Source organism: Chiloscyllium plagiosum, unplaced genomic scaffold (assembly GCF_037043375.1).
Source record: "Chiloscyllium plagiosum isolate Xiang-an unplaced genomic scaffold, Cpla_swu_hap1 HiC_scaffold_25, whole genome shotgun sequence".
Taxonomy (NCBI): Eukaryota; Metazoa; Chordata; class Chondrichthyes; order Orectolobiformes; family Hemiscylliidae; genus Chiloscyllium; species Chiloscyllium plagiosum.
The window spans coordinates 30709085-30828252 of record NW_028270163.1 but is presented as its reverse complement, the minus strand read 5'-3'; the positions used below and the strand labels follow the sequence as shown (position 1 = coordinate 30828252).

At 40.4% G+C, this 119168-nt stretch overlaps 5 protein-coding genes across 13 annotated transcripts; 3 read left to right on the top strand and 2 right to left on the bottom strand.

Annotated features, from left to right (window-relative positions):
- Window positions 1-783: 783 nt before the first annotated feature.
- Window positions 784-23570, bottom strand: jmjd6 (jumonji domain containing 6, arginine demethylase and lysine hydroxylase). Its single transcript, XM_043714656.2, has 6 exons — window positions 23354-23570; window positions 18879-19267; window positions 14994-15280; window positions 13575-13710; window positions 11958-12096; window positions 784-1322 (listed from the first exon to the last, which is right to left on the bottom strand). The coding sequence occupies exons 1-6, from the start codon at window positions 23480-23482 to the stop codon at window positions 1191-1193; spliced, it is 1212 nt and encodes a 403-aa protein (XP_043570591.1). The 5' UTR covers window positions 23483-23570; the 3' UTR covers window positions 784-1190.
- A 153-nt stretch (window positions 23571-23723) lies between these two features.
- On the top strand, window positions 23724-33680 carry mettl23 (methyltransferase 23, arginine). Of its 5 annotated transcripts, XM_088000560.1 has the most exons (6): window positions 23788-23873; window positions 27285-27297; window positions 29084-29188; window positions 30166-30403; window positions 31982-32066; window positions 32957-33680. In XM_088000560.1, the coding sequence occupies exons 3-6, from the start codon at window positions 29105-29107 to the stop codon at window positions 33129-33131; spliced, it is 582 nt and encodes a 193-aa protein (XP_087856686.1). In that variant the 5' UTR covers window positions 23788-23873; window positions 27285-27297; window positions 29084-29104; the 3' UTR covers window positions 33132-33680. The 5 variants fall into 5 exon arrangements, with proteins under 5 accessions (XP_043570592.1, XP_087856685.1, XP_087856686.1 ...); XM_043714657.2 differs by lacking the exon at window positions 27285-27297 and having other exon boundaries at window positions 23724-23873; XM_088000559.1 differs by having other exon boundaries at window positions 23749-23873; window positions 27285-29188.
- Window positions 33681-34801: 1121 nt separating this feature from the next.
- LOC148145311 (uncharacterized) lies at window positions 34802-40001 on the top strand. The gene is given in 1 exon segment (XM_088000562.1): window positions 34802-40001. A coding segment is annotated over 1 exon segment (4665 nt). The 5' UTR covers window positions 34802-35273; the 3' UTR covers window positions 39939-40001.
- Window positions 40002-43884: 3883 nt separating this feature from the next.
- On the bottom strand, window positions 43885-50876 carry LOC122562118 (serine/arginine-rich splicing factor 2-like). 3 transcript variants are annotated; one of them, XM_088000561.1, is made up of 5 exons: window positions 50416-50876; window positions 48672-48982; window positions 47916-48053; window positions 44595-44711; window positions 43885-44262 (listed from the first exon to the last, which is right to left on the bottom strand). In XM_088000561.1, exons 1-2 carry the CDS (start codon window positions 50766-50768, stop codon window positions 48694-48696), a joined length of 642 nt encoding a protein of 213 aa, XP_087856687.1. In that variant the 5' UTR covers window positions 50769-50876; the 3' UTR covers window positions 43885-44262; window positions 44595-44711; window positions 47916-48053; window positions 48672-48693. The 3 variants fall into 3 exon arrangements, with proteins under 3 accessions (XP_087856687.1, XP_043570590.2, XP_043570589.2); XM_043714655.2 differs by having other exon boundaries at window positions 47956-48053; XM_043714654.2 differs by lacking the exon at window positions 47916-48053 and having other exon boundaries at window positions 50416-50874.
- Window positions 50693-106475, top strand: mfsd11 (major facilitator superfamily domain containing 11). 3 transcript variants are annotated; one of them, XM_088000558.1, is made up of 13 exons: window positions 50693-50957; window positions 63076-63131; window positions 63427-63534; window positions 65557-65636; window positions 73578-73674; window positions 74894-74952; window positions 76940-77084; window positions 80942-80979; window positions 87475-87540; window positions 88448-88573; window positions 88676-88862; window positions 100436-100571; window positions 100767-106475. In XM_088000558.1, exons 3-13 carry the CDS (start codon window positions 63509-63511, stop codon window positions 100926-100928), a joined length of 1122 nt encoding a protein of 373 aa, XP_087856684.1. In that variant the 5' UTR covers window positions 50693-50957; window positions 63076-63131; window positions 63427-63508; the 3' UTR covers window positions 100929-106475. The 3 variants fall into 3 exon arrangements, with proteins under 3 accessions (XP_087856684.1, XP_043570585.1, XP_087856683.1); XM_043714650.2 differs by lacking the exon at window positions 50693-50957 and adding an exon at window positions 51330-51797; XM_088000557.1 differs by lacking the exon at window positions 50693-50957 and adding an exon at window positions 57265-59905.
- The last annotated feature ends 12693 nt before the right edge of the window (window positions 106476-119168 follow it).

Genomic DNA, 119168 nt, shown 5'->3' with positions numbered 1-119168 from the left:
AAGGTCACACTGAGCAGTAATATCATCCATCAGCAATGGGTGCAATATTCATTTTCAGGAATTTGCGTACACCATCTCAACACCCCTGATGAGGATCAAAAGCAGCTCATCTATATTGTTCCAATAGGTATTTCATGGAATTTAATTAACATTTAATGTTTACCTGAACTTGCTAAGACTTTTCCAGTTATTCATCATTGTTAAGAGATAATCATTTTGTTTAAATTTAAGAATTGGAGATAAATAATAATTCTGGCAAATATTCCCATTTGTACATAACGTGCACATTTCTTATTAAAAGATCTGTTGAAAATGTCAGATGAGAACACCCATAATTGCAACACTGGCTTGAAGAATAATAAATGCAGACCAAGAATTAATTTTTAGACATGAACTGACTCAGTTACAAAAAGTACAAGAGCTGCATTTATGTAGTGCTTTGCATGATCACCAAGCATCCCATAGCACTTTGAAGAGTTTCCCACCATCCATGCACTTGCATAAATGTTTTTCATCAAATGAAAACACAGTCTCACCTAAAAACATGGGGCCCAATCTGTTGGGGATGTCTCTTAGCATTGCATAAGAGACACACTAACAGCCTGGACTTGCGTTCAAGTTCTCGAATGGAGCTTGAACCCACAACCTTGTGATTCAAACAAGTATGCTACCAACTGGGCCCCAATTGATTTGAAGTCAAAGTAGGCTTTTGAAAGGAATTTGAATTAAGTTATGCAAAATGAGCAAGTGATTTATAAATTGGGAACATCAAGATAAAAGAGATTTATTCAGTGTTCATTTTTATTTAGTTCAAGCTAAACTTGAACAGAAATATTGATCAACAGTAATAAAGGGTATCCAATATATCTGTACCAACACTGACTAATAATAGTCTTTAGCGCACTATTGTTAATTTAGGGATAGGTTTATAAAAATATCTTTCCAACACTAGATAATTTGATCTAAAAAAATCAATTATTAAACATTGTATGGTCTTAAATGGTTGTCCATGACATTTTGGTCTGGAATTACAATTACTACCAAGGAGGTAAATAAGATAGCTATACGAAACCGAAAAAAATGTAGTAATTCAGAATTTAAAATCGAGTCTTAGACTGGCAATTATTTTTCATCTACTGCAGCTTTTGAAATTTATCTTACGATGCACTGCTGTTATCTTCGAGTCTTTGTCACCTGGATGAGCTGCGTTCTTTGCTCACACAGTCATCACGAGATTGAGAACTACCATCTTCCATCATATTGCAAGTTCTTCTTTTCTTCCTTTTGTGTGTCATTCCATCTCCTTCAGCACCAGAGTCACACTAGTTTTCAAACAAATAAAACTAGTTTAGGTTAACTGAAAGAAAGTGACCATAAAAAGGGAAATAAACAACCTCTTGCATTTATAAAACATCTTAATAGAAAAATGTATTTGTCAGAAGACATTAAGACACAGGAGCAGAAATTAGGCCACTCAGCCCATCGAATCTGCTCTGCCATTCAATCGTGGCTGACAAGTTTCTCAACTCCATTCTCCCACTTTCTCTACGTACCCCTTGATACTCAGTCTTAAATACACTCAATGACCCAGGCTCCATAGCCTTCTGTGGCAATAAATTCCATAGACTCACCATTCTTTGGCTGAAGAAGTTTCTCGTTATCTCGTTCTAAAAGGTCTTCCCTTTATTCTAAGGCTGCGCCCTCGAGTCCCAGTCTCTCCTACCAATGGAAATATCTTCCCAACATCTAGTCTGTCCAGGCCTTTCAGTATGCTGTATGTTTCAATTAGATCCCTCCCTCATCCTTCTAAACTCAAACCAGTATAGACCCAGAGTCCTCAAACATTCCTCATATGTTAAGATTTTCATTCCTGGGATCATTCTTGTGAATCTCCTCTGAACACACTCCACGGCCGATACATCATTCCTGAGAGATAGGGGCCCAAAACTATACACAATACTCCAAATACGGTCTGACCAGAAAAACAAATGTTTACATGAGTTTCCTTCCACAGTGCAAAGGTGTGCAGGTTAGGTGGATTAGCCATGGTAAAATTTGGGGTTATGGGGATACGGTAAGGGGCTGGATCTGGGTGGGATGCTCTTCAGAGGGTCAGCATGGAGACGACGGGCAAATGGCCTACTTCCACACTGTAGGGATTCTATGATAAAAAGATCAAATAAACTTCAACAAGCCACAAAAACATTTGGACAGATGACCAAAGTTTGGTCAAATAAAATTTAACAAGCATCCTAAACGTATGGCATATTACAACATTATATTCCAATAGTGTCTGAAGGTAATACTCATGAAATTACCTTCATGAGTAATTTCATGAAGGTAAAGAACGTACAACTTGTTTAAGTTCCTTCCAATCCACCACATTGCTGACAAGACAAACAAGAAATTCGCTATACATTCAGAATGGATTAATTCAACTTTAATTAAAAACCAGTCAGGCTCAAATATAACCAGTATTAACAGCCCTCTCCAGTGAAGAATTCTACAGATTCACTAGCCTAAAAAAAAACATTCCTCACACCTCTCTCACTTAAACAATGGTGGCTTAGCTGTTGGCTGGTTTGCAATACTACAGAAGGATATCAACAGCATGAGTTTAATTCGGACACTGGCTGAGGTTACCACAAAGGACTCACTGCCTCAACCCCTCCAATTGTCATAGAAATGGTGACTGTCATGTTAAACCATCACTAGAGAGCTGCTCTATGGTCCAGTAAGACCATGGCAACTTTACCTTTACTGCTTATCCTACAAATAAGCCCTCTGATAGCAAGGTTTGTAGCTCAGGTTGAGATTTAGGGTGTAGGTTTGCTCACTGAGCTGTAGGTTTGATATCCAGACGTTTCATTACGTGGCTAGGTAACATCATCAGTGGCGACCTCCAAGTGAAGCGAAGCTGTTGTCTCCTGCTTTCTATTTATATCTTTCTCCTGGATGGGGTTCCTGGGTTTGTGGTGATGTCATTTCCTGTTTGTTTTCTGAGGGGGTGATAGATGGCATCTAGATCTATGTGCTTGCTTATAGCGTTGTGGTTGGAGTGCCAGGCCTCTAGGAATTATCTGGCATGTCTTTGCTTAGCCTGTGAGGAGAAAGTGAAGTCTGCAGATGCTGGAGATCAGAGCTGAAAACGTGTTGCTGGAAAAGCGCAGCAGGTCAGGCAGCATCCAGGGAACAGGGGAAATCGACATTTCGGTCGTAAGCCCTTCTTTGCTTAGCCTGTCCCAGGATAGATCTGTTGTCCCAGTCAAAAATGGTGGGTTTTTTTCATCCCTGTGTAGGGCTATGAGAGAGAGGGGGTCGTGTCTTTTTGTGACTAGCTGGTGTTCATATATCCTGGTGGCTAACTTTCTTCCTGTTTGTCCTATATAGTGCTTGTGGCAGTCCTTGCATGGAATTTTATAGATGACGTTGGTTTTGTCCATGGGTTGTACTGGATCTTTTAAGTTTGTTAGTTTACTAACAAACTAATTTACTAGTAAACTAACAAACTTAAAAGACCCAGTACAACCCATGGACAAAACCAACGTCATCTATAAAATTCCATGCAAGGACTGCCACAAACACTACGTAGGACAAACAGGAAGAAAGTTAGCCACCAGGATGCACAAACACCAGCTACCCACAAAAAGACACGACCCCCTCTCCCTCATAGCCCTACACACGGATGAAAAAAAAACCACCATTTCGACTGGGACAACACATCTATCCTGGGACAGGCTAAGCAAAGACATGCCAGAGAATTCCTAGAGGCCTAGCACTCCAACCACAATGCCATAAACAAGCACATAGATCTAGATGCCATCTATCAACCCCTTAGAAAACAAACAGGAAATGACATCACCACAAACCCCAGGAACCCCATCCAGGAAAAAAGATATAAATAGAAAGCAGGAGACAACAGCTTCGCTTCACTTGGAGGTCGCCACTGATGTTACCTAGCAAGGTAATGAAACGTCTGAATATCAAACCTACAGCTCAGTGAGCAAACCTACACCCTAAGCCCTCTGATCCTAGACTCTCCCACAAGAGGAAAAAAAAACCTCCTTGTACCTACCTTGTCAAACCCCCAGAGAAAACTCTAAGTTGCAATAAGATCATCACTCATTCTTCTAAACTGCAATGAATATCAGCCTCAGCCTCAGCCTCTCCTTTGACAGTCCCTCTATATGAAACCAATCAAGTGAACATCTCTGGACTTCATCTATCTATACCTTAGATAAAGGGGCCAAAAACTTTAAAATATTATAGGTGTTATCTGGCTAGTGTCTTGCATTGTTTTAGGAAGACCACGACCCCGCTTTGGAACAAAAAATGAGTAAAAAGGCCAACAGTCTACTTGCTTTCCTTATAACCAGCCAAACCTGAATGCTAGCTTTTTGTAAATCATGTACAATGATCTTTGACCTCCTGCAATCTTGCCCAATTTAAACTATATTCAGCTCTTCTGGTCATAGAGTCAGTCATACAGCACAGAAACAGACCCTTTGGTCCAACCAGTCTATGCCAACCATGATCCCAAACTAAACTAATCTCATCTACCTGCTCCTTGCTCATATCCCTCCCAAACCTTTCCTGTTCATCAATCTATCCAAATAGCTTTTAAATGTTGTAATTGTGCCCACATCCATCACTTCCCTCCACCACATGGGAACCACCTTATGTAAAAAAAATGCCTGCCCAGTCATGTGTTATTGGAAAAGCGCAGAGGTCAGGCAGCATCAAAGGAACAGGAGAATCAACGTTTCGGGCATAAGCCCTGAAGAAGGGCTTATGCCCGAAACGTCAATTCTCCTGTTCCTTTGATGTTGCCTGACCTGCTGCGCTGTTCCAGCAACACATTTTTAAGCTCTGATCTCCAGCATCTGCAGTCCTCGCTTTCTCCCAGTCATGTCTTATGTAAATCTCTCTCCTCTCACTTCCAAAAAAAAAGCCGCCTCGTCTTGAAATCCACCACTCTAGGGAAAAAAAAACAAACATTAACTATCTTCTTTTATAAACATATCATGTTGCGCCTCAACCTCCGACACTACAGTGGAAAAAGGTTACAACTTATCCAGTCTGTTCCAACTTAAACTTTCCATGCCTGGCAACATCCTGGTAAATCTCTTCTGAACCTTCACCAGCTTAATCTTTCCTATAACTGGGAGACCATAACTGGACACAATATTCCAGCAGAGGCCTCATCAATGTCCTATACATTTGAACATGACTTTCAAACTCCTATACTCAAAGCAAAACAGAGAGAACGGCAGATGCTGTAAATCAGCAAAAATAACAGTTGCTGGAAAAGCTCAGCAGATCTGGCAGTATTTGTGCAGAGAAATCAAATTTAATGTTTTGTGTCTGGTGACCCTTCTTCAGACCCTTCCTATACTTAAAAGACTGAGCAATTAAGGCAAGCGTGCCAAGTGCCTTTTTAACCATCCTGTCTTGGTGTGATGCAAACTTTGAAGAATTATGGACCTGAACCCCTAGGTCTCTGTTCTACAACACCATGTAACACCCTACCATTAATTGTATAAGCCCTGCCCTCAACAAAAAATGACACTCTAATCAATTTGTGCCTGTCTAAATGTCCATAAATTCTTTTGTTTATAAGGATCTCCACCAATTTACCCATAACTGAAGTCAGACTCACAGGTCTATAGTTCCCCTTACAATCTTTCTATTAGAAAAGCTACATTAGCCACTCTCCAGTCATCAGGCATCTCACCTGTAGTTGATGATCCAAATATTTCTGCATAGGGTCGTGCAATTTCCTCTTACTTCCCACAATTCTTCCTGCCAAAGTACATAACCTCAAATTTTCCCCACATGTGTCTTTCCATCTGCCAAGTTTTTACCCAATCACCCTGTCATTTTCGCAACTTGTGTTCCCACCCACAAACCTGAAAAAAGTATATTCACTTTCGTTATTCAAATCATTTATATATTGGTAATATTTGTGGCCCCAACTCCAATCCCTGTGGTACTCTACAAGTTAGAAAATGCTTTTTTTAAAATCACAACTCTATTTGATTACTTAGCCAATCTTCTACTGAGGCATTAAACTTGTTTTCTAAAATGCTAAGAGGCATTCGATGGCCAAAAATCATTATTTTGTTAGGGTTAAAAAGGTTTCTCCTATGAACAAATTAAATTAATAATTCATCTTGCAAATCACAAGTTAGTAGAAAGGTTGTCAAAGATGGTTAGATGCTTTACTCCCATGTCTGTGCATACAAACCTCAAACAAAAATAATTAAGAATTAAGATAATGCTACATTCTGTTTGAAAAAATCCTAAGAAATGATATCATTAAGTTGCTGAACTGCAGCTATTAGAACGTACAAGTCCTCCCCAAAATAAATTCTTATGCCCTACTAGCTATTATCTTCGGTAAAGCTTTGTTTGGTCAAAAGTGGCCACAGCTGTTTCTTTCAGATGTGAAATTCACAACAAGGCAAACAAGTGTTTCATGCTGATACATCAGTTTATCGTGGACGTAATTTGCATTTCCAGCAGCCTTTTTCAAACCACATAATTCCCACTCGCACATTTTCACTTTGTTTATATTTTCCTGTGATTAATTTAATTCCTTCCAGAAATTATCACGTGTCTTGGTTCTCATACCAAATTTTACAGCAAAGTAAAAGAAACAATGGAATAATGTAAATTAGAATAACACGTGAAACATCCAATAAAAATACTGGATAAACTAAAAATATAAAGGAGACAGGAATAGTTTATATTTCAGTGCACCGACTCCAACCGAACTGGGAAAATAGCCATTTTTTTGCACAAAGAGGTGAGAAACTCTGCTTCTGTCTCTCCACAGATGCTACCTGATCAGAGTATCTCCAAGTTTCTAATTTCTGATTTCAAGCATCTGAAGAAGGTTTGTTTATCTGCACTGGGTCATGCTATTTCATGCATCCTCCTGATTTGCAATGCCTCAACTCCAATTAACTGAATCATTAGCTTGCCTTGTATAATGCTATCATTCACATCCTGTGTCCCATGCCAAATAGCGTACCTTTACTGCTCGTCTTAATATTTTCTTGATCTAGATAACTGAATATATTAAAAGGTGAGATGTACATATTTTTATCACTCAGGTAATCAGCAAGTATAGAGACTAGGTGGGAAAGCATAATTAAAGCAAAAGATCTCCCCAGACTGTATTGTTCAGCAGGGAAGCCTCAATCCACTCTGTCAACTCCAGCTCCTCTGCATCTTAACGCAATTTGAAGAGGACTTGGACACATTTTCCACTTTACCTTTCTTAAAAACTATTGTAATTAGTTTACCTTTATCCCATTCAGTATTTTAAAATTCAGTTAAAATTGTTAAATTTCCTCAGCAGCCTGGAATCATTCTCTATCCTCAAGGAGCTCCAAAATATTTACTTCCCTTTTCCACTCAATAGATTCAAGTTAAAAATGTTTCTCCCATTCTTGTTTTACTCAGACTATTATAGTCTTGGAAGGCTCTTATTTACTTGCCACATTTATCTCCCAATACCAGGTCTCTCAAATGTTTCAGGGATTTCTGAGATTTCAGGTAAAATATAGCTTTATACTGCTTTCAGATTTTGCAATTGTTTCACATGTAAAGATGTTTAACACAATGATGTCAGAGTAATCATGTCAGCTAGAATGATACCAGTTTTTAGTAGCCCAACAGTGCTTTGTATCATGCATTTTCTTTTAGCTGTTAGCAGAATTAGCAATTTGAAGGCTTTCAACTTGAAGTCATCGGCACCCTCCCCAAGCCATCATTTCTTAGTCATCCAGGTTTATGTTACTGTTGTTCTACGAAGTAGGCATTCACTTGCTGCAGTTTTACTGACAGATTATTGTTCTATCGATTCCAAACTCCCTAATTTGATGGTTACCATTATTCTCTTACTACCTCTGTCATCTTAACTTAATAGGTTTTATCCTTGTTAACCATGCATTTGCTTTATTAACAAATATCTTTGTTTTCTCCAGTCAGATACAAGGCTTTTGCAGAAGTTACCATACCTCTAGATTGAGGTAGTTTATTTACACAGTGTGGAATCACTTTTCAATCAAATTTAAGAGTCATAGCATCAGATGTACAGCACTGAAACAGACCCTTTGGTCCAACTCGCCATGCCAACTAGACATCCTAAATTAATCTAGCCCCATTTGCCAGCATTTGGTCCACATCCCTCAATGCTTCCTATTCATATACACATCCAGATGCCTTTTAAATGTTGCAATTGTACCAGCCTCCACCACATCCCATGGCAGCTCATTCCATACATGCACTACCCACTGAGTGAAAAGGTTGCCCTTCAGGTCCTTTTTAAATCTTTCCCCTCTCACCTTAACCCTATGCCCACTCGTTTTGGACTCCCCTACCATGGGGAAAAACTTGACTATTCACCCTTTCCATGCCTCTCATGATTTTGTAAACCCAGATGGTCACCCCTCAGCCTCTGACACTCCAGGGAAAAAACAACCCAGCATATTTCGCCTTTCCATAAGACTTCGGAGTAGAAATTAGACCATTCAGCCCACCATTCAATCATGGCTGATATGTTTCTCAACCCTACTGTACCACTTTCTCCCCATAATTCTTGATAATCAAGGACATATCTCAGTCTTAAATGCACTCAGTGACCCAACCTCCACAGCCTTCTATGGCAATGAATTCCATCGATACACCATTTTCTGGCTGAAGTAGTTTCTCCTCATCTCCCTTCGAAAGTGTCTTCTTTTTACTCCAAGGCTATGCCCTCAGATCCAAGTATCTCCTACCAATGGAAACATCTTCCCAACATCTACTGTCCAGGCCATTCAACCTGACTCAACCTGCAAGTTTACCTTCAGACAACCCTGAACTACAATTCCCACGTCTCGCTGTACTTCAAACTTCTGAATTTTTTTCCCCATTGACAGAATAGTCCATGCCTCTATTCTTCCTACCAAAGTACATGACCTCATACTTTGCAACGTTGAATTGCATCTGTCACTTCTTTTCCCACTCTAACCTGGCCAAATCCTTCTGCTGCCTCCCTGCCTCCTCAATGCTTTCTGCCTCACAACCTATCTTTGTATTGTCTGCAAATTTAGCCAGAATGCCCTTAGCTCCTTCATGTAGTTCATTTAATGTATAAAGAGAAGTTGTGGCCCCAACCTTGAGACTTGCAGAGCACCATGTCACCAGCTGCCATCCTGAGAAGGACCCTTTTATCCCTACTCTTGGGCTTTGTCAGACAGCCAAGCTTCTATGTTAGCATCTTGCCTCCAACACCATGGGCCCTTATCTGACTCAATCGTCTTTGTGCAGCACCCTGTCAAAGTCCATGTAGATAACATTCATTGGTTCTACTTGGTCTAACCTGCTCATGACTTCCTCAAAATAATTCTAGCAGATTTGTCAGGCATGACCGGCGCCCTGATGAAACCATGCTGATTTTGCCCTATTTTACCACATACTTCCAAGTATTGAGAAATTTATCCTCAATAATGGATTCCAGAATCTTACCCACAACCGAGGTTAGGTTAATTGATCCATAATTCTCCTTTTGCCTTTCCTTTTTAAACAGCGATTTTCCAGTCCTCTGACCCTCCCCGATTCTCAAGAATCCTCAAAAGGTGACCACTAACGCCGCCACTATCTCTGTTAGATCTCTGGGGTGTAGTCCATCTGGTTCAGGTGATTTATCCACCTTCAGGTGATTCAGTTTTTCTAGCACCTTGTGGCCATTACCAAGGTCATTACTCACCTCTGCCCTCTCATTCTTGAATTTTTGGGATATTACTAATGCCTTCCACCGTGAAGACGGACATGAAGTAATTGTTCGGTCCCTAAGCCATTTCCTTGTTCAACAATATTATCTCTCCAGTGTCATTTTCCAATGGCCCTATGTCCACTTTTGCCTCTCACAAAGAAACTCTTACAGTCTTCCTTTATATTACTGGCTAGCTTACCCTCATATTTAATCTTCTTTCTCCTTACTTCTTGTTTAGATGCCCTCTGTTGGACACTAATCTTCCCTATCCTCTGGTTTCCCACTGCCCTTTGCCATATGATATGCTTTCTCTTTTGACCTTATGTTATCCCCGACTTCCCTAGTCAGCCACGGTTGCTTCATCCTTCCTGTATTGTGATTCTGCCTCCTCAGGATGATTCTCTGATGTCTGATGAATTTCTCCCAGAAACTCCTGCCATTGCTGTTCCACCTTCTTTCCTGCCAGGCTCCTCTCCCAGTTCATTCTACCCAGTTCCTCCCTCATATCTCTGTAGTTGCCTTTATTCAGCTTCAATATTACCTCTATCTTCTCCCTCTCAAATTGCAGAATAAATTCAATCATATTACGATCACTGCCCAAGGGCTGCTTCACCTAAAGCTCCCTCATCTCACAACATTATATCCAGTATTGCCTGTTCCCTAATGGGCTCCACTGCAAGCTGTTCCAAAAAGCCATCTTGCAGACATTCCACAAATTCCTTTCCTTACAATCCACTACCAATCTGATTTTCCCAGTTCACCTGCATATTGAAATTCCCCAAGACCACTGTAACATCGCATTTCCTATGCATCTTTTCTATCTCCTGGTGTAGAGTCATAGACAGCATGGAAATAGACCCTTCAGTCCAACCTGTCCATGCCGACCAGATATCCCAACCAATCAAGTCCTACCCGGCCCATATCCCTCCATCCCTTCCTATTCATATACTCATCCAAATGCCTCTTAAATGTTGCAATTGTACGAGCCTCCACCACATCCTCTGGCAGCTCATTCCATACACGTACCACCCTCTGCGTGAAAAAGTTGTCTTGTGCCCCAGCTCCTAGTTACTATTTGGAGGCCTGTACATAATCCCAACTATGGCTTATTTCACCTCTGTGGTTCCTCAATTCTACCCACACAGATTCTACAGCATCTGACCCTACTTTGTTTCTTACTATTGAATTCCACCCCCCACCCCCACACCACCATGGGTGAAATCCACCAACCCTGCCAACATCTTTATAAATCTTTTCTGAACCCTTTCGTTTCACAACATCTTTCCTACAGCAGGGAGACCAGAGTTGAACCCAGTCTTCCAAAAGTTGCCTTATCAATGTCCTGTGCAGGTGTAATATGACAAACCAACTCCTTTACCCCATGCACCGACTCCAATAAAAAAGGCAAGCATACTTCTTGAAAAACTTTCTACCAAGGCCAAGCACAGCTAATGTGGTTCAAATTACAGTAGAAAACACTCAATAATTTTCAAAGGCAGAGTGAATCAGTATTGCTCCACAGTAGAATTGTTATTTTGATGACTTTTTTTTAAACTAGTTATTAATGCAGGCAAATACAATTCTCAATCATGGGATTAAAGAAACGTTGTATCATTACCTCTTCAATTGATACATACAGAAGAGAGTACAACATGCATCAGGTTATAGTTCTTCCAAGTTATCAAAACCTAACTTCTTTAACCACTAAAGTGTTCATTTTGGTTTTTCCATGTCTAACTGTATTGATAATTGAAAACAGATTTGTTTTGATGGCACGGTGACTCTGTGGGAATGGTGGTTCAATGGTACCTCTCAGCACAAGGAACCAAGGTTCAATTCCAGCCTTGGATGACTTTGTCCCTATTTCTGTGCGGGTTTCTGCCAAGTTTCTTTCCACAATCCAAAGATGTGCAGATTCAATGGACTGACCGTGCTTAATTACGTCCAAGGATGTGGAAGCTAGGTAGATTAGCTATGGTAAATGCAGGGTTGCAGGAATAGAGTTGAGTTTGGGTGGGATGTTCTTCGGAGTGTATGTGCAGACTTGATGAGTCAAATCATTCTTTGTACACTGAGATTCACTAAATATATTATAGCCTACAACAAATTATTGCAATCTCAACTGATAACTGTCTCCTTTTTTGGAGTGGAGTTAACTTAATTAGTTGCCAAACAGGAAATTAGTTCTCACCTCTGAGTCAGAGTCTGAGGAACTAGAACTTGATGAACTTGAAGAATCACTTGAACTGTCTGATGCAATACCAGTGGACTCCTGCAAGTCAACCAAATCTGCTGCTACAGCTAGTTCTGGACGTTCTTGCTTCAAAATCCTGCAAGAATACACAAGCAGAAAAAGGTTTGATTAGTCCCACTGAAGCAAAGAAATCCAGGTCAGTGACAAAGGGATCACATTCACCATTGATCAAGGAAGAATTTGGCAACATAGGTCAAGCTATCCTCGTACAACAGACTGAGCCTACCCCATGTCAGTTTAATTCTATTGCCAGCTACTGGGAAGGGCCCCACCAGTGGTGATGATTTCATCTTATTGGTTCCTTTTTTCCAATCACAAGAAAATTTTTATGAGCAGCAAACTGGTTTTAACCATTTAAAACATAAACAGAAAAACTGGAGAAACTCAGCAGGTCCAGCAGCATCGGAGGAAAAAAGAAAGTTAACCTCTTGAGATCAACAATTCTTCTTTGGATTTGAAGGGAGTTGCCAAGTATCCTGTTGACAAGGCAGCAGTGATTCAGTGGTTAGCTCTGCTGCCTCTCAGCACCAGGGACACAGGTTTAGATTCCAGCCTCAGGCAACTGTCTGTGTTGAGTTTGCACATTATCCTTGCGTCTCAGTGGGTTTCCTCCCACAGTCCAAAAGCGTGCATGTTAGGCGAATTGGCTGTGGTAAATTGCCCATAGTGTTCAGGGATGCATTAGTTAACGTGTAGTAATAGGATAGGGGAATGGATCGAGTGGGATACCCTTTGGAATATCAGTGTGGACCAGTTGGGCCAAATGGCCTGTTTCCACACTGTAGAAATTCTATGATGATTCAAAGGCAGAGAGGAGGAGTGAGGGAAACAGAACAGATTCAGAGAGTGCCCAGAGCCCTAAGACAAATTCTCACTGTGCCAAAAGTATAAAACATTTTTTAGCTCCCTTCAGTTTCCGAAGGACCACCTTTGGACTTGAAATAAACTCCATTCTTTTCTTCACAGTTGATACCAGACCTGGAGAGTTAAGAGCATCTGCAATATTTTGCTTTTTATATAGTCATATAGATGTACAGCATGGAAACAGACCCTTCGGTCCAACCCGTCCATGCCGACCAGATATCCCAACCCAATCTAGTCCTACCTGCCAGCACCCGGCCCATATCCCTCCAAACCCTTCCTATTCATATACCCCTCCAAATGCCTCCCAAATGTTGCAATTGTACCAGCCTCCACCACTTCCTCTGGCAGCTCGTTCAAAATTGGATGATATGAATGTAAACATAAGGCCAGGTCCAACTTTGAAGCTGAGTTTCGGACTTAAAAATTGCTTTTTGAAAATGTATGAATTTTCATTATGAAATTGATGCATTAGACTAGTTTTTGAGAGTGTTTCTCTGGCAGAAATTGAGTAACACAACATGAATGAAATTTATCTGGTCCCTTAATAGGATTTAAGGCAATTTATATAAGATACAAAACAAGGAAATACTATTTTCTCATCAACATTTCTCTTGCATGTGCTAGCACTGATCCACCATAAGCAATACCAATACCTTGTTGCACTTCAGAAATTAACTCTCGAGCGATTACCTGTACCACTTTCTGGATAGTTTAGGACGCCCCCTAACTGTTTTATGCCAAACAACAGGAAAGTTGGTTGCACTGGCAAAGTTCTGTGTAACAGCAATAGTGTGATCCATATTGAGTACTACATGCCACCATCCACCTGAAAGACAAAAAGAATCATATGTAAGGAATACATTTCTAAATCTCAAATCAATTTTCAATAATCACATCATACTAGAGAGGGGGATCATATAAAATTATGCATAGATTAGATAGAAGCAGGGAGGTTGTTTCCACTGGCCAGTGACACTCAAAGTAGGAGGCATAGCCTCAAAATAAAGGAGGTGCAGATTTAGGACTGAGTTGAGAAGGGTTGTTAAACTGTGGAATTTCCTGCCTAGTGAAGCAGCTGAGGCTACCTCATTGAATATTTTTAAAGTAAAGATGGATAGATTTTAATAGTCAAGGAATTAAGAGTCCACAAAAAGATCAGCCATGATCATATTGAATGGTGATGCAGGCTGGACGGGCCATTAGGACTAGTATTTCTTATCAAGATATATAAAACATGTACATAATTAAGTCCTCATTTTGCTGCAACTTGTTCAAAAATGTTAGCTTTCGCAGCATAATCTGTCCTCCAATGAGGAACCCAAATCTTTCCAACTTCAAGAATCAATATTGTCAAACTGTGCAAGCCAGCATCCTTGAAAGGTTCCTTCTCCAAAGTCTGAGAATTGACATATCACTGTCCTAAGCAACTTACTCATCAAATTTTAGATTTGATCTCAAGACCATTCGTGTGACATCTTATAATCTGGCTGTGCATTCAGTGCAGGAGAGAGCAAAAAAATTTAACTTAATGTTATTCATCAAATATACTGCAGAACAATTGCAGCTCCCATAAGGTCAAAGCTAAGGGTGCTGGGGACAGATGGCACTTATGCACATTCTGACAAAATCCATAAAGATCATCGAGAAAATGAAACATGAATGAGTATTGAGATTTTCTTTGGAAAAGAAAAGATTGCTTACAAGATAACAGTCAACCATGGAGAACACATCACCTAACACTCGAGGGTTCTAACTTTCCCTTTAGACAACAAATTATTGTCTGAAATCCTTTCCAAGGAAACACGACCACTGTGCATAGCCTTACAGATTCCGAGGGCTGGAGAGCAATTAAAAATCATGACCAAAATGGTTCAAGTCAATGTAAAATTCTGAAGTCATTTTCAAAGAATGAGAACGTGCTCACTCCTGTTTTGGACTACAGGAGGAAGTTAGAATTTTCTGTTGCCTAAAAACAATAATATCAGTTTTTAAACAAAAATGATGCCTGTGTGTAATATGTGGAACAGAAAGAGTTCAATGATTTATAACAATGGTCCCTTTGGACAAAGACCTATATGAAGTCAACTTATCCTTTAAAAAATAAATCACCTGGTACAAAGACAGTCTCCCCTGGCTTCTGAAGGATTTCTAAGGGCTTAAACTCTTGGGGCCATGTCGAATGCTGTGTACGAGGGTAGACAATGACAAACCATGTAATCGCCTCATCTTGTTGGTTTCCACCTTCTTCCCTTGTTATCTTGATAAGTTCACGTGGTGTATTTGTAGGGAACAAACACCAACGCTTGTGACCGTGAACTAAAGCATTCCATGCACTTGTTCCTAAAGGATCAATATGGACACCAGTTCCAGACCTTGGAGGACCCATGACAAACCATCTAAAAAGACAAAACATTGGTATTATTTTTACATTTACTCTTCCAAAACATAAAACAAACCTTTTGTCAGTACCAACTGTCATGTTTTTAGTAAATCAACACACAACACATTTTTCCAATGTTCTTCTACAGGAGTGGTGTCTTTGCTTTATTCTTCATACAGATACCTAAGCAGTGATTAAGTATGTAACATTTCAATCCTCTTACAATTGGCACTCAGTAATACATACGCATAAGGCATGTGCAAACTGCTGAAAATGAGAAACTCATGTAAAAATGAGGATGGAATATTAACTTACCTTAATCAGTGTATTTGAAACTTCACTGCTCACATACCATCCCTCACTGACTCACACCTACTCATCACCCCTGTTGACCTCTGCCTAGTCTTTGTCCAAACACATTACATTAAATCTTTTGTCCTCTTCCTAATTTCCTGATTGGCCTTGTACTCCACTTTTTATCTCAACTTCCTGCCCTATTCCATTCACACGCCTTGGTATTCTGCTCTCTGTCAAAGTCTTCAATCTTCACTTTGTTCTCTCTGGAATTCACTCCCGAAATCCATTTATTCCAACTTTTCTCTTCCGTACAAAAAAAAAATGCTTTGAGAAGGCTTAAGTGACTCATTCATGTCTAGAACTATTTACCTGTTTTCATTATTATTGCTCTCTTATGAGAACTATGCTGGCATTCTTCCTTAAGTTTTCTCTTCTAAATGTAAAATTGACTGATTCCATAAAATATAGTTTAGTTTTTCAGGATTGGTCAAGACTGTCCTTAATATTTTGGGCTCAATCAAAACTATTTAATTACTCTAAGGAACTTTTGTAAAGTAAGCTACATCATTCTTGTTGTAATTCCAAGACATGAGATCGAAATACAACAGGACATTTGGTGGGACAAATGAAGTTGTTGCAGAGATGCAGACAATCATGATCTTCCTTGGGTGAGGTCTCAGGTATATGTTTGGGACAAAGTAAAGTGTTGCTCACATTTAACTGCACTACAAAGTAGTCTTAGAGTTCTTGATGCTGACACCACCAAAAATTTAAGAATTCCTCTAACATCTCAGCCTGCTCAACACAACTTAAAAGCAAAAATGTATATACACTTTCTACAGATTAAGACAAATTATGATCACAACAAATAGTCAAACAAGAATGTAATGAGATACTTGATAAGGAGATGGGGTAGGCCATTTAGACTTGAGATGAGGAGACATTTATTCACTTACTGACTGGTGAGGCTGGGGAATTCCCAGCCACAAAGCATGAGGCCAAAATATTGCATGCTTTCAAGGAATTTAATACAGTTCTGAGGGCTAAAGAGATCCAAGGCTACGTGAGAAAGCAGGAACAAAGGACTGAGTCAGATGGTCGGCCATACTCATTAAATCGCCAAGCATGTTCAAAAAGTATGAAAAGCCTACTCTTTCTATTTTTTACATTTTCAAATGGAAAATATTGTGGATTTTTGGCCATTTTCTTAAAATGAGATTCTGCATGTGTCTCTAAATATGCCATTTTTATTGACTACTTTGATGAAGATATTAAAAGGCTATTCATTTGAAAAGTTCTGTTGTGGTGAAAGGTTTTTACATTTCTGACAATCCAATACATGAAGTGTTAAAAAATATTAGGACTATCTATGGTTTAGGTTGTAAATTTGCTTGCTGAGCTGGCAGACTTCAAAGAGGATTGATGAGGGCAGAGCAGTAGATGTGAGCTATGTGGACTTCAGTAAGGCGTTCAACAAGGTTCCCCATGAGAGACTGATTAGCAAGGTTAGATCTCATGGAATACAGGGAGAACCAGCCATTTGGATACAGAAATAGCTCAAAGGCAGAAGACAGAGGGTGGTGGTGGAGGGGTGTTTTTCAGACTGGAGACCTGTGACCAATGGAATGCCACAAGGATCAGTCCTCTACTTTTTGTCGTTTACATAAATGATTTGGATGCGAGCATAAGAGGTACAATTAGTAAGTTTACAGATGACACCAAAATTGGAGATGTAGTGGACAACGAAGAGGTTTACCTCAGATTACAACAGAATCTTGACCAGATGGGCCAATGGGCAGAGAAGTGGCAGATGGAGTTTAATTCAGATAAATGTGAGGTGCTACATTTTGGGAAAGCAAATCTTAGCAAGACTTATACACTTAATGGTAAGGTCCTAGGGAGTGTTGCTAGGTTCGTAGCTCCTTCAAAGTGGAGTCGCAGGTAGATAGGATAGTGAAAGCGACATTTGGCATGCTTTCCTTTATTGGTCAGAGTATTGAGTACAGGGGTTGGGAGGTCATGTTGCGGCTGTACAGGACATTGGTTAGGCCACTGTTTGAATACTGCGTGCAATTCTGGTCTCCTCCCTATCGGAAAGATGTTGTGAAACGTGAAAGGGTTCAGAAAAGATTTACAAGGATGTTGCCAGGATTGGAGGATTTGAGCTATAGGGAGAGGCTGGGGCTGTTTTCCCTGGAGCGTCAGAGACTAAGGGGTGACCTTATAAAGGTTCACAAAACCATGAGGGGCATGGATAGGGTAAATAGGCAAAGTCTTTTTTGGGGTCAAGGAGTTCAGAACTAGAGGGCATAAGTTTAGGGTGAGAGTGGAAAGATATAAAAGAGACCTACGGGGCAACTTTTTCACGCAGAGGGTGGTACATTATGGAATGAGCTGCCAGAGGAAGTGGTGGAGGCTGGTACAATTGCAACATTTAAGAGGCATTTGGATGGGTATATGAATAGGAAGGGTTTGGAGGGATATGGGCCAGGTGCTGGCAAGTGGGACTAGAAAGGGTCGGGATATCAGGTTGGCATGGACGGGTTGGATCGAAGGGTCTGTTTCCATGCTGTACATCTCTATGGCTCTGACATTTTGTCACCATGTTAGGTAATATCATCAGTGAACCTCCTGTGAAGCGTTGGTGTTCTGTCCCGCTTGTTATTTATCGGTCTCTGTTTGCTGTGGTCGGTGACATCATTTCCAGTTATTTGAGAGGTTGATAAACAGGGTACAAATCTATGTTTGTTAATGGAGTTCCGGTTTGAATGCCAGGCCTCTAGGTATTCCCATGCATATCTTTATTTTGCCTGTCCCAGGATTGATGTATTGTCCCAGTCCCATTTACCAACCTCTCAGAAACGGAACCAGAAATGATAACACCTACAACAACAAACCCGAGACAGGTAAATAGCAAGCGGGGCAGAACACCAATGCTTCACCAAAGGCTCACTGACAATGTTACCTAGCATGGTGACAAAACGTCCGAGAATCAATCTACCAGTTCAGTGCGCAAATTTACAACCAGAACTACAAAGTTTCTCCAATATCTCAAAGTCTATGGCTTGTTTCATGTAGAGAACATTTATCACTCAGCGGGATGAATGGCATCACAGAAGTACAGTTCTAATACTTTAGTCAAATGGAATGTTCATTTCTAGGACTCCAAAAGAGCTCTCCAACTAAGACTTATTCTGTGACACTAAACTCGCCACAGAAACAGTGGGATTCACGAAGAGACATTCTATCCAAACTTTGACCAACATTGTGGCTTTCCAGCAATTATGTATGAATGCTGGCAGTTTAAGTGTTTTTACCTGTATGGAGGTCTCCGCTTTTCCCCTGCAAACTGGAACAAATCATCCTTAAAATACTTTGGCACTTCATAATCCTCTAATAGTTTCTTCCTTTTAGGGTGTTCCCCATAACTGCTATCAAAAATGTAAAGAGGGCTATCATCTTTTGTAGTTTCCATGTAGTCAGCATAATACTTCATCTTCATTTTAACAGAGTAGCCATCATTGTCTTCACCACATTTAAATTTTTGATTTCTGTACTTGCGCTTTAATCGCTCTAGAGTCCACTTTTCATGTGCTGCCCACCCAAGTTCAGCATTTACCACCACCACAGGCTTATATGGTTTTTCATATTTCTCAATGAATTCTTCAACAGAAGTCTGGAGGGCGTCTATCCTTTCTACATTATCCTGTAACAAAAAGAAAAATTCAGTCAACATAAATCTTTTCAGCTTGGAAATGTTGGCAATGATAAAATCCTGATTGAGCCATTACAGGGAAATAGCTGTAAATTGGCCAATGCAAGTACATGTCCCACAAACTACAATATAGTTGTTAATTTCTCATTAGCAATTATAGACTTCTTGTACTTCAAAAACTCTCAATGAAAGAAAGACCTTGAAACTAATCAATAATTAAGTAAAAAATAAGTTATATTGTTTCCAAGGTCCATACAATTTTTACTGATATATTTTAATTTACATCTTCCTTCCGTCACCTGCAATTTATTACAGCAAATTAAGAATACTGGATTGTAATTAGAGGTTTATTCATTGTCATTGATATGTTAATGTATGATCTGAATATTATTTATAAATATAAATCAGAGCTGTGGGATAATTTAAGATACAGAATTTTTCCCTGTTGATATCTCCATTAATTGAATCAAGTCTCTTGACTACAACTGCAAAACCTTTTCCAATCTTGTCCGACAAGGATAATGAATGCAGTTTCATGAATTGCTCACAATTATCCTCTTGCCACCTTGAACAGCTAATAGTTCACATGCTGAAGATACACACATTGTCGTCAGCGAGTTGAACAATTTTAACCCAGTGACATTGAAGGACCAGTTACAGTGTGGGGCTTCGAAGGAAACCTGAAGGTGGTGTTCCCATGTACCTGCCCCCCTTTTTCTTGAGGCAACTGGTCACAGAATTTAGGTGGGTTTGTCAAAGGAAGGTTGATGCGTTGCTGTATTGTATCGATAGTACACACTACTATCACTGCACTTGTGGTGACTGTGGGATGCCAAACAACGAGGCTGCTTTGTCCCGTTTGGTATTAAGCTTGTGAATATTATTGGAGCTGTACTTCTCCAGGCAAATTGAGAGTTCTCCAAAATACTCCTAACTTAAATCTTGTACATGGTGGACAGGTATTAGGGAATCAGATGGGGAGTTATTTGTCCATTTCCTTTTGCAACACGTTGTGACAGGGTTACAAAACTGAACTCAGGACTACAAGCAAATGCTACTGCCAGACTATGATCCCATAACTCAGGAAAAAAAAAATTGAGATTTGTAATCCTGCTACAACTTGGCAGGGAGATTTTTCATCAACTCAAAAGGTGCGCAGCTCGAAAGATGCTAGTAATCAAGTCTAAATGAAGCATTCAGCAAGAGATTGCCTGGGCAGGGTGAAGACAGGCTCTGAAACGAAGGTTGAAGCAAGCAATCTTCATCATTAAGATGTGGCTTTGGAGCTCAGGAAAAAGAGATAATGGAATAGGATTATGTAAGCAAGGGCTTTCACCCAAAACAGATTCTCCTGCTCCTCGGATGCTGTCTGACCTGCTGTGCTTTTCCAGCAGCACCTCTCGACTCTGCTCTCTAGCATCAGCAGTCCTCACTTTTGCCTTATCTGGGCAAGAGTCTTTTGGCAATTGGAGATTGTAGAGCACATTAAGGGCACTGGAACACAAACGTAGAAGATATTGGTTCAGGGCACAACTGCAGTCTTCTGGGTAGGATTCTGCTATAGCTATTCTGAAGAGATTGCTATGGATTTAGTGAATGCATTTTTATTATAACAAACAAGTTAAGAAGTGCACACAAATCCAAAAGACTAAAAGAAACAGCTGAGTACAGATTCATGTTGCAGTCCACAACGATCATGGTCAGAACATTTTGCCAAACAGCATGACTGACCCAACTCAGGCAAACAAGTTGTGCACCACATATTTGAAGACTTGAAGCAAAGGTGGGAGGGGCATGTACATGTTGACAGTGACCATGCAGTCCAAAAGCTGAACTATTAGGCTTGAATGTGAAATGGAGGCTCATCTTTCAAGGGAGAGGTGCAGAAATAAAGTAGGGTTGGAAGGGTAATGTGGACAGTTGAGGACAGAAAGGATGCACTCTGGCCTTGTTCATAATCAAGGCTACTTTTCCAATTTCCATATGAAATGATAAGTGTAAGGGGATGGCTGTGAATTTAAGTTGAATAGTTTACAAGGAGGGATCGGCCAAAGCAGGACAATTTGGCACATATCAAAGAAAGCAAGGCAAGTTAAGATGGCCGTTCAATTCAAGTCAAATTGTTTATTGCATTGATTGAAGAAAAGGGAGTGATCCTATCTGGATGCAAAATGCAGAAGACAACTTGGGGAGGCAGCAGCAGCAAATCAGATTTAAAAGACGAATAGCACCATAATGTATAATGATCAAAGGAAAAGAAGGTAATCTGGGAAACAATAGAAGAGCACGAGGAGGAATTTGATTAGTTTACAAAAATTGTTTGAGCATAGAAGGAAGTCAAAGGCACCTGGAAACATTTCAGCAAGGGTTAAGGTTCCAAAGTTCAAAGATAGAAGTGTGAAAGGGTTATATTGGCAAAATTGAAACAAACTGCATTGTAAACAGGACATGAAGATAGCTACATTAGTAAGAGTTAAGGAACGGCCTGGAGTCTTAAGAATGGAATTTGATAAAAACAGATTGTAGAGTTTTATTTACACCAATTGCCAAATTGATTCTCCAGCACAAAGCTTGTTCAGGTGTACATGAAATCTAACAGTTGAGAAAACGTGGCTCAGCGGTAGAGTTAATTCCATCCACAAGTTTTTTTTTTAAAGAGTCGTAACTATTTTTAAGCTTTGCTGACAGGTCATGTTACTGTAAAATGACACTGGCCAACAAGTGAGCTCTTTTACTGATTGGTTTAAAGTAAGCATCAAAATAAGTACTGAATAAACAGATCATTGGTACTGTCACAATCCACACAAGACTGATTATGTTGAGTTGTGAGTTGTGGAACTACATACCCTCAAGGCCAAACAATTCTTCACCAAATATATCTGCAGCTATGTAACAGAAAAGGTAGAATCAGACTCAGAAGAGAAAGACTAATTTTGAGAAGGGTGTTAACCCACATGTTCTGTAGCCATTCATGTAATAAAATCACTCCCAAATGTAACCATGTTGGAATCAAAGTGAAGTTCAGGTGGATGCCATCATATTTTGTTCAAGACAGAAAAGCAACTCCTTTGTTTTGAGTTAAATTATTTAACATTTGAATTGACTTTCACCAAGATTTTTTTTCTCTACAGAGTGGCTCCCAATCCACCGCAGCTCCTCATTCCGTAAGAATAAAGCGTGTTGAAAATATTCTGGCAGCCGACTTGAGATTTTATCTTGTTTCCTCTCTCCAAGGCAACTGCTAGATTCAAGGAGAAAGTGAGGACTGCAGATGTTGGAGATTAGAGCTGAAAATGTGTTGCTGGAAAAGCGCAACAGGTCAGGCAGCATCCAAGGAACAGGAGAATCGACGTTGAGCATAAGCCCTTCTTCAGGAAGGGCTGAAGGGTTTATGCCCGAAAAGTCGATTCTCCTGCTCCCTGGATGCTGCCTGACCTGCTGCACTTTTCCAGCAACACATTTTCTGCAACTGCTAGATTCACCAAGGATTGGCAACACTAGTATATTTTGATTTCAGATTTCCAGTTTTCCAGTATTTTGCTGTTATTTTAGCTTTATCCCCCGCCCCCCACCACAAACACTCCAGCGAAGGTGCCTCAGAACAGATGAATTCCACAGATCAAACCTGCCTGCAGCCATAGCTGCTGCCCGGTGAGTTCAGTGCGGTGGGGAGAGACGGCTGCCCACCTCATCCTCCAGAACTGTCCCATCCTCGTGTGAGCCCCACCACATGGACCATGTTGGTTAAGAGCCAAAACAATCTCTTCACAAGACACCACCGTGCTCCCCCTCTTATGATGATGATGGGGGGGAGAAAGGGAGCAGAGGTGAGGGCGGCGGGCCGGGCCAGGCCAGCCCTATCCACGTTAGCTGCATCCTCATGGAGCAGCCTGCCCCGCTCTCCACCTCCGGGAACGGAGGGAGGCCTGAGCGGTAACTCAATGGCGTCGTGCCCTGAGCGTGTACGTGCGGGACGTGCAGCCCTCGGGTATTGCGGGCGAGTAACAGTGGCCGGCCTCCCCTGGAAAGTGGCGGTAGGGGTGGCTGTGAGGTGGTGGTGGCGGGGGGCTTCCTTACCTTGACAGTGTCCAAGGATAAAGAGAAAGTTTCGTAGTAGTTGTGCTTAGTCCAGTCGTAGGAATCCCTCAGCTCCGGGCGAGCACTGCGCTTAGCTTCTTTTATCCTCTTCTTCGCTTTGTGATTCATTTCTTAAAAACGAGCGACGCCACGCTTTCGCCAACCTTCCCCAGTACTGTCACGGCCGGCTGGAAGGAAGGAAGGGAAACCCTTCCAGAATCTTCACCCACGTCCCCCCGCACCGGGCCTGTCAATCAAACCGTGGGGAGGAAGTCCCGCCCACGACGGATGACTGGTCCCTTTCAACCCCGCCCCTTGAGGGGTGGTGGACACCCGACTGGTCCAGGCGACTGCCACTTTCGTGACGTCATGCGGAGACGCCCTCTCTCAGGCGGTGAGGCCCAGCCGATGTGATGCCATGAGTGGGGCGAGACTTCCAGGGGAGAAGCGGTTCGTTTTCGCTGAAGAAGGGCCTTCCAGGGTTGGCCCTGTTGAGTGGCTCGAAGTTGCTGTGCCTGAGGTGGCCGATGTTCTTCCTCATCTTGTTGCTGGGGAAGGAGGAGAGGAGGGAGACTAGGGCGCTGTGCGATTAGGGAAGAGGTCAAGCTAAAACAGAAAGTTGCCGGAGAAACTTGATAGGATTCAGGAAAGATTTACAAGGATGTTGTCGGGGACGCCTGTGTTCGACTGGGACGTGCAAAGTTAAAAATCACACAACGCCAGGTTATAGTCCAACAGGTTTAATTGGAAGCGCTAGCTTTTGGAGGGTGCAGCGCTTTGAAACCTGGTGTTGTGATTTTTAACGTTGCCAGGGTTGGAGGATTTGAGCTATAGGGAGAGGCTGAATAGACGGGCTGTTTTCCCTGGAGCATCTGAAGCTGAGGGGTGACCTTATAGAGGTTTATAATGTCAGGAAGTGTATGGATAGGATAAATAAACAAGGTCCTTTCCTTGGGTAGGTGAGTCTGGAACTAGAAGGCATAGGTTTAGGGTGAGGGGATAAAAATTAAAAGGGACATAAGGGGGTACTTTTTCACGCAGAGGATGGTGTGTGTATGGAATTAACTGCCAGGGGAAGTAATGGAGACTCATACAGTTACACCATTTAAAAGGCATCTAGAATAGTGTATGAATAGGAAGGGTTTGGAGGGGTGTGGGTGAAGTGCTGGCAAATGGGACTAAATTAGGTTAGAATATCTGGTTGGCATAGATGAGTTGGACCGAATGGTCTGTTTCTCTGCTGTTTATCTCTGACTAAGCTCAGTTGGTCTGGCAGTGTCTGGAGAGAGAGAAAGCAGAGTTAAACAAGGGATATGGAGATGTTTGGGGTACAGAACTTGAATTCTGAAGAAGTCATACCAGAGGAGGAACATTGGTCTCTTGTTATGGAGGGATATGGACCAAGATTAGAGTGGTGCTGGAAAAGCACAGCAGATCAGGTGTTATCTGAGGAGCATGGAAATTGACATTTCAGGCAAAAGCCCTTCATCAGGAATGAGATGTGGACCAATGGCAGGCATTAGTCTGACTTTGTGCCATGTTCTGCACAACATTGTGGGCAGAAGGACCCATTTTTCTATTGTACAGTTGTTTTCTCTCTCTGTAGATGCTGCCAGGTCTGCTGAGTTTCTTCAGCAACTTTCTGTTTTTGTTTCAGATTTCCAGCATTTGACTTTCTTTGTTCATTTTTCAAGAAATAAATTCAGGATGTGGTTGTCTTGGTTAATTCCACCATCTTCTCCTTTGTCCCCCTCCAATTTGGGAAATTAAATCAATAGAAGGTGATAATATTGTGATGCCTTTTTCCAGCCGCCTTTCTGCGTATGCCTCACACAAGCTATTGATTTTCCCGCCCTCACTGACTTTTGAAAACTGAGAAGTATTTCTGTCTGAGCAAGAGGTGGGGATGTAGTGGGTATAGAACCAGTCCTGAGAGATGGGATGAATCTTTTCTGCATAAGACTGGCCCTTTGGGGTTGTACTGTGTCAATGAAAACATTTTCTCAGTATTGTGCTGTTTTTCCTGGCTTTCTCAGCATTAATTACCCATCCCAAGTTGCAGCTTGATTTAACTGCTTTCCTGGGACTATTTCAGAGAACTGTTAAAAGGCAAGCAAATTGCTGTGGATCCGGAGGTACATGTAGGCCAGACCATGAATTGTACTAATAATGTTAAATATGACAATATATTAGTTTGGCATTGGGTTATTACACTTAGCTATAAATCAGGTCTAATTTCAAGCCCTGTTCTATAATAGCACACACTTCTAGGCTGCTTTTTATAATTGATGGAAAGTTGCGTTGTCGTGTGTTTTTTTTTATATACACCTTGGAACCTTGATACTTGAACGCAGCTACCATGTTACCCTCTTGAAAACAGCCATTACACTGAATAGATCTGTGAACTGTTTTGGAACATCTTGAATATGTGAAAAGTATAGAAAAATGCCTGCTGTTTCTTCTTAAATTTGAGCTTTCAAACTATTTTAACATTGATTTTTATGGCCGATGTGAAGGACTACTGTTAAATTGCAATAGTTATTGAAGAATCTGCGAGAACTGTCTGACTTTGCTTCTCAGCTTATCCACATTTCCCGTTTCTGACTTGCATCGCTTCCTTAATAATTCTTGCGTTCTTTGAAGGATGGGGAGCAACTTGTTAAGTAATGTGGTGGAAGTGTTTTCATTGTATCTACGACAGAGAGAGAGGGGTTCTTGATTAGTAAGGGGATCAGGGTTATGGGGAGAAGGCAGGAGAATGGGGTTGCAAAACATTCAGCTATGATGGAATGGCGGAGCTGACTCAGGCTGAATGGCTTACTTCTGCTCTATATCTTATTGCCTCACTAATATCATTAAATGGGAAGCTTCAGGGCTTTGACTTGGTGATGAAAGAGACAGATTCAGTGTTCAAACCAACAAGTTGTGGGACTTTGATGTAAGTGTTCTATTGTATCTCAATAAGACAGCTGTTGCTCCAACTATGCTGAAAGTGGGATTTAGTCCTAATAGTTGTGCACCAGATTCCTATATCAGCATTGACTACATAATGTGGGGAAATTGGGATGAGTGGCTGCATAAGTTTCCTGAGCTCGTAAGGTGGGGGTGGATGATGGCATAGTCGATAAAATGTGCAGCTGGAAAAAGCGAAGCAAGTCGAGCAGGAGAGTTGACGTTTTTAGCCCTAATGGGGAGTGATGGTGTCAAGATTGCTGAATTGCCAATTCTTGCATCAATGCCAATCTCCAGCAGCTTCATGTGGTCTGGGAAGCCAACACCATCTACATGCCCTTAAAGTTGTGATTCTACATTAATGTTAGCAGGAAATGGAAGAGAACAGCAAAGATGCCCATGTTGGTTGGCTATCTTTCACCAGTATTGTTTGCATGAGATCCTGGGTATCAAAGAGTGAAACACCATCAGCAACAACTAAGCGCACTAGAGTTCTGGTCAAAGACATCTGCTAGATACTGTGATGCAGAGATGACTCAGAGTGGGAGAGCAGGTATTTTGCCTCTTGGGTATATTCGCTGCCACAGTCGAAGTGCAATGGTCACTCGAATTGGAAAAGATGAGATTGGTAAAGAAAGACCTGATAAAGTAGATCTGAAAATGACCTTCACTTAGGTTTGAGTAACATACTGCAGTGCATCCGTGGCACAACGGGAGGAACCAAGTCTTATTTTTGTGGGGTTTTTTTGTTTGCTGATTTCGCATGTAATTGTATGCCAATGATTGAAGGAGCCTTTTCCATTTTCAAATAATTGTACAGCATGTTATTCCAGAGTGTGTTTATTCTGTTTTTGATTTGTTTGAAGTGTAACATCAAACTGGCAACTGAGAATTTTTGGCAAGTAGGATAAATCCTGTGTTAACTGCTTATTTCAGGAAATTACTATCTACATTACTGAACAAAATGTTTCCTCAACAGATCAATTCATAAGGTAATTCCCACATTTCCTATCAGCAAAACGGGTCAAGGAAACCAAATGCCTGGTAGTATTATCCCATTTTTATTTCCTTCAGTTCCAGTCAGCCTTGCAATAAAATTTAACTCTGTTACTAAATATGATTCAGCATTCTCTTCATTATTAAAATATATTTTGTTAATTTAGGAGGTTGCATAAAACCAAAAGGTTATACGATACCAATCAAATATCAACATTTTATTTATCTGATTTTAATTTTACAGCTGTTATGTTTTAAAAATATAATTATACAAGATATAGAATAAACTGGAATTAGGGAGTAAATCACTAAACACCACACAGAAGAAGGGATTTGACCCACTGGATCTGGACAAACCATTGTGAGAATTTAGTCTCGCTCCTCTGCTCTTTTCCACAATTTTTTTTCAGGATTTTTACCCACTTCAGTTTGAACGCTATTGTTGAATCCTGGAATTATTAATCCTGCTATTATGGAGGTACTGTAAAAATTACTTGTGAAAGATGGCTCGATGAAGTAAAACAATGAAGGATTCAATAATGTGAATTTGCAAAGCAATGTGTTTTGTATCCTCAGAATAGATGGAATTTGTTTTATCATTGTGTGACATATTGCATCTGTGACATTGCACCACCTCCTTTGTACTATCAGTACCAAGTTGTCACTGGTTTCTAGAGTCAGCTTGAATCGAATGGCTTTGTCAATACTCCCATCTCTGGAAGTCAATGAACCATGGTTGACAAAGTGAGTTCATTTGTTTTGAAGAGTAAGTATCTTTCTTAAGTTAGCACAATTTTCACAATAGATTCCATAAACAACATTTGAAATACATGATCCTGTGTGTTATCTCTAGTTCTTGATCTTTTTCCAGCACTGAAATGGCTCTAATTAGTGACTGATGCACAATTCCCCTTGACTTATCTGCAGCCTTTGACACAATTTACTGCACCATTTCTTTGAATTTCTCTCCAGAATTGGGCAGGAAAGTGATATTCTAATCACCTGGTTCTATTTTACTTATTCAGTTAGAGCCAGATCTCATCTGGTGCATACGGGTGTGGGCAGATATGAGGACTTTTGTGGGTTTGCGTCTGGACCTGGCTGGTGGCAACAGATTTATTTCTTGTCCCTAAAAAATTACCTTTGGAGGTCACTGTGTCCAAACAATGCTCTGCATTTCTCAAAATCTGGGCAAACGTGAGGACTGCGGACGCTGGATACCAGAGTCTAGATTAGAGTTGTGCTGGAAAAGTGCAGGTCAGACAGCATCCGAGGAGCAGGAAAATCGATGTTTCGGACAAAAGCCCTTATCAGGAAAGGAGGCAGGTTGGAGAGATAAATTGGTGGGGTGGGGATGCTGGGGAGAAGGTAGCAAAGAGTACAATAGGTGAATGGGGATAGGGTCAAAATCTGTCCTTTTTTGCATCCCTACTTCATCTGTCTCCTACTGACAGCTGTTCTTTCAGCTGCCTAGTCTCTAAACTCTGGAATTCCCTCCACAAGCAACATGTCTTCACTTTTCCAAGATGCTGCTTAAAGATCACCTATCATCAACTGCTTGATTACAAAGATAAATGTTTTCCCAAAAATGAAAATGATGCACATAGTCAATCAGGCAACATCTGTCAAGAGAAAGTATTTCTAGTTAATAGCCTTTCAGCAGAATGTTTTCCTCTGTAGCTTACCGTTTTCTGCTCGGTTAGGTTCCTGTGAAATGTCTTGGGATATTTTACCATGTTTAAGGTGCAATTTAAATGTAAGTTATTGCTTTTTTTGCTTCAGGTACCGGACCCCCAATATGGTATGTACGTATGGCCATGCGCTGTGGTATTGGCACAATATGTGTGGTTTTCTAGAAATACATTAAGAGGGAAGACCATTTTAGAGGTAAACTAAACTTAACTTGATTTTGAATTATGACACAGGTAGAAAATAGGTGATAAATTCGAATGCATATTAGATCATTCCATGTAATCTGCTTCAGTTCACTGCCTGTCTCTTACCAGAGCCTGAGAAATGTTTGGAACAGGGTCAACTCAAGCTGGGTCTTCCTGCCTTCTGGAATTGTGGCTGTGGCCAGAGAGCCACTGCTCCAGAATCTGTAGTTCCACCATCACTGGTTTTGAGTATTTGGTGGAGGATGGAGCCTTAGACGTGGTGTCCATCAGTTCCCTCTACATTTCGAAAGAGGTGGACACTTTGTGGGATACGGTGCTTTATTTTCCCTCTGCTTTGAGTTAACCTCCCCCCACACAGTTTTATGGTTTGTATTGCCCCGAATGGGCTTGACTTGTAAATCTTCATTTGGCTGTACACATGTTTTACTGATGATGGACAGTAGGTTGAAAACAAAAAAAAAACAGGTAATTTCAATGAGAAGATTGCTTAATTGTGAGATAAACCTTCTGGGTAAGAACGGAAAAAAAAAACAATTCTATGTCATCTTTGCTCCATAAGAGGATTGAATTTGAAAGAAAGTGACCCTTGCTACTCAAGACAAAGTCTTAAGGAAAATTTTTCACCAAAAAGTAGCAAACCTGACAAATACTGTATAGAAATATTCTTTAAAACATTACCAATGCTTATACAGAATTACATTCAAATTCTTAAACTGGAAAGCATGTTTAGTTTTTAAACTTATTGATATTCCATAAAGATTAGTCCTTCATGTACTTTGTTGCAAAAACATCACTGCTCTTGTATGTGTTGTCATCATTTACACATCTTGTTAGTTTAATTGAAGTATCCAAAAACAGTGATTCAATTTAAAAATACACATTCGCAAACCACAAAATAGTTTAAAATTATATTCCAAGTACAATATTTTCAATTTGCAATGATGTGGGAATTAATTTTGTTTTCAGATTGGGGCTGGTGCGGGCTTACCTGGCATAGTGGCAGCAAAATGTGGTGCCAATGTGATTTTATCCGACAGTGCAGAGATTCCGAATTGCTTGGATAACTGCCGCCTCAGTTGCCAGATTAATAACCTTGAAGATGTGCCGGTCATCGGTTTAACCTGGGGGCAAATATCACCTGATCTTGTGCTGCTACCTCAGATAGATATAATTCTGGGTTCTGATGTGTTTTATGACACTGAAGGTAAAAGTTTAATATTTGCAAAGCCTATATTTCTACATTATGATAGAAAGGAATATTGTCTCTTTTATGTATTTTGGATTGACTGAATAATGTTAGTTACTGCTATTTGTTCTCGAGGAAAAATACACACTTTCTCAGGCTAAACCTTTGATTTAATCAGAATCAAACATCATATTCAAAATGTTAACTCTGCTTTCTTCCCACAGATGCTGCCAGATGTAGAGTTTTGTCAGTAATTTTGATTTTTTTTGGTTTCCATCATCCACAGTTTTAAAATTTTATTTTGGTGTTCAGGAACTTGATCGAGCATTTCAATAGCAAGCTTTTTTGTCAATTAACTGTGTTGATTTTAACTAGTTAAAACATTCCCAAATGTTTTAAGGGAATAGAACGAAAGTTGCTAATTTTTGTTCTTGGAGAGTTAACTGAAGCTTGTTAATTTGCCATTTTTGTAGGAAAAGACACTATGGAAATACGCCTAAATTGAAACGAAAATTGTAAAGGAGTTTTTATAATCAGTCTCATCTCTTTGGTCTCTCCCATTTCTGGAGAGCAATGATAATATGGAACAGTTTTCCCTCTTCTGCATTGCTCTAGGAGAAAGTCTTCACTGTAACATGATGGGTGAATCTATGGATATCTGGTTATAAATGGGCACTATTCTTCAGTGGAGTGTAGTTGTCCATCACAACTTGCAGCAAGGCATATTTTTACTTCCACAGTGTTTTACACATGGCCTCTAATGCTGCTGCTCATATTAAGATCTCAAATGATTCAACATATTACTCAAGTATGATATTAATTCTTATACCGAGAATATGAAAATTGGAATTGGTTCACTTAAACATGAACTGGTGATATTTTTGGCATCCAGGGCATGGCTACTCCTACCAACAAGCTGAGTAACTGGAACACACAACTATTCATTTTTTTTACTTGAAATCTGATACAAAACACATTCTGAAACATTTAATAGGTCTAGCACTGTGGACATCAGTTGAAAAGTCAGCAACCTGGAAGTTTCTCTTCCTCCCTGCCATTTCAAATATTTAGTACTTGAATACTTGCATTATTATTGCTTTGTCTTTTATTTGAAATGTGCATCTTAAATTTACCATGACTGCCATTGGTTGCATGTAATTATGACTCCTGGAAATGTTAAACTAACTTTCAGGTGTTTATTGCTGAATGTGAAAACAAAATATCTTTTTTGGATGTAGGTTTGCTTGCTAAGCTGGAAGGTTAATTTCCAGATGTTTCGTCACCCTACTTGGTAACATCTTCTGTGGGCCTCAGGCGAAGCACTGCTGATAAGTTCTGCTTTCTATTTATATGTTTGGGTTGATGATGTCACTTCCTGTTCTTTCTCAGGAGTGGTAGAAACCCAAACATACACATAGAAAGCAGGACTTATCAGCAGTGCTTCGCCTGAGGGCCACTGAAGATGTTACCTCGTAGGGTGACGATACGTCTGGAAATTAACCTTCCAGCTCAGTGAGCAAACCTACATACAGAACCTCAACCTAAGCTACAAATCTTCTCTCCACTCGCCAAAATATCTTTTTCATTTTAAAATAGACTTCGAGAATATATTGACAACTGTTTTTTACCTCATCCGAAAAAATCCACATGCTCTTTTCTGGACCACCTATCAGGAACGCTGGTAAGTTTGTAAATTACTGCTTGTGCCTGAGCATTTTAATACCTTTTTGTTTGTATTTTTGATCAAAGCACTATTTCCAGTTGATTAATCAACTTCAGGCTTTGGGAATTGTGGCATTCTTCCCCTAGTCTAATATTTCTATTGCTAATTGTTAGATTATCTGCTGGCCAAAAAAGGGGGAGATACTGGCATTCTATCTGGTGACAACAAAACAAGCTTCAGTGAACTGGCTACCAAGTTCACCAGTTTGACTGCATTTATATTTTAACAGGACTACTCGTATACACTCTTTCATGACATTACTGTTTTCAGCTGAGGTATTAGGTTGGGGAAATTAAAGTGAATCCCTTACTACTTAGTCAGAACATTTTTTTTTAATAACTAGGATCATGTTTAGAAACTGACTAGCATGCACAAATTAACTTATAGTCAAAGGTGAAACATTGGACGTACTAAAATTTTTGAAGCAGTTTTATTAGCAGAACTGCATCAAAATCTAAAAATTCTAGTCCATTACACTATTTATTCTATTCTACAAATATACTAGCACAACCGTGTAGTTTAACCTACGCTCTTCCATTTATGTGCACACATTGACCCTATAACACAAGCAGAAACTGTAGTTTTCAATTACAAGTCCTGATTTTGTGGGCATAGTTACTTGGTTTCCCACTTTCCTTAACAGTATAGTTTACACTTTCTTTATTGTCTACAAACTTAAGTCTACCTCTACTATTCCTGGGATACCACAATCCAATTGGATATTATTCCTGATCTTTGTTATTCTAGTCTCTTCAACATACTACACAACATTAACCTTACTGCAAATGAGAAAATTTCAGTTTTAGGAGTGTCCCTTTGCTGTAATTTCTGTTTTGTCTTTCTTCCAGTGCTGATTGGTCAATTGAATCATTATTGTATAAATGGAATTTGAAGTGTGTTCACATTCCTCTAGAAACATTCAAAGCAGATGAAGAATTCCTCGCTGGATCGAACCTGCCAGGAAGTCACTCTGTTCACATGATGATTATCACTTTAGAAACTAGTATTCTTTCAGTAACCTGAAGCTAATCTCCTGCAAAAGATTGTTTTAGAAATACTGCAATTGCTCTTTAGAATGATCTGTAAATGGATTGTGGATGTAAAGAAAATATTACCATGTCAAAAATTATATTTATGATAAACTATTTCACTGAAGCACTTTTGCTGTTGAAAGGATTGGTCTAGCATGGAAGGAACAAGAGTGACACTAAACCTTTTTAATAACAATATTAACTCACACTTCAAAGTTTGAAGTATCTCAGTTATTGTCTGAAACCAGTGCAGGGAACTAATCTTTTGTTTAGGGTCTTCAAACATGCCTTTACTAGCAAGTATATAATAGTGATTTGTTTTCCCTGCCGGACTTTTTTTTTAAAAACAAATTTCCTTTGTAAAGTGATTGCTGATTGTACCAGGGTAGAACAAATGTTTTTTAACTTGCATAATTTTGTCTTGAAGTAACAAGACCCTTTCCCATCCATTCTCACTGTTAAACATTTACAAATGTAACTATAGTGTTTCCCCATATATCAGAAATAAATGGGCATTTCTAATGTGCTTCAAGTGTTAAAACTGGACGATGGTTGTTTATTTCAGCATAGTTGTAGTTTGTCAACACTCTCATCACTTGCTCCTTTCCAGAGTAATTCCTGCTGCATTGAAATCCAGTTACTCCATGCTCTAAATTCGTAATGACAAAAAAAATCATGAGTTAACAGATCAGTAACCCTTCATAAGATTGCTGCAGACCTTGCATGCCAAACAACTGTTGCTAGTGCTGTAACATATTAGGTAAGTTATTTCACTATGTTTGGCTTAAAACATAGAATGTTACAGCACAGTGCAGGGCCTTCAGTCCTCCATTACACTGACCTGTGAAATTAATCTGATACCCATCTAACCTGCAGTTTCATTATCCCTACATATGTCCAATGCCCTTAACATCAGCGAGTCTACTTAGTTGTAGGGGCATGGAATGGCCTGCCTCCAACAGTAGTAAAGAAACTACCCCAGCCGTCCTAAATCTATCATCCCTCAATTTAAAGTTATGTCCTGTCATGTTGGCCTTCACCATGAGGAAAAAGGCTCTCACTGTCCATCCTGATTATCTTTTATGTCTCAATTAAGTTGCCCCTCAAACAAAAACAGCCTCGGTTCCCTCAGCCTTCCCTCACAAAACCCTCCATACCAGCAACCCCCTTTGCAAAGCTTCCACATCCTTCATATAATATGGTGACCAGAATTGTACAAAATACTCCCGGTGTGGCTTTCCCAGTGTTTTGTGCAACGGAGGCATAACCTTGTGGCTCTGAAACTCAATCCACCTACCCATAAACACCAAAACACTATGCCTTCCAACAACCCTGTGCACTTGGACACAGATCTCTCTTCACCTGTACCTGCAAGAATTTTACCATTAGCCCCATACTCTGCTTTCCTGTTACTTCTTCCAAAGTGAACTACCTCACACCTTGTCCCCAGCAAACTCCATTTGCCAGTTCTAAGCCCAGCTCTGCATCTTATCTACATCCCTCTAACCCACACCATCCTTTGGCACTATCCACAACTCTGCCTACCTTCTGTCATCCACAAATTTACTAATCCCTCCTTCTATGCTCACATCCAGGTCATTTATACAAGTGACAAACAGCAGTGGCCCAAAAAATGATCCTTGCAGTATCCACTGGTAACTGGGCTCTGTGGTGAAAGGGTTAAAATTATGTCCCAATACATGTGTGAATCTTATTATGAATATGTTACCGGAATGGAAGGTGTTGCTTAGTCTTGCCCTGTTGTTCGCATGAATGTTTAGATCTCGAAAGAGTATATAAGCTGGGAAAGTCCCCAGTTCGGTAGAGTCTGCTCCGGGTTACGTTTAACCGCCGAGCGTGGGTTGTTGGCAACCGCTCTACGAGAACTGACGGCTCCCAGTTCCGGTAACATGTAGAGTGAGTATAAACCAGACCCGTTGTAAGTACGAGACCTGGTTGAGGCGACACTGCGGGGAATAAAATACTTATATTCTAGCAAACTCGTCTCTCAGTTCTTTTCTCCTGGTCTGTGTCAGACTACTCTCCTGCGAACCCGATCCTTGAGAATTTATAAAACATTTTGGCGTAGTCGGCAGGATCAATCGCAATTGGGGAGAGATTTTGATACAGAACAATGTTTGGGAAAAGGACTAAGAAACCAGAAGAACAAACTGTGGAGGTCCCAACCATCCCGGGATGGCAGGGACCGTGGCATGACGTGGCAGTTTGTTTGAGGAATGGTGGGGGGCGACCGGAAAACTGGGAAGCCGAGGGCGTAGGAACCCCAGTGTCGCTGCTGTCTACCCTTGAGAGGATCCCAGTCCTGCCGAAGAACCCCTTGCCTGGGGTACAGCGGAGGATGTGGGCAAATGGTGGGGGGCGACCGGAAAACTGGGAAGCCGAGGGCGTAGGAACCCCAGTGTCGCTGCTGTCCACCCTTGAGAGGATCCCAGTCCTGCCGAAGAACCCCTTGCCTGGGGTACAGCGGAGGATGTGGGCATGTGCGGCGGCTTGTAGACAACAGTCAGACAAGCGCCAAAAAGCTGAAGCAGAATTAGCCCTCCTGAAACATGAGCAGGGACTCAGTTCGGGAGATGCCTCTATGTTGAGGCAGGAAATTATGAAGTTAAAGGCTGAATTGACAGCATTAACTGAACTAGCAGGACGAACTATTATGTATCTGTCTGCTAAGAAACGGAAAGAGAAAAGGAAGGTCCCTCGAACCCCGGACCCAGTACAAGTACGGGCGTTTGTAGCCCAGTTAAATAATGGGGATCGATGGGATATCGACCATTGGGACAGAAATATTTGGGGAGATTCAGATGATCAGTATGAAGATGACCCACCCGTACTCCAGGCTAAACCAGTAGTTAGGAGAAAACAAGTCCAGAGACGCCTCCCGGTGCAGCGGGAAGTAATGTTAGATGGGGAAGGGAATCCCATACGGAATGAACAGGGGGAGGCAATTATGCATGAATTACCGCGGGCTCAGCCTCCTGCGGAATTGGGATTTTGGTCCCGGAAATTGCCCCCGGCAGGGGAACGATACACCCCCTTTGAGAAACAATTGTTATCATGTTACTGGAGCTTGGTGGAAACTGAAGCTCTAACTATTGGACATGAAGTGATCATGAGAACAGCTATTCCTATCCTCCCGTGGGTACTCAGTGACCCCACTACCCACAGGATAGGAACCGCCCAAGAGAGCAGCATTATCAAATGGAAATGGTACGTGTCAGAAAGAGTGCGGACTGGACAAAAGGGAGTGTCAGTCCTGCATGAGCAAGTGGCGGAGGCCCCTGAGGAAGGGGAAAAGCGGTTTGAGGTGATTGAGTATAAAGAATCACCCGTCAAGATGGGCAAACGGTATGATGAACTGACCCTGGATGAACAAACCACGGCTTGGTTTGTAGATGGGTCAGCCCAATGGAAGGCAGGACAACGTAGATGGAAAGCTGCCGCTTTTAATCCGAAACAAGGTATAACCCTAGAAGAACTAGGCGAGGGGAAAAGTAGTCAGTGGGCAGAATTAAAAGCAGTACATATGGTGGTCATGCAAGCGGGGGTCATGGGAGTTTATTTGTTTTCTGACTCCTGGTCAGTGGTTAATGGCATGACCCAATGGATGCCAACTTGGCAGGCCAATCAGTGGATGATTCAGAATAGGGAGGTATGGGGTAAACAATTATGGGAAGATATATGGGAGAAGGCTCGACATCTAGATATATATATTACCCATGTAGACGCTCATACATCCCGAAATGATGCGGAAGCTTTACATAACCGATATGTAGACGGCATTGTCCGAGCCATGAGTGTACAAAGGGGCACCTCAGTGGACTTGGCTAGATGGGCACACCTTAAGGCCGGACACTGGGGAGTGCAAGGAACCTTGCAGTGGGCTCGAGATCGGGGAATAGATCTTATGGTAGATGATGTCAAGACTGCAGTAAATCAATGCGAGCAGTGTCAGCATCAACGGCAGGGAGTGCCCCAACATATGATGGGGCATATACACCGAGGAGAGGGACCGGGACAGAGCTGGCAAATGGACTTTGTGGGTCCATTACCTTCCTCACAAGGATGTAACCATATATGTACAGCTGTGGACACTATGTCTGGGGTTTTGGTAGCCCATCCCTGTCGACATAACAATCAACAGGCTACCTTACGGTGTTTAGATTTGATCGAACAATTTTATGGATTGCCCATACAGGTCCAGAGTGACAATGGCTCCCATTTCACAGGAGGGATGGTGAAGCAGTGGTGTCATGATAACCATGTGGAGTGGATTTATCACGTGCCCTACCATCCGCAAGCTGCGGGACTTATTGAACGAATGAACGGGCTTCTAAAATCCTCCCTGCGAAAGGCAGGAGGATGAAATAATTTAACAGGTTGGAAGAAACAATTGATTCGGGTAGTAAAGCAAATTAATAACCGCCCATTGGGAAACGGGGTGACGCCCTTGAATCGGATGATACGGGTGTGTGATACCCCAAAGGCACAGCCTATTAAAATGTGGAAATTTGCTAAGGAAGCTAATATTCCCGTAAGGGCCACACCGGCTTCGGCTGGACTGGACTTACGAGCGTTAACTACACAGACTTTGGTCCAACAAAAACCTACGGTGATTAAGACCGGATTAGGATTGATTTGTCCCCCTGGAACCTATGGGCATATCCTCCCGCGATCGGGATTGTCACTAAAGGGAATTGATGTAATAGCAGGAGTAATTGACGCGGACTACCAAGGAGAATTGGGAGTAGTCCTGGTCAACATCACATCTGAACCTTATGTGATACAGAAGGGAGACAGAATAGCACAATTAGTTATTAAACCATGTAACTTTACAACGGTGGAAGAGACGGGAGCTCCCGTTAAGGTTACTGAGCGTGGGACGGGGGGATTTGGGTCTACTGACACTAAGGGTGCCAAGGTATGGGTACGCCAGACAACTGGTCCCCCCAAACCGGCAGAGATCATAGCCCAAGGAAAAGACAGTCTGGTCACCATTATGTATCCTGGGGAATCAGTCTGGAGGAGTGTGCCAGCTCAGTCGTTGGTACCCTTATCGAAACAAAATGTAGGTTGGAAAATTAGTAGTGAGGAACGACAGCAAGATGATTTTAAGTGCGCGGCAAATCAATGGTGTACAATTTTAGATCTCACGAGTGATTGTCAAATGTATACTTGTGTACGATGTTATAAGGGGAGAAATGTAACTTTGATAACCCCTAACTGTACATTGATGTTGAATGCAACGGTGAATATGTGTCATTGGAATATAACCGCTCGTGAATGTGAAAGCTCAAACGGGACACGATGGAACATTACGACTGGAGATGAGGACATCTGGATCAGCAATGGAACAGTTATTCAAAACCGGACTCGAATGTTATGGCTGATCTTGGTGCGCCCTAACGTCTCTGACGCGCACCGCACACAGTTGGCTCCCATTATGTCAACTTGTCAGCAGATGGCCCAGGCAGTACTGCACACTGATGTTCACTGGCAGGTGCGGCTGCCGGCTATCCCAGAATGCCAACATAAGAGGAGGCGGCGTGCATGGTATGACACTCTACTGGGAGGTGCAGGAACTGTCATGGGTATCTCAAATGCTATTGACTCTGAGGTAACCCGTACTAAATTATCCAACACAGGACAGGCTACTTCACAAGGGCTGCACACCATTGGAAGATGGATGCCATCCGTAATGATGACTCAAGGAGAAACAGCTAAAATATTGATACAATCCCTGCAATGGGAACTAGATGTCTGGGGTGCCACCCAGGAACTGTTTGAGAACATTACAGCTCAGTTAAATTGGACTGCCTGTCATATTAACATGTTGCATGCACAGATGCAGAAAGAACGATTCTTGCGCACGGTAACATCCCCTAATGTACAAGCTTGGAGGGGAATATGGAATGTATCCGAGAAACTGTGGATGATGACACATCCAGAGAAAACATGGTGTCATACAACTATGTGTAGAGGGCATTTTGTTACCATGAATGTAACTCGAACTGTTACGGTCTGTCGATATTATGTATTACCAGTGATTACATCTTCTGGATATTATTTTCTGAAGACAAGGGGGCAGTGGTTTAGCCCAGATACCAATATTACCTATGATCTGTCCGCTTGTGAACAGGCTGATCAGGGAAAAACTTGCCTACTGATGGACAGATATCGGGACCCTTGCTTGACTAAGGGAACGGCCCTGTGCGAATGGACTGTTGAAACTCCAAGGGACATGATGTGGCAGATTGGGCCACACACGCTCTGTGTGGCTACCAATAACCCACATCCTACGCTTCCCACAGTACCGTTCTCGGGATGCCTCCCAAATGTCTATCAGTGGCAATGGCAGAATCAGACCTATCTGTTAACCAATTATAGCAGTGCTCACCACTTTACCAAGGTGCAGTGGAAAGTGCTGATGAATCCTTGGAACATTTCCCTGGATCGGTTTAAGCAAGCATTGGACCGATCCGAGGAGCTTAAGCAGATATTACGAAAGCATCAAACCAATGTCACCAAGGTTACAGTGTCTACCTTTATACATGGACAGGAGGTAGTACACGCTGCCCATGTAGTGGAAGTAGAGTCAGCTCATCATTGGTGGGATATGTTGAGTGGTATGTCCTCCACTGCGGGGAAGTTCCTATTCCCACCCTTATCGATCCTGGTAGGAGTCCTGGTGATCTTAACATGCTGTAATATCCTGACTTGCTTGTATATTTGGCGTGTACGTAGACGCTTGTTGGAAAAAATATATATGGGCATGATGTAACACATGTATTGGGCCAATCAGTGGAATGTGGTGAAAGGGTTAAAATTATATCCCAATACATGTGTGAATCTTATTATGAATATGTTACCGGAATGGAAGGTGTTGCTTAGTCTTGCCCTGTTGTTCGCATGAATATGTTACCGGAATGGAAGGTGTTGCTTAGTCTTGCCCTGTTGTTCGCATGAATATGTTACCGGAATGGAAGGTGTTGCTTAGTCTTGCCCTGTTGTTCGCATGAATGTTTAGATCTCGAAAGAGTATATAAGCTGGGAAAGTCCCCAGTTCGGTAGAGTCTGCTCCGGGTTACGTTTAACCGCCGAGCGTGGGTTGTTGGCAACCGCTCTACGAGAACTGACGGCTCCCAGTTCCGGTAACATGTAGAGTGAGTATAAACCAGACCCGTTGTAAGTACGAGACCTGGTTGAGGCGACACTGCGGGGAATAAAATACTTATATTCTAGCAAACACGTCTCTCAGTTCTTTTCTCCTGGTCTGTGTCAGACTACTCTCCTGCGAACCCGATCCTTGAGAATTTATAAAACAGGCTCCAGGATGAATGTTTCCCATCAACTATCACCTTCAATCCCAAAACTCTATTTTGTGCAATAGCCCACCATGTGGCACCTTTCCATTAAACGTCTTACTGAAGTCCATCTACACCCCATCAACCACTTGACCTTCAGGCACCTGTTTGTCAGCTTCTCCAACAACTCAAAAGTTGGTAAGGCATGACCTATCCTTCACAAAAGTGTTGACCTATCCTGTTCAAATTATTCCTTTCCAGGTGATTGTAAATCCTACTACTTATAACCTTTTCCAATACCTTAAAGTTAACTGTATTTTAACTCTAATATCAATTAGAAGTTGGAGACCAATGTAAAGGTATCACAGTTCATTACGGACAGGGACCTTGAAGTTTACATTTGTTTTGCTGGATATTTGAGTGGTGCTGTTTTTCCTAAGCCTAACACAGACTTTATATAGAGTTTGGTATGAGCAAGTCAAAGTTCTCATTGTGAAAAAAAAATTGCAGACTTTAAATGTCAGCTGCTTCACCTCCAACTCCAAACACAGCCGTCGTCTATTCCTAGTATTTTGTTCTGACTTCATTTTTCACAATAAAGTTTACGTGAATGTTTGGATATTATCAATGGATTGATTTTAATCAAAATATAAGCTGCATAATACTGATGACTGCAGAAATACACACACAACCTCTTTTTTTCCCACTCCTCTCTCATGTTGTACTGTATTAAAATGACAGCAACTCTACAGGTTTCAAATGGAAATTAGTTTGCTGTGTAGAAAATTTGTACTACAAACCAATACTCCAGTTGCTTCCTCCACACAGGCTTATTCATTAAGTACCAGATTAATAAAAAGCCATTTCTGGAGTCTAGAATTATGGCTTAGCAGTAATTTGGCAAGTTTGGTGTCCTCCTAGAACTGTAGTTTATAATCTCTGGCTGCATAAACTATGGCCCCTTTATCAACCAGCTAAGATGTCTTAGCTATGCAGAAATGTTCATCTATTCAATAAGTTATGAAATTTAGACCACATTACCCAACCTCATGCTGAATTGGAACAATGCAAAGCTAGACTGCTGTGCGGACACTGCACCTTGTCAAATAGCATAAGTAACATCCACAATACATATTATGGCAACATGCCTAAAGCTGGCATTAAAATTAAACTGCTCAAAATATTTATCTTCCTCTTTCAAGATGCACAATTTAAACAGGAGTATGACATTCAGCCCTTTAATCTTGAGTTTAAGCAGAAGTTGATCTTTACCTCAATTGCTCTGTCCTGCATTACCCGCGTGAAGCAGTGTTGACTAACAATTGAAGTTACAATACAGCTGTAGTGATGCACAATTAAAATGTGATTTTTCTAAACTCGGTAACAACTCAGATGAATAAAATTCCTCATGCTTCAATTGCTCTTCATAGTAAGAATGTTGAAGTTCAAGCTGGTCCTTTTAATTGAACGTAGTGGGGAGCAAAACATCCTGTCAACATTCCATACCAATTCCACCATGTTTTAATTTGCTCTTTTGAACTCACCTGAAATCAAACGAGTCCTGATTTTTATTTGCCGACTAATAACAGGCCCACATCTACAATTTTGGGATCCAAAGGTTTTAGTTATTAATGTTTACTCGCCAGCTTAAAATAGCAAGATTACGCTAGAAACAGCACAACAATTGTTTCCAGTGTTCCATGCAAAGCCAAGAGCAACTCTATCCAAACTTCAAAATCCATTGTTGTTAACAAAGACTGACCTGATATTCACACTCAACAAAGCCTATTTTCACCCAAATTTCAGCTCTTACACTTTTGATACTGGCAGCATGTAGATGACGTGCTGTCTTTACCAGGCCCCATTCCTTCCACTGCCAACAGGAAATTGTTATAGCTGCTGCTATTGCCAAATTCCAACCACACTGATTCCCACTCCCCGTTTTAAAAGTGTATCCATTGTTCACTGTTGGTGTGCTCTAATCATAATAGCGAGTTAAGGGAAAATATAAACACCTTTTTCCTCAGTCAAAAAGCGGAGCAATATTTAGGTTTTAGTTCTTACAATGTCAGTAAAAACTGCTGTACAATACAGATGGGTACTCCAAATATAGTTATAACTTGGAAGAGCAAATTTGTGCTATGAAACTATTACAAATGAGCTATTTTTAGGACAATATTTCTCAAACTTGCAGAAGTACTGCCTGGAGTTATATTACAGTAAGCCTGAAAAAACACATTTGATCCAATATTAAAATACACACCCCACAGTAGCAAGCATGAATCACCAGCTTTCACTTACTGCATGAAAACTTCCATCCTATGAATACTGTAAGCTCTTAAAACACCCAGTTTGAATAGTTATATTGTGCAGTGGTACAGTCAACACTATGGAACCAGGTACACTATTGTCAAATTTAAGAATTTTCATTGTCTACCAGAAAGGATAAAAAGCTTTCATTACGATTAAATGTATAAAGAGGTTACAAGATTCATCCAGAGTGTGGAGTATTTCTTATGTCACCATATTTGTAAAAATAAATGGTATGTGCAATGTTGTAAGGTAATTGAACTATGGCTATCTTCTAAAACAGCAAGACCTGAGTTTGTCCAACATCTCTGGCAGACAGGGCTGCCTGGGCTACTCTCTCTTTCATGGCGCTATTTTGTCACTTCCACCTTCAATACAAGCTCCGACAGCTAGAAGTGAGACTTCAGAATTAAATTGCATATGTAATTCATAATTTGTTCCCATTCATGCTATGATCATCCATATGTTATGCTTCATTGCCTGGTCTGCATTTTTCCTTCATCTGAGTAAAATTGCATTTGCACATTATATGCAATAATCTGTTTAGCACGTTTGTGCAAATTTTGAGTTCTAACTGAAATCAAGACAGGTTCCAGTGATATTTGAATCTTGTGTTTTGCAGTTCAAGCTGCAATCTAAATGAAACCAGGCTTAGCTTATGTCAGAACCACACAATGATTTCCCAGTGGAGCAAAAATCATAAACCAATACAAATATCCAAGCATGGAAATCATGTTTTTACAAACTAAGAAATCATTAATTTTAAGGCCTGGGCGAAGTTTCCAGCACAAGCGCACTAGATCCACTTGTACAGTAGCTCAAAAGATAAATTTTAACTTTACAAAAGATGGTCAAATTTAACATTGACCAGTAAGGTTTAATTATTTTCAGAGTAGATCAATGGAGTTTTCTTTTTAAAAAGTGTGATGATGAGTTTAAGCAAAAGACTGCCCCCCACACCCCCCACAATTGTTTTCATGTACATCAAAACTTTAGTTCCCATCTGCAGTAGCCCAATCAAGCAACCACACATCTGTCTGTCAATTTCCCATGATCACTTAAAAACTGCTTTCCGAATACATTCTTAATAGTTATAAACATGGAACAATTAACACCAAGAAAATTTTTTTTAATATTACAAGTTGTACAGGATTCATGTATTGAAGCAAACAAAACTGTTAATTACACTCAATTTCAAAAATTAACAGCATTCTAAACAGTGTATTCCATGTGGAAATGGATAAACCACATTACCAAGTACAAAAACAAGGTAGCTAAAGGTGCTTACTGCCTGCTCCATAATTTACACGCAGCCACGTCTCTGGAGGTGCAGCTGACAGGCATTTTACTGGACAGCCATATTTTCTGCACGTCAAGGCATCATTACAGGAGCAATCAGGAGAATACAGGACACAGCCAAGCACTCTGCACTGCACTGCAACACGCCACCTTACAGCTAACCCGCTTTACAGAACTGCTACACAACTGCGCCTAGTGCACAAAAATACATGAGACAATAAGATTAGTATTGGACTGAAATAAAAATAACAGAAGAAGACATATGCAAAGTTGAAATTTAGAAAGATAATTACTTCAGCGTACAGAAAAAAAAACTTTACAAAACCTGGAAATACGTCCCATGCTTTTTACCTTATGTACATATCCAAGCCAAAATGCATCTGAAGTCGAACATTTCACTAAATTGTAAGAAGTTTAATAGCAACACAGATGGCACACAACACATAATGAGCCTTCTCAGACACTAATTTTAATTCATGACTTAAACTGACGAAACCTATTATAAACAATAATGTTATAATAACCTTTTAAGGAGTTCACTGCTTATTTTAGGAAGGTCTCTCCATCATCTAAACAGTTGGCAAGAGCTGATACTTCTTGCAAGGCATCTACCATGTAAATCTTCCAGCCATCCAGAATATCTAGAACAAAAAGACAAGTCAAAATTTAAAAAATAATCTACTGCATAAAATGTTAAAAACATCCAAAATAACCTTGCTTACTAGAATTGTAGAAGTTAAACTTAGTTCAAACGCCTGATCAACACAAGCTTTTCCTTTCTTCTCATAACAGGATAACTAAATTCTGAAAATATACTTTCCCCAAAGAGTACATTCAATTAAATTCATATTTATGGGATTGTTGGGAAAAACGTTCAGGTCACATGATATTAGATATGAACAATTAAGTAACAAAAAAAAGGTTCCACAACATTTCTACACTCAAAGTCTGAATGTGTGCCTCACTGAAGATAAGGTTGCCTCTGGTACAAAAGTTTAATTTGCCATCATGTCAAAACGTTTGCACAGGAAATAGTAAAGTAGCTAGTATCAAAGCTGAATGGAAAATTAATTAAAAACTTTTTTTAAAGGTTTGAAAACATGCAAATAAAATTCTGCATAAACAGATTAATATTATGATTTCTGGAGCATTGAACATAACCCAATAAAAATTATTTACAAAGTGCAGTTTTCAATTCTAGTCATGTGCAATTTCTCACTAAGTACCAGTAAACAACTCTTGATATCTCCACTGTCACAATCAAAGCCGACAGTACTATCTACAAAACCTAAAATTTGAGATGTCTTAATATTTCATTGTAAATATAGTAGTGATCAAAATATTGTAAATATTTTGTTTCATTTTGTAACCACTTTAAGATTTATTAAATTACAAAACAAATCTTCAAGTTAAATCAAATAATCAACTTTGTCATGCAGAGGAAAGAGAAAACGGATGCTGGCAACATCTGGCAATACACATTATCACCAAGTTGAATAAAATACTCATCGGTCATGCAGATGTAATTATCAATCATATTACTTAGAAGACAAAATTTTACAAATGGTAGATGTCATCATTTAAATACAATCCTTTCAACAGTTGACAAAGTGGAGCTGATTTTATCCACTAATTCTGACTGCACTGTAATAGTAGTATTAAACCAAGAGTTCAACAGCTATATTAACTCCACACTTGAAAGTCAGGAGCTTGATAACATACTCACCAGTTGCCTGGGTGGATGCAGCCACAACAAAACTGAAGTGGCACTATCCAAGACAAAGTAATCCGCTTGCTCAGCACCCTTGCCAGTGAACTCAATATCCATCCCTTCACCAGTGTATTGTTGCGACTGCAGTACATATAATCCTCAGGATGCAGTATATCAACTCACCAAGCTTACTCCAACAGCACCTACCTGCCACAAGACCTCTACCACCCTGAAGAACATGAGAAGCAAAATCATGGATACATCATCATGATTCCAGAGACACAAAAGGAATCTGACTTGGGACTAAAAAATAGCTTGCTTCATCATTGCTGGGTAAAAATCTCAAATGCCCGCCCAACACCACTCGAGCATCAGAACTGTACTATTCTATGATTCCACGACAAATACTACAGCAATTAAAGGTGATCCATCACCGCAATCTCAATGCAACCAGGGTTGAGCAATATTTGCAACCTTGCCAAAAATCACACCAAAAATATATTAAATTCTTGATTGTCAAATTTTAGGTTATAATAAATTCAAATCTTACTTGGGTTAAGAGATTCATAGGACATAATTGTGCAGAATCTGGTGCTATCATGGTAGCAAGATGCAGCATCACCATTCATTGAACATCTGCAGCAATCAGCAATGCACAAGTCCAAAAAACTACTTGCATTGTGAACCAAGTTGTTTTCTATTTAAAAAGTATTTAAAGCCAAAATAACTGAATTGTGAATAAAAATATTTTTAAAATAGAAGATAATGACTTTCAATTTTATAACAGGATATAGAGTATTTAAATCATGGACATTTTACTTCCAAAAATGGGAACTGTGAAATGAAACAAGATAACCTACTGTAATGCAAAACGAGAGATAGCATGAAGAAAGTTAAGTAGTTTGAGATTTACCATTTGGTGGTTAAAAGTAGTATTAAATTATGCAATATATTAATGCATGTATTGAACCAAACACTGAATTTAAAAACTATAAGATATTGATTGTGCACGGAATCCCTCAAAGTCCTCAAACCACAAGTGTCACGAAAATATAGATCACTACTGCTAAGCACTCAAACATCAGAAAGGTGTTATAGAGGTTTCACTGCTTGATTACAGAAATGGTTGGTTAGTTGTTGCAGGCTGAAATTCGGTGTGAAAGAAATGTGGGTGAGAAAGTAGCTGAAAAGGGTGAAGTTCTGCGTGCTAGAAAAGGTACAGGGTAAAAAGAAGTGCATGAGGTACAAGCACTTAAGAGTAGCAGTCACTCAAGAGTGGACGACAGACAGCGAAGTGACCACTTGACCAAAAGATAGCATAACCACTAAAAGAAGACCTGTGAGATGCCTACAATTGTATTAGTTAACAATTACTCTTCTGGTGAAGGTAATCAGTGGTAAAGCAAGGTTGAGGACAAGGCGCATTGTTGACAGTGTTCAAGCTTACTCTGGAAATAGGTGTCAGAAAAGCAATTCAAGATAGTATTGTTATTGCGTCCACAACTAGCTGCATAATTTCAAAAGTGATTGCGGAAACTGGGTCTGTATTCTCTAGAGTTTTGAGGAATTAGGTGATTTCATTGGTCTACTCGTGTAAAACCTTCAGTAAAATTAGAAAAATAAAATTCCCACATGATCCATAATCTACTTCAATCTTTAAAATATCTTCTGCCCATATTTGTACTCCTTCCAAAATAAAAAATGAAGGTGAGAAAATTGGGAGGGAGTGGTCAAATTCTCACTTTGTTCAGCACAACAAGTGGCCTCAATCTGAAACATGAACCTTTTTCCCCCCCAATTTCAGGCATTCACATTCTTCCTACATTATTCCCATTTTTTGTGGGTATACTTGATTTTTTTTTTCAGAATCAAATCATCACCTGCCATTAAGCTTCAGACAAGAAGATTATTCACAAGATTTGAATGCATAGGACTCACAAAGTCTGTCAAGCCACAAGAGGAACCAGCAGCATACATCATTTTATAAAAAAAAATATATGAATGTCCATGTTGCTACCTCTTTAAAATAAATATAATTAAGTACTATATTGTTTTACTTGATTTCTCCTGCTGCTATTCAAATCTGAATGTGGTTGAAAAAACTAGGAAAAATGATTTGAATAAGTTACTGTGCCTTAAGTGTGAAGGAGCCAAATTATCAGAAGCAGCAGCACCTTGGCATCATGACTTCAGCAACTGTCTTATTTCAACTGTTTGCTCATTCAGCTCTCACACTGCTGGGCACAGCAACTCCCCCAGGCCAGCACCCCTCCTAAATAGGAAAAAATGCAAGTTAATCAATTCCTCAAAACATTTTAAAAAAGAAGCAGGAACTCTCTCTGAAAAAAGTGTTTCTTCCCCACCCCCTATACTGATGTGGACTGAAGCCTGTATCAAAGAGGGAACCACCAGCATCGCATTGGCTCAAAGGCCAATATTTTCAACTTGAGGGCCCTGCAGACTTTCAGTCAAAACTGTAACATTTCAAAGGAAATTAAGAGATTTTGCATTCCAGATGCTGATAAAAGTGTGAAGTGATGAATTAGCAAATTATGGGAAGTATGCAGGACTGCTCAGTCTATAATACGACTTACAAACTGCCTGTGCTGAAGTTGCGTTCAGGAATTAATGTTTCAGCGGCATGAACAGAGATACATATAGATAAATTAATGTGCAATGGTTTCAATAACAAAATGGAAGTTGAGAAATTATCCTCCATGACTAACGATGGAAATTCAATGGATTCAGCATCAAGGCATCCCCTTTAAAAAAAATCCAATAACTGAGTGCATCTTTAATAGTTCAGATATTTGTTCACTCTTAAAACCATAAACATGCATTCTTATTTCAGAGGAAAACTCAATTCCACTGCTTTAGTGTATTTACTCACTTTGGTGCAATTTACCACTTTTTTACGGTGATTCAATTCCATCTTTCTGTGGAGATCTTGCGTATATGGGGGTTTTAGACCGGGATTTTGACTTTGATCCTTGAGACATTCGCGATCCACTTCTTGATCTTGATACAGACCGAGACCTTGACTTTGATTTAGACTTTGACTTGGACCTTGATCTTTCAACAGATCTAGATTTGGAACGAGATCTAGATCGAGAATAGGAACGAGACCTGGACCTGCTGTAGCGAGATCTTGATCTAGTTCGACTTCTGGACCTTGTACGGGATCGACGTCGTCTTCTAGGACTAAAAAGGGAAGTTTTAGTGAGATAAATAAGTGCAAAATAAAACCAAAAAAAATGAAATCTCTGACACAACCCAGTTTTTACAGCCCCTACACTCAAAACTTTCTGCATTTGAGCTTCCTAAGTAACATCACCTCTCAATGTCTCCCTTGAACTCTGTTTAATTTGTGCACAGAACTCATGATAGGAAATGTAACCAAGGGACAACAGAACAGATAACAAACTTTCCACCACCTAAAATCCACCTGGGTGGTTCTTTCCAGGAGCAATCTTTCCATCTTGAGCTCATTAAACAACATAATACAAAGCTTTTGACTTCACTGGGTTTATATTACAATCAATTAGCCTAAGCACATTAGAGATTTAATAGTTGTCTTGATTTCCTAAAGTATTTTAGCCATGCAATTCACCAATAGGACAATTTAATTATTGTATGCAAGTTCGTGGCTGTAATTTGCAGCTGCCAAAAAGTAGAATGGTTAGCATCACCTTATAAAATGTGAAGGATGACACACCCACAGGTAATCGTTGTTGTCCTGACAACAAAGCTAAGACAGGCAAAGTCAACCAACTCCCCCCAGAGATTTACATGGTTTGAAGCAGTACAGTATCAGAAACAGTTGTTCCACAGAACAAAGAAATACATGGAGCCCAATAAATTAATGATAAAAACACAATAAACACTTCCGAAAATAAATCTAAATCACAATCGAAAAGGAATTCAGTGTTGTACAGAATTTTAAGGAGCAAGCTTCATTTCTATAAAACATCTATTACATGATTACTATTGATCTGAATTTTCCCTCGAATGTTGAATGACCAAAAATGGTATCGCTGTCATAACCCTTCCTCCCAAATATTTTATTTGTTCAACAAGGAAGAAACGAAATAAACACGCCTTTAACTAAGTTGTCCAGTTGGCTCACGGTATCTCAGGAGTGATAACTGTACGATACAAAAATACTTTATGCCCAGGCTCAGTAAAGCACATCCTTATCTAAAGAAGTGCAACAAAAGAGTCAGTTTTTAATAACCGTCTAGAGTCTGTGAAAACAGCCTCCCTCGGCACGATATCTAGTAGCTGGCAGTATAAAGATAAAAACAAAACTGTTGAAAAAGAAAATGTGTATCTACTTGCGATAAAATAAACTAGTTACTTAAAAACCTAATCGGCCTTTTGATTTGAAGTTAAACCAAAGCCGTTGCCTTTTCTAGGCGGGTTTATACGACCGATGAATTTGAAGAAGAAGGTGAAATCGATATCTGTCCTTACGAATGAAGCAAGTTCCCGAGTACATAGAATAAATCTGGGGTTAGTCAACCTAATGGCGACTCTCAAGTGCACAGAGGAATAGGAGGGGGTTGGACTTGATCAAGTCCCATTCGGTCCGCCACCCAAAAATCGGGTAAACATTAACGCGCGGCGCCACCAACCTGCGGCTTCTCCTGCCGTAGGCGCCGCTGTAGCGGCGGGACGAGCCTCCTCGGCGGTGGGACTCGGCTGGGCGACCATAGCGCGCCATTTGCACCCTCAGTTCCCTGCCGTCCAGCATCGCGCCGTCCATGGCGTCGATAGCATCCTCGGCGTCCCTCTTGTCGTGGAAGCGGACGAAGGCGAAGCCGCGGCTCTCCCGGGTGAAGCGGTCCCGGGGAATGTATACGTCGCCCACTTTGCCATACTTCTCGAACACGCGCTTCAGCGTCTCGGGCGACGTGCGGTAAGTCAGGTTGTCCACCTTGAGTGAAGTCATGCCTTCGATATCGGGGGGCATTCGGCCGTAACTCATCGCTACGATCAACTTAGGCCCCGAGCGGCGAGACGTTAAAAGGAAGACTTTGGTCCGTGTGAAAACCGCCAGAAAACCAGCAGCTGGCCTAACGACAATCACAAGATGGCGCCTGCTTGACCCGGAAACACACCGTGACATCGCGAGGATGGGGTTGCGAAACTACCCGAAATATACATTTCAATTATAGTAAGAATTTATTCATAGCAATGTAACTTTTAAAGTCAACAACTATAATTTCTGTACATTTTGTTTTGTCACTGACTCAGCAATTAACTCCTGGCAACCGCGGTGCCACATGGGAATTGTAGTTCAAGGGCCTTCGACCCAATCTGCTCTTTATTCGGTTCATATTCATCAATGCCAACGGCGTTAAACGTTGCGTTTAGTCAGCCGTGTCATTAGCTACGACTTTGGAACACCAGATTAAATCCACTTGAGCGGAAAATTTTCAAATGCTAACGGTCATTTCCGATTATGGCGCATGCGTATGTTGTTTCCGGTATTGTGCCGGTTGATGTTGTTTCGCAATAAGTCAGTGAGTGTGAGGTGGAAGAAGAAGGGATTGAGGAGGAAAGTGAGTGTTTGATGAGAAAGAGAGTGAACGAGAGAAGAACAAGAGATGGAAATGGAAGGAGGGAGCTGACTGATTAAGGAGCAGCATAAACTGGGCGAGAGGAGGGCCAGGGATTGAGTGAAGGTGACTGAGCAAAGGAAAGAGAGAAAGGGGAGGGGTGGAGAGTGAATGTGAGAGAATAGTGATTGAGAGGGGTAAGAAACCGATGACCGAGAGACAGTCTTTGTGCCAGAGGAAATTCCTATTGCAACGAAAACCTGGAATTTGGAAGAGTATCGTGCTGAAGTTTGCCAGTCAGAACCAAAAAAGTATTACCAAGCAAAACTGCTCAACAGTAAATACCCAGATATTTAACAATGACACCAGAAGGAACAAAACTCATCAATGTCATAATTTTGGGATGTGGCTTTCTGTTAGTTTTCAGCGCCTTTCAAACTGGTGGCAACATAGAAGTGAGTACTTAGTGAACCTGAATTCATGCCATTTCCATAATTTCATTTAATGTTAGAAGGAAATTGTAACTTTAATTTTGTTTTCTTTTGAAGCTTTTTGAAGCCTTCAGTAAAAATGTAATATTTAATTGCTGTGAAAATCTGTAAGGATGAAGGTAGTTTACACTTTATTGATGAGTTTAACCATGAAACTGCCTCTGTAGGTTTTGCATTGATAAAATAGTTTGTGTATTTTAACTTCTCTCAATTTAAAGATTTTCTTAGATTAAACCTTTTGCATTTCAGGTTGAAGGAGCATTTTTTAAAAATTAAGCTTTCCAAATGTATATAGAACAAAGCATGTGCCCTTTCCAGATTCAGGTCCAGATTCTATCTAAACCTGTCGCCTATTTTTTTAAGGATCTGTATTCCTATGTTCCCTGCCCTTTCATGTATCTGTGTAGATACCTCTTAAATTATGCTATTAGGCCTGCCTCGAGCATCTCTGCTGGCAACGTGTTCTAGGCATCCACCACCCTCTGTGTAAAGAACTTACCATACATATCTCCCTTAAACATTTCCCCTCTCACCTTGAACTTGTGACCCCTGGTAATTGAGTCCCCCACTCCTGGAAAAAGCTTCTTGTTATCCACCCTTTCAATATCTCTCCTGATTTTGTAGATCTCTGTCAGGATCCCCCGCAACCTCCGTCTTTCTCATGAAAATAATCTACTGACCTCTTTTCATAGCTCACGCCATCCATATCAGACAACATCCTGATGAACCTCCTCTTCACCCTCTCCAAAGCATCCATATCCTTTTGGTAATATGGCGACCAGAACTGTATGTAGTATTCCAAATGTGGTAGAACCAAAGTCCTATACAGCTGTAACATGACCTCCCAACTCTTGTACTCAGTACCCTGTCCGGTGAAGGAAAGCATGCTGTATGCCGCCTTGACTACTCTATCGACCTGTGTTGCCACCTTCAGGCTACAATGGGCCTGAATATCCAGATCACTCTGTACATCAGTATTCCCCAGGGCTTTTCCATTTACCATACAGTTCTTGAATTTGACCTTCCAAAATGTATTACCTTGCATTTGCATGGATTGAGCTCCATTTGCCACTTCTCTGCCCAACTCTCTAATCTATCCATATCCATATTCTGCTGCATTCTCTGACAGCCGTTTTTGCTACCAATTTTCGTGTTGTCTGCAAACTTGCTAATCAGACCACCTATACCTTCCTCCAGATCATTTATGTATATCACAAAAAACAGTGGTCCCAACATAGATCCATGTGGAACGCCACTGATCACAGTTCTCCATTTTAAGAAACTCCTTCCACGACTACTATTGACTCCTGCTACCCAGCCAGTTTTCTATCTGTCCAGTTGGAACAGCCTGGACCCCATGCAACTTCACTTTCTCCATTAGCGTACAATGAGGAACCTTATCAAATGCCTTACTGAAGTCCATGTATATGACATCTAAAGCCCTTCCCTCATTAATCAACTTCGTCACTTTCTTAAAGAATTCTATTAAGTTGGTAAGACGTGACCTTCCCTGCAAAAAACCATGCTGCCTATCATTGATGAGCCCATTTTCTTCCAAATATAAATAGATCCTAACCCTCGGTATCTTTTCCAGCAGCTTCCCAACCATTGACGCAGGCTCACCTGTCTAGGATGGATGTGTTGTCCCAGTTGAAGTGGTGTCCTTCCTCGTCTGTATGTAAGGATACGAGTAAGAGAGGGTCAAGTCATTTTGTGGCTAGTTGATGTTCATGTATCCTGGTACTAGGATCATGTCCCTTTGACTGGGACGACACATCCATTCTCGGACAAGCCAAACAGAGACACGCTCGAGAATTCCTAGAAGCATGGCATTCTAACCAGAACTCTATCAACAAACACATCAAGTTAGACCCCATCTACCACCCCCTGAGAAAAAGAACAGGAAATGACATCACCAACCCAAAGAAACCCAAACATTTAAATAGAAAACAGGAATTATCAACAGTGCTTCACCCGGAGACCCACTGAAGAAGTTACCTAGTAGGGTGACAAAACATCTGGAAATGAACCTTCCAACTCAGCGAGCAAACCTACATCCAGAGCCTCAACCTGAACTACAAGTCTTCTCAAAACTCGCTATCACCAGTCTCGAATTACCTTGATTATCGCTGCAACCCTTCTAAAACAGGGGGACAACATTAGCAATTCTCCAGTCCTCCGGCACCTCACCCATATTCAAGGATGCTGCAAAAATATCTGTTAAGGCCCGAGCTATTTCTTCTCTCACTTCCCTTACTAACCTGGGATAGATCCCATCCAGACCTTGGGACTTGTCCACCTAATGTCTTTTAGAATACCCAACACTTCCTCCCTCCTTACACTGACTTGACCTAGAATAGGAAATGTGTTGCTGGAAAAGCGCAGCAGGTCAGGCAGCATCTAGGGAACCGGAGAATCGACGTTTCAGGCATTAGCCCTTCTTCAGGAATTCCTGAAGAAGGGCTAATGCCCGAAACGTCGATTCTCCTGTTCCCTAGATGCTGCCTGACCTGCTGCGCTTTTCCAGCAACACATTTCCATCTCTGATCTCCAGCATCTGCAGACCTCACTTTCTCCTCCTTGACCTAGAATAATCAAACCTCTATCCCTAACCTCAGCATCCTGTTATGTACTTCTTCTTGGTGAATATCGACGCAAAGTACTCATAAGAATCTCACCTGTTTTTTCTGACTCCATGCATAGCTTCCCCCCTTTGTCCTTGAGTGGACCAATCCTTTCTCGAGTTACCCTCTTGCTCCTTATATGAATAAATGGCTTTGGGATTTCCCTTAACCCTGTTTGTTAAAAATATTTCAAGACATTTTTAGCCCTCTTAATTCCTTGTTTCAGATTGGTCCTACTTTTCCGATGTTCTTCAAAAGCTTCATCTGTTTTCAGTCACCGAGACCTTTTTCCTCTTAGAAATGCTTCCTTTTTCCTCTTCGCTCATCTCACAATTTCATCTGCCATCCATGGTTCCCGAATCTTGCCATTCTATCCCTCATTTTCACAGGGACATGTCTCGCCTGCACTCCAATCGATCTCTCTTTAAAAGCCTCCCACATGTCAAATGTGGATTTACCTTCAAACAGCTACTCCCAATCCACATTCCCCAGCTCCTGGCAAATTTTGGGATAGTTGGCCTTCCCCCAATTTACCATTCTCAAATTTGTCCATGAATATTCTAAAACTTATGGAATTGTTATCACTATTACCAAAATAATCCCCGACTGAAACTTCAACCATCTGGCTGGGCTCATTGACCAACACCTGGACTAGTATGGCCCCTTTCCTAGTTGGACTATTTACAGACTGCTCTATAAAACCCTCGAGGATGCTCCTTACAAATTCTGCTCCATCTAAAACTCTAACACTAAGTGAATCCCAGTCAATATTCGGAAAATTAAAATCTCCCATCACCACCACCCTGTTGCTCCTCCATCTTTCCGTAATCTGTTACATATTTGTAATTCTATCTCGTGCTCACTGTTGGGAGGCCTGTAGTACAGCCCCAACATTGTTAACACACCCTTCCTATTTCTGAACTCTGCCCATATTTCCTGACTGCTCAAATCCTCCATAGTGCCATCCTTCAGCACTGGTGTGATATCCTCTCTGACCAGTAATGCAACTCCTCCACCCCATTACCTCCTTCTCTGTCCCTCTATATCCCTTGATGTGAGTTAATCCAGTGTGGAATAGGATTTTATCAAAGTTCTAGCTCTTCTCATCTAGTTTAGGACTTTAATGTTGAGTAATGACAAATTGCTCCACTTATCGGTGCTCAGTCCATTTGCTGACATCTAAAATCCAGTAGGTCCTGGCAGGATTGGTTAGATCATGATCAAAAAGGAAAGCAAAGCTGATTTCCTTGATGCTGCAGAAATGCTGAAGTCAATTTTAGACTCTTTGCAAATGTGTGTGTGCCATGCATAGTTCAAATATAGTTTGAAAAACACATTTTAACAAATTAGGAGAGTCATAGAGAGGTCCAGCACAGAAACAGACCCTTTGGTCCAACTCATCCACATCAACCAACTATCCTATATAAATTTAGTCCAATGTGCCTGCAATTGGCCCATATCCCTCTTCCTATTCATATATCAATCCAGATGCCTTTTAAATGTTGTAATTGTATCAACCTCCACCACTTCCTCTGGTTTAATGGTATTATTGTTAGACTATTAACCTGTAAACCCAGATAATGTTCTGGAGGCCTGAATTTGAATCCTGCCATGGTGTTTGAATTCAATTTTGGGACAATCTGGAATTAAAAGTTTTGATGAGCATAAAATCATTGCTGATTGTCAGGAAAAACCCATTTGATTCAATAATGTCCTTTTTAAGGAAGTGAACTACTGTCCTTATCAGGTCTGACCTACCTGTGACTCCAGATCCTCAGCATTGTGGTTGACTGCTCATTGGGCAATTAATAATGGGCAATAAATGCTAGCCTGGCCCTCAACCCATGAATGAATAAAAGTAAAGATTTTAGGATTATTCCATTTAAGATTGTTGAATGGCAATCCCTCACCGCTTGTGGTTTTCTAAAAAGCTCATGTCCTGTATCTGTTCTAAATCACTAACCATGGCAGATGACATGCTCAATCACTTCTCACCTTGATGTATAATGCTTATGCCCCAGTAAAATTTTCACTTCCTCCCATCCCGGTTTTGCTCCTTAGTGGAGTTGCCACGTTTGCTTTGCCTTAATTTGTAAAAAGCCATGTAATATATGTTTATACATCTGGATTGGTTTAATCTCGTATGATGGTTTTTTATTTATGAATAGCTTGCAGACTTTTCACATAGCTAGAAATAAAATGGATGAAGTTGTTCATTTTCAGGATTGTTCAGAGAATGACATTTAATGGCCAGAAGTTTTGTTGTGGTGGAGTTTTTATTTGTGATTGGGGAATGGTTAACAAGGTATCAGTGGTGCCTAGGATGATAGGATAGCCTATGCCATGGGCAAACATGTTAGAAAACTGAAGTACAACATCACGTGTTGGGGTGGAGGTGATGGGTCAGAGGAGAGCGTGGAGCAGAGGAAGGGAGATTGGCAGGTAGGACAGGTCATGAGGACAGTGCTGAGCTGGAAGTTTGGAACTGGGGTAAGGTGGGGGGAGGGGAAATGAGGAAACTGGTGAAGTCCACATTAATGCCCTGGGGTTGAAATGTTCTGAGGCGGAAGATGAGGCATTCTTCCTCCAGGCATTGGGTGGTGAGGGAGCAGCTGTGGAGGAGACCTCATCCCCCACCCCGGAACACTTCAACCCCAGGGCCTCAATGTGGACTTTACCAGTTTCCTCATTTCCCCACCCCCCACCTTACCCCAGCTCCAACCTTCCAGCTCAGCACTGTCCTCATGACCTGTCCTACCTGCCAATCTCCCTTCCTCTGCTCCACCCTTCCCTCTGACCTATCACCTCCATCCCCACCCCCATTCAGCTATTGTACTCTTTGCTACCTTCTCCCAAGCCCCAGCTCTCCGCCCACCCCCACCCCATTTATCTCTCCACCCTGGAGGCTTCCTGCCTCTATTCCTGATGAAGGGCTTTTGCCCAAAACGTCGATTTTCCTGCTCCTCAGATGCTGCCTGACCTGCTGTGCTTTTCCAACACCACTCTGGTCTAAACAGAAAGACTTGATGATTGCAAAGCTAGTGATGTAGTATATGTGGACTTCCAGAAGGTATTTGATACATTGCCACAAGAGCAAAGTTATGTATCATGGGATGAAAGCCAATAGCAACATGGATAGAAAATTGGCTGACTGGAAATGGAGTAATAGAGATGTACAACATGGAAACAGACCCTTCGGTCCAACCCGTCCATGCCGACCAGATATCCCAACCCAATCTAGTCCCACCTGCCAGCACCCAGCCCATATCCCTCCAAACCCTTCCTATTTATATACCATCCAAATGCCTTTTAAATGTTGCAATTGTACCAGCCTCCACCACTTGTTCTGGCAGCTCATTCCATACACGCACCACCCTCTGTGTGAAAAATCTTTTCCCCTCTCACCCTAAACCTATGCCCTCTAGTTCTGGACTCCCTGACCCCAGGGAAAAGACTTTGTCTATTTATTCTATCCATGCCCCTCATGATTTTGTAAACCTCTATAAGGTCACCCCTCAGTCTCCAATGCTTCAGGGAAAACAGCCCGAGCCTGTTTAGCCTCTCCCTGTAGCTCAAATCCTCCAGCCCTGGCAACATCCTTGGAAATCTTTTCTGAACTCTTTCAAGTTTCACAACATCTTTCCGATAGGAAGGAGACCAGAATTGCCTGCAATATTCCAACTGTGGCCTAACCAATGTCCTGTACAGCTGCATGACCTCCCAACTCCTGTACTCAATACTCTGACCAATAAAAGAAAGCATACCAAAAGCCTTCACTATCCTCTCTACTTGCGACTCCACTTTCAAGGAGCTATGAACCTGCACTCCAAGGTCTCTTTGTTCAGTAATATTCCCTACGGCCTTACCATTAAGTGTATAAGGCCTGCTAAGATTTGCTTTCCCAAAATGCAACACCTCGCATTTATCTAAATTAAACTCCATCTGCCACTTCTCTGCCTGTTGGTCCTTCTGGTCAAGATCCTGTTGTAATCTGAGGTAACCCTCTTCGCTGTCCACTACACCTCCAATTTTGGTGTCATCTGCAAACTTACTAACTGTACCTCTTATGTTTGCATCCAAATCATTTATGTAAATGACAAAACGTAGAGGACCCAACACTGATTCTTGTGGCACTCCACTGGTCACAGGCCTCCAGTCTAAAAAACAACCCTCCACCACCACCCTCTGTCTTCTACCTTTTTGAGCCAGTTCTGTATCCAAATGGCTAGTTCTCCCTTTATCCCCTGAGATCTAACCTTGCTAATCCGTGGGGAACCTTATCAAATGCCTTACTGAAGTCCAAATAGATCACATCTACTGCTCTACCCTCATCAATCCTCTTTGTTACTTCAAAAAACTCAATCAAGTTTGTGAGACATGTTTCCCACTCACAAAGCCTTGTTGACTATCCCTAATCAGTCCTTGCCTTTCCAAATACATGTACATCCTGTCCCACAGGATTCCCTCCAACAACTTGCCCATCACCGAAGTCAGGCTCACTAGTCAATAGTTCCCTGGCTTGTCCTGACCACCCTTCTTAAACAGTGGCACAACATTAGCCAACCTCCAGTCTTCCAGCACCTGTGACTATCGATGATACAAATATCTCAGCAAGAGGCCCAGCAATCACTTCTCTAGCTTCCCACAGAGTTGTAGAGTACACCTGATCAGGTCCTGGGGATTTATCCACCTTTATGCGTTTCAAGACATCCAGCACTTCCCCCTCTGTAATTTGAACATTTTGTAAGGTGTCACCATCTATTTCCCTGCAGTCTATAACTTCCATATACTTTTCCACAGTAAATATTGATGCGTGTGGTAGCACATTGGTTAGCACTGCTGCCTCACAGCACCAGGGTCCCAGGTTCAATTCCAGCCTCGGGCAACTGTCTGTGTGGAGTTTGCACATTCTCCCCGTGTCTGCGTGGGTTTCCTCCGGGTGCTCCAATTTCCTCCCATAATCCAAAAATAATCTCAAACAAAAACTAACAAGCTTAAAAGACCCAGTACATCCCATGGACAAAACAAATGTCATTACAAAAATTCCATGCAAGGACTGCCACAAACAGTACACAGGACAAACGGGAAGAAAGTTAGCTACCAGGATACACGAACACCAGCGAGCCACAAAAGGACATGACCCTCGCTCCCTCGTAGCCCTACACACGGATGAAAAAAGCCACCATTTCAACTGGGACAACACATCAATCCTGGGACAGGCTAAGCAAAGGCATGCCAGAGAATTCCTAGAGGCCTGGCACTCCAACCACAACGCCATAAACAAACACATAGATCTAGATGCCATCTATCAACCCCTCAGAAAACGAACATGAAATGACATCACCACAAACCCCAAGAACCCCATCCAGGAGAAAGTTATAAATAGAAAGCAGGAGACAACAGCTTCGCTTCACTTGGAGGTCGCCACTGATGATGTTACCTAGCCAGGTAATGAAATATCTGGATATCAAACCTACAGCTCAGCGAGCAAACCTACACCCTAAATCCAAAGATGCGCAGGTCAGGTGAATTGGCCATGCTAAATTGCCCACAGTGTTAGGTGCATTAGTCAGAGGGAAATGGGTCTCGGTGGGTTATTCTTCAGAGGGCCGGTGTGGACTGGTTGGTCTGTTTCCACACTGTAGGGAATCTAATCGAAAATACTTGTTTAGTATCTCCCCTATTTTCTGCGGTTCCACACAAACGCTGCCTTGCTGATCTTTGAGGGGTCCTATTTTCTCCCTAGTTACCCTTTTGTCCTTCACGTATTTTTAAGAACCCTTTGGCTTCTCCTTAATTCTATTTGCCAAAGCTATCTTATGTCCCCTCTTTGCCCTCCTGATTTTCCTCTTAAGTATACTCTTACTGCCTTTATACTCTTCTTAGGATTCACTCAATCTATCCTGTCTATATCTTACATATGCTTGCTTTTTCTTGACCAAACCCTCAATTTCTTTAGTCATCCAGTATTCCCGATACCTACCAGCCATTCCTTTCACCCTAATAGGAATATACTTTCACTGGATTCTCGTTATCTCATTTCTGAAGGCTTCCCATTTTCCAGCCGTCCCTTTACCTGCGAGCATCTGCCCCCAGTCAGCTTTCGTAAGTTCTTGCCTAATACCATCAAAATTGGCCTTTTAGGACTTCAACTTTTAGATCTGGTCTATCCTTTTCCATCACTATTTTAAATTAATAGAATTATGGTCGCTGGCCCCAAAGTGCTTCCCCACTGACACCTCAGTCACCTGCCCTGCCTTATTTCCCAAGAGTAAGTCAAGTTTTGCACCTTCTCTAGTAGGTACATCCACATACTGAATCAGAAAATTGTCTTGTACACACTTAACAAATTCCTGTCCATCTAAACCCTTAACACTATGGCAGTCCCAGTCAATGTTTGGAAAGTTAAAGTCCCCTACCATAACCACTCTATTATTCATTAAAAAAAAGCTGAGATCTCCTTCCAAGTTTGTTTCTCAATTTCCCTCTGACTATTAGGGGGTCTATAATACAATCCCAATAAGGTTATCATCCCTTTCTTATTTCTCAGTTCCATCCAAATAACCTCCCTGGATGTATTTTCAGGAATGTCCTCCCTCAGCACAGCTGTAGTGCTATCCCTTATCAAAAATGCCACTCCCCCTCCTCTCTTGCCTCCCTTTATATCCTTCCTGTAGCATTTGTATCCTGGAACATTCAGCTGCCAGTCCTGCCCATCCCTGAGTCATGTTTGTGTAATTGCTATAATATCCCAGTCCCATGTTCCTAACCATGTTCTGCGTTCATCTGCCTTCCCTGTTAGGCCCCTTGCATTGAAATAAATGCAGTTTAATTTATTAGTCCTACATTGTCCCTGCCTGCCCTGACTGTTTGACTCGTTTCTGTTCTCAACTGTACCAGTCTCAGATTGACCTCCTTCCTCACTATCTCTCTGGGTCCCACTGCCCACCTTACTAGTTTAAATCCTCCCAAGCAGCTCGAGCAAATGTCCCTACCAGTATATTCGTCCCCTTCCAATTTAGGTGCAATCCGTCCTTCTTGTACAGGTCACTTCTACCCCAAAAGAGATTCCAATGATCCAAAAATGTGAATCCTTCTCCCATTCACCAGCTCCTCAGCAATGCATTCATCTGCTCTATCCTCCTATTCCTGCACTCACTAGCTTGTAGCACCGGGAGTAATCCAGATATTACTACTCTCGAGGACCTCCTTTTTGAATTCCTGCCTCACTCTCTGTGGTCTCTGTTCAGACTTTCAACCTTTTCCCTTCCTATGTCATTGGTTCCAATGTGGACAATGACCTCTTGCTGGCTCCTCTCCCCCGTGAGAACATTCTGCACCCTCTCTGAGACATCTTTGATCCTGGCACCAGGGAAGCAACACACCATTTTCACTACTGGCCATAGAAACGTCTGTCTGTACCTCGGACTGGAGAATCCCTGAACGCAATTGATCTCTTTATCTGGAGGAAGATTTATAGGGGAGTTCTTCAGGAGTTGGTATTGGGATTCTTACTTATCCTGATATACATTAATGATTGATATTATGGTTTGCAGGGATAATTTCAATGTTTTTGATGGTGTGGAACTTGAAAGAATTGTAAACTGTGAGTAGGATAGTGTAGAACTCCTGATGGGCAGATAAGTGGCAAATGAGAATTAATGTTGAGAAGCGCGAAGTGATACATTTTGGTCCGAAGAACACCATAAGACAATGGTGCCGTTCTAAAGTGGGTGTAAGAGCAGAGGAACCCGGGTATGTATGTATGCAGATTACTGAAGTTAGCAGGAAAGCATTTCATAAAGCATAAAGAATCCTCAGTTTTATTAATAGGGGCATAGAGTCCAAAAGCAAGTCAGGTGATGTTGAACTTGAGTAAGACACTTGTTAGACTCCAGTCGGAATAATGTGTACAGTTCTTGGCACCACATTTGCTGGAAGGATGTGAACACATTGGATTTATTGCAGAAGCTATTTACAGAAAATAGTTTCAGAGATGAGAAATTTTATTTACGAAGATAAATTGAAGAAGTTGGAACCCTTCTCCTTGGAGAGAAGAAAGCACAGAAGAAATCTGATAAAGGTTTCAAAATCACAAGGTGCTTGGTAGAATAGATAGAGAGAAGCCTATCAAGAATCAGGAGCCACAGAAGCAAATGCAAGGCAAGAAATAAGCACTTGCACACATAGTGTAGTTGTGATATAGAATGTACTGCCTGGAAGCGTGGTGAAGGCAGGCTCAGTTGAAGCATTCAAGAGCCTCTGAGATGAGTTTGTGGACAGAAATAATGGAAGGATATGGGGAAAAAAGCATGAGATTGGCAGCTGGTAATGATGCTCATCTGAAGAGCTAATACAGACATGATGGACCAAATGGCCTTATTCTATGCTGTAACACTTCTGTGATTGTGTTCACTGCTTGCACGTGTTTACATTACGTATGATGATTATTCTTGTACCAGAAACTTGAGCAGTGTGCTCAAAACATCGACTTGTCATGTTCATCCCTTATAAAGTTGCTTTGAGCTACCACACTAGTTTGTAAAAGGTGAACATATTCTGATTTTGCAGAATACATTTTCCTTTTTATTAAAATAGTTATGATTTTTGTTCAACAGCAAACAGTCATCAAGAGCATTAACAGTACCCGGTTTCATGGAAGTGGATACACCAGGTGTTTGTTTACTTATCTTTCTTTGTGAAGTGATATTGTATGGCAACTTTGTTTTACTGCAATTTCAAACCTTGCGAATGTCATGATAAAACTATATAGCCATAAAATGAAGTATACTTTCACAGTACTGTTTTACCTGCCATTTAAAGAAACATCGGAAAAGTCAGCATCAAAGTTGATAATTTATGTATTAGTATTGATTTAAATATAGTTCTTTTGTTGAAATTGTACTTCAGTTGTTATTGATTTGTGTATGGTTATTTCATTGTGCTAACAGATCATCTTTCTTTAACAGCTTGGCTATAATTTATACTGTATTTTCTGCTTCAAATATTTTGACTCCGTCAATTGTTGCTGTTTTGGGAGCTCGACTTTCAATGGTCATTTCTGGATTAGTGTACAGGTAATAAACAAGTTCACTTTCTTACATTTTTATTTTCTGTGCATTTTCATAAATTGTTTATCTGTATGCCATTTCTATAAACTCATCAAATATTTAAAAAGTTAAAACAAATTGTCATCTTGTAAATAGGAGCCAGGGTAGACCGTACATTCCTTTTACATGAAAACATTGCTGATTTTCTATTTATTTCCACTTTTTTTGCTGGCTTTATATATCTCTTAATTCCAAGAGATCAAAAGTCTGTATGCCATGGCCTTAAAAATATTCTTTTTGCGCTAAAATAGAGAATTCTAAAGATTTGCAACCAATTGAGTAAAGCAATTTATCCTAATTTTAGTCTTAAATGATCAAGTCCTAACCTTAAGAATGTCCCAATGTTCTAAATTCCATAGTCGCAGGAAATAGTCTTGCAGTGTTAATCCTATTGAGACCCTTCAGAATCTTGATTGCTTCATTGAGATCCAGACTGTAGACCTAGAGTGTAGGCCCAATTTACTTGACCTCTTAACTAAGTATAAATATCTCATTCCAGCAAATTTTCTAGTAGCCTTCACTGTACAGTCTCCAATGCAACTACATCCTTCCTCAAATAATGAGTTCAAAATTGTACACAGTACTCCAGGTCAAATCTCACCAAAAGGTTATACAGTTCTCGCAAGACTTCTTTATTTTGGATGTAGGTTTACTCACTGAGCTGGAAGGTTTGTTTTCAGATGTTTCGTCACCATATTCGGTAACATAGTCAGTGAGCCTCTGGATGAAGCACTGGTTGCATAGTCTGCTTTCTATTTATCTGTTTTAAGTTTCTTTGGGGTAGGATGACAAGCCAAACAGAAACACGCACAAGAATTCCTAGAAGCATGGCATTCCAACCGGAACTCTATCAAGAAATATGTTGATTTAGATCCCATTTACCATCCCACTCCTGAGAAAAATAACTGGAAATGACACCACCAAAGGAAATGGCATCACCACATGAAATTATATCACCAACCCAAGGAAATGTACTGTAGCTAAATTTGCAGACAAAAATAGGTGAAAAGGCAAGGTGGAGGGGGATACAAACAGTCTCCAGAAAGTAATTGAACAAAACATTGGCAAATGGAAGAGAGGTGGAAAAATGTGAAGTTGTTCATTTTCAAAGGGAGAAAAACCCCAGAATTATTTAAATGGAGAACAACTGCAGAAAGCTGCAACACACAGGGCCCTGTGGGTACTTGTGCATGAAACACAAAGCTAGCATTCAGGTGCAGCAGGTAGTCAGGAAGGCAAGTGAAATGTTGGTCCTTATTTTAAGGCATTTGGAATACAAGAGCAGGGAAGTGTTATTACAACTGTGCAAGGTGCTAGTGAGACCATATCTGGAGTATTGTAAGCAGTTTTGGCCTCTTACTTAAGAAAATATATTGTTTCATGGAGGCAGTTCAGAAAAGGTTTGCTGGGTTAATGCTGCCTGTTATGGAGGGATTGTTTTATGAGCAAAGTTTCAACAGGTTGAGAAACTACTACTGGATTTCAGAAGAATTAGAACTGATCTAAATGAAGCACATAGCCTATTAAGCCCCTTTCGAATCCTAAGTGTTGAGAGATGTTTCCCCACCTGGAAGCCCCTAGGAGTATCAGGCATATGCTCGCAATCGAAGGGGTGTAAGTTTAAGACTCGGAAAAGGAGGAATCTCTTCTCTGAGGGTTGAGTCTTTGAAACTCCTTGCCACGAGAGGTGTGGGGGCAGAGTCTTTGTCTTCTTAAGGCTGAGATAGAGTCTTCTCCAATATGGTTACAGTAAAAGGGCAAGAAAGTGGATGTGAGGAATGTTAGATCAGTCATAGCCCTATAGATTGGTGGACCAGGCTTGAGAGTGGAGCAACCTACTCCTGTTCCTGCTTCATGTCACCTTTTTATATTTAGGATTGTTCAACATTGTATTTTTCATAACACCTTGACAATAATAGAGGGATTGTAATTTTCTAAGTTACAATTGGTTGCATTTAAATTTAATTAAAATTATTTCTTTGTTTTCAGTGTATATTCTGCAGTTTTCATTGAGCCATTCACTTGGTCATTTTACTTAGCTTCAGTCATCATTGGAATGGCAGCTGCAGGTGAGTTTTCTTTCTAATGCAATAAGTAAGATGATTAAAACCGAGGATAACATTTTTTTTTCTCATGATGACCTTCCCTCCATCATAAGGTCAGAATTGAGGGTGACTGATAATTGAGTTTTGTGGTTGGAGTGACATTCCCTTGGACTGGGTTCTGGGATGGAATGGCACTGAGAAAGTGTATCACTGTAGCTTGGTTACTAAATAAGAATACTTTCGCAAATGCACATTTGTGTTTGGGGTGGGTGTTGGCTGTGCTTCCTGTGTATGTTCAGAGATATTTGTTTTTGGTTTCCCTGTCTTTGCATCCATGGTAGGGAGCAGCACCTTGCTGCTGCACCACTGGTTTTTCAGAATGCTCTTAGCACTAGTAGTCCAAGGGTTCCAACAGTGTTAAGTGCTATTATCTCAGGTGAGAAAGAAGATGGGTATATGACTGGTATATGGGAAGAATAGAAGAGTTGAATTATTTTTTTAATGGAGAGAAACTATAGAAGGCTGTAGCACAGAGGGTGTTTGGGGGGCTTCATAGATGAATCACAAAAAGCTAGCATCCATGTTCAGTTGATAGAGAAGCCAAATTGACTGTTGACCATTAATTTGAAGGGAGTAATGGGTAAAAACCAGGAAGTCTTGCTAAAATTATACAGAGCACTAGTCAGACTGCAGCTCGAATACAGTGAATAGTTTGCCCCCCTTAACTGAGGCGAAATATATTGTTCATCTAGATTTATTACAATATGGGGGATTTTCTTATGAGAAGAGTTTGCATACATTGGGCTTGTACTCTTTGGGGATTAGAACAACGAGAGATCTTATTGAAATTTAAAAGATTCTTAGGGGCATGAAACGGTAAAACCGAAGAAGTGGTTTCTTTTTTGGGAGAGTCAGAATGCATAGTATCTGAGTCAGGGAATCGCCCATTTCAGACAGATAAGGAAGAATTTCCTTTATCTGAGAATAGTGAATCTGTGGAATATTTTAACACAGAAGGCTGTCGAGGCTGTGTTGTTCATTGTATTCAAGACTGAAACTGATTTTCAATCAATAATCAACTCGAGGGTAATGGGATAAGTAGAAAAGTGGTTTAAGGATTACTAGATCCACTACGATCTCATTGAATTATGGAACAGATTATAAAGGGTAAATGGCCTAGGCTTTTTGGAGATTGTTTATACAAAAGAGCACAAGTAATCTCTGAAAATTGAAGCAACTCATTTTCACTTGAGCTTCAGTCAGAGATCCTAAATATACTTTTTAATACTTGATCCTGAATGTTGGTAACCCACATGGTGGTTGGATATATCTGGCAGTTATCTTGTCCAAAACCATTCCTTTTCCAATATTGATATTACACACTGACTCTCAACTGACTGCTTTTAATAGCCCCAGCTCAGACCTGCGCTCTGCTAACCACTGGGCGTTTAGCAGGTGTTTGCATGCATTTAACAAACAAAAATGCTGCAGGTTAACTTCAGTGCATTTAGCTAAAATAATATTCTTTTTATTTTGTGAGGGAAATGTCTGTTTTGGAAATGTCCACTGTAAATTGATTCTACCTTCTATATTGGAGATAACCAAGCAAGAGGCTGGAAGAACACAACAAGCCAGGCAGCATCAGGTGGAGGAGAAGTTGGGATGGGTGTAAGGGGAGCTGCAAATAAAGGGGGTGGTGAAGTGGGGATAGGTGAAGACAGGTAGAGAGAATGACCTGTTTGGTCAATGGGAGGAATGAATCCAGTAGGTGGCTGGGAGGGGTGGAAGGGAGGGGACAGGGCTGGGAAGGGAGTCAAGGGATGGGAAGGGACATTAATTGAAATTGGAGAACTCACTGTTGAGTCTTCCGGGCTGTAGGCTGCCCAGACTGAGATGAAGTGTTCCTCCAATTTGTGGTTTGGTTTGTTGTGGCAATGGAGGAGGCCAAGGATGGTCATGTCAGAAAGGGAAGGCGAATTAAAATGGGCAGTGACTGGGCGGTCGGGTTGGCCCCTGCTGGCCCAACTGAGATGCTCAGTGAACCGTTCCCTAAATTTACATTTGGTCTCCCCAATGTAGAGAAGACCACACCAGGAGCATCTGATGCAGTAGTTTGGAAGAGAGGCAGGTGAACCTCTGTCTCCCAGGAAGGACTGTTTGGGGCCCTGGATGGAGGTGAGGGGGGTGGTGTGCTGGCAGGTTTTGCATCTTTTCTGGTTGCAGGTACCTGGAGGTTCAGAGGGGTTGCTGGGGAGGGTGGCACACACGAAGGAATGGGGAGGGAACGGTCATTGCAGAAGGCAGAGAGGGTGGAGAGGGAAAGATGTTCTTGGTGTTGAGGTCTAGTTGGAGTTGGCAGAAATATTTAAGAATGATGTGTTGGATATGGAATCTTATGGAATGGTAGGTGAGGGCAAGGGGGACCCTGCCTTTATTGCATTTGGAAAGGGGGGGTTTAGGGCACTAGAACGGGGAATGGAGGTAGTGCGGTGGAGGGCTGTCTGGATGACCGAGGGGGGGAAAGCACCTTGTTCAAAATAGATGGACATCTGGGATGCTTGAGAGTGGAATGTCTCCTCATCTGGGCAGATGCGGCAGAGAGAGAGGAATTGGGAGAATGGGATGGAGTTTTCGCTGGATACTGGATAGGAGGAGGTGTCGTCCAGGCAGTTGTCAGAATCTGTGGGTTTACAGTAAATGTCCATCTGGAGATTGCTGCCAGAAATGGAATTGGAGAGGCCAAGAAAGGGGAGGGAAGTGTCTGAGACGGACTAAGTCAATTTGAGGGCGGAGTGGAAGTTGTGGGCAAAAGTCAATGAACTGCTCAAGTTCAGCCTGTGTGCAAGACGCTGTACCAATGCAGTCATCGATGTAACGGCGGAAGAGTTTGGGCACAGTGCCTGTGTAGGTACTGAAGAGGGACTGTTCGACATAGCCGACAAAGAGGCAGGCATAGCTGGGGCCCATCCAGGTGCCCATGGCCACCCCCTGCATTTGGAGGAAATGGGAGGAGTTAAAGGAAAAGCTATTAAGGATGAGGACCGTTTCGGCGAGGCAGAGGTGGTTATTGGTGGAGGGGGACTGGATATATCTGTTGGAGAGGAAGTAGCTAAGGCCATCTCTGTGGGGTGTGGACATGTTTAAGGACTGCTCATCCATAGTGAAGATAAAGTGCTGAGGGCCAGAGAACTGGAAGTTACAGAAGAGATGGAGGGCATAGTTGGTGTCGCAGAAGTAGGTGGGGAGTGCCTGGACCAAGGGGGAGAGGATGGAGTCGAAATAGGATGAGATAAGTTCGGTGGTGCAGAAACATGCTGAAATGGTGGGTTGGCCAGCGTAGTTGGGCTTGTGGGTCTTGGGGAGCATGTAGAACCTGGCAGTGTGGGCCTGGGGTCTGAGTTTGGAGGCAGCGGAGGGGAGATCACCGGAGGCAATGAGGGTATGCGAGTGATTTTGGCCCAATGGGTCGCAGGTAAAAGAGAGGTAGGATGTGGTGTCGGAGAGTTGGCATTCGGCCTCTGCAACACAGAAATCCATTTTCCAGACGACCCCCGGGTTTGATAGTGAACCGGGTGGAGAGAGTGGAGCGCTGAACGTTTTGGAGTGGATTAGTGGTGTGGAGAAATTGAGGAGGCTTATGTCTCGTCAGCAGGCAGCAATGAAGAGGTCGAGGCCAAGTACAAGTCTGGCAGGGGGTGACCAATTGGAAGAGGAAGGTTGGAGAAGGGATCCTCAAAGGGAGGTTGGGAATTTTAATCCAAGAAGAAGGTACAGAGGCGGCGGAAGAAGAGCTCCATGTTGTGCCGGGTGCAGAATTTGTTGAGGTGGGATATTGTGGTCTCTTCTCCAAACTGCCACAGCCATGCCTTCTGTTCTCCAGACAACTAGCAGACTCCATATTGGAGAGGCAACTGAAGTATTTCCAAGCAGTGGTTCATCTTGGCTCCCATAGCTGGCAGACCAGCAAATGACCATTTTGGAATATTTGCTTAACCTGTGTTTGATTTGTTTCAGTCTGTATCCCTGGACCAAATCCTTTCTGAATTATTCATGTGAAACTCTACAGTAAGGCTGGCATTTGTTGGATCACAAATATCTTAATTTGCAGGCTTCTCTTATAACATGATGTCTTCATCTGACAGTCTAACTTGTAATTAAAAGATGATATTGAGTAGTGTGGATTTTATCCTGTTTTTTTCCCACAAAATGTGTTTGGTTAATGCCATGCAAATGTGTATGATGTTTGCTTCTTGTGATTCTCGCCTTATTGTCATTGTGGGTTTACCTACAATACATGGAATGCAGTGGTTCAAGAAGGCAGCTCACCACCACCTTCTCAAGGACAATGAGGGACAGGCAATAAATGTTGACCAGCCAGTGATGTCCACTGCAATCCAGAGGTCCTGCGTAACAAAATTAATGCTATGGGGAAGGTTTAACAATATCACAAGCTGCAATCAAAGCAACAAACAATTACATGCCATGCTAGTGAAGTCAATCAAAGATATTGTTGTAATTTGTAAAGATTTGTGCCATCTTTCACATAGCACCTGGCTGAGAAGATACTGATGGTAACAACACAAACATTGTATGTGTGCATGGACAGGATGTTTACCTCCTGTAGCATCAACAATCTCAGGCTTTTTTAATTTGGGAGGCAGCTGCTGATACTGACGCTGCACCTTTCCATCAAGACGCCCTGCAGACACATCCTTTGTATCTGTATCCGTCTCAATATCACTTCTGCCATGCGTTATTACTTCTTGTTCTTTTATGTTCGTCCTTCGTCCGATCACAGATAATCCATTTTGTTCTTTGTTTCTCCTCCACACGATACTTTCCTGACCTCTGTTCTTAGTTAAAACAAGAGTAGAGCATACTGGAAATACTCTACAGATCAAACTGAAGTTATGAAAAACAGATTTAACAGTCCTTGTCAGTGGCATTACATCAGAACTGGGAAAATTTAAAAATGTGGTTGATCTGAAGCTGGTGCAAGAAGTGAGTGGGGAAAAAACACAAAAGGGATGGTCAGAGATAGGATGGAAATGTCTAAAGAATTGGTAGTTCAGAGCCAAAGGGTACAACAATGAGATAACCAAAGAGACAAAAGAATAGAGCAGGTTGAAACAACAAAATGATTAACAACTGCAGTCCAAAATCAAAAATAAAGAAAAATAATTGCATGACTAAAAATACAAAGAAAACCAAAATGGGCACCAGAGATTGAGCTCTGAAACTACAGAACTTGATGACAAGGCTGGCAGACTGAAAAGTCTTTAAGTGAAAAACAAGGTGTTGCTCATCAAGTAATGTAGGGATGAGAGTAATGTAGGGATTTGATATGACAGGTGCCCTGAAGCTCAGGGCTATGCTTGCAAACTGAAAGGAGGTGTTTTATGAAGCAGTCACCAATTTTAGCTTTGTTTACCCAATGAAAGAGGAGTGACTCCAACTTGCATGTTTCAGTTTGACTCTTGTTTTTCCTGCTATTTCTACAGCTGCTTGTCACTTATTCACACCTCCTCTTGATACATCTTTTGATTCTCTAGCTCTTCCATTCACTTCATTTTGACCCACACAATCAAATCTTTCATCATTTAGATCTCTTCTTTCATCAGGATTATCTCTCTCTTTTTTTAACTTGCTGGCCCCTTTCACCTGTTTACAAACTGACAACATTTCTAACTATTTGCAAATCTGCTGGAAAGTAATCAACCTGAAAGGCATTCATAGCTGCTGTAGAAACACTGTGCACTTTCAAAATATTCTAATTATTGTAACAAATGTCAAGTCACAGAGACATACAGCATGGATACAGACCCTTTGGTTCAACCCATCCATGCCGACCAGGCTCCCTAAATAAATCTAGTCCCGTTTGCCGGCATTTGGCCCATGTCCATCTAAACCTATTCATATTCATCTACCCATCCAGATGCCTTCTAAATATTGTAATTCTACCAGCCTCCACCACTTCCTCTGGCATCTCATTCCATACACACACCACCCTTTGCGTAAAAAAAGTTGTCCCTTACGTCCCTTTTAAATCTTTCTCCTCTCACCTTAAACATATGACTCCAGTTTTGGACTTAGTGACCCTATCAATGCCCCTCATAATTTTATAAACCTCTATAAAGTCACCCCTCCACCTCTGATGCTCCAGCCTGTTCAGCTCTCCCTATAGCTCAAACCTTCCAACCCTGGCTACATCCTTTATAAACTTCATAATATCCTTCCTATAGCAGGGAGACCAGAATTGCATGCAGTATCCAAAAGTGATCTAACCAATGTCCTGTACAGCTGCAACATGACATCCCAACTCCTATACTCAATGTGCAGACCAATAAAGGCAAGCATACCAAACACGTTTACTCAGCCAGTTTTGAAAAAACATTTTAGTGATCCAAGTTCATAAATTACTAGAATATATGCAAGCTCATTGTTCATGATCTGAGGAAAAAAAATGACCATATATTGTTCAAGTAATTCGCAGATTCAGGCTGGCATACATATGGAAAACTTACGTTTGGTTGTCCAAACACAGCAATCTGCTCAGTTTGGCTTGTAATGGAACAGGATTATCTGTGATCGGTTGAAGGAAAGAGACAAAAGAACAAGAAATAATAACACATGGCAGAAGTGAGATAATGAGACCGGTACAGATTCAAAAGATGTGTCTGAAGGGATTCTTGATGGATAAGTGCAGAGTCTGTATCAGCAGTTACAATGCCTGAGCTATTAATGTCTGTATCTTCTCAGGCAGTTGCTACGTATTCTCCCCGTGTCTACGTGGGTTTCCTCCAGGTGCTCTGGTTTCCCCTCTCAATCCAAAGGTGTTGAGATTAGGTGAATTGGCCATGCTAAATTGTCCGTAGTGCTCAGGGATTTATATGTTGGGTGTATTGGTCAGAGGTTAAAGGTAGGGGATTGGGTCTGGGTGGGTTAGTATTCAGAGGATCAATGTGGATTTGTTGGGCCAAAGGGCCTGTTTCCACACTGTAGGGATTCTGTGATGATATTTTATTTTGCTTTTGCATATTTCCACCCAAGCCTCTGTTCGAGTTCTTTTAGAATTGAGTAGTCTCTATTTTGGTCAGTCACAACCCAGGATTGCTCGTAAGTCGACAGGTATGTTTGACATTTTCAGGGATGCTTTGAAGGCATTCTAAAGTGTTTCTGCAGTCATCGTCCTCACCAAATTCTGAGTGGAGCACTTGCTTTGGTATCCTGGTGGCAGTTTTATTCACAATGAGTTGTGCCCAGAAGAGCTGCTTTTAATTGATTACCACCTCAATATCCCAATGCTTTGGGGGAGGATGCTTATGTTGGAGCACTTTGGATAATCTTGCAAAGGCACTGCGTGTGGTACTTCTCCAGTACTTTGGGTGCCTTGATGCAGCTTTTCCGAGTCTCCAATAAATACGAGGACATGCTAACTTGCTGCCCAGTATGTTGTGCCAATGTGCAGGGAAGATTTCTGATCCATATCGCTAATTACAGTAAACTAGAAATGCAAAAAAGAAGAAAGCAGATGTCATGATCTGAAAGTATTGAACTCCACGTTAAGTCTGGAAGGCTGTCAAGTGTCTAGTCAAAGCAATTTGATGGGTTTGGAGCAGTGAGGTCTGAATTGGGAAAGAGTGGAGACTAAATGACAGGTGACTGGAAGCTTGGGACCACACTTTTGAACTGAATGAATGTGCACTACAAAGTGATTGTCCCATTTGTCTTCAATTTCTCCAGTAGTAAGACTCCATCATAAGCAGAGAATTCGGTATACTAAATTGGAAGTACAAGTGAGTAATTGCTTCATCGGGTAGGGATAATTGTGATCTTGGTCATTGAGACAGAAAAAGGTAAAGCAGCAGGTGTAGTATCTCTCTTCATGCTTGCTTGGGAGGGGAATGTTGTGTTGTCATGGAAATGATTGTTACAATGATTGGATGTTTCTGATTCTTATTTCAGTGATATGGACTGCACAAGGCAACTGTTTGACGACAAACTCAGATGAAAACACAATTGGAAGAAATAGTGGAATATTTTGGGCGCTGTTGCAATTTAGGTATTTAGTAAAATTAGATTTACAAACTGTACAACTGTGTTAAGCAAAACCACTTGCATAAACGAAGGTATGTGTTATTCACCCAAGTTGATGAGCCTTGCTTTGTCTCATATAATACAATTCGGGTAAGAAGCAGCTCAGTATTAATTCACAAAGCCTTTAACGTAGAAAAATGGGCTGAAGCATTCCTTAAGGTGCAATCAAATGAAAGTTGGAGCCGAAATGGAGATTTTGGGAAGGATTACCAAAGTTTGGTCATTTGTTTTTAAAAGCAAGTCAGATAGAAGGTGGGGAAGACGTAAGGCAGTGAAAATTAAGAGAGAATTCCAAAGCGTGGGGACCAATTGACTGAAGACATGGTCATGAACAGTTAGCCATAGGGAGAAGGTTTGGGGAGATGCGTGAAAATCCAGAATTGGAGGAAATGAGATGTCAGGGAAATGTAAAGATTCAAAGAGGTTGTATAGATAAGGAAGTACATCCCCAGAAGGATTTAAATACAATGTGAATGTTAAATTTGTTGCTTCTTGACACTGGGAGCTGATTTTGTTCAGCAAAATGATAGACGAGTGGGACTTCTTACAAGATACACAATGCAAAGTTCTGAGGTTGACTGAGTCTTGAGGATAGGAGGCCCACTAGAAGGGCATTGATTCTTCTGGGGGTTGAAAATTACAAAAGTACAAATAAGATGGGTTGAGAGAGGGACAGAAGTGGTTATGCTATTGAGAAGTATGTCATAGGGTATTTTAATTCCAATTGACCTATGTTTCACGTTTTCTCAATTTTTAATTATTTTATGGAGTCCAAAACTTATATTGATTCTCTGGACAATCTATGGCACAGCCAGCTCTATACCTTTCACTGTAATTGAAGTATGTCAGGAAAGATGCTGCCTGCCCTCAGCATGACAGAAAGGCAAAACTATCCTCCAGGTGTCATGTTACCTGGCAACATTTTTTTTGTTGTTTTTGTACTCTTTGCCATTTGAATCAAGTTCTGGAAGGCAATTACTGTATTTACATCTATACCCACAGGTTAGAATTTAAAAATAATATAGGCTCTGACTCAAGAAAATTACATGAATATTATTTGAACTTACCTGTGTTCCAATCACCTTTAGTTTCAATTAACTGTTTTATTTTGGGTATTATAGTAATCATAACATCAATTACATTAAAGAGCAGTTTGAAGTCTAATCATCTTTTTTTCCCTCTAGTCTTTTGTTTGGAAATCTGTACATATACCTTGCCTGGAAGGGAGAAACACACATCTCAGGTCAGTTTCATTTCTCCAAAATGTGTAGTGGAACTCACCTAGAATAAGTAGGAACTCAGTCACAAAGATATTTTATTTCAAAGTATTTGTGCTCACTAACCAACAGATTTAGAGTTTTGCCTATTTTGGTACTTTGAATCCTTTTCATTGCTTATGAATTTTAAAAATTTCTTTCTTGATTACAAGGGAAGAGAGAGACTTCATTGTCAAAAATGCTGCATATATCATCCATAACATTTCTCAATAGATATTACAGGAATATTGTTAGGAACTAATGAAAGAGACATTCTTAAGTTTTGGAAGAGAATTGAATAATTATCAGAAGCAGGAAAAGGTATTGGGGATACAGGGGGAAAGGCTGGGGGACAAGGGACAAACGGAATTAATCTTGCAGAAACCTATCACAGGCATGACATGCTGAATGTCTTCTCCTGTACTGTAACCATTTTTGATTTTATTCTTCTCTTCATCTATCATATTGACCCTGAATTTTTAGTCACATTGAACACATCTCGTCACACTGTTGAGCCTCAATATTTTGAGTACTCAACATTCTTCCTGGTTTTTCAAATGACATATTTTTACCAGTAGGTACCATTAGCTGCTTCAGTGTTGACCTTGACTAATACCTCAGGATTATCATCCCCGCTCTTATATGCAAAACAGGTCTTTGTACATTTGTGCAGGTGAATAGAATACAACAAGAATGTTTAAACTGTTTGGAGATGTTTTAAGAAAAGCAGACCTATAAATTGACACTATGTAGTGGTACTACGTACACCAGAAATTACATGAACTGGGTGATCTGAATGGCCTGTCCTGTGCATGGTGACTAAATAGTTTACCTCAAATCTGTTAAATAGATAACTGGTAACCTTTGGTTTGCAAGTGTCTTCCAAAGGTTTGTCGTACTGTTTGCTTGGTAACTATTAACTTCTGTAACAGCATTTTATGTTAAAATGCATGATTGTTTACAATTTCTTGAATTTTTGTATTCTATTTTGTAATATTATGCAAGTCAATAATCTTAATTTTCCCTACATAACTACTTAGTCCACTCTTTCACAATTCCATTCCACCTTCAAGGTAGTCTTAACTTTATTCTTCCCTTCTTTTCTTGCATGCACATACCCTAGAGTCTAGGTCGACAGGATAGTGAAGAAGGCGTTTGATATGCTTTCCTTTATTGGTTGGGAGGTCATGTTGCAGCTATACAGGACATTGGTTAGGCCACTTTTGGAATATTGCATGCAATTCTGGTCTCCTACCTATTGGAAGGATGTTGTGAAACTTGGAAGGTTCAGAAATGATTTACAAGGATGTTGCAGGTTTGGAAGATTTGAGCTAAAGGAAGAGGTTGAGTAGGCCAGGGCTGTTCTCCCTAGAGCGCCGGAGGCTGAGGGGTGACCTTCTCGAGGTTTATAAAGTCATGAGGGGCATGGATGGGGTAAGTAGACTAGATCTTTTTCCTGGGTTGGGGGGAGTCCAGAGCTAGAGCACATAGGTTTAGGGTGAGAAGGGAAAGATATGAGAGAGACCTGAGGGGCAACTGTTTCATGCAGAGGGTGGTATGTGTATGGAATGAGCTGCCAGAGGACATGGTGGAGGCTAGTACAGTTGCAACATTTAAAAGGCATCTGGATGGGTATATGATTAGAAATGGTTTGGAGGGATAAGGGCCAGGTGCTATCAGGTGGGACTAGATTGGTTTGGGATATCTGATTGGCATGGACAAGTTAGAGCAAAGGGTCTGTTTCGGTGCTGTACTTGTCTATGACTCTACATTTTCCTTTGTCTTCCTCCTCTAACATTCATGAAACATTTTTCCACCCATGTCTTTTTATGGAGGCACTGTGTTCCATCTCCACCCACTTCTCCCTACTTTTTTTGAGGGATATTGTCGTTCATTAGCATACTTTTTCCCCTCTTCCTCTGGGATTTAGCAGCTTAATAATTCAGTACTAACTTTTGTTTTTTGCCTCATTAGATCATAATCGTAGGACTGTTTATATTGCATTAACTGTAATTAGTGGAGTGGGAAGTATCCTTTTTCTCCTTATAAGGCAACCAGTTTCTGAGGTTTCAACTGCAGAACAGAACAAATCTGATGATGAGTCTGATGCTGTACTTGAGTAAGCATTTTCTAATTTCTTTTTTAAAAAGTTTGAAGCTACAAAGAGCTATTTCACTAATTTGCTATGGTGGGAAATTTATAAGCTTGATTTTTCATTAATTCTATTTGCATATAAACTGGAGAAATTCTGTACAGATTTATTCAACTTTTAAAGGAGTAAGTTAGGAATGTGCAGGTTGATTTGTCTTTATAGGCTTCTAGTACATACTATGTAATGTTATAAGCCATCTAATATGTATATAGAGTCATACAGCACAGAAACAGACCCATCGGTCCAACTCATCCATGCTGACCAGATGTGCTAACCTAATCTAGTCTTATTTGCCAGCCCTTTGCCCAAATTCCTCTAAACCTTTCTTATTCATATACCCATCCAAATGCCTGTTAAATGCTGTGATTGTACCAGCCTCCACCACTACGTCTGGCAGCTCATTCCATACATGCACCACCCACTGCGTGAAAACGTTGCCCCTGAGATCCCTTTTGTATCTTGCCTCTCTCACCCTAAACCTATGCTCTGTAGTTTTGGATTCTCCCACCCCAGGGAAAGACTTTGTCTATTTATCCTATCCGTGCCTCTCATGATTTTATAAAGGTCATCCCTCAGCCGGGCGTCATGATGGCTCAGTGCTTAGCACTGCTCTCTTGCAGTGCCAGGGACCCGGATTCGATTCCAGCTGGGCAACTGTCTGCATGGAGTTTGCACATTCTCCCAGAGTCTGTGTGGGTTTCCTCCGGGTGCTTCGGTTTCCTCCCACAGTCCAAAGATGTGCAGGTCAGGTGAATTGGCCATGCTACGTTGCCCGTGGTGATAAGTGCATTACCAGGGAGTAAGGGAAGGGGTCTGAATGGGCTACTCTTCGGAGGGTCGGTGTGGACTTGTTGGGCCAAAGAGCCTGTTTCCGCACTGTAGGGAATCTAATCTAATCTAAAATACATGACCACACTGTAAGCGGTACTCCTTTAAAATAGGCCTGCACCGTAAATTCACTGAAGCAAAAATATTTGGGCAACATAGCTAACAATGCCTTTCGCATGTGTTCAGTGAAAGTGAAGAGTTTATCTTTGTGCATGATTTCAATGTTGGTGTGCTATTATCTCACATCGAATGGGAAGAGGATTTTATAGTTGTAGAGTCATAGAGATGTACAGCCTGGAAACAGACCCTTCGGTCCAACTCGTCCATGCCGACCAGATATTCCATCCCAATCTAGTCCCACCTGACAGCACCTAGCCCATATCCCTACAAACCCTTGCATACCCTTCCTATTCATATACCCATTCAGATACATTTTAAATGTTGCAATTGTACTAGCCTCTACCACTTCCTCTGACAGCCCATTCCACACACCAACTACCCTCTCCGTGAAAAAGTTGCCTCTTAGGTCTCTCTTATATCTTTCCCCTCTCACCCTAAAACTATGCCCTCTAGTTCTATTTACCCCATCCATGCCCCTCATGATTTTATAAACCTCTATAAGGTCTCCCTTCCGCCTCCGATGCTCCAGGGAAAACAGCCCTAGCCTATTCAAACTCTCCCTATAGCTCAAATCCTCCAATCCTGGCAACATCCGTGGAAATCTTTTCTGAACCCTTTCAAGTTTCACAACATCTTTCTGACAGGAAGGAGATCAGAGTTGCACACAATATTCCAACAGTGGCCTAACCAATGTCCTATATGGCCTCAACATGACCTCCCAACTCCTGTACTCAGTACTCTAACCAATAAAGGAAAGCATACCAAACGCCGCCTTCACTATCCTATCTACCTGCGACTACTTTCAAGGAGCTAGAACCTTGAGCAACACTGTCCAGGACCTTACAATTAAGTGTGTATAAGTGCTGCTAAGGTTTGCTTTCCCAAAATGTAACACCTCGCATTTATCTTAATTAAACTCCATCTGCTACTCAGCCTGTTGGCTCGAATGATCAAGATCCCGTAGTAATCCGAGATGACTTTCTTCGCTGTCCACTACACCTCCAATTTTGGTATCATTTGCAAACTTACTAACTATATCTATTAAGCTCACATCCAAATTGTTTATATAAATGATGAAAAGTAGTGGACCCAGCATCAATCCTTGTGGCATTCCACTGGACACAGACCTCCAATCTGAAAAACAACCCTCTTACCACCATCCTCTGTCTTCTACCTTTGAGCTAGTTCTCCCTGTATTCCATGAGATCCATCTTGCTAACCAGTCTCCCATGGGGAACCTTGTCGAATGCCTTCCTGAAGTCCATATAGATCACGATTGTTTTGCTGAATTCGTACTCCTAATCCCAGCTATCTCCCAATCCACTCGTTTCTACTGCAGACTGAGAATCCTTGTTTACAGGATTAGCTGATCTAGTGCATACATTCTGCAGGATTCCAAATGAATTGTCCAATTTTCATATGTAAAATGAATGTCTGGCAGTACTGCAAGGCCTTGAGGCCAACAAGAACATGTGTATCAGTAAATCCAATAAAGGCACTGAAAAAGTCAACCTTTGCTTAATGGACTTGTGTGAGAGCAATGAGCTGCCAGCTGATCTGTATGACAAGGCTTGTCCTCACACCTCACTGCATCCATGTGTGCATGGGCTACCCAAGGCATACGCACAAGGTGTCCCTTTGCTCTCAATCTTACCTGTGACTGGATCTGCACAATATAATCTGGCCAAATATTTGAGTCAATTGTTGCAACATGTTTTGAACAAGTTTTCCAAATACACAGTGAAGGATGCCTTATATTTTCAAACACCATAGGGATTGATATTGATCACAACATAATGTCAATTTGCTTATTAGACGTTGTTAGCCTTTTCATCAATGTAGCTCTCAAGCAAACCTTTGACCTTTGCTCTGAAGCACCACAGCATGGTGATCAAGACCACCACCATTGTACGAATTCAATGAACTTATGAATTCAGCAGCACATGTGGTTGAGTTCACTTTTAATGATACCACATATGGATGGTATTTCCATGGGCCCCACTTGGTCGGACTTTTGCAAACTGCTTTGTTAGGTTCCTTGAGAAAGGTGCCTTCAATGGAATGACACCTTTCATTCTTCTGCACCGTGTATATCTCCAATATGTTGATAAAACATTTAGAACGTTAAAAACATAAGACGTAGGAGCAGAAGTAGGCAATTCAGCCCCTTGAACCTGCTCTGTCATTTGATATGATCATGGCTGATCTAAATTTGCTATATACCTTTCCAAAGTTCCAGGTGAGTAAGAAAAGTATTGATGTGTATAGAGCTGGAATACCAGGCCAGAATGATGTTACAGCAATTCTAGCATCCCTTACTATCTTACTATCACTGATCCATTATTGCTGCTCAGTCTCTGATCTTGTTTTATCTGAATCGTTTTTTGACTTTGTAACACTTCAGTATAATTGGATACTATATACATTACAAAAGGAGTTTAATTCCTTCAAAAAAAATGCACTTTGTTTGGCTTCAGCATATTCAACAATACTAATTTATTGATTGAAATACTTTTCTTGGATAGAGGTGAATTAATCTCTAGTTTTGGCTTTTTTCTTCATTCACCAACATTTCCACTGTATGATATAAAGTAGACTACAGTTGGGCTAGTTTTAATGTGTGTCAAAAACAGATGAAAAGAAATTCAATGTTTTCCACTTGTTATAATCGTGTCCATAAATGCACTGATCAAATAAGGATAGCTTGTTGTAACCATGTGCTTTACACAAGCGTTTTGCTTCAGTTGAACTGATCCATTTGGAAATACCTACTAATCTGAATATTAAATATTAAACATTAGGGTAGTGACTAATTCTATTTGCATCAAAAACAGATTTCTGTGATGAATTAACAAATTATTTTGCTTTATTGACAGACCTCAAGAGCAACGATCACAAGCAATTGATGCAATTCGTAAGCATGCTTTTATTTGCAAAGATTTAAGCAAGGAAGGGTTGGTTACAAGTACTGGCAAAGAGTTAAATTCAAAAACATGCAAAAACCTCAAATGATCTACTCTCACTTCTGTCTGTTACAAGGATGCTTTTCAAAGGGTGTCGAAGAGTCTACTAATTCTGCCACCCAAAATTCTGGCTTTAACAGTGAGTCCACAGGTATCCAAGCAGTTTGGAATAATTCAGAAGAAGGGTCACTGGACCCGAAACATTAACTTTCCTTTCTCTCGACAATTGCTACCTGACCTGTTCAGTTACTCCAGTAAGTCTGTTTTCTACAGTTGCTTCCTGGCCTGGATGGTATCCTTGTGCACACAGGGTTTGTACAATTGTATTTCACTGCTTTAAAAATGAATTGCAACTTCCAGGGAGTCATTTTTCCTGTTTGGACTTTATTTTGATCAGTATTTCTCTTCCATCTACCTTCAGTGCTGTATGGTAACGGCTTATGCAGCTATACTGAAGAGGGACAGACGAGCAAAAGGAGTAACGTCAACAGTAACAGGACCAGCCAAAGGAATTGTCAATAGTGATAGCTGCCTTCTCCACAGGCAAGTGCTTCTCTGCCTGACAAAAGGGTTAAATGTAACTCTTAGCTTCAAAGAGTCATTTGCAAAGTTTATAAGGCAGTCTTCTTGATAGGAATGTGGTGGTGGAACAGCACAGCAAGTCAGGCAGCATCTGAGGAGCAGAAGAATCAATGTTTCAGGCATAAGCCCCTCATCAGGCTTATGCCTGAAATGTAGATCCACCTGCTCTTCGGATGCTGCCTAACCTGCTGTGCTGTTCCAGCACCACAGTCTTGACTCTGATCTTCAGCATTTGCAGTCTTCACTTTCTTCTGGTCTTCTTGATGTGGCGATGTAACAATATCTGAAAAGACTCCAACTTTCCCGATGAAGGGTCCTGCCTGAAATGTCGATTCTCCTGTTTTGATACTGCTTGACCTGCTGTTCTTTTTCCAGCTCCACATTTTATTGACTCAGACTTTCTTAATCGCCTGTTACTGATACCTGAAACTTATGGAACACATAAGCAACTAAAGCAACCTCCAATTGAAAGGGCAAATTGAGTGCGTTCTTAGGTTGCTGAAGGTTCATTTCCAGTGCTTGAATGAATCTATAGGAGCCCTTCAGAATACACCAACAAGTGCATCCAAGATGGTTGTGCCCTCCTGTACCTTCCACAACATTGCACAACAAAGAGAACTTAGAAGCAGAATGATTTTCTGCAGTTTATGAAGGTCGAACTTCATGTGATTAGGAAAGTTGCAACTCTTCACCTAGCTACTGGGGAAATAAGATAGACTTGTGGATTCATATTTCGGCAACCCAATACTGAACCCACTAACACCAAATGTGCCCCTCTTGCCTTCAAAAAGTTCAACTCTTTCTCCGAGAAATGGATGGATTTTGTCTTTCACAGTTTGGTCACTGTCCACCCTGTTCACAGCATTCCTCTGAAAGCTTATGTCTATCTAGAATGCAGTAATCAACAGTGGAAATTACTTGACAGTGGAAATTTGAAATGAAGTGTTGATTCATCGATATTTTTATCAAGATGATGTGACTAGTATTGTTATAAACACCTAAGTGCAACCAAAAGCTTTCCTCTTCTGCATTCTCATTCCTAAAGGGCTCCGCCAAATCTTTGGCAAGGCTGGAAGCAGGCTGATTGTCTGTCTGCTCAGTCAGCTGAGATACTCATCTCACACATCCTCTGGGTTCAGGAGCCCCTGAGAGCACTGCAGAAAAGAGACTGCCCCAGCAGCACAAATGCAAGGGCAGACTTGGCCATTAGGTGATGATTCAGGATGTGGGGCTTTAACAGCAATAACAGGTGGAAATGGGAACTCCTTGAACATCGTCTTAACTTCCATTTCTCAATTATTCCCCTGTCAGCTAAAACATTGTGAGGCTTTGAATGCACTAAGCAGAAATTTCATCTGTGAAAGTGCCAGTCTCAATGTTCGGACCATTGGTCAATGTAACCATCACTCGATTTTCAGCTGTGAGTGGGTCTCCATACATATGCCACTTTGTTTTCCTTGGAGATGGACATGAGTGGTAGCTTGCATTATCATGGCATTCATATTTGAGAAAGGATCCTCCAATCTCACTTGAAAGGTGCACAGTGCCCATGGAAGTGCTGACAGAAACACATGCATCATTTTCTAATGCTCTTGTGGATGATCCCAGCACATGATGTTGTAGAGTCATGTAGACCTCACCCATCTCTTCAGGGCTGACCTCCCCTTCAACACCTGTTCCTGCTAACCATATCAAAACTTAGATATCTTGAATGGAGTTCCCACTGAAGTGTGCTGCTTCAGTATTTTTGAGCTCTCCTTGACATCTTCTCACTGAAGCTCTTTTGTTGCCTTGAAGGGCCAATGGAACATACAAGACTCTAATTAGAACTGACAGGAAGAGTGGTTTCACAAGGTCAGCCTTATGCATTATTTTGTACTTCAATTACTAACAACAAATGTTCAACGTGACTGATAGTAATTTTTGTTTTTTTCATGAGCTGTGTCACCAACATTTAATACCCATCCCTAATTGCTGTTTAGGAGGTGTGTCATCGTAATCCACTGCAGTCCATCTGTGCAAGTACACAGTGCTGCTAGGAAGAGAATTGCAGGATTTTGACTTAACAATGGCAAGGGAATGGTGATATAGTTCCAAGTCGGAAGGGAACTTTGGGAGGTGATAGCCTTGTAGTATAATCACTGGACTGTTCCTCCAGAGACTCGGGTAATATTCTAGGGACCTGAGTTTGAATCCTGCCACAGTAGATGGTGAAATTTGAATTCGGTAAAAAGCTGGAATTTAAAGTTTGTAGGAAAAAGCCACCTGGTTCACTAATGTTTCTTAAGGAGGGAAACTACCAGGCTCACCTGGTCAAGCTTACATGTGACTCCAGGCCCACAGCAAAGTGGTTGACCCTTAATCGTCCTGTGGGATTGGCAATAAATGCTGGCCTAGCCACTGATGCCCTCATCTGTGAATGAATAAAATAAAATTTGCAGGTAACAGCGTACCCATGTATCTGCCTTTGACCTAGATAGTAAAAAGATTGCAAGTTTGGAAGCTTTAGTGAAGAAGCCTTGTTGAGCAGTATATCAATGGTGAAAGGAAATCACGTGAGGATGCTGAATAGAGTAAAAATTGCATAGTCTATTTTGACCCAGGTAATATTGAGCTTCTTGTTTTTGTTGTATCTGCACATCTTGTCATTTGGAGAGTATTCATTCACATATCTGACATGCCTCATAGTTGATAGACAGGGTTTGCAGAATCAGGAGGTGAGTTACGTGATACAGAATTCCCAGCTTCTGAACACTTGTTGGCACAACATTTATTGGGCAAGTCCCCATTTCAGTTTCTAGTCAATGGTAAATGCCAGGATGTTGATGGTGAAGGATTCAATGATGATAATTCCATTGAATATAAAGGAAAAGTGGTTAGATTCTCTCTTATTGGAGATAATCATTACCTAATTTGGAGCTGAGTAGTCCTAATGTAATGCAAATTGAGTATCAGTATGTAAGTTATGACTGAGTAAGTGATTTTTGATAACACTTTGACGACCCTTTCATGGAGTCGCACAGCATGGAAACGACACTGACCATGTTCCCAAACTAAATGTTCCCACTTGCCTGCATTTGGCCCATATCCATCCAAACCTTTCCTGTTCGTGTACTTATTCAGATGTCTTTTAAATGTTGTTACTATACCTGTACTCACCACTTCCTCCAGCTGTTTATTCCACACACGAACCACTCATGTTATAAGGTTGCCCTCAAGTCCTTTTTAAAACTTTCTCCTTTCATCTTAAAAAGTGCCCCCTAGTCTTGAACTCCTCGACCCGAGAGAAACGACCCTTGCTATTCACCTTACCTATGCCCTGCATGATTTTATAAACCTCTGTAAGGTCAGCATTCAACCTCCTCTGCTCCAGCCTATCCAGCATTTTTTAAAATAACTCTCACCTTTCATTCCCAACAACATTAGTAATTCTTTTCTGAGCCCTCTCCAATTTGGTAATATCCTTCCTATAGCAAGGCGAGCGGAACTGCATACAGTACTCCAGAAGAGGCTTCAGCAATGTCCTGTACAATGACAACATGACATCCCAACTCCAATAATCAAAGGTCTGAGCAATGAAAGCAAGTGGGCTGAATGCCGCCTTAACCACCCAGTCTACCTGTGGCGTACATTTCTCCAAGAATTAGGTACCTGAACCCGTAAGTCTCTCTTCTGTTCGACAACACTACCCAGGGCCCTACCATTAATTGTACAGTTGCTTGCCCTTACTTGTTTCATCAAAATCCAAATTAAACTCCATCTGCCATTGCTTAGCCTGTTGACCTAGTTGATCGGGATCTCTGAGAAACCTCCTTTACTGTCCACTATACTTCCACTTTGCTGATGCTTGAGTAGAGTGGAGCAATAATTCAGTGTTAGATTTGTCCTGGGCAATTTCCTATATTGCTGGGTAAATGTCACCATTGTTGTTGCACTGGAACATTTAGCTATGGGTGTAGTTAACCTGGAGCATAAATCACCAATACTACTGCTGAATGTTTTCAGGGCTGATAGCCTTAGCAGTGTGCTGTACTTTCAGCCATTTTTGTTATTTGAGGTCATGTGGCATGTATTGAGTTGACTGAAGATAGGTAGTTCAATGATGCCAGGGACCTCAAAAGGAACCCAAGTTGACCATTCATTCATCATCTGGCTGGAGATGGTTACAAATGTTTTCTTCTTAACTGATGAGCTATTAATACATTGTAATAATACATTATAATATATTAATATTAACTGTATTAATACTAGCAGAGTTGCTGGGCTGCCTCATCATTGAGGATGGGGATATTTGTAGAGCTGATGCTTCCAGGGAGTTGTCGATCGTCCACAATCATTCATGAGCAATGTCACAGAATTTGCAGAGATCTGTCCATCATGTGCTACTTGGTATGCTTGTTGTCTGTATTATAGCTTCATATGGTTGACACCTCACTTTTAGGTGTGCCATGTGCTGCTTCTGGCATACCCTCCTGCACTCTTCACTCAACCATTATTGAGCCACTTGCTTAATGGTAATGCTGGAGTAGGGTAAATGTCAGAATGATAATGTTACAGATTAGGATTGAATACAATTTTGCTGTTGCTGATGGTCCACAGTTTTCAGTTGTTGTATCTGTTATTAAATCTATACCATTTAGCACAATGATAATGCTACGCAACATGATGGATAGAAATCTCAGTATGAAGACAGGAATTTTTCTATACGTGAATTGTGCATTGGTCACTCCTACCAGTACTGCAATGGACAAATTTAATGTACACCCCAGTCCAACACCGGCGTCTCCAAGTAATGGATGGTTATATGTTGATTATTGAGAGTGTGGTCAAGTAGGTTTTTCCTTTGCCACTTCCAGTCAAACAGCTGTTTTTCAAGAATGTCATCAATTGTGGTGCTATAAGGGGTGATGATGATAATCTGTCTGGGATATTGTCTGAAAGGTGTGATTTGGTTTGCATGATTGCGTCAGCAAGTTGCTTGACTAAACTGTGGTACAACTCTCCCAATTTTGGCACAACCCCCCCAGCATTAAAAATTAAAACATTTTTCAGGGTCAGCAAGGTTGGCTGTACCATTATCATTTCTGGATGCCTAACTCAATGCTAGATAGTTTTGTTCCTTTTTGATTTATTAGCTGTTTGATCCAACTGAGTGGCTTGCTCGGCCATTTCAGAAGGTGGGTCTAGAGTCACATAAAGGCCACATCAGCTAAGGACAGCTGATTTCTTTTCCTGAAGGAGCTTCGTAAGCTATTTTTTCAAGTGGACAATGGCATCATGATCATCTTTACTGAGACTAGCTTTTAATTCCAGATTTACAACTTGAATTGAAATTCCAGCAGATGCCATAGTAGAATTTGAACTGCTGACCGTTAGTCTGGGCCTATGGATGACTCGTCAAATACCATTAGCACCATACTGCTATCTCTCCACTTTGTGCTAAGTGATGTAATATTTTATTGTGTCACCAGGTATCTGAGATCCACACTCACCTGTCTTTTGGCAATGGCTCTGGAGTCCACTATGCTGCTGATCTCCTAGACCTCATGCCACCTCTGCATGGCCAAATTGACTATGATAAAAAAAAATCACCTTCAGTTCTTTTCTTCACTCCGGTATTGTGAACTTTGAAGGAAAACAAAGTACTTAGTATGTGAGAAATGTGATTTTTGGCTGAGGCAAAATCTGTTTCTTGAAAGAAATAGGCACCTGACCACTTATGGGACTCACTGCTACGGATTGGTTGATTCCATTTAAATTCTGCATTTTATGTAGCTATGTAATTAGTCAGTTTTCAATACTTTACTCAAGGAAGTTTCTTAAAATCTTTTGTTGTGCTAACAGGTTGTTTCTTTCTTTAATAGGAAGTGCAATCTGTATATTCTTCACCAAAGATATGCTGCTTCTAAGTATAACTATTACTTATACTGGTAAGATTCCTCTACAAGTCTTATAAATTTGAACTAGGAGTTGTCTGGATATGAGATTTCCCTTGTCAAGAAAATATTTGTTTAAAATTCTTGATTGCTTACCCTCAATGGGGCGACATGGTGGCTCAGTGGTGAGCACTGCTGCCTCACAGTGCCAGGGACCCAGGTTCAATTCCAGCCTCGGGTGACCGTCTGTGTCGAACTTGCACGTTCTACCTGTGTCTGTCTGCGTGGGTTTCCTCTCACAGTCCAAAGATGTGCAGGTCAGGTGAATTGGCCATGCTAAATTGCCCATAGTGTTAGGTGCATTAGTCAGAGGGAAACTGGTCTGGGTGGGTTACTCTTCGGGGGGTCGGTGTGGACTTGTTGGGTCAAAAGGCCTGTTTCCACACTGTAGGGGAATCTAATTTCATGTACTTTTTTTTTTAAAATAATTCCCCCGTTACATTTTTCTTTGAGTGGAGATATTCTTTTGAATTATTAATATTGGAAAAAAGTTAGACCCATTAAAAACAAGTCTTGAAGGATTGATACAGTTTTCTGATACAGTTTTAAGATTAACGAAGTTTGCTTTCTGTTCATTTTGAAACATCGCCTTGTCCTGGCAAGAGGATGACTGGATCAAACATATTGAGTCTAAAATCATATCACATAGCCGACCTCTTAAGCTCCATACTTAGAGCCTACATGCTTAGGTGTGCAGTACATATGTAAAGTTGCTGTGATATGACATGAACATGAAGCAGACTTTATTGTAAACATTACCGGTGTTAATTTACTATCTGACTGCCTTGTTAACACTCATTAATTTGAGAAAGCTGAATGATAAAATTACATGAACTTCAACGTTTAAATGAATTGCTCTTGCAGAGATCAAGTCAATGAAATTGTTGAATTTTTTTTCTAGGTATTGAACTAACCTTTTTTAGTGGTGTCTATGGCACCTGTTTGGGTGCCACAAATGGCTTTGGGAATGAAGCCAAAAGCCTGATTGGTTTATCTGGTACCTTCATTGGTGTTGGAGAAATCGTAGGTTTGTGATTATTTGCAATTGCATTAACTATTAAATATTGAATTCTGATTTTATTAAACAGAATTACATTTTCTTAATTTTGTCATTTTTGTCTATGTCTAGGTGGTGCAACCTTTGGTTTATTGAACAAATTCCTCAGAAAATATCTTGGCATTGGCAGAAACCCTGTTGTTCTTCTGGGTTTATTATGTCACATTATTGCCTTCTATCTGATATTCTTAAATGTGCCAGGGGATTCACCAATTGTTTCTGATGAAGGAACTGATCGAGTTTCTTACTTAATTCCAAGGTTGGTCATGTACTTTACCTTTTGCTTTGAACTTGAGTTTAATTCAAATGAAGCACAAGTAACCTACACTTGTGATGGAGGAGTGAATCTATTAAGGACACTGAGTATTTGAGACGTTTACACAGCCAAATGTTAAGGGAATATGTGGATGAATCTGTCCACAATGTAATCACTTGCAGTTGGTTTTATTTTCACAGACTGCTCATTTGAACAGTTCTCCATTCTAATATAAAGAATATGCTGACAGCTCCTCTACATCCAGTGGGGGAAGCAGAGGCAGCTTGCGAGAAATGGATTTGTTTTCCACTTTTTCTAAACATTTTTATGTGGGACTAAACTAGTTACATATGAGTAAACATATTAGAAGTAGAAATAAGCCATTTAGATACTTGAGCAAGCTCTGCCACTAAATAAGATTGTTGATCCAATTCTAACCTCAACTCCACATTCATGCCGATCTTGATAACTTTTATCCTCCTTGCTTACTAACAATCTGTTTATATCTGCATTTAAACAAATATCAGAGACTTTGATTCTACTGTCATTTGAGGAAATAAATTCAAATGACACTCAACCCCCTGTGAGGAAAAAAATAGCGTAATCTTTGTTCTAACTAGGTGATCTCATTTTTTTAGCCAGTAACCACTATTCTAGATTGCCTCACGAGAGGAAACATCCACTCCACTTTCATCATGTCAAGTTACCTCTGTATCATCTGTGTTTCGGTCGTGCCCAATGTTTACTCATGAAACAAGAAACAAATTCAGACATTAGTCCAGTCTCTGAATTGCCTCCAATGCACTTGAATCTTATAATAAAGTGACCAATACTGTAAACAGTACTCCTGATGGGATCTCACCAGTGCCCTGTATAACTGAAGCATAACCTCCCTATGTTTGTATTTAGTTTACCTTGCATTAAAGACAATATTCTATTAACTTTCTTAGTTACATGCTGGACCTGCATGTGAATGTTTTGTGATTCATCACATGGACATCCAGATCCTTCTGCATCTCCAAGTTTTATAGACAATAGTCAATAGGTGCAGGAGTAGGCCATTCTGCCCTTTGAGCCTGCACCACCATTCAATATGCTCATGGCTGATCATCCTTAATCAGTATCCTGTTCCTGCCTTATCTCCATAACCCTTGATTCCACAATCCTTGAGAGCTCTATCCAACTCTTCCTTAAATGAATCCAGAGACTGGGCCTCCACAGCCCTCTGGGGCAGAGCATTCCTCTCTGGGTGAAGAAGTTTCTCTTCATCTCTGTCCTAAATGGCCCAACCTGTATTTTTAAGCTGTGTCCTCTGGTTCGACACTCACCCATCAGCGGAAGCATGTTTCCTGCATCCAGAGTGTCCAATCCTTTAATAATTTTATATGCCTCAATCAGATCCCCTCTCAGTCTTCTAATCTCAAAGGTATACAAGCCCAGTCACTTCAGTCTTTCAGTGTAAGGTAATCCTGCCATTCCAGGAATTGACCTCGTGAACCTACGCTGCAATCCCTCAATAGCCAGAATGTAATCTACCTTCTTGTTCTTGCCACCAAAGTGGATAACCATACATTTATCCACATTAAACTGCATCTGCCATGCATCTGACCACTCACCTAACTTGTCCAGGTCATCCTGTAATCTCCTAACATCCTCATCACATTTCACCCTGCCACCTAGCTTAGTATCATCAGCAAATTTGCTTATGTTATTGCTAATACCATCTTGTATATCATTAACATATATTGTAAAAAGCTGCAGTCCCAGTACTGATCCATGCGGTACCCCACTGGTCACTGCCTGCCATTCCGAAATGGAGCCGTTTATCACTACTCTTTGTTTCCTATCAGCCAACCAACTTTCAATCCAAGTTAGTACTTTGCCCCCAATACCATGCGCCTAATTTTGCTCACTAACCTCCTATGTGGGACTTTTTCATAAAACCCATGTCAAGTGATTTGTTTTTACATAATCTTGGAGTTTCCTGAAGAAGGGCCTATGCCCAAAATGTCGATTCTCCTGCTCCTTTGATGCTGCCTGACCTGCTGCGCTTTTCCAACTCTGATCTCCAGCATCTGCAGTCCTCACTATCTCCTAGTTCAAATGATGTGCAAATCTGCCTGAGATTCACATTATGATGCATGATATACTTGCACAACATCACAGACTTATTAATTTTTACATTCTTGTTGTAGCTTATCTCATGCTAAAAATCTCTCCTTAAACCTGACTGAGGTCTTCGGTCTTGTCAGCTTTATAAACAACATCCTCCAACTTGTCTTCATGTAGCTTCTTCAACAATATTTCCAATTCTTGCTTGGCATCCAAATTTGCCTGGTTGTGTTAAAGAAACATTATCACCTTTTTATTTTTATCGCACAGTTTCTTTATTCAAATAATTCTTCATTCAGTTTAAGTCAGAATGTGAATGGTGTAATATATCCTGATCCTTGGATCCATTGGCTCAGTGTCTGGCTCATCAGGATCAATTTACTTGTTCCTCCCTACATTTCATTTGGTCACTAATCCAAGGCAGGAGAAAGTGAGGACTGCGGATGCTGGAGATCAGAGCTGAATTGACGTTTCGGGCATAAGCCCTTCTTCAGGAAGCCCTTCTTCCTGAAGAAGGGCTTATGCCCGAAACGTCGATTCTCCTGTTCCTTGGATGCTGCCTGACCTGCTGCGCTTTTCCAGCAACACATTTTCAGCACTAATCCAAGGCAACCAAATTCATATGATTCTGGTCAACATGTGACAGAACTGTTCATCAGCCATCTGGAAATTCTCTGTTTTATTTTTTAACCAAAATTCCACTATTCTTATTGGAAAGTATGAGATGTGAATTGGGATAATTTATGTTTAGGATTTCCAGTCACAAACTTAACCTCGACCTCTGAACTCAAAACATCATATTGTTTGGGTTAAGTTGTATTTTCAGTCCCATTTTGTGGATAATGCTTTTTAAAAGTTAAATTATTAGTTTTTTAAATATTTTCATCTTTCTCTGTTTGCAATCTGCTACATCGCTTTCTGTGTACATTCCCAAACTAGAAGAACAGTTGAAGTCCTACACATTGTTCCTTTTATAGCAGTGCCCCAGTATGTTGGGATTTTATTCCTTGTTGAGATGTTTGTGGTTGGTATGCATGATGGTTGAGATCAAGTATTTGTTTTACTTCATCCGATCACTAATGAGTATAAGTTTAAGTCACTAGGTAAATGACTGGACTTGCCAGGGAAGCAGCAACGTGAGCAGAATGCACTTTGTGAGATTACACAATACCACAGCATGGAGAAACACCATAGTCTATCTATTGCCCGTTTTACAAGTTAGGGTGTGGATCTTCAGCAGAAGCCTGCCTTTTTATAACATGGACATGACTAGAAACTAGAGTTACAGATCTCCCACTCAGTGTGAAACAAGTTTAGGTGTGATGTGACCCACATCTGTGTCATTATCCGTTGGTTCCAGCAGGTGGCAATATTTGACCATCTCACTCAGACATATTCAAAGAACATTACGGAAAACAATGTATTTGCCATAAAGTACATTTTGGTGAAACAGTAAATGATTAATCACCAGAGAAAATGTACATGATTGTACTGCATCTTATTTCCTTTCCTTCCTGATAAATACCTCCAATATGTGTGGACAGAGTAGGATGGGTCTTATTTCTGGGCCAAAACTCCAGTTTCAAGTCTCACCATAGATCTGGTGAGTGTAGGATGTGTGTCAGACCATGATCAATCTAGGTTTTTTTGATACACTTACACTTACTATCCACTGGTGACATGGAGATACTTTCTTGGTCACCCAGAATCGTGATCCCATGTTAACAGTCACCATGTGTAGTTTCTTGCTGTGAGCAAATGTTCTCCTCACTCTAATGGATCACCTCAGCCTTGCTTTCCCCTAAGCAACCTGATCAGAGCTGTCAGTTTGAGACTTGAACCTCGGTATCTGCCTCAGAGTTAAGGACCCTCCCATGTAACCACAGGTTCTCATTGTGATGATGTTCCTTACCTGGAGATCTGGACTAATAATTGATAGAATGTGAGTTCTTAGTTTGAAAATTTGACTTACAGAATTTTTTTTAGAAGTTCTATAATTAAAAGATCATGCAGTGCTCTGGTAGTGTCCCTACCTGTGGACCAGAAGTCTGGTTTCAAGTCCTCACTCTGGATATGGTGGCCATGGAAGTGTGTCAAAACACGTCCAATCAGATGGCTTTAAAAATAAAACATAATATTGATAAAGGAGACCATAAAAGTGTTAGTTTGATATTTAAACCCAATTGGTCCATTCCTATCCTTTACAGATGCAAAGCTACTGTCCTGAAGTTAGTCTGGCCTCTTTGTGACTCCAATCCACACTTGTTTTTAATTGCTGTCTAAAGCAGCCTATGACAAGCCACTCAGCTGTTTTCAATTGCTTCAAGAGTTTGACTTCCTGCTGTCTTCTCAGGGCGATAAACACTAGCCTTTGCCAAAAAATCCCACATATTGACAATAAATAGTTGAAAAGTAACTGAGTTTGTCATTTTATGGCTAAACTTCCGAAAATATTCACATCTGTCAGCAGCCTCTCTGGTTAGTGAACTAAGACAAGTCAGCCTAACTGCAACCATAGCAATGAATTGTGCAGCTTTAGCATTTGCTTTTTTGCCTCAGTTTCTGAAGCCAGCAGTAATTTCTTTCATACAGTTTATTTTTCTTAATTGCCTTTGGGTGACACCACATGCTGTGTGAAATGTGTGACAAAGAAGCTGGATAGAAATTTTTTTTTAAAGAATTACACGACATTTATGTTTGAATATTGCTGAGACTGAGAGTGTCATCTATGTAATGCAGACTTATAAGTAATAAGGTTTATCCTGGCATTCCACTAATCCCTTTGAATGTTTGACCTGTAATTTCTGACTTTCTCAGGAGATAAAACAGAATTTGGAACTGTGCAGACTTCAAGATTTTTGGATATCTCTGACATACATGTCTTTCTTAAAGCTTCGTATTGATAATGTCGATTAGATACAACTTCATTTCACTGCAACCATGGATTGTATCACTGTATTGATTAAGTAACTTAAGAGTGTCTGGTGTCTGTTCAACCCCTTGTAAAAATTTCAGCAAGGTCAGAGGTGCGTGGGGATGGGGTGTGGTAGTGACCAAGCTGCGCGCTGAACTTTACAAACCCTGTCCTTTCAAACCCACCATCAATAGAATGCAAATCCCAGGCAATCCCACGTGGGTTGTTTATAGTGCTCTTCAACCAGCTTTAAAACAACTGTACATTTTTAACACTTTTGTTGAGGGGGTATCATTTGATTGACGTTGTTAGATTTCACTGGTTGAGAATCAGGAGTGCAGTCATGTTGCTGATCTATTTAGAGGCCGGTGAGTGAGTCTTAGACTGTTTTAACACTTGAAGTATTTTTGATGATGACAGCCATTCTTCATAGTGTACGTGTCTTGAAGGGTCTTTTTACGCAGTGTACACAGGAAGATTGTGTCACTGAAGAAAATGATATAATCACTGTCCTCTGAAAAAATTACTGACTGATTCAGATGGGTGGGTGCTATTTTATAGTGGTTATGGACTACAGAGGCTTGCACTAATAACACAGAGAACTGTAAGGTTAAATACATATGTATGATTATGAGGCAGTCCAATTGTGAAATCCCATCACACCAAAATTGGAGGTGAACAGTGAAGAAAGTTACCTCAGAGTACAATGGGGTCTTGATCAGATGGACCAATGGGCTGAGAAGTGGCAGATGGAGTTTAATTTAGATAAATACGAGATGCTGCATTTTGGGAAAGCAAATCAAAGCAGGACTTGTACATTTAATGGTAAGATCCGAGGGAGTATTGCTGAATAAAGAGACCTTCGAGTGCAGGTTCATAGTTCCTTGAAGGTGGAGTCACAGGTAAATAGGTCAGTGAAGAAGGAATTTGGTATGCTTTCCTTTATTGATCAGATATTGAGTATAGGAGTTTCTTCATAGTGCAGAGCTATTAGAGGAAGGCAAACCAGGCCTCCTCTTCCCAGCAGTCAACTGGCATATTCTGAAATGTTATGGTCCCGATAGCCATATTGATAGCGACTGACGTATGGTGAGCACATGAGATAAGTATGATGTAAGGATGGTGGGAGGTGTAGGGTGCCAAGAGGATAAGCTGACAAGTAAGAAGGGGGCAAGGTATCAAGTGGTTGAGATGCCAGGGTGCTTTTCTGCTTTCTGGCTCACTTGCTTTTTGAATAAAGGAAGTGTTTTTGCTATTGTCCAGTCTAATGGAACTTTTCCTGAAACCAAAGAAAATTGAAACCAACACATCAACTATTTCACTTGCCACATCTTTTAAAATCCGAGGATGCGGTCCATCTGCCTAATTATCATTTATAGTTCAGTTTTCCATTATTCAGTTTGGTACCAGCTTTATCTTCATCAGTGAACAAATAGGTTTTCCACTTTTGATGTTGGCCTCTCGGAGTGCAGTCAGAGCCAAGTTTATGGCATTGTGAATGGCTTGGCTGTAAGGGCAGGGGGAAGAAAGAAGTAATAGTTATTGGGGATTAATTTGTTAGAGGAACACACAGGCATTTCTCTGGCCAGAAACATGATTCCATAAATGAATGCTACGTCTCTTGTGCCAGAGTCAACAAATTTGCAGAGTAGCTGCAGGAGATTCTTCTGGGAGATGATGAACAGGCAGAGACTGATCCACATTGGTATCAATGACTTAGGTAGGAAAGAAGATGTAATCCTGCAATCAGCATTTCGGGAACTAGGTAGGAAATGAACAAGCAAGACCTCAAATGTAATAATTTCTGGATTACTCCCAGTATCATGTACGAGTGAATACAGAACTACATGGGTAGGATGCATAAATATATGACGAGAAAGATAATCTAAGAGGGAGGGCTTTAGATTCTTCACACACTCCGATTGACTCTGGAAAACATAGCACTTATACAGGCTGCATAGGTTGTACTGAAGGGACTCAGTTTCTTGCCAGGTATTTTGCTATTGATGTTGGGAGGGTTTTCAAGTAATTCAGCAGGAGTGTGGGAACCAAGAGAGAATACTAGAGAGGAACACCAGAGTATGCACAATACTTGGAGAGATCGATAACATTAGTAGAGAATAGGAAGTCATTTGGTGAAGTTGTAGTTTAGAGAGCAATTAATTAAGTCTATATCAGGTTTACTGTGCATGTGCGTGTATGCGAATACATGAATACAATAAACAAGATTAGGTGGTTACAGGCTCAAATGTCATGTGGGATTATAATTTTGTGGTGATAAGAGAAACCATACTGAGTGAAAGAAAGCAGACAGTAATGGTTAATCAGTATTTTTGGGCGCAGAAAAGTTTGAAATGGAGTTCCTCAGGAGTCAGTGTTGGGCTCCATGCTTTTCCTGATATATATTAATGAGTAAGATCTGGATGTCCAGGTGACAGTTTTGAAGTTTGTGGTTGATATGAAACTTGGGAGCATTACAAATTGTGAGAAGAATCATGTGGAACTCCAAAAGGATGCGGACAAGTTGGTGAAATAAATGTACAAAATTCTGGAGAAACTCAGCGGGTCTGACAGATTATGGGAAGAAAAGCAGAGTTAATGTTCTGGCTACAGGGTGATTCTTGAGGAATTTAGTTTTCTTTAACACCAGGAAAGAAGTGAAAAAGTTTCTTGTTAAAACATCAAATAAGATGAGAAATGAAATGTAACTGCATGTTGGGACAACTTTGAAATAGTGTGAGGCAGTGCTGGTTGAGTAAAGGTTTCAAATGTGTATGTGGTGGCATGTGGCACTAAGTGTGGATCTCAGGATGTTGTCATAGCAATTATCTGAGGAGCATTCGAAGTCTTGGAAATTCCTGTAATCTTGGTTGGGTTTGACACATGAAAGGTGGAATCTATGCACAGTAAGGCAGAGTGGAGGCAGTCACTAAGGAAAGAGATGTGGTTGTAAAATGTTGAGAGGGAAGAAGAAAGCGGTGAAGGTGAACATATTGAAAAATTAAACTGAAACACCATCAGACAAAGAGTAGAACTTCTTTGAGAAAGAGATGTACCTATGAATTAAACATTGAGATTAAAACAAAATGCAGTGGAATGCTGGGAGTCTGAAAGAAGCACAGAAAATGCTGGAGAAACTCAGCGGGTCTGGCAGCGTCTGTGGATAGAGAAGGATAAAGGTTTTGAGTTCACTATAACTTACAGACACGGATTTGAAAGAATGCTGTGATGCATTTATGTACGAAGAACTTGGACACAGTATACAAAAGGAGACAATATATAAGAGTGCAAGGGCATCCTTCTTAAACCTTTGGAATATCATGTGAGGTTGCTCACGTTAGCATGAAGAGAGGGGCTGAATATTATTTAAATAGAGAGAGAGACTGCAGAGCACAACAAAACAAAGGATTAGGACTCCTTGTCGATGACACAGAAAACTCGCATCCAGATTTAGAGGGTAATAGTGAATACAAATGGAATGTTGGTCTTTATTTCAAAGGGAATGGAGTAAATACATAGGGAGATTTTGCCAAAACTTTGCAAGTCACTAATTGGACCACAGCTGGAATGTTGTGAACAGTTTTGGGCACTTTACCAAGAAATGTTGCATTAGAGACAGTCCAGAGAAGGTTCATTAGGCTGATATCAGGTCTAGATGGACTGTCTGAGAAGGTGACATTTAGTAGATTGGATCTGTTCTCATTGCAATACAGAAGAATGAGAAGTGATCTTCTTGAAACATAAAAAATTCTTAGGTGACTTGACAGGGTAGATGTGGAAAAGTTATTTTGCCTTGTCAGCGAGTCTAGAACTAGACAGCATAATTTTAGATTAAGGGTTCACAAGTATAAGACCACCGAAGAGGAATTTCCTGTCTGAGGGTAGTGAGTCTGGAATTCTTTACAGCAGAGGGCTGTTGAGGCGAGGCTATTAAGCATATTCAAAATTGAGATGGACAGATTTTTAATCAGTCAGGGAATCGAGGATTACTGACACAGGAAAGTGCACTTGAGGTGCCATGATCGGTTTGAATGGTGAGTCGACACAGTGGGCTGAATAGCCTACCTCTGCTTCTATGTCTTATGGTTTTATTGATCAGAGAGAATAGCTATATGAGTAGACCCCTGAAGGTACAGGTGGAGGGAGCAGTTAATAGAGCATACAGCAGCCAAAGCTTTAATAATAGTGATGTAGTGGACAAGAGAAAGGTGGTTATACAGTACTTGTATAAAACATTTGTTAGACTTCATCTGGAGCATTGTGTATATTTCTGAGTGCTATTCTGTAGAAGACATAGAAATCCATTGGAGAGAAGAAATTTTCTAAAATGCCTCTAGTTAAGGAACTTCAGTTGTAAGGATAGGTTGGAGAGGTTGGGACTGTCCTCTCTGGAGAAGAGGCTGAGCGGAAATCTGATAAGTTTTCAAAATCATAAGAGGTCTGAGTAGTGTAGATGGGGAGAATCTATTCCTGCTTGTAAAATGATGAATAAGACGGCACAGATTTATAAAAGTAGCAAATGTAATATGAGAAAAATGCTTTTTCTGGAATGCACTACCTGGAAGTATGGTGGAGCTACAGTAAATTGAGGCATTTCCAGAATGCATTTCATGATTATTTAATTAGGAACCATGTGCAAGAATATAGGTGAAAGGCAGGCAAATGGCACTAAGTTGTCAAGCTCATTAGAGAGTCAGTGCAGACATGATGGGCCAAATAGCTTTCTTTTGAGCCATATCAATCCTGACATTCTGTGACCAAATGGTGAGCCCCTCACTTGGAATTTTTCTTTCTTACTGAAATGTATTTATTCTGTGTATCCTGACCTATACCTTGAAATGTCTGCTCCAGCATCTCTGTTGACCCATTCTTTAACCTAATTTGGCAGTTCCCTTTAGCTAGCTCATCTTTATACCTCATAATTGTCCTTATTAAAAAATAAATTACTAGTCTTAGACCCAGACTTCTCTTCCTCAGACTGAAAGTAAAATTCAATCTTAGGAGTGCCTTCACACTTTATTACTTTTAATCTAATCCTATCTGTTGATTTTAAAATTCCATCCTTTCCTGTCACAGCCTGTTTATCATTTCCTGTATTTAGGCGGCACGGTGGCACAGTGGTTAGCACTGCTGCCTCACAGCTCCAGAGACCTGGGTTCAATTCCCGCCTCAGGCGACTGACTGTGTGGAGTTTGCACGTTCTCCCCGTGTCTGCGTGGGTTTCCTCCCACAGTCCAAAGATGTGCAGGTCAGGTGAATTGGCCATTCTAAATTGCCCGTAGTGTTAGGTAAAGGGTAAATGTAGGGGGTATGGGTGGGTTGCGCTTCGGTGGGGCGGTGTGGACTTGTCGGGCCGAAGGGCCTGTTTCCACACTGTAAGTAATCTAATCTAAACATCTAAACCCCTTTCTTTAACACCCTCTATCTACTCTTTATGCCATGTTTGCCAAATTTGCTCCCTTGCCTCTGATATTTGGTTTAAACTCCTCTCTACTTCTACAGTTATCAGGCTGGTCAGAACACCAATCCCAGCACAGTTTGACATTAGACAGTCCCAATGGGACTGATCTCACTATTCCCAGTACAAGTGGTCCATGATTTGGAACCCACTTTTCACACACCAGCCTTTGAATTATACATTGATTTATCTAATCTTACTTTGATATCCCAATTTGCACATAGCTCAGGTAATAATCCAAAGTTTGTTACATTATAAGTTCTACTTAATTTGGTGCCTAACTTCTCATGCTTATTGTGCAGAAACCCTTACTCTGACCTGCCTCTATTCTTGGTACCTGCATGAACCACACCGACTGGATCATCCCTTTCCCACTCCAAGTGTCTCTCCAACCCTGAGCAGATGTCCTGGACTTGACATCGCTCTTTGCTGCAGAGAAAAGTCAATTCACTTTATTACACGGTCTCCGACTAGCACTACATTGCTTTTTGCTCCACCTACTTGAGTAGCATCCTTTACAACAGTGTCATGATCATCTAGCTTATCCACACTGTAGCCCTCCGTTTCTTCCAAACAAGCTAAAAAAAAAACCTCAAACCTGTTGAACAACAGCAAAAGCTGTGGCTTCTACTTTGAGTTTCCTTACCTGCCTTATTTGTAGTTGCACTTAGCTGCCCCTGACGACTCACCATATCAGAAAACCCTATCTTGATGGGTGTGACTGTCCCTTGTTACACAACGTGCAGGTAAGTCTCCCCCACTGGTGTGTCAAAATATCTGCAGCTTGGCCTGCCAATCTCAAACTCTGAGCATAGCCCCTCTGGGAGTAAATACTAAACTGCATGTAGTGCTCTTACTTGTTGCTCCTAGGATCTTTGGCACAATCTCTCATTCTTGTGGAATGATAGACATAAATGCTTTCTGGTGATTTCAGTTTTCAAAAACAATTGGATAGTTTTATGTTGTCTTTTCCTAAAGACAAAACACAGATTAAAATTTCTTCAGCATTTGAGTGATAGAGATATACTAGAAGTTTTATGTTTGCATTCATGAATTTTCCAGCTTGTAATTTGTTTCATTTTAACTTCACAGCAAAATCATTGCCATGGTTTGCAGTTTCCTCCTGGGACTAGGTGATAGTTGTTTCAACACACAACTCCTTAGTATAGTAGGATATATGTATTCCGAAGAAAGTGCTCCTGCGTTTGCTGTCTTCAAGTTTGTGCAAGTAAGAGTGAAAAGCTTTCTTGTGCATGTACTTGATCTGAGGGTAACTGATAAATACTTATAACAAATATTAATTATAGCAATACAAGGTTTGATTTAATTTTCAATGTAATGTTAAAATATTTTGTTAATCCTCTACATTGAAGTTTCTACTTAGCAATATACTCATTGAATGTTATTTTTCTGTCTCCACCAGTCTATCAGTGCAGCAATAGCATTTGGCTACAGCAATTATCTACTGCTCAAGTGGCAGCTGCTTATCCTTGGTGTGGTTGGATTATTTGGCACAATCTCTTTCATCCTAGTGGAATGGAAGACAGAGGCACATTCTCGTGGTTTCAGTTATAACCGCATTTAATCAAGAAACTGCATTTTCAAAGACCCAATGATGCGTAGGTTTTTAAAGCTTAGATTTATTTTTAAATACCACTTTTACTAATGTTTTTTGAGAAATTTAATTAGGTTGTATGAAAATATTTCTAAATGTAGTTTTCAATCAAATCTTAAATTTACCATAATCGTATCAGACCAAGGGCCGGTCTCATCAGAGAGAGATGACTGGTGGTGGTTTAACCTGAGGGCCACCAACTTGGATGAGCAGAAGGCTTGAGAAGGGGAGTCCTTCATAATAAGCTCAACCGGTGTGGAAATTGAACTCACACTGTTAGCCTCAATTTATGTTGCAAACCAGCTGTCCAGCCAACTTAGTTAATTGACCTGCTTATTTGTGGCTAAAAGATAGAACTGGAGTGAATGTTATAAAGCCAATAAAGTGAAGCTGGTTACTGAATAGCTGATGGAATATAATAACCAAACATTTCTGCTGCACATAAATTCTGCACTACAAGAAATATGATGAACAAACTAAATCTGAATCATCTGAAATATTGACTTCACTGATTTGAAATACCATTTTAAGCATTTCCTTGTAGTGATGTAGAATATTATTTCATATCCAAATTATGGTAAATTGCCAAATCTTATTTATCCATTTATTTGAAATAGAAAATTCTTTTCATAATTAACAAAACTTGAAGAAATTTCCAGTTTTTTAAAATGAAATCAAAGCACTTTCTTGAAATCGAGAATCATGGTTAGAAAATTTTCTTTTCACCATGCTTCACCTCATCAATTTTTCTGTTTTTTTTTTAAATATACATTTTGCTGGTAGGTACTATATGAAGAGTACCAACTAACAAAAGCATATTGTTTCACATCATTTCAAAAATATTGTCTGCTATTCTAAAACTTATTAATTCAACATGCATATTTGTACTGTTTATGTAAAACTAAATATTTTTGTGGTAAATATTTCCAGTTTGATCATTTTTTGAAAATACATGTTTTGTGCAACTAATTCCAATGTGATACTTCAAGTGGAAATATAAGTGTTTTCTGATTATTAATGATTGTGACTAGAGCTGGAATGATTTACTATGAAAATGACCAAATTTACATTGTGCTAGTGATGTACCTTCAAATGTTCAGGATTTGACAAGAAGATAAAAGTTGTCAGTGACTCGGTTAATTTCTAATCTAGTATGAAATGTTTCTGTTTGCTGATGGCTTTCTACGAAATAGTTATGTAAAGATCAAAAGGGAAACTTTGCTTTGAACTAAGGTTTAATAAGAAAGTCAAGGATTACATTTTAAGGGTTTTCTGACTGTTTACATTTAACCACTCTCTTTTAAACTAATAGGTTGTTATATGAATGTGTTAATTTTTTCTCATTACAATTTTATTAATCTGTCTAATTTTTGTAGATGCTAAACCATATTCCATATATATATTCCATATTATATACATATTCCAGTAAGATTCCATACAATCTTACTTGGACAGTAATTGATCAATGAATGCTTTCCACAATGACCTGCTGACCTCTATCAGTTTGTCTGCAGTTACTGTATCGAAGGTGCCAATTTCCTCAATTTAATGTTGGGCCTTAAAGTTGAACAAGTTGATTTTGCAAAATTCTCTTTGTGCAGCGATACCAATTAACTTTTCCACTTGCCCACATGGAGAGGTCAAAGACTGTGAAGGAGCATTTTTTTCTCTCAGCAAGCAATAATTTAAATTGTACAAAACCTGAGCTTGATAGAACTGAGTTTAGTACTTTGTGATCGTATATATGGGAACCAATTTATTGAAGAAAAATGGAAGCATTATTGATGTGAACTAGAACTGAAAGCTGACTTCCCAGGAGCACTCTAGATTTTAGGTACTTAATATCAGCAAATGTATGCATAATGTTTTATTTATTTTCTATTAATCCATCACTAACTGATCTAACTAGCTAAGTTTTTATGACAGGATCATGTTGCTGCATTTCTGAAATATGTAGCCCGTATCTCAGCTGAAATATGTAAAGCTGTGGCATTTGATGCTCACGTAGATACTTAGAATCCCTCTAGTGTGGAAACAGGCCCTTCGGCCCAACAAGTCCACACTGACACTCCAAAGAGTAAACCACCCAGATCCATTCCCTTATTTGTCGACATATATTGAATACACAAACGTTTCTGTTTTAAGCAGTTACAGAACTTGACGCTAATGTATTCTGCACTTATAAAATAACATAAGTTTTATATTCTGATATTAAACTATGCATAATTATTAATTATTTCTGTCACATGTTAAGTATTTAAATTAAAATAGATTTTTCAAATAATAACTTACTTTTTTAAATACAATGGATGGAATATTAAAAGTCTTTTAGCAATGAGCATTAAGCATAAATCTGAGCTGTTGCACATTGTTTTGTTATTATTGAAACATTTGAACATATTATTAATAAGAACATTAATTTTCCATTATGGTAAAAGAGGGTTGCAGATTGAAATAAGCTGGTAAACTTCAATTCAATCCTCAAAGCTGGCTAAATCTGATGTGACATGAGTCAGATCACCTGTGCATTGTCACCATAACTGCCGAGTTGTGAAGGTTGATCAAGCTTTTCTCCCCCACTAGGAAATGCACCAGGCATGACCAATAGCTATCATTTCTTGGTAGCAAACTCACCTCTGAATCACTCAAGTGCCATGTTGGAGATTTTAAATACAAAATTTGAGTCCCTGCTCTGCTGTTGGGGGTGCCACCATTCTGGTAGGGTGTTAAACAGAGGCCTCACCTACCTTTTTCAGGCAGATGGGAAGGATCCCATAGCATTTTGTTTTTTGAAGAAGAGGAGTTTTCTACCTCTTAATTAGCAATACTAAAGTCATTAAAATCAGATTATTTGGTTATTATCATCTTGCTGTTTGTGAAATGTTGCTGTGTGCCATTTGGATGCTCTTTTTTGCATTGCAGTAATGACTGTTTCATGAGTGTAATATTAATGCCAAGTCTTTCACTCTTGTTCGAAGCTGTAGAGATTGAAACTGATTACTGATGTCAATGGTGTACCCAGGTGTTTGATGACCAGTCCTTTTAATTGCTAGTATTTTAGTTTTGGGTATAAATTGTGCAGTATTTACAGCATCCTTAGTCTTTCACAATCAATGACCATTGGGCTAATATTTTATTAAAAGACAAGGAAGGAAATGTAAGCTAAGGAAAGTGCATCTTTCTGCACTTGGATCTCCTTGGTGTCAAGTAAAAATATTGTCATTTTGACTGTACCTTTCTTATGTTTTCCATTTTATCAATTTCCTTGGATGAGGAACAAAAAAATTGAAAACTCTACATGTTTTGTCATTTTATACCTTTGTTTACTCTCTTTAGAAACTTGAATTCTTTTCTGTTTGCCTTCAGGATTCTTGGACATAAAAGCAATACAGTAAAAGTTATCATTTTGTCAATTTTATCTGGAGTGCAACTATTTAAAGATAAAAATCTCAAAATATTGCACTTGGATTAGTTTTTAAAATGTTTTGTCATTCTTGTTGGCTTGTTGCTTTCTAATGCATTTTTTTTTCATTACAAATTCCCAAAACAATTGAGTGGACCATTGATTTAGTGTCTGACTAAAGTTGCATTGTGTTTTTTGTAAAAGCTGCCACTTCTCATTGGAAATAACTACAGGAACTTCTAAAACAAAAAGTTTAAACTATAGAAGGCTGCATCACTTCTCTCAAAAAAAAACAAAGCAGGGCAGCAGTTTTAACAAATTTGTGTGTCTTGAGTGAATGGTTGTTTTATTTTCTGTCTGTCTGAAAAGAAGCGCTGGGGTAATTCTGTTCTCTTTTGAATAGTGTGATGGGACCTTCATTTTCTCAACTGCTGAAACAGATAAATTAAGCCATAGTTTAACTTGTTTTGCACTTTTGAGGCCATCCTGTAGTGTTAGCCCAGACTATAGCCTTGAATTTTCTCTGTATTTCTATTCAGGGACCAATGTATCCTAGGCATACACCAATTGTGAGATCTAATAGATCATGGTGATCGGCATAAGTGAGTTGAATGCACAACAAAAATCACTCCCAAATCACTATCTTTTATAGCTGTTAAAAAATCTTGGCAAGGATAAAGCTCGCTTAGTTCCCATTTTACAAATTTCCTGGTCAGAAACTGTTTTTAAAATTACAAGATTTTCAGATGCAGTAGAAAATAGTTTTTTTTTTGACTGGTGCTTTATTGAAATGTTTTGATCTTTCATTTAAATTTATCTTTTTGAATACCTGCCTGTCATTTTGTTTCATGATGTATTTTTATAACATAGGACTAAGTTACATTCAAAATTGAGAAGCTGTCCCCGTGTAGGTTATAAATCTTTGCAACTATGCACAAATAATGGTTGAATGGCTTGAAAGTTCTTTTTCACAGTTTAAAGAAGGAATGTATGAAATGAAGTTAATATTTCCTTAGATTTTACTCAAGCTGAACTGTATTCACTTTTATATTTTGGCATATTTTGATAAGATGAGCAAGATCGACATTGGCCGAATGGATGCAGATTGCATCCACTTGGGGAAATTCAGGCATCTGTTGAACTGAAGTTTGAAGCTATAATTGAGCAAATACGTTAACTGATCTTAAGCTGACATCATTATTGTAGAAATGCTATTTTAGTCACTACCTAGAGAAACAATTGTCTATGTCTTTAAAGGTCCTTAAATACCAAATATAGTTTTACCCATCTGAAGTTTCAATGTTATACTGTCCTAAATAGTGATTCTTGATTAGAACAGAATTTAAGCGACTCAGGAACCTGTTGTGGTTTGAACATGTCTTGTTTCCTGTTGTCTTAATGCATTGAATTAAGTTCAACACCACACTTCTGTTTGCTTTGTTTTTATACAGTAACTGATCTTACTGTATGCACCAGTTGCATAAGATTTAAGTTTTGGTAAATTTCAGGAGTTGTTCTGGCAAAGGTGGGGAGGGGAACAATGCTTTGCCAAATCTTTTTCAACACTCAGGCTCACAGTGGAATATAACGAGGAAATGGTTATGTCTACTTTCATACGTAAGGCCTTGAAAATGAGACTGATTGATTGATTTTCCTCAGTTGGACCAGAAGATTCACAATACAATCTGTTCCCAACAATGCACATTAAGCTTAAGAAAGTTGTTTGGCATGTAAAATTTGTTCGTTTCAGATGAATAACTGTACATTATAATTCATTAGATCTCTCTTTCTATGGTGTCTGGAGAATGTCACACTTATACTCATGTATTTTGATATTTTCAAGCAACTTACAATTTGCACTATGTTGCACATTGTTTTAAATTATTTATTTTGATTCTGATGTCTTTGTACTGCTCTGCTGTCAAATCTTTGTCAAATTAAATTTGTTGGTCAGTCTGCAATACTAAGACAAAGTTTGTTTTAAATGTGTTTTGATGTGTGGATGGTGTGTACACTCATTCTCCATGTAAAACTCTATATGGGTAATGTTTAGTATGAAAGTGTGCAATATTGAAATTTTATTTAATGTAATAAAGCCATTTAAACTGGATAAATTGCTGTGTTTCCTTTATTTGAAATAAAATGTGATATTTGATTGTAATAAACCCATGTTTTCTGTGAATTAGAAACATGTTAATCCACTAAATTATGAAGTTAGCCATATTTGTCAAATAACCAAATTCTTACAAATGATCCATAATACAAATCATCTTAATATATACCAGTTTTGAGTGGGAGAAGCAATATCAAAGTCTGAATGTGGAGAAATTAGAAAATTAAGCAGACACAAAAAGTACTTTCTGAACAATTCTAATGTTTAAAGCTACAATGAAATGTATTTTTTTTCATAACATTGTGTTAAAAACAGTAGAAAGGAATGTATTTTAGTTTTTTAATTCTAATTCTCATAAGTTTTTAATATTGAACAAGTTATTGAATGGAAAATTATGAACTGAGCTGAAATGGATTTTTATCAAATATTTTAAGTCTGACTTCTGTTAAGTCCTACAGACCATATAATGTTCTGAGACAATGTAAAGAGCTCTGCCACTGAATTAAATGTATTCTGTATTCTATGAATTTCCTTCACTTTCTTCTCTCTTCAATTCCTTCGCCTATCTGGATACGCTGTTCTCTGGATGTGAGTTTAGCCAGTTAACTCAAATAGCAGCATTCATAAATGAACTGCAATTAAGATGGCTTTGAAGTTTAGGAGTGTACTAGATAATCTGACCACAAAATAACGTGACACTAATATTTTAGAACTATTGCTCCTTAACTGTAGAAATTGTTATAAAAAGAAATTCAATTAAAATATTATGAATGCATGATGTAACTTTCAGAAACATGGAATCTAACCTTCTGATGATGATGTCCTTTCCAAGAGTAGAAAACCAATTTGATTACATTTGGACCAACCTCCAATATTTTTCTAATTTCTGGTCTGCTAATGTAGCAACAGTACATAAAGATTGCAGGGCAGCACGGTGGCTCAGTGGTTGGCACGACTGCCTCACAGCACCAAAGACCCGAGTTTGATTCTAGCCTCAGCGACTATCTATGTGAAGTTTGCACCTTCTCCCCGTGTCTGTGTGGGTACCTTCCGGGAGCTCTGGTTTCCTCCCACAATCCAAAGATGTGCAGGTTAGGTGAATTGGGTATGCTAAATTGCCCATTATATTCAGGGATATGTAGGTTAGGTGCATTAGTTAGGGGTAAATATAGAGAATATGGTAGAGGAATGGGTCTAGCTGTTTTACTCTTCAGAGGGTCAGTTTGGACTTGTTGGGCCAAATGATCTTTCTGAAATGTTTCTAAACTAAAATTTGTGTTTTAATATTTAGTGATAATGTAGTTTATATTTTAGGAATTCTGTGTACGCAATTTCTTGTCTGACGGAATTTGGCAAGGAAGAATTCATTCAGTTTCTTGTGGATATCATAACTGAGAGTTAATAAGATAATGTCATCCACTCTGAGCTTTGATATAAGACAACTCGAGGCATAATTAACTATTAGAATAAAGATCTCTGAACATCATTAACTATTAAAATGACAGGTTGTAAACCTGCATCTGTTCATGAGAGGTTAAGTGAAAGGCTCATCTGCTTCTATTAATTTGTTTAAATATGTGTTTATTTGTGTTGGCTTGACATTTCACCTGACTATTGCAGAACATTAGCTAACATTACATTTGTATTAGTATTGTCTACAGATGCTGAAAATATTCATACTGTAACTTCCAGTATTGACTTAGTGCTGTAAAATGAACAGTTCTGATGTCAAATTTCAATAACAGTACTTGATCAAGGTATTTTTTTAAAGGAATAATCCAATTTGCTACATGGCATGGAAGCCACATGCTATAAAATAATGTGACACTAATATTTTATAACTATTGCTCCTTAATTGTAACAATTCTGGATTTGGTTTCTTTGCTGAGCGAGAAAGTTCATTTTCAAACGTTTCATCACCATACTAGATAACATCTTCAGTGAGCCTACGGATGAAGCAGTGCTGATAATTCCTGCTTTCTATTTATATGTTTGGGTTTTTTGGGATTGGTGATGTCTTTTCCTGTAATGATGTCATTTCCAGTTCTTTTTGTCTGGATGGCAAATGGGATCTAAGTCAATGTGTTTGTTGATAGAAACACTATCAGCAAATACATTGCATTGGACTCAATTTACCACCTCCTGTGAAAAAGAACAGGAAATGACATCACCAACCCAAAAAACCCAAACATATAAATAGAAAGCAGGAAACATCAGTGTTTTATCCGGAGGCTCACTGAAGATGTTACCTAGTATGGTGACGAAACGTCCGAAAATGAATCTTCCAGCTCAGCAAGCAAACCTACATTCAGAACCTCAACCTGAGCTACAAATCTTCTCAAAACTCGCTAACTGTAACAATTGTTACAAAAAAAATGGAATTAAAATATTATGAATGCACTATATAACTTTCAGAAACTTGGGATTTGGAATGTAGACCTTGTAATGATAACATCCTTTCAAAGAGTAGAAAACCACATTTGATTACGTTTGGACCAAACTCCATATTTTTCTAGTTTCTGGTCTGCTCATGTAGCCGCAGTACTTACATATTGAAGTGAAAATGGACTATCAGTATTCAACTTATGTTATTTTGACTTTAGTACCTGAGTCTGTCATGAGCTAAATGAGTTTTAAAAGGGCACTATGACCTAAAATGTCTCCTGAGATCACCTGACAAGCCCGTACAATCTACATGACCATGCAAAAACCAGCTGCATCAGAATTACCATTTCCATCAAGGGACACTGAAATACAGGCTTCAGGCTATTTGCACTTTTTGTTTTCTTCATTTTTGAATGGGAGCTTTCGTATTGGAATGAAAAAAAAGACAGACACAGACACTATAATTCATAAAGGAACTTTACTAACTGTGTGTTTGATGTTACATTTTCTCATTTTTCATCCCCAGGACTAGTGGATGACACATGAATAATCATGCCAACAAAAGGTGTTCAGGTTCTTTTCTTTGAGGTAGTCATGGCCGGGGACTTGAGTTGTATGAATGTTACTTGCCATTGTCAACGTCTTGCTGAACATGGACATGGGATGTGTCACGAAGGAATTGCAAATGGTGCTGAACATTGTATAGTCATCTGAACACCTCCATTTTTTAAGATGGGGTGAAGTTTATTGATGAAGCAGGTGAAGGTTGTTGGACCTTTAGAACATTACTGGAGAAGTTCCTCCTGTTAATATTTTGGGACTGAGGTAATTAACCTCCAACTACTTAAACCATCTTCTTTTGTGTTCAATATGACCCAACTGAGAGTTTTCTCATGGATCTGCATTGACTTCAGTTTTGCTAGAGCTCATTGACACCCACTCCCGTCAAATGTTGCTTTGATGTCCAAGATTGGTCATTTCACTTCCTGTCTTGAGTTTAGTAATTTTGCCCATTTTCAGAGGCCATAATGTCAAAGTGAAGAGTTGTCTATTTAAGACAGATAAGGAATAATTTTTGTTCTCCAAAGGAGGTGAGTCTAAGGAATTCCTTACTGTAAAAGGCTGTTAAGATTGGGGCATTAAGGCTAAGATAAACAGATTTCTAATTGTTAAGGGAATTCAGGGTTATGGGAATAAAGCAGGAAAATGGAGTTGAGGATTATCAGATCAACTATGATCTTATTGAATGACAGAGTGAACTCAATGAGTACAAGCCTAACCACTCAACCTCTCCTACTAAGCAAATCCTTCTATACCTGGAATGAATTTGGTGAATGTTCTCTGGACTGGCTTCAAACTCTTTAATTTAGATAAGGGAATCAGAACTTCACAATAGTCCAGGGGTGGTCTGACTTGTGTTTGTGTTTTGTGTAGTTTTAGCTCGACATGACCCTCCTCTTCCTCCCACACCCCCCCCCCCCCCCCCACACACACATACATACACACACATTCCTGATGAAGTGTTTATGCCTGAAGTCGACTCTCCCTCTCCTCAGATGCTGCCTGAGCTGCTGTGCTTTTCCAGCGCCACACTTTTTGACTCTGATCTCCAGCATCGGCAGTCCTCATTTTCTCCTAATCCTTATTTTTAAGCTCTATTCTGTTAATAAGGGCCAACAATCTGTTTACCTTCCCTATTACCCTGCACATGAATGTAATTGGAAGTTACCCATCTACCGCCTTGCTTCAAGAAATATTTTGAATTGTCGTTTCATGTACTGTCACAGGATAGTTCAATGCCAACTGATTGTTTTGACCTGATGTACCAAATGCACCACCTAGTGGGAGATTTTGGTAATTAAAGAATTATGTCAGAACAGAATAAAACCAAGGAAGCATTATTTTAACCTATTTTTGTTCTTATCTTTATTTTCAATATTTGTGATTATATGATCTGATTATTGGCTTTCAGTAGTAGTGATTGGGGGTGATCGGAACAACAACATAGAAAATATGACGATAAATACTGATATGAAACACAAAGGAAGTATTTAGTAAACTGTATTGCTAATTTGAAATCTGTACTCATTTAAGGGAATGATAGTCTCAGCCTTTTGAGAATATCATTGTCTAAGATGAAAGCGAAATAAAGCAGATGCCAGAAATCAAATGAAAATGGGAAAGTTCTGTAAAGGCTCAGCAGCTCTGACAACATCTATTGAGTGAGAGAAAGACTTAGGTACGGTCTGACAAAATTGACTGAAATGCTATGTTTTTGACTTTTGATTTATTTGTTTATCTAAACTACACAACATAGTACTATGCAAAAGACCATACACTGGTGAGCAACATATTCTGGAATGATACAGTGCCTCATTTACATGCTTGCTGGGCACTGCCCTTTGGTTTGAGATTAGATTCCCTACAGTTCTTGTCCTAGTGTTTGGGAAATCTTTTTAGGTAATATAAAAGCAGCCTCTTTTCATCTCTACTCCCAGCTTATATCCATCACACTTTCCCCCTCAACCACACAGATACTATCTTTCCTCTCGACTGTACCTTGCAAATCTTGTGAGCGTTGCAGCAACAAATATTGATCGGAAGCTCTTAATTTATTCCAACGTGAATGTCAATTCTAGTCTAATAAGAGCAGATGGATGTTCCAATATGATCCTCTACTTAATGCAATCATATTTCCTTTTGTGGAAACTAAGTCACAAGGAAAACTTAGAACAAATTGAGAACATGCATGAAAATGAATCTCTACCTAGTTTCTTAGCCCTCTCTAATGTGATGCCTTTTCATAACAGTGTTTTCTTGTTTGTCTCATGTAAGAGATTAATTTCTTTGAGAGTGTAAGGTAAAAATGCTATTTGCTTTCTCTAAACATTTGTAAACAGAAATGAATGAAATTGCCCTGCCTGCATTGCAATCTAAATACATATTTGGTAATAGATTGGAATAAGCCAGAAAGTGTAAGAGAAAGGAATGTTTGAAGTGAAAAAAATGCTGGAAATTCAGAGCTCATAGCTTGAAAACAAAATTAAATATGGAAGAGACGAGACTGAAGTTGGTTAAACAAGCAACGTGAAAGGATTGAGTGTCACAATGCATACTAAACAATATGTAGCGGCTGTGACATTTTATCTTGCACTCTGTTCTTTTACCCTGATGCACTTGTGTTGTACAATCTGCCTGTAAAGCACATAAGACATTCAGGACAACACTTTTCACAGTAGCTTGGTTCCCGTGACAGTAATAAATCAAAACAAATTAAATATGTTCATGTATTTTATTCCTGTGTTCTGAATGTTACTATCCCACCTCAGGCGATTGACTGTGTGGAGTTTGCACGTTCTCCCCGTGTGTGCGTGGGTTTCCTCCGGGTGCTCCGGTTTCCTCCCACAGTCCAAAAAGATGTGCAGGGTCAGGTGAATTGGCCATGCTAAATTGCCCGTAGTGTTAGGTAAGGGGTAAATATAGGGGTATGGGTGGGTTTCGCTTCGGCGGGTCGGTGTGGACTTGTTGGGCCGAAGGGCCTGTTTCCACACTGTAATGTAATCGTGGGCGGCACGGTGGTACAGTGGTTAGCACTGCTGCCTCACAGCGCCAGAGACCCGGGTTCAATACCCGCCTCAGGCGACTGACTGTGTGGAGTTTGCACGTTCTCCCCGTGTGTGCGTGGGTTTCCTCCGGGTGCTCCGGTTTCCTCCCACAGTCCAAAGATGTGCAGGTCAGGTGAATTGGCCATGCTAAATTGCCCGTAGTGTTAGGTAAGGGGGAAATGTAGGGGTATGGGTGGGTTACGCTTCGGCGGGTCGGTGTGGACTTGTTGGGCCGAAGGGCCTGTTTCCACACTGTAAGTAATCTAATCTGTAAGTAATCTAATCTAATATAATAAATTGATAAACTTCCACAATTCAAGAAATAATAGTTGAGATGAGCTCTTTATAAACAGACTAATAAAGGAATCTTTAGAAAATGGATGAGATTTTCTATCAGTCAATTTGACTGAAGATGTAATTCATGTATATCTCATGACTAAAATTATCATTAGTGTACTTGGTGTGTTTTTTGTTGCATGGAAATCTATTCGAAAATTAAGGAGATGTAGAGACATTTTTTTTTAAAAAGTCTTTACAGAGACACTGGGATCACTGCCAATTGGGGCAACCAGTTTTCCCACTGAGAAATCTTCCATTTCAGGCCATATCAACATTGTATAAGCACCATTCATTGTTTCATACCTTTAGTTTTGCCTAGTCTCTGATGTCACAAAGCTGGTCCCTTTTTTCGTAAAGCTATTCCTTTTCTCAAGGATACTGTGCCCTTGATTTTTTTCAGAGGGGTTATAAACGGACTGGGCTCCAATTAGACTAGTTTGCTACAGAGATGAAAAGGATTTTGAGAGGCCTTTTGTTTGAGACTTAAGGCCAAAGTGGTCATGTTTTCAAAGTGACCTATATAATGGAAGGGGAGTGGTTAGCTCTCTAATCCAGAACTATTTGGGAGTTCAGGGGACTGTGTGAACAGGCTGTCTCTCTTTCTGCCCTTCTAACTTCAACATGGAAGCATCTGTTCCATTCATTTATACTGTGTTTTATAGGGGTTTGCTTAGTTGGACAGTTGTGTATATTCAGAACAGCATAATTAAGTCTAGTTTGGATAAACTGAGTTCTATGCGGGTTCTTTATTCTGTTCTTTGTGTTTCATTATGTAGTTTTATGTTTTTTTTCTGTCTGTTTTAAATCTAGTAGTCAGCCTAGCAAACTTACTCTGGGTAATTGTCACCTGTATACTTACCGAAACAAATTGGAAAGTTATGGTCTAAGCTGCTTGCTTAAGAATTTTTTAGTGGTCTGGCCTAGTCCATAACACTGATTATTCTGGGTGCAAGGCAATTAGTAAAAGCAGTAGTATTAAAAAATGGTACTTCACAAGAAAATACTTTCAATCTGGTCTTATGAGCATTTGTGGGGCCCACTGGTTGATTAGAACGCTGTCTTTTGTTCTTGTTGCCAGACTTTGGTCAACAGAAATAGGTTATCTCCTCTTCTGATTGCAATTCTGATTGTTATAAGACTTTTCTTACACTGAGTTCAGCCTTATTCCATATTAGAGAAGTCAAAGGTTTATCCTTTCATAGAGTGAAAAGCCAACTTAGCTTCATTGATGGGTTTACTGTCATTTTATTATTGATTTGATTCATGTATTAATATTTCTTAATTGCCCATTACTGTTTTGGAAACTGACATGATCCTCATGTATGGCATTTTTGTTATTAGGCAAGATACCCTTTAGCGAACATATTTGCATGACATAGTTCTTTATCTTTACTGATGTCTTACTATAAAGCATGGTAGACTGAAGCGATTATCCAAGCTTCCACCATCATTCATAAGTGAAAATTTAAATTGACTAAATTATGTTTCACTCTTTGACATTTTCCGAATTCACGCTTTCACACTAACATACAAGTACACCTTTGGTTTCAGTTAGCCTGTCATGTTCCCCTGTCTAATTTTTTGGGGGGCACTGTTCCATTGATATAAAAATGGCTGAACAGTTTGAGTACAAAACATAGTAGTCTCATGAGTCGAGAGTGTGGATTCCTGAGGAAAGGCTTATGCCCCAAACGTCGATTCTCCTGCTCAGATGTTGCTGACCTGCTGTGCTTTTCCAGCACCACACTCTCAACTCTGATCTCCAGCATCTGCAGTCCTCACTTTCTCCTATGGTAATTTCATGAGCATGAGAATAAATCAGATGGTTTTTATTTCAAAGTTGTAATTCTTTCCTGCGTGCATGGAACTTTGAATACTGCAGGGATGTACTCAAACATATATTTGCCTATATTTAAATGTAAGACCATAAGACATAGGAGTGGAAGTAAGGCCATTCGGCCCATGGAGTCCACTCTGCCCTTCAATCATGACTGATGGGCATTTCAGTGCCACTTACCCGCACTCTCCCTGTATGCCTTAATTCCTTGCGAGATTAAGAATTTATCAATTTCTGCCTTGTAGACATTTAACGTCCCAGCCTCCACTGCTCCGTGGCAACGAATTCCACAGGCCCACCACGCTCTGGCTGAAGAAATGTCTCCACATTTCCATTCTAAATTGACCCCTTCTAATTCTAAGGCTGTGCCAATGGGTCCTAGTATCCCCGCCTGACAGAAACAAATTTCCAGTGTCCACTCTTTTTAAGCCATGCATTATCTTGTAAGTTTCTATTAGATCTCCCCTCAACCTTCTAAACTCTAATGAATAAAATCCCAGGATCCTCAGCCGTTCATCTTATGTTAGGCCTACCCTTCCAGGGATCATCAGTGTGAACCTCTGCTGGACATGCTCCAGTGCCAGTATGTCCTTCCTGAGGTATGGGGCCCAAAACTGGACACAGTTTTCTAAATGGGGTCCATCCAGAGCTTTATAAAGTCTCAGTAGCGCATCGCTGCTTTTACATTCCAACCCTCTTGAGATAAATGACAACATTACATTTGCTTTCTTAACCACGGACACAACCTGCAAGTCAACCTTTATATGTCTCAATGTACTAAGTAGAACATTAACATAACATTACGATAGTACCTAAGATTAGTAGAAAAGCAAGATTTGCATTTACAAATTGCCTTACATCACCTTTGGATGTACTTGAGGCATTTTGCAGTCAATGAAATGTTTTTGAAGTGTAGTCATAATGTAATATTAGAAGACACAAATTCAAATGTGCATACATAAAGGTTCTACAACTCTGCTATAGGAATTTGTGAAGCTGAAAAGATTCAGAAAAGATTTACAAGGATGTTGCCAGGGTTGGAGGGTTTGAACCATAGGGAGAGACTGAATAGGCTGGGGCTATTTTCCCTGGAGCATTGGAGATGGAGGTGTGGCCTTATAGGAGTTTATAAAATCATGAGGGGCATGAATAAACGAGGTTTTTTTCCCCAGGGTGGGGGAGTCCAAAACTAGAGGGCATGGATTTAAGGTGACAGGGGAAATATTTAACAGGAACCTGAGGGACAACTTTTCCACGCAGAGGAAGGTGCGTGTATAGAATGAGCTGCCAGGGGAAGCAGTGGAGGCTGGTACAACTTCAGCATTTGAAAGGCATCTGGATGAATAGTTGAATAAGAAGGGTTTAGAGGGATATGGGAAAAATGCTGGCAAACGGGACGCTGGTTGGTGTGGACGAGTTGAATTGAAGGGTCTGTTTCGATGCTTTGTATCTGTATGACTCTAAACAGCAATGTGATAATGACTCTGCTGCTCTTTGACCTCACTACATTGGATCTTATGTGATCATGTGAGATGGGGCATGAGGTGTGTATTGGTTGGAGAGCACCTCTTGGCCACCCGGACGAACCAACCCAACCACCCTGTAGCACAGCATTTCAACTCCCCCTCCCACTCCACCGAGGATATGCAGGTCATTGGACTCATCCACCGCAAAACCACAACAACGCGACGGTCGGAGGAGGAGCGTCTTATCTTCCGACTGGGAACCCTCCAACCACAGGGGATGAACTTGGACTTCACCAGTTTCTTCATCCCCCCTCCCCCCACCTTGTCTCAGCCGAATCCCTCCAGCCCGGCACCGCCTTCCTGACCTGCAGTCTTCTTCTTGACCTCTCCGCCTCCATCCTACTCCGACCTATCACCCTCACCTTGACCTCTTTCCACCTATCACATTTCCAACGCCCCTCCTCCAAGTCCCTCCTCCCTACCTTTTATCTTCTCCTGCTGAACACTCTCTGCTCGTTCCTGAAGAAGGGCCTGTGCCCGAAACATCGAATCTCCTGTTCCCTGGATGCTGCCTGACCTGCTGCGCTGTTCCAGCAATAAAGTTTCAACATTGGTTGGAGTAAGTCTGCTTAAAAAAATCGGAGTCCAAGGAAAGTGCCTCCAGTTACACTGAAGTTTCAACTTTGATTTTGTGCTCAAGACTCTGCAATGAGACATGAACCCCACAAACTTCAGATCCAGAACTGAGCATTAACTGATGTCATTTTTACAGTCACATTCTGCAGTTTCATTCAATTAATCTTGCAGCTTGTACTATTGGACACCACAGCCAAATGGTTGTCCTGCAGCTGATGTTATATTTGGAACTGAGGAACATTGACAATATTTGACCTGACCTTTGTGAGGCCATTTGTCTGTGAATTGCCACCTTGGTTTTCTTTGACTGCTGAAGCTGACTACAAATTCAGGATTCACAGTAAATGGGGACAAACATGGAAATCATGATGTTGCAGACTGCCACTTGCTGCTTTGTGACAGCTGGTGGTTTTTACACTGTACTGTAGCCAATTCATACCATCCACATCTCTTTCCTTTCCCCTCACCAAGTCACAACACCAACCAGAACCAGCATGAAATCAGTAGATGTTGTAAGAAATTATCCTCTTCCACTCGTGTTACTGGTAGAAACCACATATAAAGTTATTGCATTGTTCAATGAGAAGTAACCTCCAAATATGTTAGATTAAATGCATTCAATATTATTTGACATGGAACAATATGCATGGTTGCAGGGCAAAGCTCGAGAATGCCACTGATTGAAATGCACATTTCAAGAGCAGTGCAGACATGATGGACTGAATTGTCTCTTTTCATGCTGTAAATGTTCTGTCGTTCTGCAAGATTTTAAAATAATTTCAAATTTATTACTTTTTAAATTTCCTGTTTGGGCTGCTGATGAGAATTGTTTCATGTGATTAGCTATTTGGACTGTTCAAGATGACTGGAGCTCCACTCTGAATCCGCATCAAAAAATGCTGCAGTCAATTTTATTGTGAGATGAGTCAAGTTCCAGTCACAAAAATTGCAAGCTATTTCGAAAATGTCTTCTCTCATATCAATGATGAACATCTTTGTTTCACTAGGTGGAAGTGAGTACTGCAGATGCTGGAGATTAGAATCAAGAGTGTGCTACTGGAAAAGCACAGCAGGTCAGGCAGCATCCGAGGAGCAGGAAAATCAACGGTTTGGGCAAAGGCCCCTCATCAGGAATGTTTCACTGCCAGCCCAATTTGTCTTGCTTTCGTCTGGCAGTAAAAGATATTGTTTGTACAGTACAGAGCAGCTACAACTTCTAAATATCAATCCTTTATAGTCTCACATGTAAATATATACAATTAATACTAACTTGCTTCAGTATGTTGATACCATGAAGCAAATTGAAACTAACTTTTGATTCTTACTCATTTCAACTTTAGAGAATTTGTATGTCTGAAACTTTAAATGTTGCACAGTTGGTTCATTAATGTCTATTTTACTCAAAATATCTTAAACAAATTGGATGTTTCTGAAGTAGTTATTTGGTAAATTGCACACTTTACTGATTTTAGATTTGACAGTTTTTCTCCTGTAAACATTTCAGATCCGTTCATGGGATTTTGGTGATGTTCGCTTGGCCAGCATTTATTGACCATCTCTACTGGCCCTGGAGAAGATGGTACTGAAGCTGTTTTCTTGAGCACTGCAGCACACTGGAGAGGCCTCTATTCTATATTATATAAGGATACCCCCCCCCCACATTGCTGTTAGGAGGGGAGATCCGATGTTTTGACACAGTGATGATGAAGGAATGGATGACATAACTGCAATGTGGTTGATTCTTAACTGCCCTCTGTGCAATTAGAGATGGTAATAAATACTGGTCTGTCCAGCAGCACCCACAAACCCATGAATGATATAATAAAGGTCAGGAGAATGTGTGGCTGAGAGGGTAATTTTAGGTGTTGGAAACTTTCGAAATTTGCGTTATTTACATAATTATCAAAAGTAGGAAATCATGATAATCCATCGAGTCAACTCTGATTTCACATCTGTTTGTGCAGAAGCAAGAATGGTTGCTATGGATTTGAGGTCACTTACTTTGGCAGTTGATGGGACGGGGAGAGGGGGAGAAAGGGGGGAGGGGAAGAGAGAGGGGGAGAGAGAGGGGGAGAGAAAGGGGGAGAGAGGGGGAGAGAGAGGGGGAGGGGGAGGGAGAAGGAGGGAGGGGGAGGGGGAGAGGGAGGGGTGGGGGAAGGAGGGGAGAGAGGGGGAGGGAGGGGGAAGGGAAGGGGAGAGAGGGGGAGGGAGGGGGAGGGGGAGGAGGGAGGGGGAGGGGTGGGGGAAGGAGGGGAGAGAGGGGGAGGGAAGGAGAGGGAGGGGGAGGGAAGGAGGGGGAGGGGGAGGGGGGAGGAGGGAGGGGGAGGGGGAGGGGGGAGGAGGGAGGGGGAGGGGGGAGGAGGGAGGGGGAGGGGTGGGGGAAGGAGGGGAGAGAGGGGGAGGGAAGGAGAGAGAGGGGGAGGGAA

Bases quoted from the DNA above. Each gene is read 5' to 3' on its own strand.
- LOC122562118 (XM_088000561.1), bottom strand. From the start codon at position 50,768: ATGAGTTACGGCCGAATGCCCCCCGATATCGAAGGCATGACTTCACTC. The intron at 48,983-50,415 runs GTTGGTGGCGCC...TTCCCTTTTTAG, and splicing joins TACGGCAGGAGAAGCCGCAG to TCCTAGAAGACGACGTCGAT.
- mettl23 (XM_043714657.2), top strand. From the start codon at position 23,772: ATGAGTGGGGCGAGACTTCCAGGGGAGAAGCGGTTCGTTTTCGCTGAA. The intron at 29,189-30,165 runs GTAAACTAAACT...TTTTGTTTTCAG, and splicing joins GAGGGAAGACCATTTTAGAG to ATTGGGGCTGGTGCGGGCTT. The intron at 32,067-32,956 runs GTAAGTTTGTAA...TCTTTCTTCCAG, and splicing joins ACCACCTATCAGGAACGCTG to TGCTGATTGGTCAATTGAAT.
- mfsd11 (XM_043714650.2), top strand. From the start codon at position 51,702: ATGACACCAGAAGGAACAAAACTCATCAATGTCATAATTTTGGGATGT. The intron at 80,980-87,474 runs GTAAGCATGCTT...TTTCTTTAATAG, and splicing joins ACAAGCAATTGATGCAATTC to GAAGTGCAATCTGTATATTC. The intron at 87,541-88,447 runs GTAAGATTCCTC...TTTTTTTTCTAG, and splicing joins TATAACTATTACTTATACTG to GTATTGAACTAACCTTTTTT.
- jmjd6 (XM_043714656.2), bottom strand. From the start codon at position 23,482: ATGAATCACAAAGCGAAGAAGAGGATAAAAGAAGCTAAGCGCAGTGCT. The intron at 12,097-13,574 runs GTAATCGCTCGA...GTATTCTTGCAG, and splicing joins CTATCCAGAAAGTGGTACAG to GATTTTGAAGCAAGAACGTC. The intron at 1,323-11,957 runs GTGAGAACTAAT...TTTGAAAACTAG, and splicing joins CCTCAGACTCTGACTCAGAG to TGTGACTCTGGTGCTGAAGG.